This window comes from Acanthochromis polyacanthus, chromosome 1 (assembly GCF_021347895.1).
Source record: "Acanthochromis polyacanthus isolate Apoly-LR-REF ecotype Palm Island chromosome 1, KAUST_Apoly_ChrSc, whole genome shotgun sequence".
Classification (NCBI taxonomy): domain Eukaryota; kingdom Metazoa; phylum Chordata; class Actinopteri; family Pomacentridae; genus Acanthochromis; species Acanthochromis polyacanthus.
This window is the reverse complement of record NC_067113.1, coordinates 68,785,010-68,904,180: the sequence shown is the minus strand read 5'-3', so window position 1 is coordinate 68,904,180 and position 119,171 is coordinate 68,785,010. Positions and strand designations below refer to the sequence as shown.

General features: G+C 40.3%; 6 protein-coding genes across 11 annotated transcripts; 3 read left to right on the top strand and 3 right to left on the bottom strand.

Moving 5' to 3' along the window:
- Positions 1-10,588: 10,588 nt before the first annotated feature.
- recql (RecQ helicase-like) lies at positions 10,589-29,806 on the bottom strand. Of its 4 annotated transcripts, none has more exons than XM_051953923.1 (15): positions 29,637-29,801; positions 28,991-29,069; positions 24,763-24,999; positions 24,415-24,594; positions 24,162-24,268; positions 23,062-23,260; positions 19,339-19,505; positions 18,308-18,389; positions 17,985-18,133; positions 17,258-17,375; positions 17,030-17,168; positions 16,860-16,951; positions 16,542-16,758; positions 14,767-14,896; positions 10,589-11,626 (listed from the first exon to the last, which is right to left on the bottom strand). In XM_051953923.1, the coding sequence occupies exons 2-15, from the start codon at positions 29,007-29,009 to the stop codon at positions 10,922-10,924; spliced, it is 2,541 nt and encodes an 846-aa protein (XP_051809883.1). In that variant the 5' UTR covers positions 29,010-29,069; positions 29,637-29,801; the 3' UTR covers positions 10,589-10,921. The 4 variants fall into 4 exon arrangements, with proteins under 4 accessions (XP_051809883.1, XP_051809902.1, XP_051809895.1 ...); XM_051953935.1 differs by lacking the exon at positions 10,589-11,626 and adding an exon at positions 12,956-13,890 and having other exon boundaries at positions 29,637-29,806; XM_051953925.1 differs by lacking the exon at positions 10,589-11,626 and adding an exon at positions 12,956-13,097 and having other exon boundaries at positions 29,637-29,805.
- A 348-nt stretch (positions 29,807-30,154) lies between these two features.
- Positions 30,155-38,575, top strand: golt1ba (golgi transport 1Ba). 2 transcript variants are annotated; one of them, XM_022217456.2, is made up of 6 exons: positions 30,155-30,316; positions 30,977-31,068; positions 32,000-32,178; positions 34,117-34,198; positions 34,612-34,646; positions 36,344-38,575. In XM_022217456.2, exons 1-5 carry the CDS (start codon positions 30,292-30,294, stop codon positions 34,618-34,620), a joined length of 387 nt encoding a protein of 128 aa, XP_022073148.1. In that variant the 5' UTR covers positions 30,155-30,291; the 3' UTR covers positions 34,621-34,646; positions 36,344-38,575. The 2 variants fall into 2 exon arrangements, with proteins under 2 accessions (XP_022073148.1, XP_022073147.1); XM_022217455.2 differs by lacking the exon at positions 34,612-34,646 and having other exon boundaries at positions 30,156-30,316.
- Positions 38,576-45,132: 6,557 nt separating this feature from the next.
- Positions 45,133-51,114, top strand: spx (spexin hormone). The gene is made up of 6 exons (XM_022217460.2): positions 45,133-45,310; positions 45,728-45,811; positions 47,455-47,512; positions 48,455-48,517; positions 48,657-48,743; positions 50,902-51,114. Exons 1-6 carry the CDS (start codon positions 45,305-45,307, stop codon positions 50,964-50,966), a joined length of 363 nt encoding a protein of 120 aa, XP_022073152.1. The 5' UTR covers positions 45,133-45,304; the 3' UTR covers positions 50,967-51,114.
- A 1,705-nt stretch (positions 51,115-52,819) lies between these two features.
- Positions 52,820-86,629, bottom strand: gys2 (glycogen synthase 2). Of its 2 annotated transcripts, XM_022217459.2 has the most exons (16): positions 86,361-86,625; positions 80,532-80,713; positions 77,593-77,784; positions 77,252-77,437; positions 71,418-71,562; positions 69,777-69,894; positions 69,481-69,601; positions 69,269-69,375; positions 68,528-68,587; positions 68,296-68,374; positions 62,787-62,900; positions 62,055-62,181; positions 61,040-61,135; positions 59,989-60,152; positions 56,086-56,166; positions 52,820-54,158 (listed from the first exon to the last, which is right to left on the bottom strand). In XM_022217459.2, the coding sequence occupies exons 1-16, from the start codon at positions 86,482-86,484 to the stop codon at positions 53,940-53,942; spliced, it is 2,115 nt and encodes a 704-aa protein (XP_022073151.1). In that variant the 5' UTR covers positions 86,485-86,625; the 3' UTR covers positions 52,820-53,939. The 2 variants fall into 2 exon arrangements, with proteins under 2 accessions (XP_022073151.1, XP_051809995.1); XM_051954035.1 differs by lacking the exon at positions 56,086-56,166 and having other exon boundaries at positions 86,361-86,629.
- A 2,544-nt stretch (positions 86,630-89,173) lies between these two features.
- kiss2 (kisspeptin 2) lies at positions 89,174-90,761 on the top strand. The gene is made up of 2 exons (XM_051954713.1): positions 89,174-89,419; positions 90,375-90,761. The coding sequence occupies exons 1-2, from the start codon at positions 89,296-89,298 to the stop codon at positions 90,629-90,631; spliced, it is 381 nt and encodes a 126-aa protein (XP_051810673.1). The 5' UTR covers positions 89,174-89,295; the 3' UTR covers positions 90,632-90,761.
- A 998-nt stretch (positions 90,762-91,759) lies between these two features.
- ldhba (lactate dehydrogenase Ba) lies at positions 91,760-107,962 on the bottom strand. The gene is made up of 8 exons (XM_022217454.2): positions 107,808-107,962; positions 99,401-99,537; positions 98,540-98,657; positions 98,276-98,449; positions 97,977-98,150; positions 97,691-97,808; positions 93,690-93,813; positions 91,760-92,654 (listed from the first exon to the last, which is right to left on the bottom strand). Exons 2-8 carry the CDS (start codon positions 99,527-99,529, stop codon positions 92,487-92,489), a joined length of 1,005 nt encoding a protein of 334 aa, XP_022073146.1. The 5' UTR covers positions 99,530-99,537; positions 107,808-107,962; the 3' UTR covers positions 91,760-92,486.
- Positions 107,963-119,171: the final 11,209 nt, after the last annotated feature.

Genomic DNA, 119,171 nt, shown 5'->3' with positions numbered 1-119,171 from the left:
ATGGGGGTAGGGTTAGTAAAAGTTATGATTTTACTTAACTAATGTTAGAATACACTTATGTGTTGGGTACTGCTTTATTCCCAACTAAATTACAAAGAGACTGATGTGTAGTACATGCAGATTTACAATTAAATCAACTCTATAGGGTTGAAGGCCGGAGTCCGGTCTTCTCGGAGTCGGGTTGTTTGGGAACAAACAACTATCAATATCTAACTAACTATCTATGGTTCGTGTTTTTTGACCCTGGAAGACATGGGTTTGTACATAATGTTTGGAGGCTGAGGCTGGAGGCAGAGTAACAAAAAACGTTACTCTGAACCGTAAATCCTGCAGTTACTAACAGCCGTAACAGTGGCGCGTGTGCATGTGAAAATCCTGCAGCTTTTCTGCAGAGTTGACTGTCAACTCTGCATTGCCTTCATTATACTTGTGATGCTAACTTACATACTGTTTGAATTTTACTGCTAGTTATATATGGAGTATGTTTAATGTCAGAGCCGTACATCATGAGTAAACTATGAGTCAGTTTTCAATGTTAGCTTATACTTTGTGTCACATATCCTGTCATACATGTATCCAAATGTGTGTTGTGTTTTCCTTGCTTTCCCACCCCTCCCTCTTCTCCCATCCCTCCCCCTTGCCCTCCTCTGTCCTTCTCAACCCGCCCGGCCAGCAGGCAGATGGGTCCCCCCTATATAGAGCCGGGTTCTGCTCGAGGTTTCTTCCCTGTTAAAAGGGTGTTTTTCCTTGCCACTGTCGCCTTTGGGCTTGCTCTGGGGGTCAGGCATATGGGTTCTGTAAAGCGTCTTGAGACGATTTGACTGTAATTTACGCTATATAAATACAATTGAATTGAATCAAAAGTCAAATTCTTACCTAGAGTCTCAAAATTTCCAACAAAATTGTCACCGGAAATCTTCGGAAGAACTCGCTGGTATGACATCTTTTCTAATTGCAACCACTGAAACTGATACTCATTCAAAAGAACACAACATTGAGCTCTTATTCTAAGGTTAATAGTAAGCAAGTAACCAATAATTTGCAAGCAGCAACAGGATTCATGTGTGTATTCAAATTATTTTGTCACCAAAATATGGTCATTTTCACCTACTTTTCAGCAAACAAAGCAAAAGGTCACTAAAGGGCTAGTGATACACAATTTTCAGTGCTACAGGGAATATCATAACGTCAGAGCAGATTCTTTGTTACTGTTAATGAGGAAAAAACACAGATGCAAGGAAGACTCAGAGTCAAAATATTCAACTAAGAATATTTAGTAAAAGACACATTTGGATAGTACAGAATGGATGCATGCAGATCCTATCTTGCTCAACGCTGACAGCAGATTTGCTAAGGCTAAGACAATGGTTCTTCTGCATGCAGCTGTTGTCACAAGAAAGAATGAATTCTAAAGCGAATACATGAGTTTTTAACTGAGCATATGTCACGGCCGAGTGGGGTATGTGCCTCAGATTAAAGCCTTTAAAATAGAATTAAATTGGGAAGTTTGAATTACAAACAATTAAAACTGACAATGCCACCTAGTAAGGGACTAGGACCCGTTTTAAAGAGGTTCTTAACCCAGAGGTGAGCAGTGCATAACAGAGGATAAAAACTTTTTTTTTTCCCCATTCCAATAAATTTATTCAACTAAAAAAAAAAAAAAAAAAAAACATTTAAGAATAAACGATAAAAATTTAACAGACTAAAAGTTCTTAAAATAAAGTCACTAATAGATGGGTGACCACTGGACTCGTCATGCGGGGCCTCTTCTTTGACGGGGGTTGAGGGGAGCTTCTCCAGTCCTCAGGGGCCACGGCGCTACGCCTCGCGATCACTCAGGCTCTGGAGCCGGGTCGCCGCCCAGTATGCCGCAAACACGCGTTGAGCACCGCCGTGCGTTCCAGACCTGGCCCCACTTCACGGCTCCCGTGCGTCTCTCTCTCGCTCTTCGGTCGTCCTGCTTCTGTGCCGGTGCTGTGCGCCCTTGTTTCAGCCTAATGGTCTTTCATGGTGCTCGTTACAGACCGCCATTCACCGTCGTTTCTGCCCGGTTATCTATCGTGCTGCCCATTGCACGCTGACGTACACCGCTGCTTCTGCCGCCGCTGCACTGCCTGTCTATCTGCGGCTCGCCATTGCGGCTCACCTCCGCCGCCGCGCTGCCCGTTCCTCCTCTCTCTCTCCTTCCTTCCGGTTCTGCTCGGTCTTCGTCTGATTGCGTCTTTTGTTTGCTGTCATTGCCCCCGGTTCAGCCCTGTTAATCAAGCTGATTGGCACCAGGTGCGCTCAACCAATGTCCACAGCCTGTTCTGATACACACCAGCAGGTAGTGGGTGTGGCCTAAACTCATTAAAAACACGGGGAAAGCCTGGAGTCACGTGGGTGCCGCGAACAAGATGGCAGCTGGTTAGATCCTCTCCGACAACCGACTTTATAATTTTAATTACTAAAATTGTGAGTGGCTCCAATTTGAAATCTTTATCTCCAATTTCTACTGATGAAGAGATTACGGTAGTGCTGGTAGAAAAACTGCGTACGGAGTTCAAAATGCCTCTTAAACAACCTGGAAAGATGTCCACACGCAACAGTCCGACGTATGGTGACGAACAAGGCCAAGGCCAGGCTTCTGCAAACGATGCTAATTTGATGACTGAGGTCCTTAAAATGAGTGGTACTTTACAGACGGTCGCTGTTGACGTTACTACAATCAAACAGACGACATCTGAATTGAAAACAACTGTGGCGGATTTGCAAGTGTGGGTGAAGGAGGCTGAGACGCGTATCGCCAACATGGAGGATACAACTGAGAAGCTGCAGACGGATGCTAGCAAGAGAGACGAGCTGGTAGAAGCCATGTGGGAGCGCATTCAGGTCCTCGAAAACCATAGCAAACGTAATAATGTGCGAATCATTGGATTAAAAGAGACTTTTGGAGTTGACGGGACACTCGTGCATTGTGTCAAAAGCATGCTAACGGAAGGGCTCGGCATTGATGCCGCTAATGCAGAGTTTGAGATGGAGCGGGTTCATCGGCTGCTGGCCCCGCTGCCTGACCCGGACAGGCCGCCGAGACCAGTGCTTGTTCGTTTTTTGCGACAGTCAGCGAGGGAGAAGGTCATTAATGCAGCGAAAGGGAAGCGTGGCTTTGACTGGGGTGGATGTCGGCTGTCCGTATTCCCGGACATGACCAGAGAGCTTGCTGAGAAAAGAAAGGCTTTCACTGTGGTGAAGCGAAAGCTGCAGCAGCGTAATGTGAAATACACCCTGGCGTACCCAGCGACGCTAAGGGTGAATTGGAAGGGCAAAAATATGACTTTCAAGTCAGCAGCAGCAGCTGAGAAGTTTTTCAACTTTCACAATGAAGAAGGGAATGAGGAGGAATCTGTCGCAACCGAGTGAGAATTACGTAGGAGCCACACACATGAAGATGCCGTGCGTTTCTGTCGGGGAGAGATGACCCACCTGCCATCCAGGACAGAGAGAGACAGAGGAGAGCGGCTTTACACGGACCCGATAAGGTTTTTGTTCTGTTTTACTTTTTAAGCTGTGAGACAGCTATGACTATTATGGTTTCAGCGTTATACAGGCTGGAAATGTTCTTTTTCCACGCCAAATGTTTTTTGGGTTGGCAGCACATATTCTGGGGGTTTACTGGGGGAATGGTATGTGAATATATATGTTTGAAATGCAAGGTTACAGTTTCTAAACTTGAATTTTTTTCCTGCAATGACTGGGAAACATGTTAAGTTATTTTCCTGGAATATAAATGGAAGTGGAAATCCAGCTAAAAGGCGAAAAATTTGGTCATATTTAAAAACAAACCAAGCAGATATAGTATTTCTCCAAGAGACCCACCTGAATCAGGGGGAGGAGTCAAGATTTAGAACAGGATGGGCAGGTCATATGTTTTATAGTTCTTTTTCAAGTGCCCGCAATGGTGTAATGATTCTTGTTAGGAGAAATGTCCATTTTGTAATGCAAAAAGAATTTAAAGACACAGAAGGGAGAATAATATGCATTCAGGCTATGATTGAAGGTATAACGATGATCCTTTGCAACATTTATGCACCAAACAGGGAAGATCCCCAATTTTTTCATCAGGTAAATAAAATTCTGGGAGAGATGGAAGGGCAAATTGTGTTAGCAGGGGATTTTAATGAGGTTATGGATCCGTGTCTTGACAGAAGTGTTTATAAAGGGCCACTTTCCACTAAGAGCAGATCAGCGGTTCACATGCTAAAAGATGATGCGGGTCTGATTGATGCATGGAGGTTAATAAATCCGTCCAAGAGAGAATATACATTTTTCTCTCACTGTCACAAGTCCTATTCCAGAATTGACCTCTTTTTGGTGTCAAACTCTTTGATCAACTGTGTCATGAGCTGTTCCATAAAATCTATTGCATTAACTGATCATGCAGCCATAGAACTCTGCGTCAGACTAGGTGTGGAGCAAAGACAAGGCTCCAGGTGGAGAATGAATGTCTCACTATTACAGGACAAATCCTTTAAGAAATCGCTTGGGGAAGACCTTAAAAACTTTTTTGATCTGAATATAGGTAGCACAAAGTGCATTGAAAGTGTCTGGGAAGCCTCTAAAGCTTACATAAGGGGAAAAATTATTGCATATGGTGCAAAAAAGAAAAAAGAGGGCTTACAAAAAATAAAAGAACTGGAGACAGAAATTAAACATAAAGAAAAAAAACTATCAGAAAAATATGATGAGTCATTATATCGAGACACCTGTGGGTTAAAATTTCAACTGAATGAAATCTACAATAGAAAAGTGTCCTATTCTCTGTTTCGCCTAAAAACAACTTTTTACGAGGGAGGTGAAAAGACTGGAAAAGTGTTAGCCAGACAAGTTAAAAAACAGGATTTTCTAAATTCTATCCCTGCTATTAAACAGGGAAGTAAACTGGTTACATCTGTTACGGACATAAATAAAGTATTTAAACAGTATTATGAGACTTTATATACCTCTAAAGTGTCTAAAAGTAATTTTGAAAATAACAGTGAAACTTTCTTTTCTAAATTTAACTTGCCAAAAGTGTCTCAGGAACATGTTGAAATGCTCGATTCTCCGATAACCGAAGTGGAAATCAGAAAGGCAATCTCACTGATGAAAGCTGGAAAATCTCCAGGTAATGACGGATTCCCTGCAGAGTATTATAAAATCTATATAGATGTCCTCGCTCCTGTCTTACAAAAAGTATATGAGGAAGCTTTTCAAAGAGAACACATTCCCCCAACTTTTAATGAAGCACTAATATCTCTGATACCAAAAAAGGACAAAGATAATACAGACCCATCAAATTTCAGGCCAATTAGCCTGCTGAACTTGGACTGTAAAATACTCACTAAAGTGCTGGCCCTGCGATTACAAAAAATTTTAAGTACTATTATACATCCTAACCAGACGGGCTTTATGAAAACTCGGTCTTCCTCTGACCATATTCGAATATTATTGCATTTAATGTGGTCGAGTCAATCTAGTGATGCACCAGTAGCAGCCTTCTCCTTAGATGCGGAGAAGGCGTTTGATAAAGTTGAATGGAGTTTCCTTTTCCTGGCTTTATCTCGATTTGGCTTTGGATCGCACTTTATTAAATGGGTCAAAATACTATATAAGGAACCAAAGGCGGCAGTTATTTCCAATGGGATAATTTCACAATTTTTTGGTATATCACGTGGGGCCCGACAAGGGTGCTCACTGAGCCCCCTGTTATTTCTCATTTTTATTGAAACATTAGCAGCGAGTATCCGATCAAATGAAGGAATTAAAGGAGTGTCAATTGGCCAGCATGAAAACAAATTACTTCTATATGCTGATGACATTTTAGCTATTATTACTGATCCACAATCTTCTTTACCACATCTTTTGGGTACTATAGACTTATTTTCAAAAATGTCGGGGTATACTGTAAATTGGGGAAAATCTGAAGCTATGCCTTTATCATTTCATTGTTCTTCCAACATGGTAGAGAAATTTAAATTTAAATGGGTGCCCAAGGGGATGAAATATTTGGGGATCAAACTTAGTCAAGATTTGGAGGAGATACCTCAGCTAAATTTTACTCCAGTTCTGTTAAAAATTAAAACAAATTTGGAGAAATGGGAAAAGCTAAAATTGTCACTGTGGGGTAAGATCAATGTTATAAAAATGGTTATAGCTCCACAATTTCAGTATTTATTAATGATGATACCAATGGAAATTCCGCCTATCTTCTTTAAACAGTATGAAAGTCTGATCAAACAGTTTCTATGGGAAGGAAAAAGAGCAAGAATAAAACTGAGTAAATTGTATGCACCTAGGGAAAAAGGTGGTTTAGGATTGCCTGATGCAAATTTGTATTGTCTGTCTTTTGAAATGGTCAAATTGGTTAAATACTGGGAGAAATCAAAGCAGGGACAAGAATGGATAAATATAGAAACAGAAATCTGTTCACCATTTGATCCCAAAAATATACTGTCTCAGAAATTTGATAATACTAACCCAGTGCTGACTCATTCTTGCCAAGTATGGCTGAAGACACATAAAATGATTAAGATATCACATCAAGTACAAAAGTATTCATCTCTTTGGAATAACACAGCAATATGCATTGGTAAAACACCAGTATTCTGGAGGCAGTGGCATTCCTGTGGCATATATACTATTGAAAATTTATATAATGATGGGCAATTTGTGTCTTACACAGATCTCATTGAAAGATTTAAATTAGAAAGGAAAGACAATTTTTGGAAATATTTGCAAATGAGACATTGCGTGTCTACAAAATTCAAAGAGGGTGGTGATAATGTAATTTCTGAGTATATCCAGATGCCACGGGAACGTCATACAGCTTCACAGTTTTACAGGCTCTTGAATAACACCCGCAATAGTGAATCTGTTAATATCAAACTTTTATGGCAGAGAGATCTAAAGGTAGATTTTTCAAATGAGAGGTGGTCAGATATTTTATCAGATAATGGGAAATACGTGAAGGAAGCAAGAAGTAAATGTATACAGTATAAACTATTGCACAGATATTATCATACCCCGGTCAGACTACACGGTATGAAACTTGCATCAGACAACCTGTGTTGGAAATGTAAAGTTGAGGTGGGAACATTCTTACATTGTATGTGGGAATGCGCTCTAATATCACCTTTTTGGACAAAGGTCATTGAAGTTTTAAGTCACTGGGCTGGTTCACAGATGCCCTTGATCCCAGAGCTGTGCTTACTTGGTGAAAGATGTCAAATGCCTAATGTTTCAAAGAATGTTTTCAGTATTGTTATGACTGGACTGGTGACAGCATCCAGAATAATTCTGAGACATTGGAAAACCACTGTGCGTCCGGAAGTGAAAGACTGGATTAAAACCATGGCAGAGACAGCCTCTTATGAATCTATGCTTTACAAATTAAAAGCCACCATGGAGGACGAAGACACTAAATGGGACTCATTCTGGAGTTTTCTCAAACAAAATCTGATTTATACTGATGTATAAAATAATACTTTTTTGGTTTGTTTGTTTTTGTTTTTAAATAATAGCTGTCTGGATTTGCTTCTGTTTTGGTTGCAGGAAACAATGTAACTTCTTTGTACTTGCATTTGCAATATGTGTGACTCTAAAGGGAAAGGGGTGGGGGTGCGCCAACCAAATTTTGTGTTTTTTTTTTTTTTTGTTTGTTCTGTTTTGTTTTGTTTTGTGTTTTTCCCTGTTTTGTAAATTTTAGAAAAAGTTTTTTGAAAATCAATAAAAACTTAAATCACAAAAAAAAAAACACGGGGAAAAATGGAATATGCAAAGAAAAACAGCACAACAAAACATGCAATTTAAGAAACCAACACAAGAATCAAGCAAATAATTTCACAACAAAATATAAGAAAACCACACACCAAATAATCATGCAAATAAAGATAATCACAATAAATAAAAGGCCATATTCCCACACATATCTTGTCTTCTGATTGGTTCACACTGACTGTCTTCAGTCTTCGTCCAGTCACAGCCGTCTTCCCCCTGCAGAAAGTGCCTCTGAATATGTGAGTATGTGGCAGCTCCCTGTGACCTTTGCACAGATTTTTAAGAGCCCAGCTCTCAGCAGATTCTGTTCCATTTTGTGCTGAATGAAACATTTTACTGATTCAGTTTTATTCAATTTAACTTTGAATAACAATTTAGTAATTTAATCACACCGATATGGCAGATTAGGAAGATTCCATCCCTTTTGTTGATTTACTTTAATCCTTATCAATTAACATAAGATTTTTATGTTTTTTCCCCATTTTATTGTTAATTTAAGTCATTGCTAATCTAGATTCCTCTTAAGTATTTTTCTCACGAACTTAATATTTTAATCTTAATTCTCAATATTGTTTTATGGTTTAATACTTTAACTTTTATTCTTGTTTAAGCATCTAGCTTTTGTTTGAACCTTTCTGCCCTGTCTTTGTCCTCTGTGAGTACGTGACAACTTGCACATCTCTGTAACCGCAAACCCCCCTTTCTTCCAGGTATAGCATTCAGTTTAACGGATGTTCTTCATTTTTCTTTTAAAACTGTCACCTGTCCTCATCAGACTGTCATCCTAGATGTTATTTTTATCTCAGCTTGTCAGTTTGAGGCAAGGGGGAGAATTTTCCCCTCAGCCTTTTCAAAGGTCAGTTGCAACCGCAGGCTTTTAGCTAAATAGAGCATGAAGTATTTACCTTACGCAACATTTTCCTTTAGGTTAGACGTTAAAACTTGCACAACCTGCTTAGATCAGCACTTCTCCTCTCAAGATTCAAGCAAAGCTCAAACATGCATTCATAAGCACTTTAATATATTTGATTGTAGGGTTAATACAAGTTGCAAGCACACTGATATATGATTGATAACATATGATGAAATGATATGATTAAATGAAGATTAATAATGATTATATAAGTAATAACTAAAAGAGTAATTAAAGCACGATAGTTTAATAGATAGGTAGAAATGAATATTCCCCACAATAAGTATTCACCCCCTTTGATGGTTTACCCTTTTATTGCTTTCATAAATCAATCATGGTCAATAAAATTTAGCTTTTTTACCAAAAAAAAATTATTGGAAAAAACTCTTTAATGTCAAAGTGAAAACAGATTTCTATAAAGTAATGTCAATGAAAGAAAATTATATAAATAAAAATAATTGTTTGCATAATTATTCACCCCCTTCAAGTCAGTATTAGTAGATGCACCTTTGGCTGCAATCACAGCAGTGAGTCTGTGTGGATAGGTCTCTATCAGTCTTGCACATCTGCCCACTGCAATTTTGCACCATTCTTCTTTGCAAAACTGCTCAAGCTCTGTCAGGTTGCGCGGGTATGAACAGCCCTTTTCAAGTCCAGCCACAAATTCTCTATAGGATTGAGGTCTGGGCTTTGACTCGGCCACTCCACAACATTTACCTGGTTCTTTTTTAACCATTCCTGTGTAGCTTTTGCAGTATGCTTTGGATCATTGTCTTGCTGGAAAATAAATCTTCTCCCAAGACTTAGTTCTCTTGCAGACTGAAAAAGATTGCCCCCCAGGATTTCAGTGTATTTTGCAGCATTCATTCTGCCCTCTATCTTTACAAGCCTTCCAGGTCCAGTTGCTGAGAAACATCCCCACAGCATGATGCTGCCACCACCATGCTTCACAGTGGGGATGTTGTGTTTTTGGTGATGTGCAGTGTTTGGTTTCTGCCAAACATGACGTCTTGTCTGATAGCCAAAAAGCTCAATTTTGGTCTCATCAGACCAAAGAATATGACTTTTCTTCAACAGTGGCTTTCTCATTGCCACTCTCCCATAAAGCTCTGACCGGTGAAGAACCCGGGCAGCAGTTGCTACTTGCACAGTCTCTCCCATCTCAGCAGCTGAAGCTTGTAACTCCTTCAGAGTAGTTGTAGGGGTCTTGGTGGCTTCTCTCACTAGTCTCCTACTTGCACGGTCACTCAGTTTACGAGGGCGGCCTGATCTAGGCAGATTCACACAAGTGCCATATTCCTTCCATTTCTTGATAATTGATTTCACTGAACTCCGGGGGATGTTCAGTGCCTTGGAATTTTTTTTTGTAACCATCCCCTGAATTGTACTTCTCAATAACCCTTTCCCTGAGTTGCTTAGAGTATTCTTCTGTCTTCATGGTGTAATGGTAGCCAGTAATACCGATCAACCACTCTCTGGACCCTTCAGACACAGGTGTTTTACAACTCAATCACTTGAAACACACCCACACCACTCAGGTGATCTTCATTTCACTAATTGTGAGACTATTGGCAACAATTTGATGGACCTCTATTGAATTAGACCATTAAATTAAAAAGGGGGTGAATAATTAAGCAAACAATTATTTTCATTTATATAATTTTCTTTCATTAACATTACTTTATAGAAATCTGTTTTCACTTTGACATTAAAGAGTTTTTTCCAATAATTTGTTGTTAAAGCTAAATTTTATTGACCATGATTGATTTATGAAAGCAATAAAAGGGTAAAACATCAAAGGGGGTGAATACTTATGATAGGCACTGTATATTCTAAAACTACACTATTTTTTTTCTATAAAAAACACAAGACATTGCATGTAAGGTACCCATTTATTCCACAGTATTTTTTTTCACACTGATGTCACAAAAACAAAACTCAAACTTTCAACCTAAAAAATATAATAGCTGTGGATTTTTTTTTTTTTTTGCTGTAACAGCATCCATCACAACGTCATGTAACACTGTGCCTTCACAGCTTATCGTCACATCTGTATAGAGTGGATTATGTGGTGCAGTATACATTTCCCTTTGCTAAAGTATCTTTTCCACAGAAGGAGCAGGTGGCCCCAATCAGGGATTTTTAAATTCTACATCCAGTGGCTTCTTCCACTATCACAACAGACAGAACATGAAACAGCAACAGGAAGCATCAGCGGTGAAGCTGCTTCCTCCTGCCACTGACGAGTGTCCACAAGCTGCGGGCTGTCTGAGTGACGGTCACCCTGCGAGGCAGGCGGAGGCTCCTCAGAGGCTCCCTGATGCAAGCCAGGACTCCTGTCTCGTCCGGCTGTCCCAGGTACTCATGGGAAATGTAGTTTATTCTCTTCAGCTGCTTGCTGTAGTAGTTTCTGAGGTCACAGAGCTCTTCAGCTGCTGTGTCAGAGATGATGGAGGCCTGGGATGGAGAGCTGGGCACGGTGCTGGTGAGAGTGGAACTGCCTGGGTTTGGAGAGGGATCTCCTGCTGCTACATTAGCATGGAGTTTCCTCCTTCCTTTCTGAGGGGTGTTGGATTTATGTTTAGAAAAAGGTTTAACTGGATGTGATGGTGTTTTCTGAACGTCACTTAGTCCTATGTTACGCACTCTGTTAATTTCAATATCCACCTCAACTACATGTTGGGAAATGATGGGTCTCTTCTTGTCTTCTTCTTTTTGTCCGTCGGCCAGCTGGCTTTTTCCTGTCTCTATCTGTCTGTCTGTCTGGTTGACTGGCTTCAGGTCTTGTTTCCTGGACTGGTTCCTCTGTTCCTTAAATAGTTTCTGTTTGGGCTGTAAAGGACAGCTGTTCTCCATGACAAAGGGGTCAGAGGTCATATGAACCTCTTCTTCATTGGCTTTAACAGCTGATGTGTTCTGTAACCATGAAATCCAAAGTTAGTGAACAGCAGCAGAAAAGTGAAAAAAAAACACAACATCCTGGACAACCCAGAGAATGTGCGCATAATGAGTCCAGTCAGAAAATACAGCAAACCATAATGCTGAATTACCTTTTGGGCTTCTGAAGCAACATGTAGCTAAAGTAGATATAACAGCAGAGTTTGACCACCTTCTCCATTAGTAAGTGAGAATAAACCCACCAGATTGCAATGAAATGTTTATGTTAGTTGAAGCATGCTCCCGAGTGTGGACACTGCCACCACATAGGCTTGGGCGATATTTAAATGTTTCAACTGTCAGAATCAGAAAGAATTCTTTAAGGTAAAATGTTTGCCAAGACACAAAATGCACAGTGTCCTACAAAGTTGACACTTTATATTTGAAACAGCAACTATTGTTTTCAAATATAGCTGTGTGTCTGCATCCAAAGCTCCCTGTAGTTGGAACACTAGTGAACCTAAACAGATAATTCTGAATACAATACTATCTACACAACCTAGTGTCTCAACTTCAAGCGAGTGTTTTTAGCTCCTCACTGTGGGATTATTTTCCACAACATTCTGCCTCTGTGGAAACATAACTGTGCTCAGTAGTAGGGAGGAGTCAGAAATGTTTTCTGTGAGATGTGCGACAGTTAAAATAGCATAAATCATAAAAAAGAAATTGGATTATTTGTTTAACAAAGCTGAAAAAATTCATCACTGATAGTTTCTCAGCTGTGCTGAGGAATGCAGTATTTTGTTTTTGATAGAATCTGGTACAAACAGTATATTCTGTCCATGTAGAATGAGGTGATTTTGATGAAATATCACAATTTTAAGCTTGGATTTGGTCAATTTTCCCAGCTGAGCCACATCATGGTGTCATGGTTCCACAGTAATTTGAATTATGGCAAAATGGGGTATTTCTAAAAGTTAAAGCTGTTCATAAGTCATTTTTACATCTTCACAGAATAATTTAAGAACAGCTTTGCACCCATTAGCAGAGGTGTATGAGAAGCAGTTTAGCTCTTTTTTGTTGAAATACTGTCACCAGAAAGATTTCAGCGATGCAAATCAAGTCTTTCAGTACAACAAGAAGGGATTGTGGTGCCAATAGTGTCTGTTTATCACCCAAGCCTACGGATTAGAATGATCAGACAATAGCATGCTTATTATTTTAAAACTTACAAAGTTTTTTAAATGAACTGAAAATCAGATTTAATCATCCTTATTCTCAGCCAAATGTGAAGCATGAAGTAGAAGTCTGGACAGTGGCATGCTAACAGATGCAGAAGTGAACAGAGGAAAGAATGATGAACTGTACTTTTTCAACTTGTCTTCTGGGTGGGGTGACAGGGGGGCTAGGGGAGGTATGTCTTGACTTTCTTGGACACAGGGGCATCTCCAGCGCTTTCAACTGATCTTTTTCCCTCTTTGGATTTGCCCTGGCCACTCGCAGCTTTTACCTGCAGGTCATTAACAACAGTCTTTACCTGACAGGGTTGACATCTACATGGAGTGGAGGAGGGAACACTTGAGAGGAGGACATAAGACACGCATGTCTGGGACTGGACTGCAAACGAGCATCTGTTTTGTCACCATAACAGCCTATAATTGAGATTCCAGGACACACTCTGTGATTAGATCTCTGCTGTCCTTTTGAGTATTTGATGAAGGGAATGCTGAGCTGGGGCTAAAACTACTAATTGTTTAGATACTGTTTAATTTGCTCTCCTTCACAGACTAGTAAGTACTCCTTTCATTTAGAATGTAAAAGCAGCGAATCATTTCATCTAACTTGCTGGAACTATCTAATCTACAGGTATCTAAACAGCTTCAGTCATTTATCAAGTATGTTCAAAGCTTTCAACCACAATGATTTGGTAGAACTTCTATTCTTAAAAATCAACTCTCACCCTCATAACAAATTAAAATTCAAAATGATCGTTTTTGGATTCCTTTTTGATTAAATACATTAACTGATGAGTTATTTCAGTGCTTGAGCCCATGAAGCATCCGAAGCCAAAAATCGAAGAGTGTTAATAATATATAGTCCTCTACACCGGTCATACAATTGAATCACATGTAGAGGAACTGCACAGATCTATTCATCTACAGTTAATGAAGTTAATGAAGTTAGCAACTGTGTGGCAGTGAAGTGTTGATTATTGTTCTTTTACAGACCGTTAAAAAGGAAGACAGAAAAACGCAGTCATCACTATGTGGACAAATAAGCTTCACTTTTATATTCACTTACCTCTATGGATAGTTTGATAAACATAGAAAACATTTTGAAGTGACATGGAGGAAAGAAACATCAGCCATACATCGGAAGAAGAACTGGTTAGAGAGACTTTAAAAAGAGAGGAGACAGGATTGGAAGAAACAGAAACTTTATACACAAACACAGGAAATACAGAAAAAAAAAAACTTAGTGGAGCTCTAAAGAGAAGAGTCTGACATCTACTGGACTTTAGGTTTGGCCGGACAGACGGACAACCCAGAGAATGTGCGGATAATGAGTCCAGCAGATAAATACAGCAATCCATAATGCTGAGTTACCTTTTGGGCTTCTGAAGTAATATGTAGCTAAAGTAGATACAAATATCTCTCTCTCTATCTCTATATTTCTCTGAAAACTAACTGAACAGAAGTCTCATATTAGGCCAAGTTTCCTGCTTATAGAAATACTTAGCCACTGAATAACTAATGTTTGATTGTCACCTTTGTCTTAAGATATTCGCAACAAAGATTATCTACAGCGGGTATAACATGATGCTGGTTGTTTTGACAGTCTGCTAAGGTTTCCTGAATGTTTCCTAATTAAATGCTCAACGAGTATTTAGCAGAAACACAAAGTGCAACAGGTTATCACACACTAAAGCTAAATAATAAAAGAAGGTCTAAAGCTTATGGAGGCTTTTCTAAAACTTATAATACACCAAATCTCATGCTATTTTTACTGCTGAAAAATATCAGGGCATAATAGGGAATAGCTTAAATGGCCAGAATTATTTTAACAGAGTTTGATTTTGAGTGAGGTTTGAAAAAGAAACTCAATAATAACAGCAGAATGTAATGGGCACAGGCAAATGGCTGTTTTGTGACGTGTCACTGCAGCCAGCATATACTCACCACAGCAGCTCCTGCCCCTCTTGTCCTCATCTTCATGTTAAGTGTGTGAGTCTGGCTCTTCAGTAGAGGCACTTTGCGGCCCAGCTTCATGTAGAAGTAGGTAGTGTATGGAGTGAAGCTGAAATCCTCTCTGGCCGCAACACACAAATGAGCAGACATGGAAGAATTATGTACTTTTGTCAGAAAGATTAAACTGTCCATAAACTGTATACAAGTAGCTAAAAAAATCTTTGCAGAAAGGGCACAGGGAAGTCCTGGAGAAAAGTGCATTGAGTCCTACACGTTTGGAGTCCAACTTCTCATGTTTGGCAGACTAACGCTTTGTTAGAAACTAAACACAATAAGCCCAAACCACCAGCATCCACAGGCTGTGTAATGTGACTGTTGATCAGAAAGACAAACTAAGAGCAATGTGGAAGGAAACCCAAAGAATTTTCTATTTAGTTACTTGGTGACTCTGAAAGTCAACGTTATTGGACTATGGATATGTTTTCAACTCAATATATTCCACATGATCTCTTTCCTAGAGAAAACAATGCATTTCCTTGCAGTTGAGGACATCTAAAAACTCAAACTAGCCAGTCAGAGAAAACTCAAATTCTATATCTTTAGATAATACAAAAATGACCAACAAAAAAAATCACAGTTCAGCTCACATGCATTAAGATATTGCATTTGGTTTACAATTCAATTTTATTTATATAGCGCCAAATTGTGTCAAAACGCTTTACAGAACCCAGGCATATGTCCTAAGTACTTGACTGTACTTAATGTCGAAATATAATAACTTATTTTTTAGTAATTGCATAGTAATGACAAATTAATGACTTTGGAGTTTCATTTGTACATTCTTTTAAGATGACTCAGCTGACAGCTCTCCAACTGAACCTAATGTTCACTGATGACACAGACTGCTTTCCACCTCTGAATCTTAAAGTTACAGATCTGAAATTGCCTGTAAGCTGTCTAGCATTTAAACTGGACACATCAACAGCCTGGTGAAGAAAGCTCGACAGCGTCTCTACCACCTCAGACGCCTGAGGGACTTTAAGCTCCCTCTCAAGGTGCTCAGGAACTTCTACAGAGCATTTTGGCTGGGAGTATCACCACCTGGATGGGCAGCAGCCCCCAGCAGGACTTCTTGGCCCTGATGAGGGGTGCCCCTCGGCTGAGAACCATCAGAATCACCCTCCCCAATCTGCAGAACATTTACAACAAAAGCTGCAGGTTAAAGACCAGGAAGTGAGCCCACCCACCCCTGCCAGAGACTGTTCTCTCTGCTGTCATCAGAGCGGTGTTACCGCTGCCTGAAGGCAAACACAAAAAGGATGTCCACCTGCTGAACCTGAAACAATACACTCCATATCAACCTGCAAATCCTATCTACCGTTTTACACTTCACTTTGTATACATATGTTATTTGCACTAGTTGAGACTTTATATATATATATATATATATATATATATATATATATATAAATTGTGTTCATGACAAATGAAGGTCTTGAATCTTGAACTGCTTAGCTATTTGCTGCTACTAGGCAAGGTCAATGTATTGAACTATTTGATTAATTAGAATTTCTGTTTTACATGTGCTTCAACTGCTTCCGCTCAAGCAACACTATTGCTTTTTGCGAGAACTAAAAATGTTTAGTGAGCCAAAACATTATGATCACTGCTGTGGCTGATATATCCTCTGACTGGCATGTCTTATTGGAAAAAAGAAACTCAACATCAAAAAAGAAGACTAATAGAGACTAAGAACATAAGGTCACCTGAGGTATCCCTGCAGTAGCAGGCGGACAACCACGGCTTCAGCCTGGCGCCGAGGAAGTGTAGTGGTTTGGATCATCTTCCTGCGCTTGGCAGGGCCTTTCCCCATCCATGCGTCCACCAGCTTCAGTGGGGTCAGCTTCTCATCCATGGATGTTGCCAGCTCCACAATTTGCACCACTTCCCTGGCATGCTGTGTAATGTCCATGGTGGTGTAATCTAGAAGGGTCAAATGATCACAAATTTGAATTTACGGAATGTGACCTTCATGGTTTACACGTGCACAAGGATTTTTGTTAAAATCACATACACATCCACACCTTTTGAATGGCGGCAGGTATCACACATCTGGCGGCATCCTTCATCATCCCACACCTCATCAAAGTGAACCGCCATGAGGGAGCGCCGACACCTTCACACAGCAAACATGACAGTCTAGACACATTGGCATTGTGCTGTGTAAGCCATAGTCTTTGTCACTGTGCTTTACCTGTCAACATTCTGGCAGTAGTCAACCATCTGCAGCAGCTTCTGTTGACCAACATTTTCCATTACCACCATGGTGCTGATCCTGAAGATATCAGCAAAGCCAAAGTAGACAATGCAGTCTGCTGGATGGTCGTCTCTACCTGGAGACACAATACAACAAAGGAATATTTCTTTTTGCAATAAATACTAGAGCAAACTCATGACCTGACAGAAAAGTGAATGTGTCTACCTGCACGTCCACTCTCTTGGTAGTAGTTCTCAATGGACTTGCTCATGGTGTGATGGATAACAAATCTGACATTAGGCTTGTCGATGCCCATGCCAAATGCCACTGTGGCTACCACCACCTAAACGACAACAATTACATACTGTAAAATATTCAAATATTACATCGAATGAGCCATCCGTCTATCTCTGTTATCTTCTATCATGGGCTAACTTCACTGTCATCACACCAAAAACTCACATGCACCTGCCAGTAGTTCCTCATCGGGCTGCACTTTAGCCTGTGTGTTTGAGTATTGTGCAATCTTGCAAATCTTATGCCAGTCCAGCTGCCTTGGAAGATAAATCACATGTGCAGCCCATCTTTATTTTAAACTGGGCTTCTAGCTTCATTTTGCAGCTACTTCACACCATCGACAGGGAAATTACTGATTTGTTAAACTGAAAAAAAAAACAACTCACCTGGTTGATTGACAGAAATAAATGTGCTCTTTCAATTAGTCAAAGATAAATGCTAAATATTTAGTTATTCTGGATTTTTGTGTTTTCCTCTTTTTATATTGTTGTAATATAAATATTTTCAAGTTTTGGTTTGCTAGTCAGAGAAAACAAGGCTTTTGTAGATGTCACCTCAGTCACCCTAGTAATTAGCAGTAATGTTTATTTTTAATTTTTATAGTTAATCAAATCTCCATTCCATAAGTACCAGTGTTTACTGTTCAAATCAGTACCTGGATTTTGTTGGAGGTCCATCTGCAGTGAACCTGAGACTTGTCATCAGGGTCCATGTTAGCATGGTAGGGATACGCCAGGATATCTCTCTTCTGGAGTTCAGCTGCCACTGATTCTGCATCCTTCTGAGAGAACACGTATACGATCCCTGTGGCATACACACATCAGAACATATGACTGCTTTGTGTAAATATGTACATGGAAATGATTTATTCAGGCAGTTCTCAAAAAACACTTTCAAGATTTGAGCCTTAATGTGATGCATTGGGTTGCAATACGTGTATTTTATTCTGTGATACAGCAGTTTCTTATGTCAAAGTACCTGACTGGTCCTTGTACCTGCTCTTGATCAGAGAGGCAATGTCACTTATTGATGCATCATTGTCAGAATCTTTAATACGAACCTGAGGAAATAAATGTTACAGGTATGAGTGACAGAGAGCAGTGATTGATTGTTTTACTTGTCAAGTAATTTGCAACATTATCTTTACTACTGTTCTTCAAAAGAAACCTTTGGTTTGTAGGGATGTTGTAGTTTGAATCATAAGATCGGAGAGCAGGTAGTGTTTTTTTCCAGTTTGACCTCATAATGTATGCTTGCTATGAATAAAGACAGATCCAGTGAAGAATAACCCTGTTTCTACAAACACTAAGCAGTTGGAGCAGTGCAGTGTTGCACAATATCCACATTACAATAACCTCAAGCACATGACTGTGATTAGTGATTACTATGTTGACTTGAGTGAGTTTGGTCAGTGTTGGCCTCTAAGTTGCAGTAGCAGCAGACAATGTGCAAATTAAGACAATACAAACAGAAAAAGCACTCAGAGAGCACACTACTCTGCCAAGGCTGCTCAGTCATTGTATGATTTCAGGCGGATGAAATCTTTAAAAAAATTGTAGTTCTCAGCGGTGGATTTGCAGTAGGATCACAATCATGTGATCATCAGCAGGCAGCTGATGTAGTGTTCACTTGTTGTCATAGTTACAGTGACACCGTGCTGCTATCTCACAATGATACAGAAATCTTTAACAAATCCATGGATCCAGACTATAAGCTGCATCACTGCCAAAATCTAATCACTTGGTTCTTGTGTCATTTCTGACCTTCCCTGAACATGTCATTCAAATCCATTAGTCCATTTTTTTGAGCAACACAACCGACCGACCGACCGACCCTTGGCAGAGTAATAAATATCAATATGGTCCTTGGTCACACAAGCTGACACAGAGCAGTGCAGGGGATTTAGATGCTCCAGCAGGTGTGTGCTAAGCATGTGTTTGACAGAGACATTTGATGTGCAGTGAAGGAGGTGGCTAAAAGGTGTGTGTGACTGTAGTAGTCATGGTTACCTCATAGTACAGATTAGTTCGATTAAAGGAGGCAGTTACAGTGATTGGCTTTGGCACACACAGGATCTTCTCACAGTCCTTGAGGACACTGCTGGTTGCCGTGGCTGTGAGGCCGAGCAGAGGGACTTTAGGGAATTGCCTCTTCAGGATGCCCAGCAGCTTATAATCTACACCAGATACACATACACTCAGTACATTGGTCTGACAGTTTGTTTTTAATCTGAAAGAATGTGATTGAAGGTCAGGTTATGAAGCCACACTTGATAGTGTGGCTTCATAAAAAAGAAAATTTTATCTCAGAGAGGACCTGCTCCTTGGTATAATTCCCAGCTGTGGACTTTAAAGCAGGCATCCCGAAAGCTGGAAAGGAGGCATGTGGTATTCCACTCGTTTAGAGAAAGTTTATGTAGCTTGGAAAAATAGTCTAGTAATTTATAAAATACCTCTTGGTCATGCCAGGACAACACATCTTAAATAGAGGAGAACAAGAACAACCCCAGGTTTCTCTTTAGCACTGTAGCCAGGCTGACAAAGACTCAGAGCTCGGCTGAACCTTGTATTCCTTTAGCGCTGAGCAGTAATGACTTCATGAGCTTCTTTACAGTTAAAATTGTTATGATTAGAGAAAAAATTAATCTGGCACTTCCTACAAATGTCACAGATGCTTTAGAATTGGCTGTACGACCTGATGAATATTTAGAATCTTTCACATCTCTCTGAACTAAATTCAACAGTTTCTACATCAAAACCATCAACATGTCTTTTAGATCCTATCCCAACTAGACTGTTCAAGGAGGCTTTACCGTTAATTAATTCTTCAATGTTAGATCTGATTAATCTGTCACTAGTAACAGGCTATGTACCACAGGCTTTTAAGGTTGCTGTAATCAAACCTTTACTTAAAAAGCCCACTCTAGATCCAAATGTTTTAGCTAATTATAGACCAATATCCAACCTACCATTTCTCTCTAAAATTCTGGAAAGAACAGTTGCAAATCAATTACATGAACATTTACAAAGGAATAGCTTGTTTGAAGAGTTTCAGTCAGGCTTCAGGATGCATCATAGCACAAAAACAGCTCCGGTAATAGTTGCTAATGACCTTTTCATAGCATCAGATAATGGCCTGGGGCCTCATTTATAAAGCTTGCGTACGCACAAAACAGGGCTAGAAAGTGGCGTAAATCACAACCTTTGCGTAGAAAGTGGCGTACGCTGTGTACGTTGTGATTTCTAAAAACAAACTTGGCGTGAGAATGTGCGTACCGGTGCGCCAACTTTGATGCTTGCTTACGCACATTTTGGAGACAGAGGGAACGGCAGTGCCGGAGGGTGAAGTGGCGAATTGAAGCCGGATTGATCTCAAACCTTTATTGTCATCACATATTAGACTTGTAGAGCCGGATAATCATAAACCCTCATTGCTGTAGATGTTCATACAGTGCGCCATTCGGCCTACGACTGTATTTGCAGAACTATGTTCATATATCAAACTTCCATCTTCAAATGATATAATAGAGCGGTGAGTGGCACTGATTGATTACTAATTTGGAAAAGGCATGTGACAATCAGTCCAATCGCTGATCAAGTGGATAAATAGCGGGTGACAGCCGTGTGTAATGTGGCACAATGGATGCGCTGGCATTGCTGGAAGATCACGTTAAGAGTGGAGAGGGATTTTAGGGATAACGGGGATTTCCTGGACGATGACTAGTGATGGCTTATCGAGGCTTTGTTGAAGCTTCAACACTTTATCCAATACATGCTTCATTACTCGAGGCTTCACTGACACTCAGTGCTCGAGTAGGACATCTAGTGGTCAATAAAATGAAGTGCAATTGATTCGTGTTTCTGATTGGTTCATGGATTGTTTTGGATTTGATTCGTCATGCACGTTCCTGTTTCACTACATTAGATGATTGTATCTGTTCTAGTGGCTATAATAATAATAATAATAATAATATTACCAGAAACAATAATGACAGTAACTACTGAAGAGCCTGTTTCTTATTTGCCATGTCTGTCTGTAACCCTATATACTCTTCACTGATATTCTGTGTTATGAAACATTTAAACGGTGCTGCTACATTCATGAGATGTGCTCTATAAGTACAGACTGATGCAATTTTCACATGAGGCTGGTGCAAATACAGATTATATTATGGATTTTGGCAAAGTATGTCTTGGGTTAATTGGTAAAGAGGGTGTGCTTGTGTAACTGGATATGATTTTTTTAACAATGTATTAACAGTTTTTGTATGCAAGTACATATATGCATTGCAGTATACCTTACAAGACTTACTCAGTTATGCAAATATTTTTAACCATAATGTGGTACTTGCATATTAGACAGATCCTCATAAAATAAGGAAATGAAGAGAAAACGATGGGAAAAAAAGAAAAAATGAAATAAACATGTTCTCATACATGCAAATGCATAAATACAGAACTTTATACAGAACAGCAGGTAATCCTGTCATTCCTCTCATTCTGGCACTTCCACGAGGTTTACATCACAACTGTTCATTCCACCTCATCACTTTCATCTGTTAAATTCATGGATTTCACAAAAGCAATAAAGGGTCCCTATGCTTTCTCAAACAAATCCTGTCTCCCTTTTCGTACGTGTCACTCTTTCCAGAGGAAAGGTTATTAACATCTGCCTCACCCAGTCTACTCATCTTGGTATGCAAGTTTTTTCCAAAAAAATGCAAGTAATTTTTTAGAATGCAGGAGGCTTGAATCTATTATTATACGCTCACTGTTGGTGTACTTATGTCACCTTGGATAAAGTCCCAAAATAAAGTGAGCAGGATTCATTGTAATATTTTTAGAAATAATATTTTCTATTGTTTGTTAAATCTTCCCCCAGAATTTTTTTTAACCTTTGGGCAATCCCACATACAATGGTATAAAGTTCCATTTGCCTCATTACATTTAACACATAAATCTGGGATGTTGCTGTTAAATTTATTTAATTTAAATGGTGTAATATATGTTCTCAACAACCATTTGTATTATAGCAATTTAAATAAGGTATTGATTGATTGAGTGTGGGCTTTGGTGCAAATCAGTTCCCAGTCCTCTGATGTTATGTCCATCTTTAGATCTTCTTTCCACTCTTTTCGTTTTTTTAACAGTCGTAGTTACCTTGATATCAGGCAGCAAATGGAAATTATGCCATAAACAGGACATTTTCCTGATTGTCTCCTGCTACAGATCTATCTATCTATCTATCTATCTATCTATCTATCTATCTAACTAGCTAGCTAGCTAGATATATAGAATATATCATTTTTGTTTGGAAAATGCTGATTTCACATCATTAAAAGATATTTAAACAACAACCATCTTGTGTGACTTGTAGCCTAAAAAAGATATATAAAAACACATTTTTTTTTAAAAAACATTGAAAAATTTTCGGCGCGCGCTTTTCGCGCGTATCATGGACCTCACCTATTCCAAAATCCTGGCTACGGCCCTGCTCCCACCCCTCTACCCCTCTACCTTTTCTGTCCCTCTCAATCCGCCTGGCCAGCAGGCAGCTGGGTCCCCCCCACACATAGAGCCCGGTTCTATTCTAGGTTTTATTCCCGGTTTAAAGAGCGTTTTCCTTGCCACTGTCACCTTCGGGCTTGCTCTGAGGCATATGGGTTCTGTAAAGCGTCTTGAGACAATCTGACTGTTATTGGCGCTATATAAATACAATTGAATTGAACTCACCTGACCGGAAGTCATGACCCCACTGGCTGCAGCAGTGCACCTCATCCACAGCGATACGACTGAGCAGGTTTGCATTGTAGGCCTTCTCCAGACGAGACATCAACAGCTTGCTCTTGGCAATCTTCTCTGGGGTTACGTACAGCAGCTTGAAAGGGCCCTTTGGATCAGTCATTCCAGCCATGACTGTCTTAGCATGATTCTATATCCACATGAACAAATAAAAATTATTAAAAGAATCAGTTAAAAGCTTTTTTTGCCCCACACAATATAAAATCTTTTCCTAAAATACTCTGACAAAAAACAATCAACATTAAGTTTAGGGATTTTTTTTTGGCCTTTGAATTGTACTTGTGCTTCGTTTGAGATTTTACAACACTCTTGTTCAGATGACTATATAACAGTGGTGGACTAAAAAATGCAAGGGCAACTCAACTACAGATTTTGGCTCACTACTGTCTATTATTACCAATAAGAGAAAGAATCAGTACATAACTCTGGTGTGCACAATAGTCTGTATTGAACAGTGAAAATGACAATCCCTTATAATAGAAGCTCAGATCATAAGACGTAATTAGACAGTCCGAAAGAGTATGTCCTTATGTAAAAACGGTTTAAATCATAATTCAAAGCCATTCTACCTCTGATACAACACATACACTATGTATAGTTCAAGAGTCCATTTGACCAAAGTAAAATAAGCCATGGTTGGTGCTGGATGTAAAGCCTAATATCAGCACAGTGCTGACCAAGTTGAAGTTACCTGTACTGTGCAATCAGCAACAATCAGAAACAAAATGTAAACACTGAAAAGAAATGAATGATGGTGGGTTCACACAGTCTACACTTTAGTATAACTTTGTTTTGAAGAAAATGAAATACTGCTGACATGTTCTCTGCTATGTGAAATGACCTCAACAGATTCTCAACCTCTCGTTTAAGTTCTTAGAACAGTTATTTCAGAAGAAGCCTCTTGGATGAGAGGTAAAATGTCTTTAAAAACCTTAAAGTGATGTTTAGTTTATTTTTACCGAAGCTCTTAGGAACAGATTAAAAGGTAACCCTAAGTGAAATAAGAAGCAGAATGTGGCTATCACATTTACCTTGCTACTGGATGCGTTCAGCATGACTGCTGACACTTCAATAGATTTCAGATACATGATCTGATCCTCCATCAGGGACACCAGGGGAGTGACAACCAGTGTAAACCCTGAGAGATTGTGATTACAGTAGAACAGATGAGTCAAATGTGCATGTGCCCAAAAAAATAAGCAGATTTAATGCAAACTGTGAAAGTAGTCTGGAAGCATTAGACAGGGGTTTGTTCCACCAGGATGCATTTTTGTCTAATTGTACCCTTGGAGCAGACTGCAGGCAGCTGGTAGCAGAGACTTTTTCCTCTTCCAGTAGGCATCACAAGGAACAGATCCTTGCCTTTCAGAGTCAGGTTGATAGATCTCAGCTGCAACGGTCTGAACTCGGAGAGATGGAACGAGTTCTTTAGGTGCTGCTCAACTTCTCTGGACCATGGAAAATCTAACAAATATAAAGTAACACAGGTCAACATTACTCAAATTACATTATAAGGCTATTTTTTGTAAATATTGCCTTGCAGCAAACATGAAAACTACCATTTTTTCAGATGGTAATACCGTGCTACTCTTTATTTCAAGAACAAGTTATTTAGCGAAGTCTGTCCAGTACCTGTACCATCATAGCGCTGCATCTCTTGCTTGCTCATTACTAGATCAGCTCCAGGCAACTTTGAGGAAGGCACAGATGAAGAGGATGATGGCTTTGCAGCATTGCAGGCCTCCTCCACCTGCTGCAGCAGTGCATTTTTCCGAGAGGTTAGCTCAGTCTGCTTCTGCAAGAGCTCTGCAATCTGCAGCTCCACCAACTCCAGTTCAGCCTCAACAGAGTCCAGCTCTGCCTGGACATCTGACCAAGAACACCAGGAATATTGTCAGCAGCTTAAAATTAGTTATCTGCTGTGTCATAGGGAGTAAGAAGCAACACAGACACCCTCTAGTAATTACTGTACTAACAAATCAAACTTCTTGAAACCTTATTACAGGCCTCCAGACTAACCTTTCTACTGGCAGAGCTGGTGATAGCAACGTTTTTGGTTGGTTGCACCAGCAAATAATTTGGTCGCCCCAGCCCCAGCCACCTATTCTGGTTCAGATATTAATCCACCATGCATGATGATAAACAGCTGTTGTTGCATAATCTTGTTATGTTGAATTGACTTTCGCTGATATAAGAGTTCATATTTGTAAAAGGTTTTAATGTGAAAATGTATACATTCTGTCACCTGTCCTCTTATGATGTCAGTCATAAACTGGGCGCAGGCTAAATACTGAACATCTGCTTATCAGTAAATACAACATTTTAACAATGTTCTCTAAAAGCCTCACATGGTGGCTAAAGTTGATGTTGCAGCTGGCTGTAGCATATTAGCTCTGACTGTTAACTATTTAAAACAGTGAAATGAGCATTCTACATAGATTTACCCAAGTTGAAACCAAGTGATTTTTATCGACTGTGTTGTTTTCTATGAGCAAATTGCATTTTAAATGTCAATACCACAGTCGATCATGTCTATGTAGTCAAAACTGTAAACACTGTTAAAATCTGAACCATTATGACTAGATGTGGAGGCTACTTTTTCCTTCTTAACAGACTGATTAAAGATCTCCCATTCTGTACCTAAACACTAACCTTGCCAGCAAGTTGATTTCTCGCGATATTTGTGAGTTCACAAATCTCTCAAGAAACCATCTTGCTCCGCTCCCGCATTCACTGTTCGTACAGAGCCAAGTTGGCACGGGCCAATCACGCAGCAGTATTCGTGTTTGGGGCGGGATATCCGGGTGTGAAGACGACACCAAGCGCCAGTAGATCAAAACAAACATGGCAACGGAGGACAACGATCGTGTAGATGCTGCTATTAAGTCAGTTTTAGCCGAATCTCGTATCGCTTCTTTGAAGGAAGAACAACGAGAGGTGCTTTGCGCATTTCTGGATGGTAAAGATGTTTGTGCTTTTTTACCTACGGGTTTTGGTAAGAGTTTAATCTACCAATTGACTCCGCTCGTTGTGAAGATCCCGCGATTGGCTAAAAACAAACCTGTCAGAGGCGGGACATACTGTTGCATTGTCCAATCCATGCCTCTTTCCTCCGAACGGATTTACATGGAGCGGTCCCAGATTGATATTGTGGAGTACTATCAAGTACTCCACAATTATTAATCTGGCTATTGCCAGGTTACCTAAACACTTCAATCAGCAGGAAATTCACACAAAATTCACAGAAATTTCCCTTTCAATTCCAGGAAAAATGCCATTAAATCACTCCAAAATTACCACAAAATTGGAAAATTCCCTTAGAATTCCTGGAAACTTTCCACAAAATTCCAGGAAAATTCCAAGAAAATTGTCATACATATTACAATGAAATTCACATGTAAAAAAAAAAAATCGAGAAAATTTCCAGAAAATTGCAGGGAAAATTTTCACAGAAATCCTAGAAAACTTCATGAAAATTTTGAGAGTTTTCCACAAAATCCCAGGAAAATGTCTATAAAATTGTAAGAATTTTTCAGGGAAATAACCATAAAATTCCCAGAACCTTCACATAAAATTTCATGAAAAGTCCAAGAATATTCTGGGAAAATCCTCTGGAATTTCTTTTATTATTTACTATACAAAATTGGAAAAACTGTGCTGTGTAGTCTGCCTCCTCTTTCCTCAGTTTTGGCTGAGAAATGCACAACAGTGAAATAGCTTGTTTTACATGAAAAGACAGGCCGAGCCATGTCTACCACCAAGACATTAGTGTTATACTTTCTACCACTATTGCTAACGCAGCAACTGCCTGTGTTGGTTAAAGCAACAACAAAACAGCTTAATGATCGTCATTCACTCACTCGAATGCAACTACTTCAAATTTTAACTCGCACACATTCAAAATGGTTGCACATGCGCATAACCCAAATCCAGTCGTGGTCCTGAAAGCATACTGCCTACATAATTGGGACCCCGCAGTGTTTGTAGAGTTTATGGAACAGGCACTATCAATTTATTTACTTATGTAAGAGCGTTTGTATGTACAGTTGTGAAAATAGCTTATACACACTACCGGTCAACAGTTTGGGGTCACCCAGAAAATTCCATGTTTTCAATGAAAACCCACACTTTTATTCATGTGCTAACATAGCTGCACAAGGGTTTTCTAATCATCAATGAGCCTTTCAACATCATTAGCTAACACAATGTAGCATTAGAACACAGGAGTGATGGTTGCTGGAAATGTACCCCTATGGAGATATTCCATTAGAAATCAGCGGTTTCCAGCTACAATAGTCATTTACCACATTAACTATGTCTACACTGGATTTATCATTCATTTAATGCTACCTTCATAGAAAAAAAATGATTTCCTTTCAAAAATAAGAACATTTCTAAGTGACCCCAAACTTTTAAACAGCAGAGTATATTTGTAAAGACCACGTATATTACAGCAGCCTTGAGTTTCCAGTAACTACAGTGGAAAAATGGGAGGACCTGAGCACAGACCTAAGGAAGCAAATCATTGACAAAAACTCAGAAAAGTCACTTTCAAAGCAGCTTTCCCTTAATCAACTGCATAAACAATAATTTCTCAGTATAAAGCACATGGCTCAGTTGTGTTTATGTACAAGGGTACTTCAAGATCTCAACTTCACCTGGAAACAAGTATCATAATTCCCATTTTTGGCCATACCTGTATTCAATAAAATCTTATATCACTGTTCACAAAACTAAAATGTTCAAAGCAGTCAAAGAAAAAAGGAGAGGAAAGCTTGGAGCTGACTGCTGTTGTTCCAGGACAATGCATCCATCCACACAACACAGGTGGCATAAACAGGCAAACGTGATTTTAAACCGTTGCCCCATGAACCTTACCCACCTGACCTGGCACCGTCCACCTTCTGTGTACCAAACTGAAATCTAACTTGTGTGATCGGCATTTTTTAGAATGATGATGAAGTGGAGGAGTTGAGGAGAGTCTGGACTCTCAAAATGAAGCTTTCTTCCATGAAGGGATAGCAAAGCTTGAACATGGGCGGATCCAGTGCATCGAAGCTAAAAGAGACTACGTTGAAAAATAAAGCAAAAACAATGATTCTCCTGCAATGCTTTCTGGTGTGGCTTGGCTGAGAACTTTTTGAAATATCTTCGGTCCCTCATACATATGTATGCACATATTTATTTATATTTCAGCATGGACACTGATGTGCACCACTCAAATTCAGATTTCATGCAGTAGTGAACATGAACTCTTTTTCCAAGCTGCTGTTTACACACATTTAAATGCAGAATAATTTATATCAATATTGTGCTCCGTCATAGAATAAGCTACTCTAATCCAATTCACCTTCCATTCACTTCTCATTAAGTGAGTCTGACCAAATTTACTTTGAGTGATGAGACGATGTTATATTAAATTATCTCAGCAGTCATTATGTATTCAACAAGAGCTTATCAGAAATTATGAGGTCAACTCCCGGACTAAATTGTAATATCATGTATTGTAAGCAAAACAGACATTATTTCAGTGAGTTCTCTCAGTGGACTTGTGTTGTCAGTGTGAACAGAGAAGACTGTCAGATCTCACACCTGCACAGGTACTAGTCATCTGAGTATCACACTCCCACATCTTATGATCTCAGTATTTATCTTTGCACCTGACATCCCTCTGGAGCTGTGGCTGTGACATCTGCCATCAGTCACAATGATGTCAACATCCTCTCAAATACAAAACAACTGCAGGCTTAGCAGTCTGTCACTATGGCACATTTAGTCTGTAATGAGGTTTAGTGCATTTCTTGTGCAAACAGAACTGAGTTCAGTGACTTCTCTGCCTCATGGCTGGAGAAACACTCACCTGTAGATCCACCATCCATATCCTCAGACTGGTTCGATCAGAATAAACTTCAAACTGGCACAGCTGTTCACAGCACTTCCTATATGACAGACAGACAGTTTGGAAGTGTTTTTAATTATATAAAACAAAGAAACAATTATTTTGGCAGCTACCATATTTTTTGAACAATATCGCCAAGACAAGTAGCTGGTTCCACTGTATATCCCCAACCTTAGCTAACTAACCAGACTGTTGAGTGTCGCAGCTGTCCATCACAGTGGCAGTTACTCACAGATCCTTGTACGCACTGACAAGCCTTATCACGTGTATACATATTAATACAGATTAGTAGAGTGTTCACACATTTGAAATTGCAACTGAAGATATTTGCACACTCCGGTTTGCATTGGCAAATCTTAGTACGGACACAGAGGTTGTGAGACGAACACGCAGCTCTCCATACACATTTACAAATGTTTGCTTCAATGACACCATTAAAAGTTACTAGCTAGCTTTTAGCTTTTTAATGGTTATTCATACCAAACCGGGAAACTGAAACGTGACGATTAAGAAGTCTAACTGTCATGTCCCTCCATGCTTTCCTCTCCAGCGAATATAGCTAATATATATGGGTCAAAACTTTGAAAAAGCACAGAATATAACAAACCATTCAACAGCTCCGTCCTTTTCCCTTCCTTGTTGCTAAACCTTCTTCTCTGTTGCTATTGAACACACCGCGACGGGAAAACACGCAGAGCTAAGGAAGATGATATTTTATCCCTGGGTTTAGTCTGGCAGGCTGTCATTCCTCTTCATTCTGGAGTATTTGCATATCAGCCATGGATCATTTTAATGTAACTATGAAGTCGGTGTTAAACAGATACCACTGAAAGCGCGGTTTAAAGCAGCAATATGTCATTGATGTCTACATCAGAGTTGCCTGATAGATTAAATCCAGGATAAAGAAACACTACAAGCGATGCATTCAAGAAGCCGCCCTCAGACTTGAAATATTTCTCTTTTGCACAAAATTTGTGAGCCACATTTCCTCCAATAAATATGTAACAAACTAATAGAGTAAATATGTGTAAAATGTGCTCTGTTGTAGATGGTAAGATTATTAATTATATCAGTAAAGAAGGAACGTTGCAGCTTTGAATGCAACACAGCAGTGTTCCGGAAGACGACATTATGAGAAGGTGTGTTTCCGGAAGACGTGGCTGTTGCTGCAGTGGCAGCTGTCATCCAAATTATTTAAAATACCACTTTTAGAATTCCTCCTCTGCTTTTCTTGTATCGCCACACATTTATCTGGCGCCAGGATGATTTCGTTAACGGACTCCCAAAGTAAGACCTCTGTCATTTATGTGTTTGTGTAGTTTGCTGCTGTTTCTGCTCAACCGGCTTCATCTGCTGCAGCTGGCTAACTAGCAGTTAGCATTCAGTGCTAATAGAAGTAGCTTTCTTTTTAATGGGCTTTTCCTACAGTGGCCCAAATATCTAAATCTTACTACTAACTCACTCCCAGCCATACCATGACTTCAAGCAACTTAGGCTTCTGATTCAGAGTAAACATCGGAAGTCCCAACATCTTTCTTTTACACACATTTACGTTTGTTGTCTTCATTGTTCTGATATGTATCATAGAGGTAGTGTAAATTGAAAATCCTGAATTCATTCAGTCCTAAGTTTGAGTATGTGGACAACTGCAATATGATAAGCAGAACAAACTCGCCATTAACGTTTTACTAGTGGTCTGGACCTGAACCACCTAAAAATGTAAACATTCTAGTAGGACAGTCTCCCTCCACTGCACCTTTCTCTGTCAAGAACTTCGGTTTAACTTGACCACACATAACAAGCACTTTAGGTCCCTACAGTATGAGTGTTTGAGAACTAAACATGAAAGGCAATGGAGGCTGGCACGAAGGAGTGGCTAATCACTTTTATTTTATCATGTAAGTTAAGATCTGTTAATCATGTAAACTGTCTGTGTGTGTCCTGCAGAGATCGGAATGGGATTAACAGGCTTTGGTGTGTTTTTCCTCTTCTTTGGAATGATTCTGTTCTTTGACAAAGCACTTCTGGCTATTGGAAATGTGAGTATTACTGCTTGAACTAATGCTATCTATAATGTTGGTAAATCCACAAATCATGTAATATATCAATATCATATCCAGCTTTGTGGTATCATAAATGCGTGGGTTAAGGTCACCATCCTAAGCCCAGCCATAACAGAATTGTCTAACTTGTTGGTAATGTCCTCACATTTCACTCAAGTATGAAAGAGTTAGACTTTCTTCCTCAGCAGCTCATTTTCTGTACTGCAAACACTGTGTCATTCCCAGAGGTAAACAGTGAGAGCACTGTTAGAAAAGGTCAAGCTAAAAACTGGACCCACCTCTCTTCATGCTGTTCCAGATCACTTAGAAACACCTCATTCCATGGAAACATGGAACCTCTTCCAACTCCACGCCCCTCCTAAGTCTCAAAGGCTAAAGTATGTCTTCACCATGATGCCATCTGGGTTTTCCTTCTGAGATGTGAAAAGGCTTCTTTATTTAAAAATAGATTGGAGCAGTATATTTAGAAATAAAATGGAATGTCACTACTGACTTTTGTTGCATCAGTGCTAGTTTTGTAGGCCTGTTTTAGTACTGTAATCTGTGTAACTTGTTTGTATTTAATTATAAAATCAAGTACCCTACTTTTTAATTATGTGTGGGTTCATGAGTTTAGGTAATTTGCTGACTGTCTGTGGACAGTTTTAAATTTGTAAAACTGTCTGATTACACCATTGTTTTCAGATTGTTCTGATTGGTGACATATCTATTATTTCTTTATCTCTATCATTTTATTTATCAATAATATTAGGTTAAATTTCTGTCCCTTTCCCCATCATTGATACCAGCATAAGTTAGTGCTTTCCTGCAGTGGAGTCTGTTCACATGATACTGTAAAAGATTTCTTTTCCTTCATCCTCTTGCAGTATTGAGCCCCTCTCTGATATTGAACTCTTTTCCACTGTAGATCCTGTTTGTTGCTGGACTCGCCTTTGTCATTGGGCTGGAAAGGACATTCCGCTTCTTTTTCCAGAAACACAAGATGAAGGCCACCAGTTTCTTCCTGGGAGGAGTGTTTGTGGTGCTGATTGGCTGGCCCATCATTGGAGTTGTGCTGGAGATCTATGGTTTTTTCCTCTTGTTCAGGTAAGAGGAAAAGTTATTTCACCTGTTAGATCGGAAGTGGCAAATATTATCTGTGTTTTTGTTTCATGATGAGATAAAGAAAGTTGCAAGATGTTCAGCTCTTAATATCAAAAAAGCATGTTTTAAGTTATCCATCAATCAACAGGTTGATGGAGAGATATAATTGTGAGTTATCTGCCCTGAAATGAACTTGTATATCACTGTTACTGAGTGTGTGTTTAAGAGAAGTTATATACAGGAGAAAAGAATAGGATGAAAATGAGGAGAGATAGAATCTGAGCCAGAGACAAGGCTTCTCAAAGGTTGCAGTCATGACCAGGGCAGCATGACTCCTCCCAAGCTCTCCCAAATGCAGTTCAGGTGTTTAGTCCCAGACATCTGTTGTCAGTTATTTAATAACGCCGTGAGATCTTCATTATCAACTTGTAAATATAGTGTGAACTTTTGTCTTGTGTGTATTCAGGTGGTCCTCTATCTAATTATGTGATTTGATCTAGACAATTTCATGATTTTCTTTCTCTCTGTCCAGGTGAGCTTGTGGAGTGGTTGTTTAGCCTCCCCTTTAGGGTCTGTGCCCTGCTTGGGCTGCACATACAACATTGCTTGGCTTGTGTCTTGGTGTTCAAGCTTCAGGGTGACCCAGTTTTTGGTCTCCTCCAGACAAAAACTGGGCCTAAAGTAGCCTAGCCGTGCTAGACACATGTTCTGAAGGCACAAGGGTCTAGGACCGCTTGACAGGGAGGGAGGCGGGCTAAAAGGTTGTCTTTCAAATCACTCTGCAGCAATTGGGTAGGTATACAACCAATCAGTGCAACGAATAGGCTGACGTAGTTCCTAGAGCGCCGGCGGATTGTGGCTAAGTCCCATTAGCTTCCCAACCAGCGGAGCCAACTGGTATATTAAGGATTTGCCATATCCCGTCGGCATAAGTCCAAATACGTCTTTCTTCTCAATGAAATACTTCAGTGCCGTCCTTTGTTTATCTTTCAAATTGAATTTTAGCTTCAAATCTTTAAGGGCTGTGGCCAAAGCCGAGTCGAAAGATAACTGTTTATTGTGCGCCGGTTGTTTCTGTCAGAATCATCGCGCCTCTGTCGTCACTTCGTTACGCCCGCCTTCTGACTCTACACTTCATGGTGATTGGTCCGGCCAGTTTTAGGAGAATCCAGCCTCGAGCCTTATGGAGGGTAACTAGACCCTCCCTGGCAGAGAATTAAATTCGTTGCCGTGGGTTGTCTAGCGCGGCTAGGCTAGACCTAAAGGCCATTCAGGGTAAACCTTTGTGATTCTAGTGAGGTTTCTCCATCTTATCGCTGCATTAGTGACTTCTGCTGGTTGCTCAGTGCACCTGCGCTGTGCAAAGTAAAACTAGGAGTAAAGTGGGAACCTCCTCCATATTATATCCACCCTACTGAAGTTCATTGTTTTCTACATCAAAGATGCATGGCATAGAGAGCCACTTCTGTCGACATCACGTGTCATGAACATAGCCCCCAGTTGTGTTTAGTGTCCACAGGTCTATGGTACAGTTATAATCTGTACTGTACTTTGAAGGCATCTTCATTATTTGTCATTTAAAGATTCAATGGAATATCTGAGGGGTTATTTGGATCTTCAGGCACTCCAAAAGACCCTGCATGCCAACCACAGACAGCTGTCCAGCCATTGTCTTTCACTGTTTGGCTTTTCTAAACACACATCATAGTTGTTTACGTTCTAATTTTCAATTAGAGGTCCCTGGCTCTTCCCTCTTTCTGATTTCACACAAGTCATGAAAGACGACAAAGAAACTGTGATGACATGAGTCAGGAATTTCTGACTCTAAAATCCCTGATCTGTCACAGTGACCATTTTATCAGACAGTTATGTCTTGTAGTCTGAATCCTTGCCTTTTTCTCTTCTCCTCTTTCTGATTCTCTTCACTGTCATCATATACAGAGGTTTCTTCCCAGTGGTTGTAGGCTTTATCAGAAGAATACCAGTCCTTGGCTCTATTCTAAACCTGCCCTTGATCAGCGCAGTGAGTATTACCCAGCGCTGCAGCAGCCCTGAAGCTCTTCTATGCTTATATGCAGCATGGCTCTTATTCTTGTTCATTAATCACCCTGTTCAAACTCCTCAACCACAACAGATTAACCAAACTGCCACAATCAAATGACAACTTACTCCTTGCACTTCACAGCTGGATTAATAAAATACACTTTCAGTTTGTCTGGAGTGGCAGTCCACTTGCTGCTCATGTTATTCAGCTACATACATAAAATCTCAGAACACATGGTAAGAATGTTTCCAACACAAAAATAAAGTTAAATAGGGACTATCGCTGTTAAATACACATATTTAGTTTGCGGCTAATAAACATGCTTCTACCATGCTGTTGTGCGGGAAGCTTTGTTTTGAGGTGAATGTCTCTCTGTTTATTTTTTATTAAAGCCTTCGTAAGGCTCTGAGGACAATCAGCAGTCGTGGTCAGTCACTGCCGATTTTCCCTTGCATGCTATCATATCTAACATGCCTCATCATAGAATGGAAGCATATTAGTTTTGAGAACTTGTAATCCCTTTTTTTAAATCTTAATTTACTTTTCTGACCTTAAAGGCACACACCACTAGGAATTTTGGTAAGTTGTAAAATTGATCATTCTTGAGACTTAACAGACTTAACAAAATACTCAATTTGCTAAATTGTGCAAAATGAATTGAAGTATGAAGTCCAAGTTACTGCCTCCGTAAAATCTCACTTTCAACACCTTGACAAGCTAACTAGTGCTGTGCTAGTTTACTCATAAGATATTTGTGATCACCTGTCACCGTCAATGAGACAAACCTTTTGGATAGCTTGTTAAAGACTTATTAGGACCAGTAATGCTTTTTTTCACAATTGATGGCAAATGATGGCTCTTTTACGAAGCTGTTCATACTCCAACAGAACTTCTCTGAATTACAGGACATGATGTGACATGACTCTGTCACGTCTCCTCACAAAATGGATTCTGACTTCAGTTTGACCAAATATAAATAAATAAATATAGTAATATGACACCTCTTCTATTGGAATGAACATTATCTGAACCTGACTGTGCTTCACACTCCAGCAGAGGATATTTTCATAAAGTTGACCCTTTCTAATGACATCACCCCCTTGTTCACTACTTCCTATGTAACACAAACTCAGTAGTGAGCATTATATTGTAATTTGAGCCACTTAATAATCCACTCTTTGCGTCGTCACCACACAAGCTGTTAAGCCATGCAAGGGAGCCATATAGTGATTAATTTTCCACACCCAGAATTGTAACATTACAATAAATGGCTAACCAGACAGGAAGTATGGTGCACTTTTGATTTTGAACACAGGAGAGAATAACTGAACTGAACTCACTACCTTCTTAACTGACTCAGAAGAACTATAATTAAATCAAAACAAAAATCTGTAGAAAAACACCAATACAGCCACAGCCAGTGTTGAGATGATATGGTAAGGTGCTTGTGATTTTAGTGATTTAGTGTCGGTAATGTGAAATCACACACACAGTTCAACTCACTAAGAAAACTGATATTTACTTTGTCAGTGCATTGAAATTTAAGCAGTGCCACTTCAAAATTGTGTCTGGGGAAATGTTTTTATGTATCATTTGCAGCTAGACAAGCAATCTGATTAAAATAGCTCATTTTTGTGAAAGAACTAGAGTCCTGCCTTATTGCAAATCTTTGTTAAATGGTAGGTCACTACTTTGAGGTTGTTGTTTTCTAAAGTAGAAGTGATTTGGAAAACAGTAGCATACAGATAATTGAATTAGAGGAGAATATGGCGGGAATTGTGCAACTGAAATAACAGGCTTATACCTGTAGTCTGAATCTGGTGAGTTAGTCCAGCTACAGATTTAGTATTATTGAATGAAGCACCATGTAAAAATGACCAGAAATGTCACAAAGTAATCCTGTCTGTCCTGTTCACCTGTGGTGTGTCCCTTCAAGTCATGCATGCTGTCCTTTAGAAATGATGCAGGATAATGGCCAAACAGTGCAGTCTAGCCATCGATTTAATCACACTAACACTTTGCATCTCACTGAAAGCTCCTAAGTCTGTGTCAAATTATGCTTTACACATGAGAGCTGAAAAACAGCCAGATGGTTCTTAACATGATTTCTGTCTTTTCTTTCAGTATGTGGACAAAGTGGGCGAGAGCAACACCATGGTATAACAGTGACTTTTTATACCCAAAGAAGGCTGTAGGAGTACAGCAGGTTTTATAAAACAACGCAATCTCCCTGGGCGCTGATTTAAAGCCACGAAACATTCAGATTTCCCCCTCCAGCAGGCAAAGACTGTTTTCTGTCTGTCTGTATTTTCACTGGTCAGTGCTACCACTCAGAGGTTCACAAGAGTGTCACAGCACCTGTCTGTTATTAAAGGATGGAGTTACTAAAAATATTTCAAATGCTATTGATCCCTTCACTGTTGAGAGCATCTTGCATGAAAATGGAGGTCGGAAGACTCCTTTGAGGCCTCATTGACTCTCTACATGACTGTCACATCCTCTAGAACTCGTATACAAAACTGCCCACCCTCCACATGGATGAGACGTGGGCCAACAGCTTGTCATGTCACGTTTCTGTGCCTGTGCTTTAACTTTATTTAGACAAAAGCTTTAAAGTCCAGCATTTTGTCTCTTTGCCATTGTTCTGTGACTTTTGTTTTTCCGTATTGCAGCTTTTTGAATACCAAGTACGAAATTGTAATAATTCTTTTGTCACATGTAATTTCTTTTTACGGTCGGCTGGGAGTTCAATGTACTTTAGTATAAATTATTTTTTTCAACGACCACTGCTTGACTTCATGTATGGTGAAGTGCTGTAGGATCATGCTAGTGTTTGTTGTGTTTTCCCCCTAAGCTACTAAATGTGGATATTATAAGTAGTATAATCAGTCTGGTCACACTAGAATGTGGTAGCACCTAATATGGTTAAATGCTAGACATTTGGTAAGGCTAACTAGCAGACTGTGCTAGCTGTAAGTTAACTGCTGGCCAGCTGGGGGCATGCTTTCCAGGTCAGCTGACTTTCTAATGGTCAGTAGCAAGCTAAGCAGCTCAGTCATTAACTTGAAAACAGTGTAAGAATGTGCACTGTCTGATTTCATATCCGTCTACACTGTTGCTTTTTTAAAGCAGTGCTATTCTAGCAGAACACTTACATAAAAGTCATGGGTGCAATTCCAGAAGTTCTGCTACTAATTACTATATTATATAAATATGTTGCTGATTGATGGTTTAGTTGCATAGTCCACAGAGTATGCAAACCTGGGCTCCACCGCCATCCACCCCAACCATTTCCCATCGACTCCAGTGGAGTTCATAAATGTGGAGCTTAATTCATAAAGAAGAACTATAATACAAAAATATTGGGAAAACATGATTTGACGATGCAACACATAAAAGACTACAACAACCTGAAGAGCATGAATATGCTTGCAAATGTTCACTGAAGTTGTATTCTATATGTAAGACTGAGACAGATAGCTTGGCTAAGTTTTACCCTGTGAGCAGAGCCACTCAGGAGTTCAGTTGCAGATATTTGTTTTCTTTCAGACTCCAGCTGTTTTAAAGCTTGTGAGAGCAGAGAATTTAAAAGTGCTACATGTAGCTACTATGTTGCAAGAATGTTTTTTTTGACTTTTTTTTCCAAGTTACCTTATTAGCCTCTGATAAATTGAAGTCTTTAGGGGGCAGTGATCCTAATCTGTTTTCTAAATTTGTATTTCTCTAAAAATACCCTTTAAGAAAACAAAATGTTTACTGAAATGGATTATGTGATATGAACAGCTTAGTTTTCTGCAGTCTGCAAGTGAAATGTGATGTCTTTCTGGAAATGGGTGGTAATAAAGCCAAAGTTCTAAGGCCCAACATTGTTATGAACTAATCCTACTATGGGCCAAAACATGAAAAACACTGGTATGTTCATTTGCAGCAGAAACATCTCAATTGAAGAAATCAAATAAATTTTTGCAGTGGTCAAACCTACAACTTCATCTCTACCCTGTAAACACTATCAAGCTGACAAAGTGAAACAGCTGCAGCTTCACATGTCTCTGGACCTACAGATCTCTATATTTAGGTGAGCATTAGTTTCATCAACTGTACCACTGGGAGATATGTTCTCCTGACATCCTTTTTTCATTTCTTCATTTGTCCAGAGTCTTCTAACTCTACACAGGTTTTAAATGTACAAATTCTCCTGTTTGTTAATGGTGAAACTACCTGCCACCACCCAAGAGCTGAATAAATAGGTTTTTCTGCTGTGGGTCTTTTTGCTGAAAGCATCCAGAAAACTGAAATTACTTGTGAAACGACAATGTTTTGCTGTATGGCACTTTTGTAAATATACTATAGAAGTTAGTTTTGCATTGGCCATTCATGTTTCTTGTGGTCTGTCATTTATGTCTTTATTGCTCTTTACTTAGTAAACTAGAAAAGCACTCAGAGAGTGCAGACCTCCGCCAAGGATAGAGAGGAAAACAGGAAACCCATGCAGTAAAGGATCATGAGCTGGAATCAAACCCGCATCTGTGAAACAGTTCTGTTTATGAATCACCTTCTTAACCAGTTGAGCTATCTGAACACCTTGTTCCAATTTGTTGGACGACATACTAATCTATGATGTTTTTGTCATATTTTGGACCACATACTAAAAATTCAAAGTGATCCAGAATCCAGGATCCTTTCCGGATTGCCACCAAAATAAAATCAGCTCTTCCTCTTACCATAGTCTACATCCCCTGAAAATTTCATCTGAATCTGCCCAGGCATTTTTGAGTTATCTTGCTGACAGACAGACAGACAGACGTCACATAACCTCCTTGGCGGAGGTAATAAAGTGTAGCATCCACATACCTGTACCCAGCAAACACACCTTGGTCCAGGCCCACTTTTGGACATTATATGTATGCCAGCGATAGGGTTAGTCTTTTCAAGGTTTTTCTGTTGTCAGAGACATGATCCTGAGTCTATCTACTCTTGAATGAGCTGTCTACACATCAGCTATAAGTCTGTAGTCTTGCTTATATCACCTAATAATAGACAAAGCACCGTTTCAGTGAATGTGGTCCAGCTACAAGTGGTGTTGCTGTGTGACAGGTGAGTCATAATGTGCAACATTTTAAATAATGTTTTAAAAGTAGGTTTAAATGCATAAACATATTTTCGAAAAGTGAGTTCTGCAACCTGCATTCAACTGTTGCACAGGAAGTGCATCTCTTTCTTCAAATTCAGTTCACTTCAACTTCTCGGGGCTTGGTATCACCTCTGGACTTTCAGGGGTTCAGTTTTCTAATAAATGTGTCCATAGTTTTAGATAAGAGAGCTGCACCTTTCAAAGTGGGATGTATACCGTCTCTCCTAATCAGACCTTCTCCATACCAGCAGCATCAGCAGAAGAATGAATATACAAGAGAGCTATGTGCATTTCCACCCAACATAACACAACATTAATATCACTTCTTCCTTATAATTATGCATTAGCCTCGATGTGGAGACAGAATTTACTTTTCTACAATTCAGACAGGCGAGCTGTCGTACAGTCACAGCCACAGTTTCAACTCAGTCTCATCGATATAATGCCAGTTCCATTCACAACATCTTCTTTTTGTAACCCATGATATAGTAATATAGTATAGACATAGTAAGCTGAAGGGCTGCACAGTGACGTAGTGGTTAGTTTTGCCTTGCAGCAAGAAGATCTCTGGTTCAAATCCCGGCCTGGGCCTGGGATCTTTCTGCATGAAGTTTGCATGTTCTCCCTGTACATGTGTGGGTTTTCTCCGGGTACTCCGGCTTCCTCCCACAGTCCAAAAATATGCTGAGGTTAATTGGTTACTCTAAATTGCCCGTAGGTGTGAATGTGAGTGTGATTGTTTGTCTGTATATGTAGCCCTGTGACAGACTGGCAACCTGTTCAGGGTGTCCCCTGGCTTCGCCCGAGTCAGCTGGGATAGACTCCAGCACCCCCTGCGACCCTAATGAGGATAAAGCGGTGTATAGAGAATGGATGGATGGATAGTAAGCTGAAGATCTTACGACTTCTGAACAGAGAACACAACAATCCAAAGCTCCCTTTGGATTCCCTATGAGCAAGCAGTGGGTGGGGAGGAACCAAAAAGCCCCTTTTATTGGGAAGGAAAAAATACCTCAGACAGAAGCAGGCCCAGTAAAGGCGGACATCTGCCTCGACTGCTTCATCAGCTTCAGTTGATACACTGGTTACACAGCTGAATATTGATTGAATGTAAAAGTCAGATATATTCACTAATGTCAAAATATTTTTTCTGTCATATCAATGATTTGTTAGTTTCACACTGGGATATCTGCAGCAGTAGAATTCTGTGTATTGATGCTTTAAAAAATATGATTGTACCTTACTGATCATTTAAGTGGCAACCAAAACATGGTAACAGGTAGCTTAGTATTAATGAAGCAACATTTATTCTCTGCTGTAACTGGCTGTTCTCAGATGAACATGACTGACAGAATTCTGAATAAATCATAAATACACTGGTGTTTTCCTATTTAGAACTTTTCCCTCATATATTCTGCAGCACCATTTATCCTGGGCTGTTGTAAACTGTGGACACCCAAAATAACCAAAATCTGAACTGTGCTTGTATATGTCTGTGCACATCAGATAATTAGTAACCTTCACTATGAAATCAGAACCCAAAGTATGTCAGAATGCAATTTCATAAACGTCACAATGATTTTGTTTTCAACTAGTCTACATATTAGAACAGCAAAACAGAATTTCTAGGGCTTTTGGTTTTAGTCTCCCATACCCAGGGCAGCTTTGGCTGGTGTGGCGTAATAATTTTGGGTACAATGTGCTAAGAGTAAAAGATGATATAATTAAGGCAAATGCTATTAAACTGAAGAATAGAGTCAAGACGTCTATGAAATACACAAAAAAGAAGGTTCTAGTAATCACTGATGTTTTGATGGCATGGTGTGTGTCTGAGGAGGACACACACACACTCATGGCTGGAAGATCATTAAGTAAAACATGCATTTTTGTTGTAAAGACAGATCGCATGCTTTGTAGAAAAATTAAACGTGAAACATAACAAAACATAATGATGTGTTCTTCCTCTTTTCCTTTCAGCTTTTCCCTTCAGGGTTCACCACAGTGAATTAATTGCCTCCATCTAACTAACCCTGTCTTCTGCAAATGATATGATGTGTACTTAAGATCTCTAAATAAAAGGGGTAAAATGTGCAGTGGGGCTAAGGCAGAGTCTGAACATGTCTGGGCATGTTCTCTGTGAAACATGACCTATAAGCGGAATCAGCATTATAAGTACCCATGCGCGGTGCTGGGTCAATAAGTTCCGGGTCAGAGTTCAAAGCTACCCACCGTGTCAACAAAGCCCTATAAAGCATTGCTGTCAGCCCTATTCGCACGGGATTAGTATTACCTGGAGACCTCTGGTGATTTGTAATAATTGCCGAGGACGTCGGTGATCTTAATCCCATGCGAATGCGCCATATCGGTAATTATTAAAGTAATAATTCCCCCGGAAATTACCTAATATATTTCGCCGAACACCGACGTCCTGGGATAATACTAGTCCTGTGCGAATCTGCATCTCAGTGATTGGGGGGTGTTTTTGTTGTTGTTGGTTTTAATTGTTTTAATTGGGTTTAATTTTTCTACATCTTTTTCAGTTGAAGTATGGAGGCTGCGGTGGAAATTACTGACAGCATTTTAGGAGCAAATGCAGGAGTAGGCCGATAGATAACAGGCCTATGGAGCATACACTTAAACGACGAAATTAAATCAACAAGAAGAGGGAAATTTGGAAGGATATTGAGATAGATGACATGCGTAGCAGCATGCGTTAAGCATATCTTTCAACAGGTTGAATCCAAACACCCTGACAGCCCGTTATCCCGACAGCGCTGCCCGCTGTTCTCAAGACACGTTGCTGCTTTGACATGTTTACTGTTGCCATGACGACTACATACTATGTTAAAAGTGATCATTTTAACCCGAACCACAAGCTTTCCATGAACCTAACCTAGTGGTTTTTGTGCCTAAACCTAACGAACCAATAATAATAGTGCTGGTACAACATAGGTTTTAATGTATTTAAAGCTTAGTCACGCGACCGGTGTAGCGGAGTAGCGGCCGACCATTTTGCACCATAGACTGTGTAATTGAAATTAGCAGCAGCCAGATACTGGCTTAACATGACATGGTTGGTAGATTTGCTGTGATAATTTACTATGGAATGAATCACATTTGGACATATCTGTCAGTGGCTCCAAAAGTTAATTTCACTTCCTGGTACACACGTGTTCACACAAACACGCTCAGTGAGCGAGTGCAGTCCTCCATCAAGACTGTTCATTACCTGACCTTGCGCTGAACAGGTGTGTGTTCTGCATGTGTACATACTGAATTGCGTGACCTAAATATGTAGCTGGCAACTGGAATTGATGGGACTCAGAAACGCCCCCACAATTGAATCAGTTGTTCCTTGTATCATTTCTGATACGTCCACAGTGGTAGATTTGTTGTAGGATCACAATCATGGGATAGTCAGCGGGCCGCTGAGGTAGCGTTCACTTGTTGCCATGGTTACTGTGCTGCTGTCAGACGCCGTGCCGCTACCTCAATGGGAAATCCTAAACAAATCCATGGATTCAAACTTTAAGCCGTATCACTGCCGAAGTCTAATCACTTGGTCCTTGTGTCATTTCTGACCGACCCTGAAAATTTCATCCAAATCCCTGAGTCTTTTTTTGAGTGATGTTGGTAACAGAGGAAGGATTCACACACGCTGATCGTCACATAACTCCGCCGTGTTCTTTGGTGGAATAATTAATCTAATTCACCTCATTCTTTCAGTGCTCTAACGGATCTGGATGCAACAGTTTCCTAGCCTAGCCGCGCTAGACCCAGGTCTGAAGACACAAGGGTCTAGGAACTCTCGATAGGGAGGGAGGCGGGCTAAAAGGTTGTCTTTCGAATCTCTCTGCAGCAATTGGGTAGGTATACAACCAATCAGTGCAACGAATAGGCTGACGTAGTTCCTAGAGCGCTGGAAATCAGAGGATGCAGGAGTTTGGTGAAGCCTTATTTATACAGTCAATGGGTGAAGCTCAAGTATATTACAGACATGTTAACAGAAAGATTATTCAAATCTTTAAGGGATGTGGCCAAAGCCGAGTCGAAAGATAACTGTTTGTTGTGCGCAGCCATCTTCTTGTCTATCCTTGTTTCTATGGTTGTTTCTGGTTGTTTCTGTCAGAATCGTCGCGCCTCTGTCGTCACTTAGTTACGCCCGCCTTCTGACTCTACACTTCATCCAACCTCGAGGCTTACCGAGGGTAACTAGACCCACCCTGGCAGAGAATTAAATTCGTTGCCGTGGGTTGTCTAGTGCAGCTAGGCTAACAGTTTCCATCATGGTGATTTGTCTGGTCTGTTGTCCACTCATTTCAGCCGTTCTAATACGTTTTGTGTTTAAAAACAAATGAGTGTATCAATCGATGATTTTTTTTCTTTTTTTTGTATTCCACCACAATATTGCACGGTTGTAAAACGGTTTAGCTCCGCTTTGGTGAAGAACATCAGTGAATTAATTGTTTATCACGGTCTTCAGCAGTAATTGTTGTTGGTAAATGAGAGACATTAGTATTGCACATGTCTGCATCTTCAAACCATAAACAAGGAAGTGAAGTCGGTGATGTACGTGCATTAGGTTTGCGCTGGGAGCTGCTATGATTGGCGGAACTCACGGGAGGCGGGCTAAAATAGAATAGAATCACTTTATTCATCCTCGAAGGGAAATTCAGTTGTCAGGGTTCTTATCTGTTTAATTTTGAATTGAATAGCCTGACTGCTGATGGCAAGAAAGATTTCCTAAATCTTTCGGTCCCTGGAGCGCAGTGATAGGAGCCGTCCATTGATGTTTTGTTGTTCATTGAGGCAGATGTGAAGTGGATGATCCATGTCTGAAAGAATGGCTTCCATCTTGCTCAGTGTCCGTCTCCCCACCTCATCCTCCAATGTGTTCAATGTGATTCCAACCACAGAGCCAGCTTTTTTAATCAGTTTGTTCAGACGCCTTGCATCCTTGTTTTTTATACTGTCTCCCCAGCAGACTGCAGCATAAAACAGGACACTTGCTACCACAGACTGATAAAACATCTGCAGCATCTTACTGCAGATGTCTAAAGATTGAAGTCTTCTGAGGCAATAAAATCACAATTTCATTGTATATGAAAGTGTGCATTGACAATAAAGGTTTAATTGATTGATTGATTGATTGATTGATTGATTGATTGATTGATTGATTGATTAAAATCAGCCATTTCCAGCTAGAATAGTCATGTACCACATTAACAATGTCTAGATTGAATTTCTGATTCATTTAATGTGATCTTCATAGAAAAAAATGCTTTTCTTTCAAAAATAAGGATATTTCTAAGTGGCCCCAAATTTTTGATCGGTAGTGTATGTGTACTTCATAGCCAGCTGTAACACTGTTCCAAACAGCTTGTACAGCTGGACATGCAGAGAGACAGGGGTCAGGTAAAGTCCTCACACTTGGTTCCCAATGACAGAAATGCAGTGCTACCACTCTGATTCACTGCTGCAGCCTCTGGATCGCTTCTTCCATTGCAGACTGTGTTGCCTTGATTCATAAAATCCAGCTCTCATTCCTCCATATCCTGCTCCAGTGAGCAAGGTGCAAACATATCAATATTCCCACAGAGGGAAATATTGGGCTCTTATCCACGGTGGCACCAGCCAGCACCAGCTCACATTTTATATTAACGGACTGCAGCTCCAACTTTACTAATGCTGAAAAACTATGGGCTGGATGTGAAAGTGCTGATGGCAGCTGTTTTAATTCAGAAATATTTACAGTATAGTACAGCTCTCAATGCAAGCAGCAGGATTGATCGGTGCCTCCGTTCATTCACTCACTAACCACCCCCTTTCATCAGACTGGCGTGACCTATTGGAGCACACAGAAGGATATAAATACAGGAGAGAACCATCCCCAGACATCACCCTGAACCTGGAGCAGTCTCTGCAGGACACCAGGCTCTCAGCACTCTGACACCATGAAGGTAAGAACAGTGCAGCTAAACTTACTCAACTAGGTGGGGAAATGTATGGAGGGAGCTGGTTCCTCTTTTAAAAGTCTTATTTTTCCCACCTGGTCTAGAAGCACTATTTTGTTCAAGACTACTTTGAAACCTAAGAAGATGATATACAGTTTTACTGAGGACATGCATTTACAAAGAAGGACTGCATTTTTTAAAGAGAGAAAATATCAGAACAACAAGAATTAACTTTAGAGAAGTCAGGGAAACGTTTGAGGGCTGCTTTAAAACATGTCAATTTTAAGGCATTCCATGCATCACTTGACAGTGGATGAAAAGCAGTTTTGTCTAAATGTGTTTTGGATTCACATATGTGCTCTTTGTGAGATTATATTGCAGTTATTTTCAAAGTTATTGAATGAATGTGTCTGTCTCCTGCAGGCTCTGAGGACCATCACACTAACTTATGTTCTCACTCTGCTACTGTTGGCAACGTTCATCTCACAGTCATGGAGCGCACCAAAGGTATCGGAAAAACAAAATTTTATATATGTATATATGTGTGTGTGTGTGTGTGTGTGTGTGCGTATATATATATATATATATATATATATATATATATATATATATATATATATATATATATATATATGTACATACATATGTGAGAGTGTGTGTGTGTATATATATATGTGTATATATAGCACCCTCCATAATTATTGGAACCCCTGCTTAAGATGTGTTCTTTAGCTTCTAATAAATTAATTTTTTTTTCTAAATAATATAGGACCACAGTGAAAAAAGAGGAAAATCCAACCTTTAATTCAAGTGCATTTATTCAGTGTAAAAAAAATCACACATTAAGAAATAATTCTTTTACATCAAATCATGTGTGCCACAATTATTTGCACCACTGATTTTAATACTTTGTACAACCCCCTTTTGCCAACAAAACAACACCTATTTTCACAATTTTCACTGTGAGAGTATGCTTCTGAAATAAAAATTTAATTTATTAAGGTTTTCAACACATCTTAACCAGGGATGTCAATAATTATGGAGGGTGCTATATATATATATATATATATATATATATATATATGAAGAGTTCGTTTGCAAAACTAGATAACTCAGTTTTGATAAATTTTCAGAAAACTTTTTTTTATTGTTTACTCTAGATAATATCAATCAAACTGAAGTTGAGTGGATTTGACTCACTCAAAAATACATGGCAAAATAGAGAAAAAATTAATTATTTTTATTATTATTATTATTATTATTATTATCTGAAGTAACAATAAAAAAGAGTTTTCTGAAAACGGAGTGACCTGTTTTTGCAAATGAAGTCTTCATATGTATATATATATATATATATATATATATATACATATATATATATATATATATATATATACATATATATATATATATATACACACACACACACACACACACACACACACACACACACACACACACACACACACACACACACACACACACACACACACATAAGCTTGGTCTCCTCTATGCTGCTAAAACTCCTCTGACCCAGTGGGGCATGAATGAACTCAGGACCTCTGGAGATGTCCTGAGGCACCGGAATGATGGCAGTGAATTCTGTGGGTCCTGTAGGTTGCAGCTTCCTACATCAGTCTTATCCTGGTACATCCCACAGATGTGCAATAAGATTTGGATCTGGGAAATGTGGAACCCAGGTGAACATCTTAGTTCTGTCGTGTTTCCCGGGTCACTCCACTCTGCTGAGAGTGGCAACTGGAAATGGTATGAAGGACTGCTGTTGCCATGGAGGGGTGGAGGGGTTGTTGGGTTGCTTGACCTGCAACCCCCCAGGTGGGTGAGACATGCCAAACATCCACCAGATGTCAGGACTCAAGGTTTCCCAGCAGAACTTTACATTTTAACAAGATGACGGATGCTATTCACTTGTCACCTGTCAGTGATCAGAATGTTGTGATCAGTTATATCTGATCAGTTATATCTGATCCACCCCATTGCTAGTGGGTGGATCACACACACAATGTGTGTGTGGTGTTTATTGCCATTTTTAAAAGGTACTTTGTTTTACCTTTTAAAAATGGCCGAGTTACCAGACAAATAATGTGCACAGGTTTAAGTTCAACGACATCCTTTTTTTCTCACTAAAGGGCTCCTATCAGCGGAGAAACTGGACCCCGCAGGCCATGCTGTACTTGAAGGGCACACGTATGTATCTGTGTTGGCCTACTACCATCACATGTCTGGATGGAAACGCAAGGTTCAAAATGAAATGAGTAGATAGACAGTGGTCTGTTTTTCAAAGTTATCTGTCAGCATGCCAGCATGGCTCTTTACAGACAGGAAACACATAACATGATCACCCTGTGTTCAGGTGAGAACCATTTATTATTGTTATTTTTTAATTTGATTATTATTCTGATTTAATTAACTGCTGTGGTTCCATTGGCATAGATGCACACACCTCACTCTCTTTAGAGATACTTCTTTGTCTCCTGCTGCTGTCTGATGCTGCAGGTATTTAACAAACTCAGAGGAAAGACTCTTACAGACAACAAACTCAAGTTCAAGTCCTGCTTACATTTTGTAAAACCTCGTTTATATTATTACTGATCCTAATAATCTGACCTGTTCTGTCTTGATCATAGTAAAGCTTTATTTTATATGGACATTTCAGTTTGGAACAGTTGTAGAACTGTAAATCAAAGTGTATGAGAAAGGCATGCAAGTTGTTTTGTTTGTTCTCTATGATTTTTTCAGACCAGTGTAAGTGTTGAAATATAGAAATACAGAAATATAGAATGCATCATACAAAAAAAGTACAATGTGTACATCTGGTAAAATGGTGGAAAATGATTCAGAAATGTTGCCAAGTCCGACCTACTAAGATTGTTGTTGTGACATTTACAGAAAATTAGTAGGATGTTCTTTTAGACATGAAGCTGATACGTTCAGCTGCCGTCAGATGAGCAGAATGTGCAGAGAAAGCCTTTTGTGATGTAATCAGAAAATCATTATTGTTCCTTCAAGCAGTATCACAATAAATCAGTCATAGCCACTGTGAAATACAAATTACCGGGACTAAATAACAACACCTTTTGGATATGTAAAATATAATTCCCTCCCGTTTTTTTGTTGTTTTTTTTAAAGAGGGACGCAGGTTCATCTCAGAGGACCGAAAGGAGGGAGATGTCTATGACACACTGCATTTAGGTACAGTAAAGCTTACTATTCAAAAAATGCTTCTGGAGTTAACAGACATTAATTATGAAGAACGAGACAGTTTTCCATTGTTAGTGGGTGGATCACACAGTAGACTGATAATATGTGTGTGGTGTTTGTTGCCGATCAGAGACCCGCAGTCAGAACACAGAAAAGCTGAGTGTGGATCAGGCTGCCACTGTCCTGCTGAACTTCCTGCAGCAGGCCAGAGAGGGAGGTGAGAGCAGGACCCACACACACACACACACACACACACACATATAATTTTTAATTGCGTCCCACCATATATATATATATATATATATATATATATATATATATATGGTTAGTGGTGGGACGCAATTAAAAAAATCCAATTACAGACTTTGTAATTAATTAATCACAATTAATTGCATTTTTGTCAAACAGCAATATTTGGTTGACAGTTGAATCAATGAATGGACATATACGTGTGTACAATTTAAAGTTTAAAAATTAAAACAATTTTAAAATGGGACATACAGAGAAAAAGTGAATTGTCTGATTTAAAGCCTGGATTTAGTTTGTTTTTTTCTATTGTATGGCACATTAACAAAAGTCATTCAAGGACCTTGAGAAAGTTGAAAATCCACAGATTCATTCTTGTTTTCATAGTTTCTGGATAAATGGTGTCATTTTGATGGCTCTTATTTTTAGGAATATAAATTTCTATTCATAAACAAAAATACGTTTTCATAAACTAAAAGTCAACTTTTAGTTTATGAAATTACATTATTATAATAATTATATATATATAGTTATGTATATTATATATTATAATTATATATATATGTTATTATATAATAACATGTATATATGTATATATATATGTATATATATATATATATATATATATATATATATATATATATATATATATATAATTATATATTATTGATTATATACGTTATTAAAAGACAGACATTTTTGTGGTTTAAGTTATTACTCTGCCGAGACTCCGCCTCTTTGGTAGTGTAATAACTTAAATTACATAAACATTAGTTTCATTTCTATTTATCCGCACTTTTCATCTGTCTGCAGATTACTGCAAAGGCAAAATGCAATTATAGCGATTGTATTCAACATTTTATGACTTTTTGTAAACTAAAGCACTTTCAGTGTCGTCTAAAGTGGTCTATTATGGGATGGCTACACCGTTAGCCGTTAGCAGGACTGGTCTGAAAGGCAGACTAGCTGCTAAGAAAGCAGAACATAAAGAAGAGACTTCAGTGAACTAAAGAACATAGAAACTGGACTGTAGAAGAATGGAAAACAGTTCTGTTTACAGATTAATCAAAGTTTGAAATGTTTGGATCAAAACGACGACGTTCGACGTAGGGTTGGAGAACACTTGACTCCTGCGTGTGTTGTTCCCACAGTAAAGCATGGTGGAGGTAGCGTGATGGTCTGGGGCTGGTTTGCAGGGGGACAAACTGGTGATCTGCACAAAGTCTCAGGAATTCTAAATCAGCATGGATACCACAGTATCTCACAGAGGCATGCCATTCCCTCTGGGCTGCGTTTGGTGGGACAGCCGTTCACACTACAACAAGACAACGATCCAAAGCACACCTCCAAACTGTGTCAGAGGTATTTGGCCAAGAAAGAAGAGGAGGGGAAGCTAAGGATCATGACTTGGCCAGCTCAATGCCCTGACTTTAACCCCATCGAACTTGCATGGGATGAACTGGACAGAAACGTCAAGAACAAGGAACCCACAAGTGCTAAAAACCTTTATGAGATGTTGGCAGAAGGATGGGAGGAAATGGAAGTGATTATCTCATGTCACTGATTGCAAGAATGCCTCGAATTTGTCAAGCAGTTATCAAAGCTAAAGGAGGCTATTTTGATGAGTCACAGATTTAGACAGTTTATTAACAGTATTATATGCTAGATGCTTCAGTTTTGTTTTCAGTGTTCTTATCTGTAGTTCTGTGATTAGAAATGAAACATGGCTAAATTGCGCTCATAATTTAGGTAATATGAACCAATCACAGAAAAATTAAGGGCGAGTCCAAACTTTTGCCTGGCAGTGTATATACTCAGCATGAAACAAACAAATTATTTCCACTTTTCAACTTTTACTTCTGGATGTGAAAGCTGGATAGACAGATATATAGACAGAGGACAGTGTTTACAGGAACATTAGTAAGTATCTGGATTCCAAACAATAGGAAGTCTTGCAAGTCTTGAAAATAAAAATGCCAGGAGAAAAACCATGAAATCTTTCATCAGGAGTTCATTCTCCTTAACATTTTGTAGTTTTAAGACTTGTCCTGAAGCTCTTTGCAGGTCTTTATGTTTTTTACATGTATGCTATTTTTAACCCACACCATGTCACTCTCTCTGTCCTCTAGCCGATGAAAATCCAGACGAGGTGTATTTCCAGGAGCTGCCAGTGTGGAAGAGAGAATACTTCTGATAGTGTTTGTAAAGCTGTCACGCAGCATCGTCTTTGATTTAAAGTTTTCTGTTCTGAGCGAAGGAAGGGAACAGCTGTTTTATAAATATCACTTCTCTGACAAAGTTTGAAATGTGCCGTTTTAATAAAAAGATTTGAATTCATAGCACTACTGGTCTGAGGTTGTCTGAAGATTTGAATTTTTTTGTTTAATTGTGTAATAATCAATCAAGATTTAGTAATGTACATAAAGGACATTACTAACAGAGCTGTAGAATTTTAGTCTTTTGAAAACAATTATCATTTTTTAATGTCACACAATATTTGTTCTTATTTCCTGTAAGTTCTTTGGTTTGAGGAGTAAGACAGAATATACCTTTACTTATACAGTACCATTCAAACGTTTGGACACGGAGCTTTGCATGCTCTTCAGTGCCATCCAGTTTCATAATGTCTTCAATTACAATTTTGAAGACTTCATTTCCAACACTCTAGTTCATTTTTGTGCACCAATTATTCACCTTTCACTACAGCAACGTATTTATCCATCCATCCATTATCTGCACAATGCTTATTCCGTTGTCGACTCACATTCAGGCTGCAGTTTATCACAGCTGTAGGGGTGAAGGCAGAACCCACCCTGACAGTTTCAATGTTTTTATGTAAAGGAAATGCAAAATTCAGGCCCCAGATGAAAAATCCAAATATATAGGGATATATTGACTTTCAGGCATTTGCTGTTCTTTTAAATGTTTATCCTCATTTAGATGAGCTCTTCTCATTTGATATTATTTCTGCTGTGTCAACACAATGTCCTGAGAACTGGCACTTTATTTTTCATCTTTGTGCAAGACAGAAGTCTGAGACCTCTAAAAGCACCATTTATACAATGCATTTAGGTCCTGCTAGAGCTTTCTAGGGATGCTAAAGAACATAGGGAAAATCCATAAACTGCCATTAGAAAATGGTGGGCATTGAAGCCTCTACATTTTATGACAACAGAGGAGGCCATTGACCAAATATTAGAGTATTACTTCAGTGTAGTCAGATTTTGAAATGTCCTGTAATTTTAACCTCTTCAGAACACACAACACACTTATTTCAGTGTCCTTTTTAATAGATACCAGGTCTTTCCAGCTCTCAAAAGCAGAGGGCTGTATGAAGCACTAAAGATTATACTCATAAACGTGGAAGGAGAGTCAGACTTAAAGGCATTATGGAGGATGTTTTTTTTGTTTAATTTGTCTGATTCACATAAAATGAATATACTGACCTTTAGTGGACTTGTATGTATGATCTCTAAAAGAATTTTAAAAAAATAAATAAAAATAACTGTGGAATGGCAGGACCTGAAAAACATCAGCCAATCAATGCGCTCGGACCGAGGCGTTTGGTTTGCTCCCTTTCCTGTCAATCAAAAATCTTCCGGCTCAGGCCTAGTTACGTAGATTACGTACGCCTTGGACTTACGTGTTTTCTGTATGTGTTGCTTTGGTATAGCTTCGTAGTTAGCTGGCGACTTGTTTTGCTCATCTTTATTTACATAATGGCAGATAAAGATCCAGGGGGACCCAGCCGTAAAAGACAATTTCACGAGTGCTACGCAAGTTTCTGGAGGGGGGCGTTTCTTCGTAAATGTTAAGAGTGGGGAGGTTAGAGGGGGGTGAGGGAGAGGTTGTATGTGCGCATGCGCATGCTACGTTCAAAGTCGTAGGAAATTAAATCTCCTCTAATGCCTTTAAGCTTTGAATGTACTTCCTGGTGGACGTGCACACAGACAGCTGTAGACACCACAGACGAAGTCTGAACATTTTGAAAGCATTCGGCATAATGATGAATGCTTTCAAAATAAATAAATAAAGCAGACTTTAAAGTAGCATTACCTATTTTATTTCAGATTGAATGCACTAAAACACAAAACCTGAAGAACATAAAATATGTAATTGTCCAAATAATATTTTCAGTCTGGCTTAGGGATGAAAACAGATACTCATGTGGAGAACATGTCAAACTGAGCCACAGAGGAACAGATGTCTGTCTATTAAATAAGGACAGTGGTTTGTAGTAGGGCTGTCCTAGTTAATGTGATTATATTCCAACCAAGTATTATATACATCATAATCCAGGAATTTGTTGAAATTGGCTGATCTTTTCTCATAAACCTAACAGACATTGACCTTCTATCAATCATTAAGTCAACTAAAAAGAAATCTTTGGTCATTTGTAGCAGCGTTGAATGAGTGCACTACTGAGAGTTTACTGAAGTCATTGAAATAATCAGAACATAAGGAAATTCCAGAATGCATATTTTTAAGGGTGAAACCCTTTCAGAAACACCTGTTTTGTAGTTTGAAATAGATCTTGCTATATATGTTGGACCCTTGCTGTGTGTATTTAACACATGTTGAATTATTATACTCACAACAAAAACTGTGGACCACAATGAAAGCCATTGTGAACAAACATGTGTGCTGTCAGTGGTTCATCTCTCTTTAAGTTCATCATGTCAAATGCACAACCTAAAGAGTGACTCAAAATGAGAATATTGAAAAACAAAGCAGATCTGTCTGTAATAGATAGCATTCTACTTGATATCTTACATTTAGTCAACTCATGAAATGAAAAATCATGTTCAGTTAACATTTTTAAAGGCTGTGAAATGGCTTCAAGCTAATTATCCAACCTCAGTTCAATGAATTCATCTGTCTAAGGCAGCAGAGGAGCATGTTGAAAAAGTTTGAAGGGATTTACAATGTACTAGTATTGCTATGCATCTTTTCAAAAATGTTTTAAATCTAAACTTCCATAAAAAAACCTTGTTTTCAGGTGATTAGGCTGAAAACAAGGTGGAAGTGTAGTAGGTGATGGCATGGGCAGGAGGAGATGTGATCTCTGTCACTAGTGTAGACTGCATCTGCTAATCAGACGCTGATTTTTATGTCCAGCAGAAGCACAGGCTGATTGTCTAAACCTGTGTATAAACAGCAGTAAATTTCAGTTTCCAGACTCTCCCGGTTGCTTCTTCTTACCCTCCGGTACGGTGCCCAGCACAAAAGGTGCCTTGATGTTCAGGCGGTCCCTCTCAGCCTCCTCGTCTTCATCATAGGGCTCATCGTCATCCTCCTCCACATCGCTGTGGTGGGGGGTGGAGTGGATAGAGGCAGAAGGGGAGGGGGGCACTGAGTAGGGCCGGGGGTACCGGAAACCCTCCGTCTGTGGAGACCAGAGAGTCAGTGCTTGCTAGTTAGGGTAATGTTAAACATGAGCTCAGGTAATCTAAAAAAAGAAATTAAAAATTGAAATGACATAGATGTAAATCTATATTGTTGATTCCTCTGAAATATGAAGATCTATGAAGTTGGCTGGGTGAAGTTCTCCACCCACCCCTCCTCACTCACTGCAGCTTGAGCTCACCTGTGTCTGATTAAACACAGTCTCTATACAACATACGACTCTATACAACACGTGATAATATTGGAGTAACTGACACAAGCATGTCTGAAAAGGAATCCAATTTAGAAGAAGAACAATAATACAGAATGTTTCATCCTGCAAGTTGACAGGATTAGTTTTTAGGTTTGTTCCATATGAAACCCCAAAATTGTCATTGGTACACTGCAGTTTAAAGATCAAAGTGCTCAGTGGACTGCCATTCCCTTATGCTGTTTTTGAGCATGTAAACCTTGTCACATATCCATCCATCCATCCTCTACACACCGTTTTATCCTCACTAGGGTCATGGGGGGTGCTGGAGCCTATCCCAGCTGACTCAGCTCAGGTGAAGGCAGGGGACACCCTGGACAGGTCGCCAGTCTGTCACAGGGCTACATATACAGACAAACAATCCCACTCACGGGCAATTTAGAATAATCAATTAACCTCAGCATATTTTTGGACTGTGAGAGGAAGCCGGAGTACCCGGAGAAAACCCACGCATGCACAGGGAGAACATGCAAACTCCATGCAGAAAGATCCCAGGCCCAGGCTGGGATTTGAACCGGGGATCTTCTTGCTGCAAGGCGAAAGTGCTAACCAGTACACCACTGTGCATCCCTCACATAGACATGCTAAATCAAAAACTAGATTTGTCATAAGACTTTCTATCTACGGCCTCATTCATGTTGCAGTCTTCCATTCTACCACATCCAAAAGGGCCACTGAAGTTCACTTCTTCATGCTCATGAAACCACTTTGAGACAAGTTTTGCTTTGTGCCGTGGAGCATTATTGTGTTGGAAGCAGCCATTAGAAGAACTGTAGCTAGAAAGATATGCACATTATCATCAACAGTAACTGCACATTCTATGGCATTCAGACCAGGTTTTTGCCTTAAGGCGCTCAAAATGTGCCAGAAATATGTCCCACAGCACTCCATGAGCAGCAGCGGCAGCGTAGACTTGTCTTTTCTACCCTCATAGCTAGTTTATTTGGTTTTTCCCTCCCCCTGTTCTTTCCTGTATTGTTTCTTTTACTTCTCAGTCTTTTCCCTTATCGTATTCCCTTGTCACTCTCTATTTCCTTTTTCCTTGTATTTACTCACTCTCTTTCACTTTTTCCTTTCTTTCCCTCCCTCTCTGCTCCCTTTTTAAACAGTCATGGTAATGAACTAAGTGAAGCTTCATCACATTGCAGCTGTGAAGTATTTAAGTATAATGTTTGTATTAGTGTGCGCATCCATCAAAACTACAAACAACAGAGGAAGAGCAAAAGGAGGATTGGCACCTGCACATTCCCTGATGATGTCTTGTCCTTCGGCCAAATGTTAGACTGTCAATTAAAGCCAAATGTGTGTAAACAGTAAGAACCGTGTGTTTCATGGGAGGCATTTTCATGTACATGGATGTGTGGTTAGAGTAGGCTGGGCAACAGACGGTGTTTAACTGCGAGCAATTCAAAGCTAATTGACTGCTTGTGATGCCACTGTATTGTATTCAACCAGGTTAAAATCTCAGCACTCTAGAGCGGAGACCAAGACTGTGGTGAAGGGGAGCTGAGAGGGAATAGCATACAACCCTAACATTCAGAAATTCCTTACCTCATAGATATCCTTTTGCACTCATCTTTTGGATTAGCTTCTGTACTTACAGTAATACCAGCAATTAGTAATAATGACTACAGTCCCCCCCTACAGCATTTCTCACCTTCAGAGGGGCCATGGGGTCGGTCTTGAACTTATCAGGGAAAGCTCTGCTGAGTGCCAGATGGCGGGCGTGTATGTAGAACTGTTGATCACAAGTCAGCAGCAAGTCCGTGAACAATATTTAACCAATATATTTCAAGTAAATTTTTAATTTTGAAATCTATTTCAAAGGCAGTGCAGCATGAATCTATGCTGTATGACAGAAAGATTAGCAACATTGTCTACCACAGCACTGAATACTTCCTGTTTCTATCCCTAAAAATGATATAAAATGAATTCTGAATATGTTAGAAAGCAGATGCTTCCAACATATATCTATCCAGTAGCTGTACCTGCTTCATCCTGTTGTGGTTTGGGTTAAAAATTACCCTTTCACTGAAACCTTCTCCTCTATTTTCTGGGTTACCAGTGTGATGAGTCCCACCCGATGTAATATATGACTGGTTTGCTGATAAGGAGTGACAATAAACTAATCAAAAATTGGCAAAGAATGCTGTATCTTTGTGATACACCACAAATGAACATAATTGAAGCATGAGAAATTGATGTTGTTGCTCTTGATTCAAAACATAAAACGTGAAGCAAACTACTGAGTAAAGAATGAGAAAAATGAGGAAAAACTTTCTGACCAGTCAATGAAGGAGGAAGTTTCTAAGTCTGTGCTGCCAGTTACACATTTGCCAGGAAAACAAGTGGTGCTGATATGAGGAGGCAATGGGACCATCAGTATGGAAGACAGATGTGTACCTATTGTACAGGGTGACACAAAAAACGGGAACTTTTTAACAATCCAATAAAGCCAAGAGTGATGGAAGAAAAATATTTCATTCATAGTAATTGAAACCTTAAAACATGCCATTTAAGAAACAATGATGGAATTTTCATTTTTTAAAAATGACTTCCTGTAGATGGTGTCCTCCTGTATGAATGCATTCTTGAAATCTGCTATTGAGATTCCTTATTGACCACTGCAACATCTCAGCTGGGATACTGTGAATTTCATCCTGAATTCTCTGTTTTAACTCATCCAGAGTTCTTGGTCGAGTCGTGTACACTTTTCTCTTGAGATAGCCCCAGGTAGATTTCAAGAATGCATTCGTACAGGAGGACGCCATCTACAGGAAGTCATTTTTAAAAAATGAAAATTCCATCATTGTTTCTTAAATGGCATGTTTTAAGGTTTCAATTACTATGAATAAAATATTTTCTTCCACCACTCTTGGTTTTATTGGATTGCTAAAAAGTTCCCGTTTTTTGTGTCATCCTGTACCTCTGTATTCCGCTCTGTGCCCTGGGATGCAGAAACCACAAATTGGTCCTTTCAGTCAGCGCAGAACAGTTGTGTTTCATATACCGTATTTTCTGGACTATAAGCCGCACCTGTATATAAGCCGCATCCGCTCTATTTTTAAAAAAATAATAAAAAGAATATATACAAGCCGCACCTTTGTATAAGCCGCAGATATCTATGTTGAAAAATTCGATATTTACTACATGTACAGAACGATTTTGAACTGTAAATGTACATGTATGTACCTGAAGAGATTCTTTCCTAACAGTGTCTTTTAACACGGCAGCAACTTTGCTGATTAAAACGGAACAGAACCAAGAGAAAATAACCAGTATATGTTTATTTCATTTCTCCTGTTTGAAATCACTTTACTCATCTTCGCTGAAAAAAATGGATATTTACTGCATGTACGGAATGATTTTGAACTGTAAATGTACATGTATGTACCTTAACAGATTCTTTCCTAACAGTGTCTTTTAACACGGCAGCAACTTTGCTGATTAAAACGGAACAGAACCAAGAGAAAATAACCAGTATTTATTTATCTTCATTTCTCCTGTGTTTGAAGTCACTTTACTCATCTTCGCTGAAATCCATGAAGTCGTCTTCTTCAGTGTCGGAGTTGAATAACCTCAGAAGGGCTTCGTCACATCCATCTCCATCTCTCTCGCTCTCCGCGTCACTATCATCCTCCGGTGAAGTTGGCTCTGAAGGTGCGCCGCTCTCTTCGCGTAGCAGTCCAGCCTTTCAGAACCCGTTGGTAATGGTGGATTCTTTCACAGCACTCCACGCTGTTAGGATCCACTGACAGACATCAGAAAAGGATGCTTTTCGCATGCGGCCGGTTTTTGTGAATGACCACTTGTCATCCAAGTCTCCCACTCGACCCGGAGTGCAGCTTTAAATGCCCGATTCACACAGATGTCAAGTGGCTGCAAATACTTTGTTGTACCTCCAGGAATCACAGCTGGAATAGAGTTTGTTTTCTTGATCGCTGCTTTCACAGAATCTGTGATGTGGGCCCTCATGCTATCCAGAACAAGCAGTGCTTTTTTCTGGTGAAAAAATCCTCCCGGGCGCTTGCTGTAGCACTCCGTTAACCATTCCTTCATTAGGCCTTCCATCATCCACCCTTTGGTGTTAACTTTGACCACTACGCCTTTCGGGAGTTGTTCTTTGGGCATAGTTATGCGCTTAAAAATCACCAGTGGTGGAAGTTTTTGTCCGGATGCTGTGCATGCCAGAACGCAGGTGAAATGCGTCCTCTTGTGGCCTGTTGTTTTCAACAACACGGATGATGCGCCTTTCTTGTTAACAGTCCTGGTCAGAGGGAGATCAAACGTCAAAGGTACTTCGTCCATATTTATGATGTCCTCTGGTCCGATGGAGTGTTCTTGTATCTTTGTTTCAACGAATTTGTGGAAGTTTTTAATTTTTTCCTGATAGTCAGGGGGGAGTTGCTGACAGAGAGTGGTCCGTGTCCTGATGGACAGGTTTTTACATTTCATAAATCTGAAACACCATGACGGCCCCGCTTTGAAATCTTCAATATTCATTTCGCAGGCGATTGTTTTGGCTTTAAGTTGGATCTGTACAGTGGATACACCTCAGCCACCTGCTCTCTGTGTGTTCACCTAGTCCTCCAGGACATTTTCAAGTTCAGGCCACCTGCTTTTATGTCCTCTGAAAGCTTTTTTTGACTTTTGGCATTGCATGAGCTCTTCCCGCTGCCACCTCCAACGTCTCACCATAGATTCATTGACGCTAAGCTTGCGTGCAGCAGCGCGGTTTCCTTCCTGGATAGCAAGATCGATGGTCTTCAACTTAAAACTTGCATCATATGAACTTCTTCGTGTGGTTTCCATGATGAAGGGGCGAGGATTTGAAAATAATTAACAGTTGGTAATTTGTCGTCCGTTTTCTATCTGAAGAAAAAGTAGCATATTCTTCTTTGCATTGATTTTTGTTTTGATTCTAATTCCGGTTAGAGCGCCCCTAGCAGTGGAAGAAAAATCCACAGAACAGCCGCACCTTTCAATAAGCCTCATGGTTCAAAATCTATGAAAAAGTAGCGGCTTATAGTCCAGAAAATACGGTATGTCCACTGTATCTTGCACACCTGGCAGTTGTGCATGTGTGGCATATGCATTCCACACATACCAGATGTGCACACGACAACCCTTGTAGAGTAATCGCTGTACAGATGTAAATTTTGGTCTGCATGCACAGGGGTGTACACAGAGTCTCAAGGTCTTTGGGTACACCCCATGGGTACTGACAGACATGGAAATTAAGTAATATGTTATACAGCACGTATGAACTGTATAGCAAAATTACAGACCATAATCCAAAATTACAGACCATAATCCAAAATTACAGACCATAATCCAGCTTCAGGTATTACAGTTCATTTTCAAACCTGATATCTATCATGGCTGGTCATGGCTTTAAACAATCATTTGCTTCTAATGCTTTGTTGACCATTATTATTTTGAACTTCTATCTTTAACTCATTTGTGGGGGAGTGAACCAGGATGTAGTACAGCAGTATACAGAACATGTCCTGTTATCCTTATCAAAGAGCCACTCAGTGTTACAGCAACAGAAACACACCCGTCCCAGGTATTTCCAGTCCAGCAGGTCCGACAACCTCTCAGTTCGATTCCGTTGGATGATACGCTGACGCCGAGATTGCTGGCAGAAAGTAAACATGAACTGGGTCAGCTGGTTACAAGATTCCTCAGGTGAACGGAACCGCCGGTCCACAATGTAGATACCTGATGGAGAGGAGTAGAAGGACAGGTTTCAGTTACTGAAACCTCAGTGTGCATGTGCGTGTGTGCCTGTCTGTGCCTGTCTGTGTGTGTGTGTGTGTGTGTGTGTGTGTGTGTGTGTGTGTGTGTGTGTGTGTGTGTGTGTGTGTGTGTGTGTGTGTGTGTGTGTGTGTGTGTGTGTGTGTGTGCGCGAGCGTGTGTCCTCCCAAGCCGTGATTTGTGGGGACCAAATGTCCCCACAACTGTAGGAAAACCGAAAACTATGTCACTTGTGGGGCTGCTCAGTGGAATAGCGGTTAGCACTTTTGCCTTGCAGCAAGAAGATCCTCGGTTCAAATCCCGGGGTGGGCCTGGGATCTTTCTGCATGGAGTTTGCATGTTCTCCCTAAGCATGTGTGGGTTTTCTCCGGGCACTCCGGCTTCCTCCTACAGTCCAAAAATATGCTGAGGTTAATTGAGTACTCTAAATTTCCCGTAGGTGTGAATGCGAGTGTGATTGTTCGTTTGTGTATGTGGCCCTGCGACAGACTGGCGACCTGTCCAGGGTGTCCCCTGCCTTCGCCCGAGTCAGCTGAGATAGGCTCCAGCATCCCCTGCGACCCTAGTGAGGATAAAGCGGTGTATAGAGGATGGATGGATGTCACTTGTGGAGACCTCATTTCGGTCCCCACAACTTTAAACAGTGTTTTCTTGGCCATGTTGTTGTTACTGAAAAAAGTAAAAGTGCAAAAACGTTTCTTTAGGGTTAGCCATTGTTTTGGTTAGGGTTAGGGTTTGGTTAAGGTTAGGGTTAGGGGTTAGATATGAATGGGAGTCAATGGTATGTCCCCACAAGTTATGGCGTGGGAGAGTGTGTGTGCCTGTCTGTGTGTGTGTGTGTGTGTGTGTACCATAGGCAGCAGGGTCTGAGACGTGCTCCTCCATGAAGCAGCCAAAACCTGACAGGTTGGTGGTCACACTGGGAATACCCATGACACTACACTCACCTGGAGAACACAGGGACATAGAACGCATCAGACAAAAACAACACTGTGTGGTATGTAGGATGTGGATGAAACGGACACGTGTAAAAGCCTGAACCCTTTTTAGAAAGGCCAAATCATTCCGACTTAATGACTGTGAGAGCTTGTCTGACAGGGTAAGCTTTGTGAGGTGCAGCAGATCAGCAATAGTGAGTGCCAATAATGGAAGAAAACAGGCAACTTCTAGAATTCAAATGATCTGCTGTGAACATCAGCAGATCCTTTGTGCATTATACCACAGAACACCTTCAGAAGACTTTTAGAGTCTATGGTCTTGAGAATAAACAATATAGTTTTGGGAGTATATGAAGCACCAGTAGATGATCGTCATATGATCTTTTTAAATCACCTTTCAAATGTCTTACATTTGCTGCCAGTAATTTTGAATATCCTAAGGTTTTGGGGCAAATAATCAAGACTCCTACTCTTTCAAGGAATAACTTTTCAGAATGATTTGAGTAGATTGATGTTATGTCAGATGGGAATCATAAATTGAATCACGAAGTTCCATTTAGTGGTGGTCCTGTCGAACAAAAGTATCGTTATCTACTGTATCACTTTATAATTAGAGATCAGCAGTCATTATTGACTGTAGGATTAACCTCAATCCTGTTTCTTTTTAGGCACATAGGCCATTCTTACTACAGTAGTCCAATGCATAAAATGCATGTAGTGTAGACTAAAATAATATTTGATTGACAGCTTCAAATTCTGCACGTGATTTTGCAATTTACACAACTCCATTATTGCAAAAAGTTGCACGCAATAAACAGATTCTCGCAGTTTCTGCAATTACTGCAGCATCTCTGGATAGCAGGAACATGAAACACTTGTGTAGAGGCATGCATGCTTTCACATTACAGGCTACAGTGAGATGACTTACCAGGTGTGTATCCCCATGGTTCATAGTAGGAAGGGAACACTCCAAGGTTACAGCCACGGACAAAGTCTTCATAGTCCATGGGCAGCAGAGGACTGGTGGAGGACAGGAATTCAGGGTGGAAGATGATCTTAGAGGACACACACACAAGGAGACACAGATGTTGTATGTATTTACTCTGCAGGGTAAATAAATGACATTTGCTATGGATAATGATTGTTTTTCGAGCATGAATCCTTGGCTGTCATCTGACTGACGCCATAATATTCAACTCCATATGCAATGTACATTTTATTGCTGCTGGCTTCTGTAAAGATTTTAATATTCATGGTCATCAGCTCATGAACCCTATACACTGTGACGACCTCCTGACCTTTTTTACTGCAATCATCAGTGCAAAAAAAAAAAATGCACTCATGTTTATATTGTTATGGAGTTGACTGAGTACATTTATGCTAGCCAGAAGCAGATATGCTTACAATAATTTTATAGATTTTGTATATTTGAAATAGAGTCACAACAAATGTAATAGTCATAAGAAGTAGCTGTCATAATGAAATAGTTGGATGCTGAAGTAAAATTGCTGATATATATTTCTTTGAAAAGAGACTGAGGGGCCAGAGGAAGGACCGCAGCACTCGGTTGTACGTCGACCAAATCAATGTCAATATGTAAATGAGAATCGCTCCCCTAAACTCCCTCAACTCTGGTGCAGATTCTTTTTTCTCATATTACCTTGACACGGTCATTCCTGGAGTTGAAGAGACCAATGCGTCTGACGTTGGACAGGATGGGATCTGTGGAGTCATCCAGCACGTTGTGAGTGGTCACTGGAGGAAGGCTGTGTCTCTGCAGCCAGGAGAGGAAATGATGTCATTAAGATAGTAAAACAAACTGTAAAAGTGAGGAGCCAGAAGGTGGGACAGGTTGACTTGATCTCTATTTTCTGAAACATCAAGTTTATATCTATGTTTGTAAAACATCTTTCTATGTTTTACAAACCTGCTTTTGTGATTAATGTTTTGGACAAAGTGAACCAATCACATCCTTCAATTCATGCATGTCACAAGAGCATTTCTGAATTGATCTTTCCTTTGTAGATTGTGCTAATCATGTTAGTCTGCTATTCAGTCTGTACATCTTGCTAGTGGAAACAGCACTGGACAGAGAATTCATGCATCTTCAGGACAGGTCGACAAAATGCAAAAGGTCCTTTATAGTATATATGCACACTCTGAGGACAGAGTGTCAACTGAATTGCTATAAATGTGAATGGTGGGCGTTTGACGCAGTGGTCCATGACTGGTAACCTTTCAGAGTGTGATTCTGAAAAGTATTGATCTGGATTTAAAGCTTGGTCTAATGATATCTGATTACTGTCTCACCCCACTACACAGCACAGAACACAACCAGAAAAAGAATTAGAGTGAGGATTCATAGAAAGTACCTGAGAAACTTAGACTCACGAAGTATGGACAACAGTGACAGTGTTAAACTGTTCAACCTTCAATTAATCTATGCTAAGATTCACTCTTTGTTGTATTTTCAGGATGCTAAGGTTCTTATCCATTCATTTGTGTTTTCAAGATTGGATTATTGTAACGCTCTCCTGTCTGGCTTGCCTAAGAGGAGCTTTCAAAGCCTTCAGATGGTGCAGAATGCAGCAGCCTGCATTGTGACGGGAACAAAAAAATATGATCACATTTCACCAGAGTTAGTCTCACTCCATTGGCTCCCAGTTCATGTTAGAGCTGATTTTAAGATACTTCTTTTAACTTCTAAAGTTGTAAATGGCGTTGGACCATCATATTTAAAGGAGCTGGTTGTTCCATATGAACCAGCAAGGTCCTCGCGCTCCCAGAGGACAGGTCTGCTGACTGTCCCAAGGGTTAAAAAGAAGACAGTCAGTGTGCTGCCTTTTTATTTCTGCGCACCGTCTTTAAGGAATGCTATTCCCTCTGACATTCGGCAAGCTTGCTCAGTAGAGGCGTTCAAAGCAAAGCTAAAGACCCACTTGTTCTCTGCTGTATATGGATCCTAACTGTGGGGTTCTTAGATATTGTTTTTATTTTCTTATCCGTTAAAATGATAATGGACAATAAAATGTTATCGTATTTGTGAAGCACTTTGATTTGAAAGTGCTATGTAAATAAAGTTATTATTATTAATCTGTCTAGATGAATTGCTGTTGTTACACAGAGCTGTCTTTAATTGTTAGTGCACATCAGGTCAGCTGAACTTACAGAAATGTGAAAGGCAGCATTGATTTTAATATATATGGAGAATAGAATAGAATTTTTTTGTCATTATACAATATAACGTATAACGAGATTGCAGAGCTTATCTTTTTCAGTGCCAGGAATTCTTAGAGATAGTGCATATTTACATATACACAGTATAAATAAGGAGTGAATGAGGTAGTGGTGTATATTGCACAACTATACACTATAATGTTGGCTGGGTGCGAGACATGTGAGAGTTCAGGGTGGTGATGGCTCTCGGAAAGAAGCTGTTTTTAAGTCTGTTTGTTCTCGCTTTAATGCATCTGTGGCGCCTTCAGATCAATAAGCTGAGAACCGGGATGTGAACTGTCCTTGATAATGTTCTGAGCTCTGCTGAGGCACCGGGAGGAGTAGACATCCATAAGGGAGGGGAGAGGACAGCCAACAATCCTCTGTCCCGCTTTGATTGTCCTCTGCAGCCTCACTCTGTCTGCATCGATGCAGCTCCCATACCAGGTGGAAACACTACTGTTTCAGCAGGCTCACTATGGATGAGTGGTAGAAGGCCAGCAGCAGCTTCCTGTCCAGGTTGTTCTTTCTGAGGACTCTCAGGAAGTGTAGACAGTGCTGAGCCTTCTTTATGACAGCTGTGATGTTTTCTGTCTAGGAGAGGTCATCAGAGATCTGGACTCCCAGGAACCTGAATGTGTAGACTCTCTCCACATGCTTGCTGTTGATGTAGAGGTGGGGCAGGTCGGTTCTGTTCCTCCTGAAGTCCAGGATGATCTCCTTTGTTTTTGCTCCTTTGTTTATGCTGGTGTTCAGCAACCTGGTGTTTGCTGAACACCAGGTTGCAAGTTTCTGGACCTCCTCTCTGTAGGGTGTTTCGTCTCCCTCTCAGATCAGACTGACCACTGTTGTGTCATCAGTGAATCTGACGATGATGTTTTTTCTGTGGGTCGGTCTGCAGTCGTAGTCATGGCCTCCCACCATGCACCTGTACAGGTGGGGGCTCAGCACACAGCCCTGTGGTGTACCGGTGCTCTTAATGATGTGAGAGGGTCCCTCCTTGTGGAAGGAGTCTAGAAAGCCTTGCTGGATCAAATCACCATAGACACGGTCCTCTTGGATGTCCCAGGGTGTCCAGTTTGTTGATCAGGATGTCCGGAATGATTGTGTTAAAAGCTGAGCTGTAATCCACAAAGCGCATCCTGGCATAACTCTGCGGTTGTTCCAGGTGGGTCAGCACAGTGTGCAGCGCTATGGCAATGGTGTCCTCTGTGGATCTGTTTGCTTGGTATGCCAACTGGTGGGAGTTGAGTGTGGGTGGGAGACAGTCTTTGATGTGCCTGAGAACCAGTCTCTCAAAGCACTTCATTATAACAGGTGTGAGGGCAACAGGGCGGTTGTTACTGAGGCTGGTTGTGGATGACTTTTTTGGTACGGGGATGATTGTAGCAGACTTTAGGCAGGTGGAGATGACTGCTTGGGCCAGGGAGAGGTTGAAAATCCAGCAGAAGATGCGAGACAGCTGGTGTGCACCTGCTCTGAGCACCTTTCCAGAACTCCATCTGGACCAGCAGCCATCCTTGGGTTCACTGTCAGGAGCACACGCCTCACATTGTGCTCCTCCACAGTGAGGTAGGGGGTACTTGAGTCTGGTGGGGATGGGGACAGGGCTGGGACAGATGAGTGTCGCTGTGATGAGTCAAACTGAGCAAAGAAGCAGTTGAGCGCCTCTGACTCAGGTCTCCTGGTGTTGCATCACAGCCTCTGAAGTTTGTGATGCTCTGCAGACCCTGCCACACCTCCTGTGGTCTGTTGCCAGTGAAGTGGGACTCTATCCTTCTCTTATAGTCTGCTTTGGCTTCCTTTATTCCTTTTTTCAGGTCAGCTCAAGCCGCACTGTAGAGAGCTCTGTCACCTGACCTGAAAGCAGCATCGCGGGCCTTGAGGAGTGAGCGGACCCGGCTGGTCATCCACGGTTTCTGGTTTGGAAAAATCCAGATGACTTTGTCCACAGACACAGTTCCCAGTACTGTCCCTGTGAATGTGTCCAGGTCCTGGTGTTCAAAGAGGTCCCAGTTTGTGTACTGGAGGCAGTCCTGTAGATGAGAGAGTGCATTCTCAGGCCAAGTTGTTACAGTCTTTATGGTCGGCCTGGATCTGCGTCTCCATGGGGTGAATGCAGGGATGAGCAGCAGGGAGAGATGGTCTGACTGGCTGAGGTGGGGGAGGGGTGTCGTTCTGTAGGCGTGCTTGATGTTAGAGTGTTTTCCCCTTTGGTAGGACATTTAACATGCTGGTGGAATTTCGGGAGCACAGACGAAAGGGGGAGCTGTGAGCCACTGCGTCCGAACACGCCGCCATCTTGGACTTATGTAGAGCAGGTATCTAACTCTGGATGGCATTGCCTTGGCTTCCAGCACTACTTTGAGGGACTTTGGCAGTCATTTTTGATAGGATATGTCCTTTAACTCACACATAAACAGGCCAAACTTTATGATGGCCTCTCACCATGCACCTGCACAGGATTGTCAAAATCCTGTCATAGAGTGATGTGTCAGTGTACGTTTTTGTTTTTTGTTTTAACTCTTTATTATCAGAGTGTCTGGATAATTCTCTTAAAATCCTCCAGCTGATACAAAATGCTGCAATTCCAGATCTGCACAGCTCTGACAGGAGCCAGTAACAGAGATCTTATTTCTTCCATATTACCCAATCTCTTGGGTTGGACTGATCCAGCTAAGGGCAATGCAGTCACAAAGGTCATGAAACACTGCCTAATCTATGCAAACAAATGACAGTAATAAAACTGACATCAATATCTATTTGACCTGCCGTCAACAGTCGGTCACCAACAGCTAGTCTATCCATGGCTTTCATCTACTATGCATTGTGCATAGCTTTGTGATTTTCACCGCAAATGTTAAAAAAAAAAAACTGAGACTAGATTGCACTAAAGATTTTTTTTAAGTATTTTTTCTTTGTGTTTCTTGTGAACTGCCCCTTCATAACAAAAATAAACAAAACTGTGAGGGTGGAAGGGCAATAGCTCCCTGGACATGAAAAATGGCACAGACAGCATAATCCCAGCAGCACTTCTTCCAGTCACTAATCAAGAGTCTCTATTCTATCACTCCCCACACACTTGTAGTCAATATAGTGTGCACTCCATTTCCAGCTACTGAAATATTGACAGTGGCATACATTAATTCAATTGTGAAAGACCTTTTTATAGGTACTTTGCTTGTAACAGTGAGCTATACCATACATCACCCTGACACAGCTGATCTATTGACCTGCCGTCTGGAATGGAGGAAGGTAATAAACCCACACTTGGCTTGGGTGCGACTCTGACGTTAATTCACGTTTTTTGCTCACGGGAATCCCCTTCATGTCTTTTTGTAATTCATCTCCAGCAAGACGATTGCTCACATTGATCACTACTGGGAAATGCCACATCCATTCACAAAAACAAAGCTGAGGATGTGTACTCGCAACAGTGTTGTTATTTTATTTACAAATGTACATATGCCAGTTTGGCATCAGATACAGATAATATCAAAAAATAAGATCATAGTGAGTTTTTCTTCAGAATTGTATGGACAGTACCACATGTGGTCCAAAATCTATTACAGATCAAATTTCTTATGATGTGACTTCAATCTGAGCAGTTATAATTCATGTGACTTTTATGCCACTATAGATGTCACAATATTGTCACTCAAGGATTATATTGTAAATGCAGAAACTACACTGTCACTCAGTGAATCCAAACATGGAAAACATCTGCAGTGAAGGTAGTTTGAGTAGGCTTGGGGATGTCCATTGGCACATTGTTGTGCATTATCATTATCATTAATAATGATAATGATAATGCATTATCATTATTAATGATAATGATAATGAATTATCATTATTAATAATAATGATAATGCATAATTATCATCATAAATGTTAGTATTTGTTGACTGTAGCGAGAAAAAATAGAAGATGGATGAGAAAAAAAGCCACAGTACCTGAGTGGCATAAATGGCTCTCTTCATAATAGTAAAGTCATCTCTGTCCAGAATGGTGTTCATATCAGGGATCTGTCCTCTGAGGAAAGACAACAGCAAACATTCAACAGACATAACAGGGTCTCTACTGGTCACAGAAGACCAGTGCTCATTAAACAGCAATTATATAATGATGTTTTCTCCTACAATATCAAAAACACAATGAACTGATTTACAGTTTCCACATACTTACTTTAGCAGAGCATCATACAGCTTTTTGCCAAACTTCTCCTTCACAGTGTGAGCTGTATCCCTGTGAGCAACAAACCTTTAGAAAGTTACCCTTGACACAAACTAATGTACTTCTAACTGCAAGACTTTTCAACATCAGAACAATGGTGATAAAACAGGAAGAATCCACCAAAAAATATAGGGAGTTACTGCATTCCAAAATCACTCATCTGAACAAATATCATTCACAAGAATTTCTTGTGTGCCACTGTTCTAGTTGACAACACTTGATCAGAATTAAAGTTAAATTAATGTTAGTATGAAGAGGAAATAAATGTGGAAGTCACATGGTTTCCTGAACCACAATCCAACTCCACCTCCCCTCTGAAAGGTTTTGTGGCTCTATTATACCACTGATCACTTCTATCACTGCTTCTGATGGATGACAGTTATTAGTCACATGACCACTTGAGGGTGGCTGAGGCTGTTTTGAGTATTTGATAATGGGGACACCCTGGACATTTTGCCATCAGTAAGAACAGCTGCTCACTGGTAAATTGGAGCTGTTTTGGTCATGATGTTTTGGCTCAGTAGTTTATATGTGAGTCCAGAGGATGTCTGCTCCCTCTGCTTTATCACTTTAATGAATCTGGGTAACAGAGAATGCCAAACAAATGTATATGATGAAAAATGTGCACAAAGTGCATGTACAATATAGTCTGATTATTCAAAGGAATTATTAATGAAGAGAAACCGAGCATACCAGAGCTGTTTCCGTACTGCCTGTCCCTTCAGCGACTCCACATTGAAGTTGTTGGTTTTAGCCGGCATGATTAAGAAAACTACCACTGTCATATCATTTCTGTGGACCTGTGGTGAGATTGAGGAATTATTGTAGTTTTTGTAACTTTGGCTTAGCACAATTTAATGCATACAGCAAAAGACTACTAAACGCATAGAATCTGAGCTCCTCACCCGCAGCAGGTAATTGAGTCTGGACAGTGACTCAAGGAAAATATCAGCTCCCTTGTTGGAGAACTCATACCGTCCAGCAATGAAGAAGAAGAGGGTTTTGTCCAGGCTGAAGTCCAGATGACTGCCAAAAAGACAAATTTAGATACAATTATACAAATCCAGTCTCTCCATTCATCAATGGAACCACCAAAATAAAATTTTATGGCCTACAAATAAAAATGCAGGGTTAAATAAAAACACAGGGTTAACTTTGCATGAAATGGATCAGAACTAAATTAGTTATCAAGCCCACCTACCCGTAGAAGTGTCCTCTGACGAACTCCTGAATGCGGGCCTTGCTGGTGGAGTGCAAGTTCTGAAATTCATGCATAGCTGAGAACTTCTTCACATTTAGCCCATTTGGGGTCACAACATCTAAACCAACACACCAAAAGGAGAGGTTTAATGGCTGGACAATCAGAGACTTACAAAGTTTGCCATGATAGAGAAGTGAACTTTGGCTCCATCCTCTTGGGACCAGGAGTGGTCATCTAATTTTTCATATAAATCTTGCCAGCAATTTTACTGATATTCATCTCTGGCCCATGTGCTGGATGGAAAGTCAGATCAACCAACAAACAATCATCACATGTTTAAACTACAAAAGCACTCAGCATGCAGTACGCCACCAAGGATGCTTTCTTTAGGGTAGTTTAAGTGATTTCATTTGGTAGTTTTTTCTAATTCATTTTGACCCAGGTCATGTCTATTGCAGATTTGTTTTATCAGACCATTTATTTTCTGTTATGCAAGGCTTTTAAATGTGAAGAATAGCTATAGATGTTGCAGATTCATGATCGAGTTTTACCAGCAACCTTTTGTTTTTAACTTTAGTTGACTGTCGGCTTTAGTTGGGCACATTTTGAAAGTATAGTAATATTTCTCATATGGATCTGGGACGACGCTTCTGCCATCAGGGTTGATATGGTGGACTTATAGTAAAAGCAATAACAGAGTTGAACAGGTCAAAGATAAGCACAGTTCATAGTATATTTGTGTAGGTAGACAGAACCTATTATTGAATACCCTCTTAGTTGAGAAAATGTGTTGAAATGGGAAATTGAGCAAAGAACAGTTCTAATATGATATCTATGTTCTTCTCCTTTAAAAAAAATCATATTAAAACTTTTCTTCACTCAGTTTCCCATTTCAACGCATTTTCTCACTGGGAGGCACTTAAAGGGTATTCATTATAGGCTCTATCTACCTACACAAATATACCATGAACTGTGTTTATCTTTGACCTGTTATGGCATTGTCAGAAATGCAGCCTCTTTTTATCTTTCTTTTCTTTTTTTAAAAAAATGCAGGCATTTGTTTATTAATTACTGATGATCAGAAATCCTGGCAAGATAAAATGCTTCCATTCAATATATCTATATGTATCCACAAACAAAATGACCTTGCACTGAGCACAGGCGTGTGTTATGCACACGTGATGCACGGATACCGAATCACATGACCTAAATATGTAGTGGGTGGCGGGAATTGATGGGACTCAGAAACACCCTCATAATTTATTATGAGGGTGTTTCAATTTTATCAATTGTTCCTTGAATTATTTTCAGATGGATGAGTCCTGATAAGTCCTCAGTGGTGGATTTGTAGTAGGATCACAATCATGTGATTGTCAGCAGGCAGCTGATGTAGTGTTCACTTGTTGTCATCTTTGTCATTTTCTGACCTTCTCTGAAAATTTCATCCAAATCTGTTAGTTTTTGAGTAATGTTGCTAACAGACAGACAGACAGACAGACACAGACAGCCAGCCAGCCAGCATTGGTTTGTCTCCGAACCAATGCCGATCGTCACATAACTCCACTGTGTTCCTTGGCGGAGTAGTAAAAATATATTTCTGTTGTGACAATCCACTATCAAAGTTGAACAGTGAATTTGCACCTGGTTTTCTGTGCAGCATGTGTTTGGCCTCCACAGCAGTGATCTGAGAGACTGTGGTGAAGACGTGAGCACAGTGGACTGCTGCTCTCTCCAGACAGTATCGATGGTAGATCTGCCTGTCACCTGCCTCCTTGTCAATGTCGAACTATAACACACACAGAAACACAGATACAAAGAGCCAATCATTACATGGATGTTCATTTTTTTTTAAATTTAAATGTAGAAATTGTCCACGAAAGCATTTTATAGCTGTTACAACTACAGTTTTATTTTGTTGCAGATGTGTATGTCTTTTGTCTCTCAGTGTTGAACTGTTGTGTATCTATGGAAAACAAGAGCGTGTCAGGACAGTGGGGTTGATTTATCAACCAGCTACCAGATCCATCAGGCTTGAACAGGATAACAGCTCACTATATGAAGAGCTCTCAACTGACCACATCTGTGTCCTTTGTGTACAGCATTTGATAGAAACAATAATAACCATTCCTCTATTAATGCTGATGGTTTAAGTGTCATGAAATATCAGGTTTGTCTCATTACTGTGATATATTACAACATTAGTGATAATAGAGGAGAAGTTGATTAATGCAATACTGTTGTATGTGAATACAGGCACCTGCCTTTAAGTGGTGTAAAGTTGTGAATAAACTAAATCACATGCACTTGTAAAGACCCTATACATATACTATACCATATACATGTATAGTATACATCCATCCATCCATCCTCTATACTGTGGGAGGAAGCCGGAGTACCCGGAGAAAACCCACACATGCACAGGGAGAACATGCAAACTCCATGCACAAAGAAGGAAAGCCGTGACGTGAACCAGAGATCTTCTAGCTGCAAGGCGACAGTGCTAACCACTACTTCACTGTGCAGCCCTCTGGTATATATACTATACATGTATAGTATACCAGAGTTTCCAGTGACTCCTTTAACTCTGAATTTTCTGTGATGGAATTATTGAAAGATATTCGTCTTTGTCACAAAAACAATCATGCATTTTGGTCCTTTTATAGCTTTATTACAGATTTTTTGGAAATGCTGGGTCTACCATACAGCAGTGATAATAATAAATGTCCCTTGGCCATTTTTACCTTAACTAGGTTCTTTCCATGGCCATCCAAAAAGCTTCTGGCAAGTTTCGAGCTGTATATCTACAGCTACTACAGGTGAGAGGAAAGCCAGGGAGATTCCTGATGCTGATGCCCAAGATAAATTAAAGGACAATGTGAACAAAAAGCCCAGTGACATCTTGAAGGAATTGGTGCAGTTCAACTAAGAGTGTTGGCTTTCTGTCACAGACTTGTGTCTTCAGCACAATCCACAGGTTCTTGATGGGGTGAAAGTTGTGACTTTTACCCCATCAACCGATTTGTGAAGGTCAGTCTAAAACCTGAATTGTCGCCTGATTTAACAATTGCTTTATCAGTTCTGATGTATGTTTGCAGTCACTGCCTTTTTGCAACACCCTAATACAGCCAGATCCAACCTTCTGGCTCATGATTTTAGGTTTTCCTGAAGAATGTCGAGGTAATCGTCCTTCTAAATTATTCCATTTACTTTGTATAAAGCACCAGTTCCACTGGCAGCAAAACAACACTAGAGTATAATACTGCCACTACCATGTACCAACACCACCACCACAGATGACATGGTGTTCTTGGGTATAAAGGCCTTACCTCCTCACCTTTCTCGTTTGCACAGTTTTGGCAATCTGTAACTACTTAAAAATGGCTCCAAGTTACTTTCCAAATGTCCATCCATCCATCCATTCTCTACACACCGCTTTATCCTCACTAGGGTCATGGGGGGTGCTGGAGCCTCTCATCCCAGCTGACTTGGGGGAAGGCAGGGGACACCCTGGACAGGTCGCCAGTCTGTCACAGGGCTACATATACAGACAAACAATCACACTCACATTCACACCTACGGACAATTTAGAGTAACCAATTAACCTCAGCATGTTTTTGGACTGTGGGAGGAAGCCGGAGTACCCGGAGAAAACCCACACATGCAAACTCCATGCAGAAAGATCTGGAACCGGGATGTTCTTGCTGCAAGGCGGAAGTGCTAACCACGACACCACTGTGCAGCCCACTTTTCAAATGTGTTAAACTTTTTCAGATTTGTGCTGAGCTCCTTAGACATTCTCACTGTAGCGCTAGTAGCTAAGTCCATTTCCATTGGCTCAGCAGAGTCAGCATCTGTAGTCAATGGGAATAATTCCCAAGAATTTAAGAGACCAAGCCATAGAGAAAATCTGAGCAACAAAACTGTCCACGCCATTAAAACTGATCATTCAAGTTGCTCTATGTATATTTTTGAGACAAGCCGATTTTGTCATATTTCCAAAAGAACCAAAATGCATGACTGTCTTTCAGACAAAACATGCATTTCGATCATTCCATCATAGAAAAAGAGTCATTGGTGATTCAAGACTTTACAATAACAGCACATTCAAAAACTATGCAGATTAGTACCAGCTAACAATTGTAACAAGTATTTTTTTGTCACATGTGTACTCATTACATATTCAGAACCTGCTTTTATTAGTATATAATTATGGATATAAGACACAGGTAAGTCTATGGAAAAGAAGCATAATAGGGGATGCAAGTACATGTCACATGGAACACAAAAAATTAAGATTAGTAGATTTTTTTTCAGTTGAATGTTCACTTCTGGGACTGAACAGAACTCACTGACTTGATGTTCATGCTTTGTTTATCCATGCTAATTGCATCTTGTCTCACTTTTGACAAATATGAATATGCATATTGATATGAATCCACAAATAGAATAGGTGAAGTTCCTCTAGACTTTGTTTTGAGGCTGAGGATCACCTGTCAATTATCCATTCAGCCAGTAAGCGACCTTTAGCGCTACGCTGACATTTAGGAGGTGAGCAGAGCAAGGCCAATTACAAGCATCCCACTGACCCCTCCACACACAACTCAACATTACTAATGATGCTCTAAGTGGCTGTAAAAGGCTACGATTTTTGGACTGAACTTTTGAATGCGAAAATAAATCTGACAGCCGCTGATTGTGTGAATGTGTGAATTTTCAGGATTTTTACTAATATAACAAATATTGCTGGACTGATGTACAGTGGGTTAGCTTTAGAAATATTATGAGACAATGAGCCCTTCTGCACAAATTAAAAATATAAATGTGTATATAATGTATACAATATCAGTCAAAAGTTTTACAACAACCCAATTTTTCCATTATTTTATCAGAAATTATACATGTTAATATCTCATTGTACTCGCAAATAAAAGCATAGAACAAATAAAAAAATTAAGTAAAAAAAAACAATTTAGAAACCAAGCACTACAAAATAGCTCGCGCGATTTTGGAACGAGATTTGCTTTCTAGCGTCCTGAGATTTGGATACAGACCACAACAAAGAGCGATCGCCAGGTAATGTGGAAGTTTTCGTTCCCTTCTCATCTCTAGTATGTTGTGGGACACTCATTGAGACTATCCGAGTCGGTCAGTTTGGGGAAAAAAAGCACGTTAGGGCGGACTTTGACGCGGGGGGCAAGTTGCCCCATACTTTTCACTAGCTGAGCTGCTAAGCTGCCTGCCTGGTTAAATACTGGAGCTATGTCGAAAATGAATTTCTCCATCACTCACATGTATGAAATGACAAATGAAAACAGACCCCAGGTTGAAAAAAAAAACGAAGTTCCCTTTTAAAGTAGCTCTGGCATAGCTTGGACTGATGTTTTGGGTCATTATCTTGCTGTAAGATGAACCTCTGGCCAACTAGGAACATACCAGAGGGTACTGCATGGTGCTGCAGAATGCTGTGGTAGATGTTTAGGTTCAGGCTTCCTCTCACTCTGTACAAGAACTGACCCTATCCAATCCAATCCAACTTTATTTATATAGCACTTTAAACAACCACTGATTGAACCAAAGTGCTGTACATCCAGAACAAAGCAAATAAAATCAGGAATACACAATAGAAGCACGAAAAACAAATAAAATACAAAAATACACAATAAAAGCACCAAAAACAAATAAAATCAGAGATACACAATAAAGCATTAAAAAACAAATAAAATCACAAAATAAAAGGCACTAAAAACAAATAAAATCAGAAATACAGAACAAATGGCACTAAAACAAATAAAAACAGTGTCTCATTCTGGATGGAAAGCCAGGGAGTAAAAGTGTGTTTTAAGATGGGTCTTAAAAATGGACAGGGAAGGGGCCTGTCTAAGGTGCAAAGGTAGTTTGTTCAACAACATGGGGACAACCACAGAGAAGGGTCTGTCTCCTCTGAGCTTCTGGTTGGATTTGGGTACACCCAAATCAAGGAGCAGCTGATCAGCTGACCTAAGAGACTGGGCAGAAGTATAAGAGAAAAGCAGCTCTAAGAGGCACGGTGGGGCAAGACCATTTAAAGATTTAAAAACAAATAAACACATTTTAAAATGGACTCTAAAATGCACAGGCAGCCAGTGGGAGAAAGGCCAGAGGAGGTGTGAGGAGGTGTCTTCTTCGTTCTCCAGTTAAAAGGCGTGCAGCAGCATTTTTTTCTAATTCAACTAATTCAAACACCATCACTTCCATTTTCTTTTCATTAAAATGTAAGAAATTCAAAGCCATCCAAGCTTTGATGTCATCAAGACACGCCAGGAGTGATTTAATAGAGAAGGCATCCCTCTGCTTTAAAGGAATCAGACTGCCATCAGCATTACAATGGAAGGAGATACCATACTTTCTAAGAATGGATCCCAGAGGAAGACCCTGGATCCAGAAAAACAGCCCCAGACCATCACACTTTCTCCTCCATGTTTGACAGTTGATGTTCCACACTGAGGAACCATCCTTTCTCCTACTCGACAGCATACAAAAATCCTCCATGATGAACCAAAGATTTCAAATTTTGATATATCAGTCCATAATATTTTCTTCCAGTCTTCAGAAGTTGAAGATGGTGTTCAATAGCCCAGCCAAGCCTCCTTTTCCTTTTCTGACATCTTAGCAATGGCTATCTTGCTGCAGCTCGACCTGTCAAACCTGCAACTCCAAGTCTTCTTTTCACAGTTGAAACTGAGACCACTATTAAGCTGTGCTTGAAACTGTTGTCCTGTGAGCAACAGTTGTTGTGCTGTGATCTCCAAGCTGTTAACTCTCACAAACTTGTCTTCTGGTTCTGTTGTGTCTTTGTGTCTTAAAGACCTCTGCCTGTCAGAGTTTCCTTCAAATTCTGAGCCTTTTGATGGTTAAGAAAACTGGACTCACTGACACCTTGACTTTCTTCACAAGTTCTGTGTAGGAAAGACCTGCATTTTTAAGTGTTACGATGGTCTGACTCTCTTCTATTGTTAATTGCCTTTTCTTCACCATTTTTATAGCATTTTCTACAGTATAGTACTCTTTAAATAATGCTCTGGAGGGTATGGTGCCACAGTGTGTTCAAATACTACTTTTATGCAGACAGAGGGGGTTGTAAGTAATCAAGAAAAGTTGGGACATCTGTAGGATTTGGTCGCACCAACTTTCAAGGTTTGATCAACCTCCATTGTTGCAGAACAGCTTTAAGTTGTTAACTCATTTCTTGTTCCATGAAAGAGGCCTTTTTGTATAAATCTGAAATGTACTTTATTGTTCAGTTTTGGGTAATGCTACCTTTTTTAACTTCTGACAGTTCACCACTTACCTTTGGACCATTTCAAGCTATTCATTGAACTTTAACTACTTGAATTTCAATTAAAAAACTGGAAAAATTGTGACATTCTAAAATTTTTGACCAATAGTGTATGTGCATGTGTCTGTCTATAACAGGACCAGCCCTACTGATCCCTTACCTTGTCTAAGTTGTTGTAAAAGTCAACATTTCCAGCACAGAGGTATCTTCCCAACAGGGTGGCATGTGTTGTAAATACTGTTGCCATAGGAATCTTGCGGGAGCGAGAGAGAATAAGCCCAGGACCTGCTTGCCACTCATGGAAATGACCAATGACATTGGGCTTGTCTCCAAGGTTGTCTGTTAACTGAAAAGCAAAACATTAGTCTGGAGTTGGAAAGAAGCTGTGTTTAAATACACTTCTGTCTAACTGCAACTCGCTTAAAGCTGCACTTTCAGACAATGATTTCAACAGGAGGGAAAAGGTTTACATTCAGGGACTTTGATGAGCGATATACTGACCTCTTTGAAGAACCAGGCAATCAAGGAGCCCAGGATGAGTGAATCATTGGCCTCTCGGTCATGGTACGGGAGGCCAATGTTGCAGGTCTGCCACAGTTCTCCTTTCCAGCGGTCCAGGTTCCAGGCTGCTGAGCCAATATCGAACAGGATCACATAGGGGCTGCCCTCAATTAGCCAACGGCCAAAATGAACCTGCAGCATGAACATCAGCCAAGCACATGTACAGTACAGTGTTTTTTGTTAAATATCCAGCATTTGTACAAACCTGCACCTGCAAACACAATGCACTGCTTGCAGCTTGTGGCTGATAATAATTAGGAGCAGCTAAGCCACTTTACTATGCAGTTCTGAAGAAATTTAAAGTTAGTGGAAAAACACCTTCTGGTAATCATGCCCACTGTTCTTTAAGAGAGATGCGTTGATGCATGTTGGTGTTTGGTTGCTGGCTCTTTTGCAGAAACGCAGCCAAAGTTTTGTTCTTCAATTAGCAGAAACACAAACACACACATAGAACAGTAGCACACTAAAGGTCAAACATCTGCAGTTGTGTTATCAAGCATTTAAGGATTCAATTTAAATACACTTTTCAATTTACTGAAGTATTTTAAAAACTAGTGAGACAGACAAACAGACAGACAGACAGACAAACAACTTGACTGTACAGTGCACTAAGCATTGTCTGCACATTTACCAGCAACAACGCTACAGCTTCAGGATACGTTTGAATCATGTAGCTATTTAAACTGATGCTGGCTGTTTCTATTCTCTGAAAGTTGGTAGGCTTCAAAACACCAAATTACACTGTTTGTATTTGAACTAAACTATCAATGAGCAATAATGCATTTATATGACAAATGCATTCAAACATCTTTAAAGATGTTGTACAGTACTCTAACGCTGTATTTAAGTGTAGCACTTGAATAAATATCTTTACTTCAGTATGATGAATTACTTCCCAGAGACTGCAGGAGTTTATTCTAGCAGACCAGTCAGCTGCCCATTGTATGTACTCTTAGTTTATCATTCAGGATAAGCTGTTCAATATAGACTGTTCAAGGACATTTTACATTCAATTAATTAATCGATGTTAGATCTGATTCATCTCTCTAGTAACAGGCTATGTACCACAGGCTTTTAAGGTTACTGTCATCAAACCTTTACTTAAAAAGCCCATTCTAGATCCAAATGTTTTAGCTAATTATAGACCAATATCCAACCTACCATTTCTCTCTAAAATTCTGGAGAGAACAGTTGCAAATCATTTTGTGAACATTTACAAAGGAATAGCTTGTTTGAAGAGTTTCAGTCAGGCTTCAGGATGCATCATAGCACAAAAACAGCTCTGGTGAAAGTTACTAATGACCTTTTCATAGCGTCAGATAATGGACTGGCCTCTATACTTGTTTTGTTGGACCTTAGTGCAGCATTTGACACCATCAACCACAAACTTTCATTACAGAGATTAGAACATTCTATTGGCACCACTGGACTGGTTTAAGTCCTACTTATCAGACAGGTACCAGTTTGCTCATGTCAATCAATATTACTCATGGGGACCTCTCTGGATGCACTGAGCTCTTCTCTCATTGTCTATGTATTTACTATGTTATTGCATTGTACTAACTCTGTTTCTCCCTGTGTTCTTTCTCCGAGTGTCCCTGGTCCCAGAGCTGGATGCTTCAGATCTGTGGTTGCTGTCCCACCAACTGGTCTAGTCTCCATCATGTCCACTGTGGGATGCTGCTGCTGACCTTCCTCCAGCCCACTGCTTCCAGCTGTCCAATTCTACTGATCTACTCTGCATCACCCTCACTAAACACAATATGCTAATCTACACACTGTTTGCATCTTATTACCAGCTATACATGTGATATTTTTAATGCCAGAGCTGTACACCATAACATTAAATTTTTGAATCAGTTTCAATGTTAGCTTGTGATTGTATGTATCATTTATGTTACTCTGATCATGCATGTATCCAATTGTGTGTTATATATTCCTTGTCCCCCACCCTTTCTCCCTCTTCTGTCTCTGTGGGTCCTCCCCTATATGAACTGGGTTCTGCTCAAGGTTTCTTCCTGTTTCAACAGTGTTTTTTTTGCCACTGGCCCCTTAGGGCTGCTCTAGGGGTTCAGCCATATGTGTTCTGCAAAGCATCTTGAGACAATTTGAATTGTAATTGGTGCTATATAAATAAAACTGAATTAAGCTGAAGCAAACTAGATTGGACAACATGACATGCTCCTCAGCCTGGATCATCAGTGTATGTACACCATCTAGTGGCCACAAGGGCTATATTAGGACTTTCATCCTCCCCTGTAAACATCATACAAAATCCTAAATAAACATCCTAATCCATCAATCCATTTTATAAACCTATCAGTAATCCTGTCTCAGCATGGATTTTGCAGGGTACAGCCCGCAAAACCCTGTCCATCTCTTTAAAAAAAAAAACAAAACCAAGAGTACCCCAGTGGTAGAAGAAGTATTCTATTCCTCTATTTAAAACTCAATGTGGCTTTAGATTTTTTGTGTTTTGTAAAGTGTCATTTCTCAAGACAGCTGAAGAAATCATAGTGACTAAGGAAATCAAAAACGGGAATCAGAAAGCAATTTTTAAAAAACATCTATCCATTAATTCTGCCCTAAACTTGACTTCTGCCTACTTTACTCAAAATACAACCACAGGAGCACATTGTTGGCTTGTTGGCCTAGTAAGCCAACGATGTGCAGAGTTTTACTTTGCGTAAAACTCTGCATGGAGAATCTCCTAACTACGGTGTGCAAACTATGGGAAGCCCTGAATATAATGTAATGTTTGCAGATAAAGGGGGATCCTATGCATCTGGAAAAAGTTTCTTTCCTAATCTTATTTATGGTTGTATTCTGGTGCATTCACTGCTTCCACTACCATGAATGTCACTGACACACTGACCCACCTGACAGCCGTTGTGAATGAGAGCATCCATGGCCTTTCTGATGGCAGGATTGGGAGGATCACAGCCCTCCACCTGAGTCTTGAAGTTGTGTTCAAAGTAGGGCCCCATCATGTAGAAGTTCTCACCCCATTCATCCACTGTGATCTTCGCTTTGGACTGGATCACCGTGTAGATTCCTCCAACTGCAAGCACACACAGACTGCACAGTGAATAGAGCGTCATACTGAAATGTGCATTTTTGTTAGGCAGTCTCATTATGTGTGTTAAAAAGGCCAGAAAAGGGATTTAACTGATACTGAAAAGTCAAAAATCAAACTGTCTTTCAGACGATCTAACTCCATGACAGATCACTGTATAAAAAGTCAGAAAAATACAAATCAAACTGAGATCAAGCTAAAATGAACTCAAAGGCAAGCCAATATATTGTTAAATATCATCCTCTGATTAACTGTTCGGGTTAGGGTAAATGCTAGTCTACATTGTGTCAGCTGTTTTAGAACAATTTTGGATAAACTCAGTGTTAAAATACTCATAAGTTCAATTATTGCCAGTATTTTGTGTTATTTGTAACATAGACATCGTTTTGTAAGAGCAGAGAACATGTGGAAATGTTTTTTATAGTCTTTCATTTGGCAACAAGAAAACAAATACTGATATGAAAGGACGTCAGCTCTCAGGGTGCTTATAATGACGTCCAAACTGCATCAGAGAACAGCAGTTATACAAGAGGTGAAAGCAGAGACAACAGTGGAGTGGCCGATAACCTCTGAACTGTTCCACAGCATCGTAGAGCATTAGAGGTATAGAAAACCTCAAACTCACTAAAGAGTCTGGATTTTCTGATTGGAAAGTGATGAACCTGCAACACATCATGCTGCAGGAGCTACCAAGTCAAAATCAGAGTTTGCAGAAGAGAAGGAGTTTTTATAAGCCACTGCTTTCTCACAGCAATGTGCTACTACAACTATATATTATTTCTGTAATGTATTATAAATGCGATTAAGTACAATAAATAAATATAAGTATTTTTTTTCTTTTGGACAATATGTCCGTTTGATTTCATTCCTTCCACTTCTTTCTCACTGATCAGACTTTTGCCCTCACTGTCAGCTCTGGGGTTAGATTGGCTGCCTTATTGTTTGCAGTTCTAACACAAACATCTGGTGTGAGTGGGGTTTTGTTCCCAGTGTGTCCCCACAGGGGACAGCTCAGTATTTGCATTTAAAGCCCTAACATCTGTTTGTCCTACTCTCTGTGCCTACATATAATGTCCACCGCAAGAGAGAAGTGAGCTGCTAACACATTGGCCTTGCATCTCCACTGTGACTCTGCAGTGTCAAAGATGAGGTTTTAGTGGTTAAATCAATGAGCAGATATAGACTTTGATACAGCCTATTTCTCAAAAAAAGCAGTTCTCATTCATATATTTTTCTGTTTCTGCTGTCAGATGAAATGAGTGTGAAACGTTGACTGAAACACAGTCCATAAAAGACTACATATTACCAGCAGTTACTTCAGAGCTATTCCCAAGCTGCTGCTCTGCACAACTAAACAACTGATTTCAGTAAAAAAAAAAAACAACAACAACTCGGAGACAATCACTAAACACAAGTTTAAAGCAACCGCTGTGCTTTGAATTCAGTGCTATTTCCTGTAAAATCTTCAGTCAGACAGTGACAGGATGTCTACATTATACTACAATACTTTAGTTACAAGAAAATGATTCAGTGTCCCAATACTGAATGTCCCAATATGTTAAATGTAATATTCCAAAAGTGTGAGTGTAATGTGGCACTACATCTGGTCCTATTTGCCAACATGATTTCCTGGTCATTCTGATTTACAGCAGAGGATACATCACATACATCCCTGTTTCTGGCTAAAGTAACCAGCTTGAGCTACCAAGAGTGAACAGCAAGCTGGTGTCACACCGCAGACTGCTATGGATGTAAGGGCAAGAAGGTAGCAGCATTAGGATATTTTGTTTTCCTTTATATGGTGTCCTTTGGTGTTTTGAGAGGCACCTATAAATAAAATGTATTATTATTATTATTATTATTATTATTATTATTAATAGCAGTAGTAGGAGTAGTAGTAGTAGTGGTATTTTTATTAGGACAAACGAGTATAACAATCCCAGCTGTATGAGTCTACATGCAGCATTTTGGGTAACTGCAGTACTTAGTTAAAGAAAACAGAATGTATGTGATTTGGAACACAGGGATGTTTATCTTTTCACACAGAACCGGTGTAACAGACCAGATTAACCTGGATGTACACTGGCCGAGGCCAATCAAAGTACAATCGAAGTTTAACATGCTTAACCTTTACGTGTCAACAGGTATAAACTGGCCTAAAAACTCTTAACTGTCAAGTTATTTAGTTATGTTTGTTTGTTTTTTCTTTACAGGGACCAGCCAGCAAATCATTATGAAAGAACATAACCAGAATGGTGCTAAGCTAATTGAAAATGAAACTGAAAAAAAGTTCAAATCAAAGGAGAAACTGAACTGCATGCTAACATAAAATTATGCGGCTATCAACATTGGCTGTTAATTTCAATTGTTACTGTATAGCTGATAAAATCTATTTATATTGCCTTTGTATTGTGCTTAAATAAGTCTGGCTTGATTTGTGCTCCATAAATACACCATTACATCAGCACAATATCTCATAGTATTTTTGCCTAAAATTTTTACGTAATTTCATTGATTTGTGCTTAAATTAAGATAAAATTCATTTGATTGATGTAATCTGATATTACATGGGATGTATTTTAGCTTGTAAAGGTATATTCTGGGCTAAGCTATTTTAGCCCAGGAATAAACCGGCTGGAGGTTTAATCTGTCCTGTTACACTGGAATCCAGCCCTGTTAATAAATCTACCCACATAAGACGATCGTGTCAGTTAGGATATGATTGCAGTTCAATCCAGTTCAGTTCCACTGCAAGCTTTAATCACAAGACGAATACAGGGATGTCTGCCTCTGTGCTTACAAACACAAGTTCCACTGCTGCCAGCAAACTGAGATTTGACTGTTGAATTATTAGTTTTTCATATTATTGTTCTAAAATGTAAAACCAGCTGATGTCAAAGATAATTCTGGTTTATTAAAAAGCTTACATGTTGTCGGTGGATAGCTGATTTCTGTGTTTACTTCAGGTCAGAATTCAAAGCAAGTGTTTAAAATGATTGGTAACCATTAATTGAGTCAATCTAAAAAAGAAATTATAATGTTTCATTGACTTGCAGAGCAGTTTACAATTATTCCGATTAAAGAAACTGTTTAGCCTTACGTAACATTACATTAAGTTAACCTGTCATATGTGGTTGGTACTGACAGTGACTGTCATGAGACCATTATAATTTTATTATAAATGTTCTTCTAAAACTCAGCCTCAGTGGAATGCTTTGGACTAGGTTATATGATGAATTCTAACCACCAACCAACCATCTCATTACAATGACACAATCTATCCATCCATCCATCCATCCATTCTCTATACACCGCTTTATCCTCACTAGGGTCATGGGGGGTGCTGGAGTCTATCCCAGCTGACTTGAGCGAAGGCAGGGGACACCCTGGACAGGTGACCAGTCTGTCACAGGGCTACATATACAGACAAACCATCACACTCACATTCACACCTACGGACAATTTAGAGTAACCAATTAAACTCAGCATATTTTTGGACTGTGGGAGGAAGCCGGAGTACCCGGAGAAAACCCACACATGCACAGGGAGAACATGCAAACTCCATGCAGAAAGATCCCAGGCCCACCCCAGGATTTGAACAGGGGATCTTCTTGCTGCAAGGCGAAAGTGCTAACCACTACTCAATTGTGCAGCCCTCCAATGACACAATGACAACAATCAAAAAAAACTTATAAAGATGACTTCATCTACATGGCAGGTATCATGTCAGTCTTACCAGCACACCTTCACAAGTGGCACTAAATTATTCATATAAAGTTTTTTGGAAATCTGCAGGACGCTCCCACAACTCACCACACTACATTGTTCACAGTGTGTTGTGGTCGTCCTCGTTCAGGCCGAAGAACGCTACATTAGTGCACCAACCACTGTGTGCAGACAAACGCACGTTACTCAAAATGATCCTTCACATTTACTGAACTTGAAAGATCAAGATGAATTAAAGTGGGATATTTATTCTTCCATTGAAACACAGAGTAACGTCTTCATTTGACCTCCAGCTGCACTACTTTGTTAGCCTAGCCGCGCTAGACCCAGGTCTGAAGACACAAGAGTCTAGAAACTCTCGACAGGGAGGGAGGCGGGCTAAAAGGTTGTCTTTCAAATCACTTTGTCGCAATTGGGTAGGTATACAACCAATCAGCGCAACGAATAGGCTGATGTAGTTCCGAGAGCGCCGGAAATCAGAGGATGCGGGAGTTCGGTGAAGCCTTATTTATACAGTCAATGGGTGAAGCTCAAGTATATTACAGACATGTTAACAGAAAGATTATTCAGAGTCGGTGCTAATGGAGCTCAACGACTGTTGTTCGTTGCCGTGGGTTGTCTAGTGCGGCTAGGCTACTACTTTGTGCCAGACTCTGTACAAACACAAGATGTGTTCAATAAAGCTGCAGACATACAGCCTGAACTCTGCACCAACTCTCATCATGGTCCTTTGTGTTTTAAGGAAACAATCAGCACTTCATCAAACATGTATCAGAACCAGCAGCAAGTTTACTTCATATGTATTTCTATAAACCATAAAAAGAAGAATCAAATAACAAGACATGCATGTAACTCTGTTAGTAAACTGGTCCGTTTCATGTTCAGTAGTCCGAAAGTGGCCCGAAAATAAAGTCTGAAAATCTGAACTTCATTTAACTTGAAATCATGAAGCTAAGTCCACTAAAACCCCTGTGTGGTGCTTTACAGTGGTGCTTTTGTTCTGTAGCACCTCATATTGAAACATGTGTCTGATATTCTTCAACCTTGTGCTTGTAAATGTAACCAGCAAAACATCAGTAAATCTGTCCCCTTTCATTTCACTAGTTACCTCTGGTATCTGTGACCTTTGTCTTTCAGTCAGGTCCCATCACAGGATATGACATACAAGTGCTAAAGCAAAATATAAAAACAAAATAACATCTGCCGTAATAGCTGGAAATTTCCACACCACCAAATGGTTGTTACTCGTGGTAGCAGGTTGCAAAAATCACCTCATCCCCAATATGCACAGCTCATGATGTCAGTGTCCTCAGGAGTCAAGGCTGCAGCCAGAACCCATGTTTATATAATTCTATCTGTATACCATCACCAGAAAGGATGACGCAGGCAGACACACTGTCATTTACAGATTATCCTCACACCTTTAGTGTGTCTGATGGACAATGAGGAATTCATTCATCCAGGCTGTTCATATTGTTTTCAGGTTTCTCCCACTATTGGAGCATATGAACATCAGGACATTGTAGCAATGACTGCTCAACCTTCCACTTATCTGCAGTTTAATATTTAACTCTTCAGAGGGAGCAGACTACCGCCACACTCACTGGATTTCAGTATTTACTCTGTAAGGGGCAATCAGGTTCTCAAAAATGTTACTAATACTTTTTCAGGTTGTTTTTTCTTTAAATGTTTTCAAAGGAGGTTTTTTGGCCAAACTGGGTAAACTTTTTGTTTCATATGGATACAGATGGAGCGATATTTAACCATCACAATGAAATGTTGGGCTTTCTTCACTTGAAAAGTTCTGACTGGATGGAGCCATCAATTGAAAAGAACAGATTTTGGGAATAAAACAATTAGCACACTAGTGATAAATTTGAAGCCACAGATTTGTGGTTGGACTGACCTTTGTTGGTGACCTCCCAGGCCACCTCAAAGAGCAGCAGGTCTTCCACTGGGAGCTCATCCTCGTCCCAGACCGGCAGCACTCCGCTCAGTGATGTCAGGGACAGTGAACGTGAAAGCGGCATCTTACAGATTCTAGAGATCCAACACTGACCACAATGAAGAAGCAGATCTGTTGCGTCTGAAGAGAAGTCTGTCAGACAGACAGGGCTGGAGGTGGAGGTCCTGAGCTCAGAGGGGACAGGACAAGATAAAAAGGCCTCATGAGGCCAAAGAGCTTCCACCCCGCCTACTGAGACTGACCTCCAGCCAGCAGGAGGGGCCGTTTACCTTCTGCACACACACACACACACACACACACACACACACACACACACACACACACACACACACACACACACACACACACACACAGATGTGAGGGTGAAAGGTTTAGCGTTGTGTGTAATCATCTGAATGGTTGTGAAATGAATGAGCAGCTCTTCCTACAGAGCCTCCCTGCTGTCACACAGGGCTGTCAGGATGTGATCACGGAGCCGTGTCCACTCTGTAGTGTCTGCTGCTTTCCTTCGAAACACATCTTTTTGAAGACTATCACATATCACATAGTCACAAAGTCTGCTCAGTTTGTTTGACCAGTACACCACTTACTGAGCAACAGTTGTCGCTAACTGCAAGCTTGCCTGAAAGACTTGATTTCAGATATTTACAAAGTACACAGAAACAAAATAAAATTACATTTATTTCCTTTATGCAACCTAATGCATAGCAATCAATACCAAGCAGAGATCAACACATGGGGAGAGAGCAAGAAGGGATGTTGAGGATGATTTATTTTTGTGCCTCTGTGCCTTGTGTTCTAAATCCTGCGGGGGATGTCAAAACCATCCACTCTGACAGTCTAATGTACAATTAACATGCATTAAACTCTTGTCCAGAACAATAAATTAATTAGGTTAATGTGTAATGAAAAATACCGTAGGGTTAAAATTTTAAAACTTGTTGAGGTAATCTCTATACCTGATAATACTTTGCTATGTATTATACTCAGGTAAAGTAATGTGTTCTATATTTTTTGCAGGGCTTCAATAATTCCTGTGTAAATTCGCATCATAAAAACTCTTTGGGGTCCTAATCCCAACACTTACACTTGGTGGTTCATTCGTTCAGATTTTTCTTATTTGTTGGAAAGCACTTTGACAGCTGTTGTTTTTCATCAGTTCTAACAATAAGAGTGACTTGACATGAAGTTAATAGTTTCTTTATGTTTGATAATCAGGCTTGCTGTGTCATGGTGGTCACAGGTTATGTCCTCTTAGTCATGAAAAGTTGCATGAAAAAGGAAACAACTGACCACATTCCAGTTAATGACAGCAGTCAGAAAAATTACAGAGGTGAAAATGAATCCTTAGTGTGAAAATATGTAAAAACATTGAACATTGTGCAACATAGGCAGTTTCAGTACGACAGAGTTTGGTTTGGTGGAGCCTGATTGTTGATGCACTGACACAACTTTTATGTTTTTTTTATATATATAAATTCTATCCATTTACAATGCAGGCAAACAAACTAAACTTTTCCTGAATAGTTCCATTTGTGTGGTGTGTCAGTTCAGGTGGTCAGGATTACTGCACAGATGTGGAAATGAATGTAATCTTAAAATCTGGTTGAGAAATTGTAAAATGTTATCCTGTTCTGTTCCAGATATCTGCAACTAAAGGTTTAGTGCCTTTGTAGACACTCTGTGATCCGTAAGTTGTAATGTATAAATGATAAACTGAGGCATAATATTGTTGAAATTGCATTTATTTTTCTTCAGAATGTTCAGGTTGTTCTTAATGTTTATAAAAAGACTGTTACCTCCGCCAGGAGGTTATGTAATCATCGGAGTTTGTTTGTCTGTTTGTCTGTTAACAGCATAACTCAAAAAGTCATGGACGGATTTTCACCAAATTTTTACAGAATATCTGGAAGAGCAAAAGTAACAATCGATTAGATTTTTGGAGGTGATCCGGATCATCGTCTGGATCCAGGATTTTTTTTGAAGGACTCTGTACAATTGAGAGATGGCCGCCAGTTACTTTTGCTCTTCCTGACATTCTGTAGAAATTTGGTGAAAATCCGTCCATGACTTTTTGAGTTATGCTGTTAACAGACAAACAGACAGACAGACAGACAGACAGACAGACAGACAGATGGCCTGGTGGGGGTCTGCGCTCTCTGAGTGCTTTTCTAGTTCATTAACTGTGAACATTTCCATAATGTACTTTTTTGCACTAAAACAAGGAAAAAAGGAGTTGTGGTTCTTTATAAGTTGTTATGTTAAGCTTTTACTGGTGCGGCCCACTAAAGATCAATCTGGGCTGAACTGCTCTGAACTAGAAGGAGTTTGACAGCCCTTATGTAAACCCTTCATATTCATCACAGGGCCAGGTCAGTCTGATGAGCCCTTCTCTAAACAAAGTGAATACCCTTAAAGCTTTATACTTCCTCGTGACACATGCAGATCTGAGCTGCACAAAACAGAAAAACAGAACATGTTCGTAGAGCCACCTGGCCCTTTGCTGCTCTCTGTTACTGTAGTCAACTGGACTGCACAATTACTAGTGCCTGGTTCCATTACTTATTTCATTTTAAAAATATTCAGGATTTCACCATCTTTGCAGGCTGTGCCATATTATTATGTACTGATGGATGATGCAGGCAACATTTCCCAGAAAATCTGATGAATAATGTATTTCAGCACCAGCAGTAGCAGACTGCTACAATTTCCTGCACAGAGGCAGGCAGCTGTGATTGGCTGAGAGCCACAGGAGCACAAGGTCACCTGGTGGAGACATAAAACAGGTTTGAATGGAGGAAGGGAGTTAGTACCAGTGAGCAGGTGAACATTAACAGTTTAGTCTGCACTGGTTAGAGCCATACAGAGAGGTTGGATGTGGTGCTGGAAGATGAGGCTGGTGGCTCTGGTTGTGTGTATGCTGATGGTTGGGCAGGATGGAGGGAGTGTGGCAGCAGATCTACCCAGGTTCGATTCTGCACAGAGAGGACATCCAACAGGTAAGCTACCTGAAGAGATCAACTTAATGTAAAGTACCATCTGAGAGAAAGACTCACTGACTACATTTACTTAGCATTTCTGTGGTACTTTCCACTGTTGGAATATTTGTACTACAGGCTTAGATGCAAATACTCTACTTTTTTACCTCTCACCACACTTATTTCATGACTAATAACTTTGCTGAGTACAATTTCAAATAAATATGAGGATATCCGTTGCTTAATTTATTATTATCGCTTGTTCATTTTGGTATTTGTTCCTTTTTTGATCGTGAAGTGTAGACACTGACAGGACAGCAGGGGACAGACATTTCTGGAATTAAATTCAGCTCTAAATTAGGAAAAACAAATTCTTTATTTAAAAGTTCATGCAAAATCAAAGGTTAAATAAAGTGTATTCTACCATTTGTCAAAATGACTGTGTTTCATTGTTTCATGGTATTTTTAGGTCCCTAAAAGATGATAGAGGACAGGTCTGTAGAATCAGCTCCAGCTGTATCACTAACCACTCAGTAATATTGCCATAAAATGATACAGTAATGATAATAGGACAGTTACTAACATTTGATCATTTTCACAGACTTTTCATTTAGTGAATACAGAACTCTGTAATTGGTATGGTACAGGTTTTTAACTAACCCTGAGGAAAATTTAAAGAACCAATAAATTATTATTCTTGTAAAGCCCCTTGTGATTTTATATCTGTGTGATTTTATATCTGTGAAAGGTGCTATATAAATATAAATAAATTTTACTTACTTACCCAAGTTGTTATCCCTGGAGAAACACAATAGACAATAAATACATAATAAATACTAACTAGTTGTACTACTAATAAACACTTAAGTGAATTGTTCAAACCCATTCAATTCCTGGGTGGTGATGAATCATTTCTCCTGACAGCAGCAGGAGGCTGCAGGTTCAGCTGTTCATGTTCTGATGTTGTTCTGCTCAGGAGCAGTTCTCCCTGCGCTCAGGAGGAGAACCACAGGAGACCTGCTGGAAGACGATCCCAACCTGTGCTTCTCTCTGAGGGAGAACGAGGAGCAGCGGCAGCTTCTGTGCAACGACCGCAGGAGCAAATTCAACTTTAACCCATTTGGCCTCCGCTTCGGCAAACGCTACATTTACAGAAGAGCCGTTAAAAGAGCTAGGACCAAAAAGTTTTCCCCATTTTTTCTGTTCTCGCGAGAATTGGAGGTGCCCACCTGAAAGATTTTTCTTTTAAGGAACTGTGTGATTTGTGGTGAAAAGTGAACCTTTGACAAAAACCTTTTCATGTGTTCAAACCTGCCTCAACTTCCGATAAAAGTGTTTCCCTGAATAAAACTTTTGTACCTATCTTTATTGTGAAGTTATTTTCAGGTCTACAGCGGAGTTATGAGTAGCTAAACTATAAAATGAATACAGCTAGGAGACATGAAGCCTGAGACATCAGTTTCTGTAGTGTTTACTCCAAATCATCACAGTAATTACACCGAAAATGCTAATTGAACTGGTTTCTAGGCTTTTGGAAAGACATTCCTATGAAGGTTTAGTGAAATCCAATAAAAGCCAAACTGTAATATTCAGCAGTGACTGAATGCAGCCACAAGATGCCGCTGCAGTGCCTTTTAAATGACGCTAGGAACAGCAGCTGATACAGGTGCATTGCTGTGCTCAGTAACGGTTATCTGACCATTACTCCTGATTACATAATGCAACAGATACATAAAATACATTCATCAAATAACATTATTCACAAATATTATTAAAATGTGATGTGTGGGGCTAACCAAAAAAAAAAAAAAAAAAAAACTCCTGAACTTCACAAAGCAGGTACCAAACAGCCTGTTTATTATTTAGAATTTAGGCTCTACAGTCACTGATTAATCACAATTAAAAAAAAAAAAGTTTTCATATTAGTTTATACTGACTTCATTTGGATCAGTTTTATAGTCTATTTTTCAAATTGCTCTGATTCAGCACGTTTACACAAGTAGATGAGGTTCAGGACTTTTCTAACCTTTGTTCTTCTCTGTTAGTTTGTTTTCTGACAGACTATTTCTTTTCACTAAATGTTGGTCCCCAGTTTAAAGAATTGTGTCCTTTCAAGATCATCTATTAGGAACTACTTTTTAAGCCAGTAAAGTCTCCTAACAAAACATTTGGAGCGGTTTACATTTTAAAAACACAGTATTTGCATCAGATAAGTAACTCCAAACTTCAGTTTCTTAGATGGTGCTTTCTATTTCATCACCAAAAACTCACGAACAAACCGTACAACTTGTGACAGGTTGTAACCTGAACAAAAAGGGATGTCATTCGCCATTTATACAAAAATTAAACACTCACAAACAGTGACCTTCATGGGGTTACATTTTATTAAGTTGCACATTGCTGTGTCCAACATAATTTACAACACAAGCTCAGACAATCTGTTGTGATGTTTGAAAATCAACCCCAGCTGGACGTTCCCACTGAGCTCCACTCCACCTCTCATTCCTCACAGGTCACAATTCTCTCTGTCAGCCTACATGTGCAGTCATGTGTCTGCTAAGGACAAAGGCTGGAGGAAAACACGTCTGTTTAGACTTTTAGGGTCTTTCTGGGATTCCCTGCAGGGAACTCAATGACTGTCACACTACAGAAGGCAGTGAAGGAGGACAGTGACACTTGTTTGAGGGGTTGTGTTTGATCCTGGGCCAAACAGCTACAACATAATAATCCATACAGAGTACAGAAACACAGGTCAGCTTATATCTTCCAACACAAACACAGTGATACAGAAACTGCTGGGTAACAGATATGCCTTTTAAAAGAGTATAGCAGTGTTCTTAGATGCGGAGGTATCAGGAGATAGAAAGGAAGTACCCAGTCACATAATGTGCACTGATAGAAAATCAAAGTGAAATCAGGCCTGATGACACGTATGTAACTGAAATCCTCACTGGTACCATTTATAAAAACACTGGTATTGTCCTTTAAAATAGGAGCAATAAGGTCAAAGAGGGAAGGACGTTATGAAAGGAGTGTTTGTTTGGACAGGCCTGTTTGCATGGTGGGTGTGTTTAGTTTGTGTGTGTGTTCAGATGTCCTTCAGGTCCTTCTGGATGCCCCACAGAGTGTCGGCACTCTTCTTCAGCTGGGCCACTTCAGCATCAGTCAGGGTCATGTTGACCACGCTGCTTACACCGCTGTTGTTCAGAATGCATGGCAGAGACAGGAAGACCTCCTCGCCAATGCCGTACATGTCCTGGAAAATACACACACACACACACACTCAGGCTCAGACACACATGGTGAGATAACACAATCTCATACCAGGGAGTGAAGTGGAGAGCCGGAGTCTAGGGCAGGCTGCTGTCACATCTCAGATGAATGCTGAATAAATATTACACTAAATCATTTCTTCCAACAACATAGATTTCCATATTATCGTTTTTCCAGGACAAGTAATATCTAGTAATTATACTTGAAGTTAGTAGTAGAAGTAGTTGTAATTCCAGTTTCAAAAGCTAAAGTTTCATTCCAACTAATTCAACTTTGAGATATCTTTATTCAACACATCTACATGGTCTCTTACAGATAGTGCACACTGACTTTAAACTCGCTCTTGAATGAAGCGTTCGGACTAGGTGACGGTGTTGCAGATATGTGTATTTACATCACAAGCTAGTAAGTGGGAGACAGATGTGTGTGGCATACTCTATACAACAATCTGCTTTACCACCAAGTCAGAGCAAAGTTTTGGTGAATTTCAAAATCAAATTCCCACTTAAAAAAAAAGCTCTTGTTCTTCACCACTCCTCACTCATGACTTTTGTCTATTCACATCATATCCACCACAGCATCTAACACTGTTCAAATGCTTTGGTGTACCAAAGGCATGAGCAGCATCATATGATGAATTAGATCATCAATTAAACATATATTGCATTACAGTTGGCTGGGGAGATGTGGATTAATCCAGGCTGAGAAATCAGAAACCAGAACAATGAATTTACCACTCATCTAATTAATGACCGGTAATAATATGTTAATCATTTATTAAATTGCTGTCACTACAACACTTAGAAAAGTACTTGAGGTTGCTCATTTATACTGAACATAGCTGTAGATCAAACATCTGTGGTGCTTTCAGCTCACATGTATAGCGGGCCTGCTATATGAACAGAGCAGAAGAGACAAAATGGAACAAAAATGAAGTGGATGGGGTCAGGATGACGGCGAGTGGTTTGAAGAAATGAAAACAGTCTTTCAGTGCGTGTGTTTGCTGTGTGTGTCTGACCTTGACCATGGTGGAGACGGGGTGGACACGGCTCAAATTCTTGATGATGCTCTCAGTCAGATCGGCCACGCTCAGACCAATGGCCCAGTTGGTGTAACCCTTCAGCTTGATCACCTCGTAGGCACTGAGACAGAAAGTGGTGTTCTGTTAACACCTGTGCAGTGTGTGCAAAATGTTCTTTTAGGAACATTACATGTATAAATGCACATTTTGCACGATATATCATTTCAGCTTCATCAGTACAAAGCCACAACTGAATGCTATCCAAAGCAAAAAGCTGCTACACAAAAAAAAAAAACTAAATATCAAAATGTCCTAATTTTGCAACCATCATGTAGCTGTAATAGAAGTCTACAGTGTCAGTCAAAATGTCTTATACAAAAGGTTTGATGGAAAGCTTTAGTTCTGGTTGCATAAAAGAGAACCATTTTTTGCATAATACAGTACCAATTGTGTTTCAATACAATTAAAATGTGTTCATTACAAACATGGAACAACAATTCTAAATTATGCCTATCAAACAAATAAGTAACACTTTTATGACTGGATCAGAAGTGCTAATAAGACTTTCTAAGTGATACTAAATTACAATAATTTCAGAATAAATGTACAATTAAAACATTAAGAACATGTACGGACGACATCTTGCTGGCAAGATGGCTGCACTGGGGAGACTGGCCCATTCATCCTCTAAAAACTGCCCAAGTTCATGAAGATGAGCTAGCTGCGAGTTTCTGGTCGGAACTGCACACCTAAGAGTATCCTGAACATGCTCGACTGGATTGGTGTGAGGCGAGCATGCCGGTCAAACACCACCTCCCTCCTGGTCAGGAGAATCCAGCACAGTGCTCTGTGTGATAGAGCTGACTCACATAGATGGAAAGGCAGTCTCAGCACATACATACAGTAGTTATGATGCTGCATATAGAGTTATATTGTTATGTGTAACGCAGTACGTCCTTTCTATATTGCAATAAATTACTTGCAGTAACTACTTCACATGTACTTTCAAGTAATTATATCATGATATCAATAAATATGTAGAGCCAAACTGGAAGCACAAAAGTTGAAATTGATACAAAATTACATGTATAATAGACACTACAGAATGATGACAAAGCCATTTAAGTGTACACATGATGCTGACTGGTCCTTATTTTACAATGGATGACATAATACTGCACAGGCCTTACAGAGCATTAGCCTGAGCTCTGAGAGGGAGCTAGCTGGAAACCTTGCACGTGTTAAATTCCCACTAGGGCCACTAGCACTGTTGATCACTGTATTCACTCATGACCTCAGATAACTGCATCACTGACAGACAGCTGCATACTGAGACTGACAATCAGTGCTCATGTACTTCATTATTTTAGGCCCATTAATGGCAAGGATCTGAGCGAGCAGAAATCCCAACTATCAATCTAGTTTTCAGTTCTCTCCAGTTAGTTTATATTTTCTGACCACTTGTAGTTGTCACAAGGTCACGTGGCAATCATTTTTAACAGATAGTTCTGTGTGCTGAGGAGGAGGTGGAAGAAGACATGGTAAGGCAGGTTGCTCAGTGACATCCATAGACCAAAGAGACATTATTTTGATAAGATTATGACCCAAGCCATAATAATTGGAGGCACTGGCTACAGCAACCCTGACACTGGAGCTCTGCTTAAAACTAGTGCCACATTATCTGATTGGTAGTGTCTACAGATACGGACCCGTACCCGTAGCCTGTGGGCTACGGATACGGCACTTTCCATTTGCCAGACAGATACGGACCCGTACGCGAGTCTCACGAGCCAAGAAGCTGCTAACCACTGCAAACTGTTGAAAGGTAAGCAAAGGTTAAGGTTAGGGTTAGTGTTAGGGTCAGGTTTAGGGTCCGTACCTGTAGTACCGATGCTACGGATCCGTACCGCTAGCGTCTACCGGGAGTCACGTGACCAGATCTCGCGTATCTGATTGGCAAATGGCAAGTGCCGTATCCGTAGGCCACAGGCTACGGGTCTGTACCTCTAGCAACAACCTATCTGATTACTTCTCCCCTCCACTCTGTGTTCACATATAGCAGGGCTCCAGACTGCGACTAAATGGTCCCACTTTGCAACCAAATTTGAGCGAGCGTGAGTAAATTTTTCATCTACTCGCGCATGTATGACCAGTAAATTTGCTGATTTTGTTTAATTACTGTTGAATATTTTTTGTTACTGACAAACTTCTGCTCCACACTTCAGCCCAGTAGACAGTCATGTACAAATGAGCTGGTTTAACCGACATTAACTCCAAAAGAAGAAGACAGAGAATGAACACCAAAGAAGAAGAAGGTGGGCCAATATGTGTGAGAGCGGGGGGCGAATGATGGTGAAGCTCCTGATGTTTCACAAAGCCTTTATTTATGTTCAGCCTTATTTTGAACACAAATTCACCTTTCTGTTCACTCCATAAGAGTTTGTCCTCAGTGCAGCTAGCTGCTTCTAGGTTTAGACACATCCTTTGCTAGACAACAGCAGCCTGGAACCGTTTCCTTTCATCTTTACGTGAATTTTCGGACTTGTCATGTCAAGAAATCGCTTCTTAGAGAAACACTTCCTGTGCTGCTGGAATGGCTACAAAATAAAAGCCCATAGCATTAAAAATAAAAGCCTGGAGGGAACGGTTATTTTAACACTAGCAAAACAAAGGTTTGCCAGAATTGATGAACTGATCAACAGACCTTTATAAGAGTAATTTACACGTGATTTGGTATAAATACATAACGTACCCATGCATAACACATGCCTGTGCTCAGCACAAGGTCTTTTTTATTAAAGTTTTCATCTGTCGGAAATTATACATCAACTGAGCAGCCTTGGAGGAGTACTGCGCTCTGAGTGCTTTTCTTATGTTGTGTCAACTGCTGCACAGTGAAATGTGAATTTAAAACATAGTTTCTGCATTTAATCAAGTATTTATCAGTAATACAGTGAAAATGAGAGGGAATGTGAATATTTACTTTGCAAGTCGATTTTGGTGTGTGCCCCTAAAATTTCTGCTTGCGCTCCTAAAATTTGAAGTTAGAGGCCACTGTGCTCCTAGAAAGAAAAACACAGTCTGGAGCCTTGAATAGCATATTTAAATATAGTCCAGTTCCTAATAAAGTTGTCAAATGCACATAGCCTGAATGCTGAATGGGATCTGTTCCTTTATTTTACACAGTGAAGAAGCCGTTGAGACACGATTTATAACTACATTTGCTTACAGGACAGAAATGTCAAAACCATATTAAAAAAAAGCTTCTAACATAGAAACTGACTGTCTTTATGTCTGATCTCTGTCTCCATCTTGAGGTTAAAGAATGCCAAATCTTTACTTGGGAAAAACAAAGACGGAAGATTGTGCCCTCCCTCATGCTCAAATCTGGTTCTGCTATTACAAATGTGTGCCAGTAGACTCTCAGATGTGGCACACATTTGTAATAGCAAAATCAGAGTACTTTCTACTTTCTCACGTTTAGTTGCCAAACAGGAGGTAACATTACACTGTCCTTTTTCTGAAAATGGATTTCCTGTTCCAGTCTTAGCCCCAAATGACTGACTGCATGTGCAGCAAATGAAATGCTGCGTCTCTTCCTTTACGTCTCTTCTTTCCTCTTATTGGTGTGAGTGGACAAGGTCAAATGAAGGACAGTTTTTCATGTAAATAGAGTGTTGGCTAATGCTACTTGGCAGCAGAGTTGAGCTGCAAAAGAGAGGAATTCAGTTGCTGCACCACGGGCCTGTTCTCCTTCGATGAGCCCACTCTGTTCTGACCAGACAGTTTACAGAAGCTTTGGTTAGAAAACACAGCAATCGTCAGAATTCTCTTCCTTTTCTGTTCTTTACTCAAAGGGTCATCTTCTCAAATACATTCATTTCTGCCTGAGCCCAAAACTGATCTGGAAGACCACCAACATCCCACTAAAGACCCTTAATAACATTAGTACCAAAGGTAGACAGCTGCTTGTGAACATTCTCTCCCACACAGCGTACCTGTCCACCACAGCCTTGTGTGTGGCCTTCCACTGCTCCTTATCAGCATCAGTGCCAATCTCAGGATTAAGCTTCTGCAGGTTGACTCCTGCAACATTTGCTCCACTCCACACAGGCACTATGATAAGAACACACACAGGAAGTTCTGCACTCTTATTTTCATGGAAAATTAGATCGGTCTTTGTGTACTGTTACAACAGAAAAATGCAAAGCCGATTCCCTGCAGACTACCTATCTGAGAAAGACTGCTGTGTTTGTGAAGAGCCTGTTCGCTGTGTGTACCCACCGCTGGTGTCTCCATGCTCGCCCAGCACCCAGCCACTGAAGGAGCTGGCGTGAATACCGAGGCGTTCGGCCATCAGGTAACGGAAGCGGGCTGAATCCAGGTTGGTGCCACTGCCAATGACACGGTGCTTTGGCAGACCACTCAGTTTCCACGTGACGTAGGTCAGCACATCAACTGTGTAAAAATATTCATTCACAAAACACTCATGCAGTTATTGTTAAAACTACTTCTCTTCACAGTGTTCCTCAAACAAAGGATCATTTCTGTGTCATGCTCTTGATGTAAATGCATGTATTCACCAGGGTTGGAGACCACGATGAGCGTGCAGTTGGGACTGTACTTGATGATCTGAGGGATGATGGACTTGAAGACATTAACGTTCCTCTGCACCAGGTTGAGACGGCTCTCTCCTTCCTGCTGGCGAACACCAGCTGTCACCACAACCAGGCGAGAGTTGGCTGTTACTGCGTAGTCTGAAGAAAAAGAGAAAGGAGCAGGAGCTGATTAGCAAAATCTGGAGATGTCTGGAGGGGTAGAGGTACTGCACAGTTATAGGTGAGGACCTTTATCAGCAACTATCTTGGAGGTCTTGAGAAAGAGGCTGCCGTGCTGCAGATCCATCATCTCTCCTTTGAGACGATCCTCCATCACATCCACCAAAGCCAGCTCATCACACAGGTCCTGACCAGCAGAGGAGGAAGAGAGTGAGTGCAAAAGAAGTGGCAAGAGGATGTCCACTAATATTCACTTGAATTCAGTTTGAAAAAACCTGTATTTGTCCCTTGGGAGCATTTTAAGGCGTGTTGGAGACAGAACGATAGCAACAACTGTTCAAGACTGTAGTAGCCATGTGGCAGTTAAAACAGACATAAAATGACACATGCAAATTAAAAATGGAATATGCTGAGATAAGAATACAGTAGAATATAGTGCTGACAACATATAATGTATATAAGATGCTAAAATGCTTCAGAGTATCATACCATCAGTGGGGTCAAAACATTTAGAGCTAAGATGACTTTGATGATTGGGACAACAGGTTTACAATCAGAGTGATAGTATTTGGAATTCTCAAACATCAGAGGTCATGTTATGGTCACACTGATGTGTAGATGTTATTTTTGAACCAAACTCTACTCAATGGGAAAAGGTGGAAAGCAGTATGCTATGGACTTAAATAAAAGTTTACATACACTTAAAGACCATGCACATCATGGCAGTCTTGTGTTTCCAGCGACTCCTATATGACAATTTTCTATGTTGGAGTCTTTAAAGCCCATGCACCTTTGTCCAAAACCCCCCAATATGAACAATTAATACAGATTGTCTTTACAAGTGGATGTAAAGTTGTTGTACATGACAAGTGAGAATTTTCTTTCACACTGAATAAATCCTGCACATGCTGAAGGAGGAGTATGTCTTACCCGCAGCAGAATGCTGACGGCACAGGCCATGCCCACCTGGCCCACCCCAACCACAGTCACCTTGTTCCTGGGAGGCTCTGCGGCACCGCCTGCCAGAGGGCTGATCAACTTCTGTAGCACTGAAGACATGATCACAGCTGCAGCGGCACAGAGAGGGATGGACACAAGATAAGTCAGCTTGTAGAAGGAAGATTATCTTTCTCAAATCAACAAAAGTGCATGATAACTTCATGTAAAAATATTTATTATGTGCAGTTGAAGTTGCCTGGGATCCTCCACAGCTGGGTTTACTGAAGGTCTGAACAGTTGAAATCACATCTCAGAAACATATGATTGAATAATTATGTGAAACAGGTTGAAGGGCATTCTGTAATACTCAAGTTACAATAGCTCCCTGTACAGCAACAGTGGATCTAAGTGATAGCTTAGAGGTCAGACACACGACTGCTCCTCAAGGGGACCTGGCTTTAATAAGGAAGAAATAAGTTGCTCAAACCACTGTCCTGATCAAGGCAAACGTCTTGTTCATTTTATAGTTGGCTAGAATAATGGTCTGCAGGTATCACCATTGTTTTTATGTGTGATTTTATGCACCAGACCTTTCAGTGATTCAAATTCTGAATATAATATATTGGAACCAGATAACATTTGCTTTGCTTTAGGACTGAGCCACAAATCAAATGACTGTATTTGATCAGAAATATTGTTTCCACATGGTGTTAAAAAAAAAACAAAACTAAATCCTGACAGTTCCCTGTTCTTTCTTAAACAATAGATGCTTTAGCATGGAGAAACACAATCACAGTAAAATAAGACTGAAGAAAGATAGTTTAGACATACTGAAAATGAGTCCAACTTGGAATGGGCCACCAAGTTGGACTCAAGTGCTGTAAAAAGTGACAACATGACAAAGCAGTGGAATGGCAGCAATGTGTGTGTCCTCAGATTTAGATGTGAGCTCCACTCCCAGCTTCAACATCCCGGCTAAACCTAGCTGACGTTGGATGCCACGTCTGCAGACACTTACAGGGAGGGAATGGGTGTCAACAACAGACATCATGACGCCGTCAGTGCAGGAATCAAATCCAGAAAATCACAACTGAAGCCAATGTACAGCACACACAATGTGAATGAAACATAATGCTAATGTGTACACATACAGTGTGTTTGTGTCGACTGCTGTGGTTGCTGCCATGTCAAACCCTGCAGCAGTATTTGTATTAAATGTATGACACTGACATCAATTTACATAATATTTCATGCTGCCATTCTCTGACACAACTTCACTGATTCGGACTTTTAGCACAGGAGTATGGAGTGGCTGACAGACACCAGATATAGTTCAGTCTTAAACTCCAATTAGGACCTGTAGGAACTGAAAAAGATAATGATACCACAAAACTAAAGTAGTCGTCTTGTACACAGACACCAACAACCTATTTATGAGATAAAGGTACAACATGGAGTACTCAAACAAATCAAACTTTCATGCCCAAAGTTAATTTCATGGATCTCTTTTAAATTCAGTGACCTGTCCTGACTCAGACCAGGTCTAAATAACAGTCTGTGTCTGGTCAGACTTCCACATCTCTCTGGTCTGTCAGGCACCATCTTTTTTCAAAAGGCTTTCTCAGTTCTAACTGGTGGAGAGTCATAGGTATTTATTCTCACCCCCAAATCACATGGCCTGTGGGTCGTTAACAGTCCAAGCCTCTCATGCCTCGAGGTGTGATGGTGGTGATACTGCCTGATGAGAGTTGTCTAAGTGTGTTTATAGTAGTAAGACATTGCTACATTTCAGGGCTGTGGTATAAGTGTTGTCACAGATCCCTCCTCATTAAGAGGTGGCTGTTCCAGCTCATGGATATCTTCCCTCACTGCTCTCCCACATCACCTACGTTATCTGTCCAGATACCAGAGTAAACTGTTGTTCTCAAAGGAATGTTCCTTATTCCTTAGATACAGATGGGCTGCTGAGTCTTGTTCCTGTAAACCAGAAATGAGCCGTACGACTTGGGGGTGACAATAAATACCTAGGATTTTCTTACCAGCTCGTCTCTTAGAAACGAGGAGCATTCTTGGATGACGGGAAAGATCTTGAAAGACCAAAAGGAGAAGTCTGCCTGCCTTCTGCTGCAGCACTTAGGATTACTACAACCTGGATGACTGAAAAACTGCACAGACATGTCTCAGTTCTGTGTGTCAATACGAGCATCCTGAAATGCAGTGGGGGTGAAAGATAAAATAATGTTGTCATATGCATCTTTCTGTACTGTACACTTCACATGAAGACACCTGGCTTTTCAAAGTTGGGCCAAACACACAATGCCAGCAAGAAAAGTGAAGTCCTGCTATTGTTGTGTGAGGATTGGTAGCATGGGACTGGAATAAGAGCACCAGGAGTTACACCGAGATGAACAGCAACTATGGTGTTATGGTAACAGTCAAACTGTGGATGTGTGACACCCTGTGATCTAAAAGAAATGGACATGGAACCAAGAGGAACATTCTAAAGCCAACTCCTCAAAAAGACCAGCAATGTGAAAGGTGTCATTTTGTGTGTGACAGTACGCTCACTGAAGCCAGGAGTGTCTGCAGATGTGGACAGAGTCACAGTGTCATGGTTAGGTGCTGCAGGTTTAGGACGTTAACACCGAGGGCTCACTGAAAATCTGTCACACACTGTTTACACAAAGGTCAAAGGTTTGTCCAAATACTGATAATTGATTGACCTGTCATTCCTGTTGTCTGCTTTTCTGTTTGTCAGTACATAGAAATATATGTGTTTTTGCATAAATGCCCTCTTATGTTCATTTGGCTTAAGAGGCTCTGAAAGAACATTTGTTCCCTGCACCTAAGCATTTTAAGGGGTTCTATTAAAATCTAAACTAAAATCAGTTGTCAAGAATGTGACTTGTGTAATTATTGCAAAAGCAATTGTAATTGTGTGTTCTTTATTTAACTAGCTGTCTCAGAGAGAATCATGCAGGGCTGTACACATGACCAACTCAGATTTTTTTATAATTTGGCACATGCAGAGGTCCAACCCCTAAACCATCATAGCTGCAATCAGAAATGTCATATCTCTTTCATATTTTCTTTTACAGACTTTAGAAGATAGGGTGATTTTGAGCTGAGATCAGCAAAAAAAAAAAAAAAAAACATGCTTTCTGGGGCAAAAATTGTACTTTTTCCAACTCCTAGAAAAGCTGTATGTTGTATTTGCAAGCATGATATCTGGCAATATTGTGGAAATTTAGTCCCTTCCCGACTGAACAAAGGTAAAGTTTGCTTGGATATACTACTTCATGGAATATTTGGCACCATGCCAAAAATATGATATCTCCCAATATTGCAAATCATGGAAAATAGCAACAAATATGAGACAATATATTTCCGATGCGGTCACCTTTATTTCAAATATCTCAGTTCAAACCACTAACAGTACTGATATTGTTCACAGAAAAAGGGTATTTACAGGTATTTTTTTGATTTTCTAAATTTAATATTTTCATGGCACATACATTTGAAAACTTGAGCTTTGAAGTCAATGATATTCCAATGAAACAGCCTAGTTTGAATAAATTCCAATGAAAATCTTATATTTATCAAATTTTGTCAATATCTATATATTTATGTAGAAGTTATTATATATATTATATATCATTATATATCCACATGTATACATCCTGTACTATAGCAGCATGAACAAAGAAATTGAGAAGAAAGATACTGCGTGTTCTGTAATCACTCAGTGTACATGACAACATGGTTATGTTTCCCATATCCAAGGAAGATGAATTCAGTGCAAAACATATATATGTATATATCAAGTAGTGAGAGTTAGACATCCACTAACAAACAGATCTTCAAAGTGAACAGGTGTCCGGAGGTGTCAGCATCACATGAAGAAAGTGAAACTGTATGCCCACCACAGTCTTTCCCATAAACCCCTTCAAAAATACAGGCCATCTTCTGATCTTCACCAAAAAAAAAAAAAAACGATTAGGAGTTGTCTGCAAATTCGTTGACAGTTGACAGCTTATCTTGAGGTCTGTCTGCAGCTGAAGGAACAGGGCTGCACCAAAATAGCAAACAAGAATTTTTTTCCCCCATGCTTATTTACTGCTATCAAGGTAGTATATATTTTTATGATTAAAGAGTTTATCACAATTTTCTGCCCAAGCATAGCAGATATTTCGCACCATATGTTATGAATTATGACTTGCAGCCAAGAGTACCTGGCTGCAGACCTCCAACCTCCACGGGTGACAGGAAACACGTGACCTCCATGGGAGACAGGAAGTTGTTCGTATTTTATGTTTGGTTCTAAAAACGTGCAATTTTAGAAATAAATAAATGTATTTATATAGCATTCAGTTTTCTGTCTTGTGCTTGTTCTCTCCTTGCAGCTGTCACCCTCTGGTGAGAAATGGCGACGCTACGCGCATCCAAATCTGTATGAAAAAAATATCAATTTTTGGTATATTTTACGCCATATCCTTGGGTAAAATTAGCAGAAGGCAACTTCAAACCATCTTAGCGGTAAGTTCAGCTTAGTTTTACGAAATAGGAAGCGTCCCCATGAGAGATTTTGATTGTCAAAGTGAAAGGATTTTCCCTATTATTTCAATGTTGAACAGCCTGAACTGACTTCAGAAAGCTCAATTTTCAAAGTGACAAAAGTCAAAGAATAACTAAAACACAACACTCTTTTTTTGCATAGAATCTATTTTTTTGGTCAACTGAACATTTGGGGAAGTTTAGAACAAAATCGATGATGGTCATGTGAACAATTTTCTGGATTCTGCATGATTCTCTCTGAGACAGCTAGTTAATACTACCAGTTGCATGCCAAAGTAATATTTCATCATTATTTGCGTTAACTTTGTAGATTAGAATTAACAGTTAAGTGTTTGGTGCAGTTCCTTGTGAGCTTTATGTTCCTGCACAAACACTTCAAACATGACCATTCTCAAAAACTACAAGAAGACAAAGCTGAAACCACATTCACTGTGGAGCTGTTTGAGGAGGCCGACAGCTTATCTGTAACGGGCCAATAAAACACGTTCAACAGTCACAGAGGTCTGAATTCCACACTTCTACGTCCTATCACTCAATGATCATTCTGTCATTCCTGCATTTTCTCCTTATTCATCCTTCTTTAATGCTTTCCTGCTGAGAGGGCAGAGTTCATGTTCTGCAACAGCCCATGCAACTATGCTAGACAATGAAGACATTAAGTGATATCTGGGTGGCAGCATATAAAAGATATTGTTACATCAGTCGATCAGTAAATGCACCGCTACATTTTTCAGACAAACTAATTTCAATGAGTGTAAAAAGTTGATTTGTTTGTTGTAGAGACCACTGCTCCTGTGCTTTTGTCAAGTTTCAATATCAACAGAACAGGCTTTCATAAGTAAGGTCAAATGGACCTTCAACTGCAGACCAGGTCCAGAGATTTAAATGACTGAAGCAAAGTGAATTAGAAACACAGAACACTTTTCTCAGACAACACCGTGCAGACTGACAAGGTCAAATGAACACTGAAAAAAGCAGAAGACAGAAGCAAAAGAAGTGCGTTCCAAACTCTTATATGTAACTAGTCCTCAGAGACAGTGAAGTCCTATTTATTAAAAATGTTCTGAAAGAAACATCATACAGTTTGATAGACATGATTAGCGGTTGACTGCTATCTGTCTTTATGGTGACACTGATAGGGATCATTAGTAAACAAGGATATCATTTCATTACCGATATTTGGAACACACACACGCACGCACACACGTCAGGGGAGAGACTGCGATTTGGTAGAATTGGAGTCTCTACCGGTAGAGACTGCGATCAAAATCTCTACCAGTAGAAACTCCAATTCTACCAAATCGCAGTCTCTACCATGATATAGATATGTCACAGTAGAGATGGCAATTCAGTAGAATTGGCAATTCTCCTAGTAGAGATGCCAATCGCAGTCTCCCCTAGGAGAGATGCCAATCGCAATCTCTACTAGGACAATTGGCAATTCTCCTCATACACATTGCGATTGCTAACCCTAACCTTAACCAATTCAGAAGAATTGGCAATTCTACTGGTAGAGACTCCAATTGCAATCTCTACTGGTAGAAACTCCAATTCTACCAAATCGCAGTCTCTATCCTGACATATATATCAATGAGTCTTTCAACACCATTAGCTAACACAATGTAGCATTAGAACACAGGAGTGACAGTTGCTGGAAATGTTCCTCTGTACCCCTATGGAGATATTCCATTAAACATCAGCCGTTTCCAGTTAGAATATTCATTTAGCATATTAATAGTGTCTAGACAGGGGTGTTTGTCAATGAAGATAACATTAAATGAATCACTTAATGTTATCTTCATTGAATAGCACTGTGTTTCTTTCCAAAATACAGACATTTCTAAGTAACTCTAAACTTTTAAACAATAGCGTATATGTGCTGCAAAAACAAAATTTTGGTGACAAAATTTAGAATAACGCACACTCCATAAAAACAATTTAGTTCATGTATAGTTTTCATGTTAAATTAAAAGAGAACTTCAATGAATTCAGACAGCACTATGGGGAAGACATTGTTGGACATCACAGGGTGACTAAAGGTAAGAGGGGCTGCATCAGAACAAAGGAATGCATTTTAAATGAATAGATTTTATTGGGAATCTCTATTGATGAGGACAGGGATAGACACAGACACTACCAGCAAAAATCCACACTGATAACTGAAAGAATGCGAACAGTCTGATGTGATTATCAGTCAAAATGATAGTTTGTCAATCCCTGCACTTAAAGGGGAACTTCGGTTTTTTTTCAACCTGGGGTCTGTTTTCAAATGTCTTTTCATACATGTGAGTGATGGAGAAATGAGCTTTCGACATAGCTCCAGTTTTTAGCCAGGCAGGCAGCTTAGCAGCTCAGCTAGCAGCTCAACTAGCGAATAGTATGGGGCAACTTGCCCCCCCCCCCGTCAAAGTCCGCCCTAACGTGCTTTTTTTCCCCCACACTGACCGGCTCGGATAGTCTCAACCAGTGTCCCACAACATACTAGAAATGAGAAGTGAACGAAAACCTCCACATTACTTGGCGATCGCTATTTGTTGTGGTCTGTATCCAAATCTCATCTTATTCCGAAATCGCGCGATAGCTCGCGCCAAAACGGGCGGACTTTGATGCGCGCACGCGGGGGGAGTTGCCCCATACTTTTCGCTAGTTGAGCTGCTAGCTGAGCTGCGAAGCTGCCTGCCTGGCTAAATACTGGAGCTATGTCGAAAGCTCATTTCTCCATCACTCACATGTATGAAAAGACATATAAAAACAGACCCCAGGTTGGAAAAAAAACCGAAGTTCCCCTTTAATACGTAACTATACCACTGACTGGATGCCAAATATATGTGAAAGAAATCAGTAGACGAGAGATTCCCAAACTAACAGTTCCCTGCAGGTCCCAGAGCCTCCGTTTGGAAGTACTGACCTAATGTGTCAGCATGCATGAACAACAAAGCTCTAGAATATTTCGTGTGCTGACAGCAAGTCAACACAGCAGTCACACCAAGGTCAGACGGACAGTGGCAGCAGGCAGTGTCCCTACATGGACACAAACGTGTCCATGTAGGGACACCTGCTCCAAACTGCTACACAACCAGGAGACAACAGGCTGCTCAACAACACAATACCCAGTTTCACCCCCTCATACTAAACAGTACAGCCAGCAGCGGTGTCCTATAGCTTCGTGTCTGTATGGACACAGCTTGTGGAGTTGTTCCAATCATGTGCTCATTGTTATGTAACAGGCCTCAGCCCTGCCGTCGTCCTTCATTTTGGTGATGCTCAGAGTCACAGAGGAGACTCTGTTCTCGCATAATAGCAATAAAACAAACAGAAAAAACAAAAAAATACCAACACAGAGCTGCTAACCACTGTATGAACTCCAGAAGAGTTCACAGTAAGTTCATTATTATCCGACAGTACGCTACACAATTTGGCTACGAATAGTACAGACCTTCCAAAAAAAGCGAAGCGTAACCCAGTAAAAAGACTCGTCAATAAAGAACCAGTGACGTTAATGAGGTGCAGGATTGTAAAAGGCGGTTGTGTTGAATGCATGCTTTACGAGCCACACGCACTCTGACTGCTATTACCGGACGAGCTTAAAACGAGCTTTACAAGTGATTTAAACTTAATTATTAATGATACCCGCGAGCATTGGAAGTGCCTCGACTGATAGAAAACACTCGTAAAATCTCTCATTATTTACCCTACTGTGGTTTTCTAACATTAACTTGGCACAGTCCACATTAAAATGGTTTCCACTCGGGCTCGGAGCATCCATTGCTACCGAGGCGCTCAGCACGCACCGCTCCCACACACACACACAACGAGCACTCACCGGTGGTTAGCGAGAAGAGGGCTGTCCGTTATCCGGTCCCGGTGAAACACGGTGCTGCGTACGGCTGGCTGCGAGATGGAGATGAAGAGAAGAGAGAAAGCTGCTGTTAAGCGGAACGGAGGAAGAGGAGGAGGAAGGGGGAGGGGTGAGGAAGAGGAGGGGGAGGAGGAAGGGGAGGGGGGGCTGGGGGGCTTTACACCTGCACCCACACAGTCACCACACATTTACACAGTACAGTTTGGAGGCACCTACTGAGGTATTTACATTGAGTTAGAAACCTGAAAATGTTGCACCTCTCACTCCAAAACATTCGTTTATGTTGCAGCTTTATTTCCTGCTTCATTCACTGATTCTAATTATTGACACAAAATGTAGTCAATTAATGTAGGATCTTATTGTACAGTGTACACTTCAAACATTATCTGATTCAAGATTGCAGCACCTCTTAATAATGACATTGTTTCTAAGTGCAACAGTCACATGTCCTTATGAACAGTCAGATCTTAATACTTGAGAAAAAATATTATTAAAATACAGGAGCCAAAGCAGAACGTCAATGAATACAGCTGATATCAGTGACACACAATTTAGAAAAACTGTGATCCTTTAAACAAAAGCTCGGACAGTGAGAATATTGCATAACATGAGCCTCTGTGAGTTCAAATGAGTGTTTATTTTGCATGAACAGCAGGGTTGAGAAGTTACCCAGCAGCATGTTGTAGGAGACTCCAACCTAGCTCCACCTCTGACAGATTCACAGATGTACACTTTGATGAATCAATAATAATATGCCTATATGTGATTCTAAAATGGGCCATTCTTCACAGATAGATAGATAGATAGATAGATAGATAGATAGATAGATAGATAGATAGATAGATAGATAGATAGATAGATAGATACTTTATTAATCCTTAGGGTAGCTGTTGGTACTTCAAGCATAATTTGAGGTACACTGCACAAGTGTTTTACTTTTACACATCTGTGGTATTGCTACTCTCATGTGTGACCTTCTTCCTACCCTGCATCCATCGTCTGCGTGTCATGGAAAATGAGGAAGCATGACTGTTTGCTGGAGATCACATGAAAAACCAGTTACACTTCTCAAGCATGAGCAGCCAGTGAAGCATAGACTGTTCTAGATGGACTGTTTCTTCAGATAAGGTTTCCTATTGTGATGGAAGTCAAGGGGTTTCTACTTATTTTCTCTTACTATTTTCTTTTTTCTTTTACTTATTTTCTCTTTCTGAAGTTGGTGGCAAATTTCCTGAAGGAATTTCTGAAGGAATGTCCTACATCTTTATACACAAAACAGAAAAAAGCACTACCATCATCTCTCCGTAAATCAGGTAGAAGGTGATGCTAAAGTAATTAAATGTGTTCCACAGTAAGTTAATCCAGTATTGAGCTCTCCTAGGAGTTTCTATTTTGACCCACACAGCTTCTGTTCCTTCTTTCCCAGCAGTGAAGTTTTAAAACAGAATTTCCAAATATATAAAAATTAGTTTCTACATTAGTTTTAATGTCATTAAGTTCAGTTATATAAAAATAGTTATTCCAAATGGATTTCATTAATCCAGAATGTTAATATGTAATCTTACATGTATGAGACATATTTTACCTTCATTGTGAGTACTTTTACTTTTAATGTACATTTTATTAATGTTATCTCTGTAGTTTTACTTAATTACCCATTTGAATGCAGACCATTTTCTTGTATTTTGTCTTCTTCTGGTATGTTTGAATTCATCTATGTGAATGTGACCTACAATAGCAGTCTCCTTCACAAGTGCTCCACAGGTCTGTTCACACCTTATCTGGGCGGACCAGGACATACATGGACTTTCACCTGCAAATGAAACGTTATGCTTCAGGAAGAATGTCATGACAGTGGCTAAGATACTGATCTTAACTGAGGTGTCCTAGTCTGCAGAAACATGTGGTTTTGTGTGCTTATAAACAGTGACCTACATTAAATATAACACTGAATGCTACTGCATACATTTTCAGTTTTGCATTTTTCAAAACTTTGCAAGGTTGCAAAATTTGAAAGGGGTTTCCTTTACTGAGCTATTGCATAACAGAACATCTATCAGTTGCCTCTGTGCTTTGTGCATATCAAAGGTTTGGAGGTCATAGGCTCAACAGTCACTGGGTCACAGAGAAACAGTAGAGACAGAACACTTGTCTCTGCTGAACCATTCCTCCCATTCCTTCCTCCCTCAGAGCAACTCTGCTTGATGAAGTCTTTAATTAATTTGCTGTACTAACTTTGATCAATTTACAAATGACCCCTGGCAGAAGACATACTGTGATTTTATATCTCCTGGCACCAAATGCTAAATGCACACATTAGAAGTAAACTATTGAACATTTATTCTATTTTTTCACTGTAGTCCAGCCATAGAAAGGATAGCCAATGGTGGCTTATGCATCCATGTGAACTTGTTCACCCCGCTGATGCTACACACACATCACACAAGATGATGATGATGCTGGTGGTGATGCAGACTGGTAGCCAATAGGATTTTGCAATCCTGCCTCTCTTTTCCTCCAGTGGGATGAGAGGATGCTGATCCCACTCTGCTGCATTGAGGAGAACTGTGTGTGAACAATGGGGGAATGATGGAGGGATTAGATTGGCCAGAGAAAGAAGGCGGGGTTAACAGGCTGTTACACAGCACATCACCCCAACCCCCCAAAGCAGCTACTCTCCCTTTCTTTATCAGCCTGCCTCACTTTGTCTCTTTATCTCTGACATCCTCAACAGTTTGACATATTTCTCAGTCTTCTTTAGAAGCAGCAACATGTGTGTGTCAGTGTGGAGCTCTGTCTTTGTGGTTTCTGGCTGAAACAAAGTAAACATGTAAAGAAACAAAGCTTCCTTGGGAACAATGATAGTAGGTTGAGGATGTGATAGGGATGTTGACATTTGACAGTTCTAGTTCTCTCTATTCAGCCCCAAGTTACTATCAGGTGATTTTATTTACCATTTGAATGGAGAAACAGCAGCGGTGACCTAAAAGAGTGGTGAGGGCTCAGTATACCACATGGGTACATATTCCCTGAGCAGCAGATCCCTGCTGTCAATCCCTGCTAGGGAGCACGTGTGTTCCTCATGCTTGCTCTCTCTCTTTCTATTTCTGTCCTTCCATCTGGGTCACCGTTCCATAAATAGGTAAATAGATAACAGGAAATTTCACACAGATACCTTTTACACAATTAAGTTTACATGGACCTTGGTCCAGCTGAAAGTTTCCTGCTCTGTAGTGCCACATGTTGCAGTAATAGATGTTTGGTGCTGCAGGTGAACTCAAATGATATATTTAAAGCATGTTTTTCAAGGCAGGTAGGTTGTAATACTGTTATCATTTGTCTATCACTTAGAATGGAAGGAGTGTGGCTATGTCTGCTGCTGCAGGCACCACTCAGGATCTTTTCTGTTTTCTGAGATCATGTTGATATACTGTGCATACATACAATATACAAAGAAGAGAGTTCAGGCTAAACAGAGGGATTATCAAAATCACTGTCAAACTAGCCAGGAGACACATTTTAAAAATACTGCATACTGTATTTTTTATTGATCTTTCAAAAGCATTTGATACAACTGAACATCTTGATTTTAAAATTGTAATATTAGTATAGAAGAAATTGCTTTTAAATGATTTCACAGCACAGCCACACATTGACAGACAGCGATGTGTGGCTATTGGAAATGTTGTGTTATTTGCAATGGGTGTTCCTCAAGGCTCAGTCCTGGAGCCTGTGCTGTCACACTTTGCATCAAAGATATTGTCTCTTCTTTATCTGGATGTAAAGTCCAGTCATCAACAAACATTAAACATTTTCCCACAGCACTGAAGAAGAAGAAAAAAACTTAAGGCAACTTTCCTATCAGTGTTAGATTATGGTGACATTTTGTACACACATACCTCGGTTCTATCTCCTAAGCCCCTTGGACACTGTTCAACACTCAGCATTAAGATTTATTACTATTGATAAGTGTAATTCTCATCATCAGCTGAGGTAGGGTGGCCCTCATGCTCTGTAAGGTGTAACAGACAATGGGAATTAGTCAAAAAGGCTCTTAGATACAGTTAAACACAGAACAAACCATAGTACCGTGGTCGGCAACTGGCGGCCCGTGGGCCAAAACTGACCCGTCAGGAATAATATCTGGCCCGCCAGATGATTTAGAAAATTTGATTTGGCACGGAGCCAAGCCAGTCCGTCACCACAACACGAAACTCACGTGGTCGGCTGCTGCCAGGCATTTCCGCGTTTGCGCTACTGGTCGGACACGGTTGTACCAGCCAGATTTCACTGAGCAACAGTGTGTGCAAAACGTGTGTGTGACTCGGGAGTCATTTTTAATACATCTGTGATCAGAATTGAGACGTGTGTCCCAAGCAGCAGCGATCAGCTGGTATCGCTCCCCCGCTCGCGGAATCGGAGAGCGGTGGCGATGCGGCGACGTAGGCGGCTCGGTCTCTCGCCTCTCTTCTTATCCGGGCTAGCACTCAGCCATCCTGACGTGCGACTTGAACGCGGAAGTCGTGGGGGGCCGGGACGTGAGTGTGTGTTCCGCTCTCTCGGCTTCTCGTAGTGCCTCGGCGGCCGGTTGCCGGCGGCCGGAGCATCTCCCCAGCTGCCAGAGCATCTCCCCCACCGCCAGCAGCCAGCCGCCGGCCACCGGCCACCGGCCGCCGGCCACCACCAGCCGAGAATGGGGAGCCGCCCGGCGCTACTGCCGCCGCTGCTGCCGCCGCTGCTGCCGCCGCTGCCGCCGCCGCCGCCGCCGCCGCCGCCGCTGCTGCCGCTGCTGCTGTGCAAAAAGCAAACACTCAGCGAGGCACTACGAGAGGCCGAGAGAGCGGAACGCGCGCTCACGTCCTGGCCCCCCTTCCGCGTTCAAGCCACACGTCAGGATAGTTGAGTGTGGGCCCAGGTAAGAAGAGAGGCAAGAGACCGAGCCGCCTACGTCGCCGCCACTCTCCAGACGGCTGCTACCGGTGCCATGAGCCTGGTCACTTCGCATGAGACTGCCCAGCGCCCGCACTGAGAAGCTGAGCTCCGGGAAACGAGAGAAGAGTGGCGCTGTGAGGGAACCGCCACTCCAGAACCCCCTGGCTGGCTGCTGGCGGCCGGAGCATCTCTCCTGCTAGCAACTGCTGCCTGTGGCAGCCCACCGTTTCGTCAAGGGGCGGCGGGTTCTTGGTGTGGTGGAGCTGTCGGGGATTACGGGAGCGAACTCTCCACTGACCGGCTCTTTTCCTCTTGGGTTTGCTCCCAAAAGGCGGCTCAGTCCCTCGGTGACAGCTTGTTGGAGCTCCCTCAGTTCTTCCTCCATCTGCAGTCGGGCGAGTATGGAGTTAGAACAGTCTCATAATCCACAAATGCACACAGAAGAATTCACACATGTGAACTGGGATTCACAAATGTAAACTGCAATCCACAAATAAATTAAGAAAGTTCACAAATGTATTTCTGCATTCACAAACTGCTTTTGTGTGTGAATCTTTTTTGAGACTGCTCTGCCGTCAGCTCGATCCACAAATGCATTTTTTTCAACACGGAAGTTTCTGTAGCCAATCAGATGTCTCCCTCCTTTCAGCCAATCACAAAAACTCACCCCACGTGGGGGTGGGTGGACTGTTCAGCCAATCATATGAACGCGTCCGCACAGCGTTATACTTGACCGTGTCATTGGGCTGAAGAGTGAAGCTGCCCGTCGGAGAGACCATGGCGTCTGATGGGGACAATAGACCCTTTATTTGTTTACAAACATTGTGACGTTTTTTGTGGCCGGGGCTTATGCTGGAGGCAAAAGCTGAGCGAGAAGTCAAGCGGGACTGGGAGTATATAGTTTGCGCTGGGAGTTTGCAGCGCAAACTCGAGCATTTTTAACCCGTTAAACTTCAGTGTACCGCCGGCGGTACACTTACTAATTTGCATAGGAATTTAAAGAATGTCCGAAGACTGCAAACGCGAACATATAAACATTATACGCCGATGGAAAGCTTAGATTCTCATGAATCCGCCGGTATAAACCACTTTCAGATGTGATTACCACAGCGGGTAATATAAACACACTTGTCCGACAAACAATGAATATCCATCCATCCTTTCTCTGTACAAATAAAAAAATATGACGAGAAATACAGGGAATATTGGACGCGCATCGCGAGGTGCATTTCCTTTAAAACGACCGATTCGTGGATTTTATACCGACTTCAAGACATGTTTTGGACAAAATAGTTTACTGGCTTGTGTCATCTGGATGTCCAAGGTTGGATTATGGCCGTTTTTTGTGGAATCTTTTTTTGTGTGTGTAATAATGAACCCGGAAATGTGAGTCGCGCTGTGTACGTTGAAGCCGTGTATAGAGAACGGATGGATGAATATTTGTTGTTTGTCGGACAAATGTGTTTATATTATCCACTGTGGTAATCACATCTGAAACTTCACTCTTCAGCCCAATGACACGGTCAAGTATAACGCTATGCGGACGCGTTCATATGATTGGCTGAACAGTACACCCACCCCCACGTGGGGTGAGTTTTTGTGATTGGCTGAAAGGAAGGAGACATCTGATTGGTTACAGAAACTTCCGTGTTGAAAAAAATGCATTTGTGGATCGAGCTGACGGCAGAGCAGTCTCAAAAAAGATTCACACACAAAAGCAGTTTGTGAATGCAGAAATACATTTGTGAACTTTCTTAATTTATTTGTGGATTGCAGTTTACATTTGTGAACCCCAGTTCATATGTGTGAATTCTTCTGTGTGCATTTGTGGATTGCAGTTTACATTTGTGAATTCTTCTGTGTGCATTTGTGAATTATGAGACTGTTCTAACTCCATAGGCGAGCGCCATCCCACTTCTGACACCAATGTAGCACTGAGCGCGTCCTCTCCCAGAGAGGGGAGGGGGAGTGGGCGCGGACAGATGCGTTCATTTGCATACCTGGAAGCAGGCCCAGAAACAACTTGTTCTGAGGAGGGCTGGTGAAAGTGAATTTTTCGACCGCTGAAACTCCGAACAAAGGATGATTTTGGGGTGAACAAACTTAAATACTATGTTTTGGGGCTTCTGAGACCTGTATGACGTGACTGAAAAATAGCATAATATGGGACCTTTAATACAAAAGGTGTTGAGGAAATGACAATAATAGATAGCATCATGAATGTCTGTGGATATACTAAAATACCAACTGACAAGATGACTCCCAGTCTAGAGGAAGATTTGAACATGACGAGGACAGACAGTACACTGCTAAAATCACACAAGAGTTTCTTTTAAAACAGGACAAACTGAAAACTATTACCTGGCCAAGTATGTCACCTGAGTTGAATCAAATAGAATAGAAAGAATAGAAGTTCTTTGTTCTACTTAAAAATATCCAGCCGTTCAACTTAAAAGTAAAGCAATTACTGAGATATGATACAATTTAGAATCATTTTACATTTATGTGATATTGAATAGGGGTGTACTCATATTGTTGTATACTGTATCTGGTTTGTTTGTGGTTTTAGAGGAGTTTTATGCAGGTGCTTTTTCTAGAAGAACAGTTTATCCATCCACTTAGCAGTGTTTTTATAGGAAAGGTTGCCAAAGGTCATAAGGACTTTGGTCTTCATGCAGGCATGATGGCACTGAACCAGCCAAAGCTCACCGTGTTGACAAGGCTCCTGGAGGCTGCACTTATTCACTGCACTATGGAATTTATGATAGAACTGGATAAGGTGCTTTTTAGCATTTTATGATTAGCTTGTCAAATGCTATTTCCTACTGCACACCAACAGTATAGCATGGAACAAAAGAAACCCTGCAAACTGAAAAATCCTTTTTCTCATACACCAGCATCATAGAAGAGATATCTGTAGGACTGTAGACAAAAGGTTTCCATACTTTAATTCAGCTGGGTTTTATTTATGTAGGGCCACTTCACAACACAAGTCATCTCAGGTCATTCCACGGTGTAAGTTTAAGATCTTAATAGAGAGAAGAACCCAGCAAATCCAAACAGGTCCCTTTGAGTAAGCTCTTTCCTCACAGGAGGAAGAAAAAGAAACCCTGTTAACAACAAGGAAGCTCCAGCAGAACTAGGCTCTGGGAGGACAACAATCCACCTTGAATGGTTGGAAGAAAGTTCCATCCATCCATCCGTCCATCCATCCGTCCATCCATCCGTTCATATTCTTCCACTTACACACGTGGACAAAATTGTTGGTACCCCTCAGTTAAAGAAGGAAAAACCCACAATTCTCACTGAAATCACTTGAAACTCACAAAAGTAACAATAAATAAAAATTTATTGAAAATTAAATAATCAAAAACAGCCATTACTTTTGAATTGTTGATTAACATAATTATTTAAAAAAACAAACTCATGAAACAGGCCTGGACAAAAATGATGGTACCTCTATAAAAGATTGAAAACTATTTGACCAGAGTGACATGATTAACTCAGGTGTGTCATTTCATTGACATCATAGGTGTTTCCAAACTCATAATCAGTCAGTCTGCCTATTTAAAGGGAGACAAGTAGTCACCCTGCTGTTTGGTGAAAAGGTGTGTACCACACTGAACATGGACAACAGAAAGCGAAGGAGAGAATTGTCCCAGGACATCCGAAAAAAAATGATAGACAAACATCTTAAAGGTAAAGGCTATAAGACCATCTCTAAACAGCTTGAAGTTCCTGTGACAACAGTGGCTCATATTATTCAGAAGTTCAAGACCCACGGGACAGTAGCCAACCTCCCTGGACGTGGCCGCAAGAGGAAAATTGATGACAAATTGAAGAGACGGATCGTTGGAATTGTATCCAAAGAGCCCAGAGCAACCTCCAAAGAAATTAAAGGTGAACTCCAAGGCCAAGGTACATCAGTGTCAGATCGCACCATTCGTCGTTGTTTGAGCCAAAGTGGACTTCATGGGAGACGACCAAGGAGGACACCACTGCTGAAAAAAACTCATAAAAAAGCCAGACTGGAATTTGCAAAAATGCATGTTGACAAGCCACAAAGCTTCTGGGAGAATGTCCTTTGGACAGATGAGACCAAACTGGAGCTTTTTGGTAAGGCACATCAACTCTATGTTCATAGACTCAAAAACCAAGCATACGAAGAAAAGAACACTGTCCCTACGGTGAAACATGGAGGAGGCTCAGTAATGTTTTGGGGCTGCTTTGCTGCATCTGGCACAGGGTGTCTTGAAAGTGTGCAAGGTACGATGAAATCTGAAGACTATCAAGGCATTCTGGAGAGAAATGTGCTGCCTAGTGTCAGAAAGCTTGGTCTCAGTCGCAGGTCATGGGTCTTCCAACAGGACAACGATCCAAAACACACAGCCAAAAACACCCAAGAATGGCTGAGAGAAAAGCGTTGGACTATTCTAAAGTGGCCTTCTATGAGCCCAGATCTGAATCCCATTGAACATATGTGGAAGGAGCTGAAACATGCCATTTGGAGAAGACACCCATCAAACCTGAGACAACTGGAGCTGTTTGCTCATGAGGAGAGGGCCAAAATACCTGTTGACAGCTGCAGAACGCTCATTGACAAATACAGAAATCGTTTAATTGCAGTGATTGCCTCAAAAGGTTGTGCAACAAAATATTAAGTTATGGGTACCATCATTTTTGTCCAGCCCTATTTCATTAGTTTGTTTTTTAAATAATTATGTTAATCAACAATTCAAAAGTGATGGCTGATTTTGATTATTTATTTTTCAATAAATTTTTATTTATTGTTACTTTTGTGAGTTTCAAGTGATTTCAGTGAGAATTGTGGGTTTTTCCTTCTTTAACTGAGGGGTACCAACAATTTTGTCCACGTGTGTATCCGATGAAGCAGGTCATTCCAGACATCTCTCCCCCCAACCAGAAATCTCCCCGTACTTTTTGAGGTTTCATATGAAACAAACCAAAGCAATCAGTTCAGTCAATTTGGAGATTGAGACTTTTTCTATCATAATTCCTCTTCTGCAGTTTCCAGTTCATACATGTATGGCTGTAAATAGTATCTTTACAATGTTTGACCGGAGTTACAGGTGAGAAGCTATGTTCAAGCTTTTAAATGGTAAATCAATTACTAGAGAGGGACTTAAGAAATAGGAACCCATTAAAAGAAAATGTTTTTCTTTGCTGATGCTGAGTCATCTTTCTATAGTTTTTTAAAATTTGTTTTTCCCTACCCAAACAGTAAGTAAGCACATTCCAACCACTTGTGATCTTCTCTGTGCATTTACCAGCATGCTGACCTGTAGTATGACTGTACACAGTGTGACTGCAGCGTGTCCAGCACAGTGAGGGGAGCCGCTGCGTGTCTGTTATTCAGTGCAACAAGCTGCAGTCAGTGCAGTTATTACTGTAAATATAGAAGTGAAATGGACTGTGACTGCCAGCACTTCAACTTTATGGACACTACAGGGTTAGCCGGCTGACCTTGAGGGGGGTAGTGTCTAAGCCTTGGACCAATCAGGATGCAGGCAGCTATCTCCAGTTATAAAGCACCAATTGTGTTTTTGTAAGCCAGAAAAATCTTGGCAGGCTGAGGGGCAACTGGGTCAGGTGGAACAATTCCTTTGTTAGATAACCAAAGGGATCATTGTGTAACAGCAGGTTAGGGCGCTCACATACCAAATGGAGCACCAAATGTCATTCCAAGTTTATCAGGAGTCAGATGTGTCACCTCTTACTTTCTTTCTGTTGGTTTCTAATACGGTGACTAAAGAAATTGAATACAGCTTATGTCACATTTACTGAGTGCCTCTGTGACAGTCACTGCAATCTGACTTCTTATTTGGAACAAAACTGCAGAGACAGATGTGCATGGCTGAATTAATCTGCTGTGGGCCTTTTTGCACTGTCACCTGGATACAGATTTGTTCTGTGGTAACTTAATTAAATATGATAGTTTTTCATATGTGCACCAACAGCACCATGATGACACAGTGAATGTCTTCAGATTAGCTGTAGATACAGAAATGTGTTTCAAGAGACAGCCCAGGATTAAGAGACAACACTCCTCTGCTAGTTGGTAAGTCCTCTTGTTTAGCATTTAGAAGTGACTTACACACATTACAATGTAGCCATACTCCAGAGTAAGGGCATTTTAAGTGTTCATTACTGTACAGTATTTATACACAGACTGGATTCTGGTGTTAAAAGTCATGCATGTGCTGCGCTTGCATTCCTGCCACTGGAGGTCCTGGCTGGCTCCTCAGTACATGACTCTCAGTACTGTTTCTTTTTTCATATACTGCACCCTCCATAATTATTGGCACCCCTGGTTAAGGTGTGTTCTTTAGCTTGTAATAAATTCAGATTTTTTTTCTAAATAATATGTGGCCACAA

Bases quoted from the DNA above. Each gene is read 5' to 3' on its own strand.
- kiss2 (XM_051954713.1), top strand. From the start codon at position 89,296: ATGTGGTGCTGGAAGATGAGGCTGGTGGCTCTGGTTGTGTGTATGCTG. The intron at 89,420-90,374 runs GTAAGCTACCTG...TGTTCTGCTCAG, and splicing joins ACAGAGAGGACATCCAACAG to GAGCAGTTCTCCCTGCGCTC.
- recql (XM_051953923.1), bottom strand. The intron at 17,169-17,257 runs GTAGACACATTC...TTGTGTCTCCAG, and splicing joins CCAAGAGAGTGGACGTGCAG to GTAGAGACGACCATCCAGCA. The intron at 11,627-14,766 runs GTGAGTATATGC...TCATGGTTACAG, and splicing joins GAGGGGCAGGAGCTGCTGTG to AACACATCAGCTGTTAAAGC.
- gys2 (XM_022217459.2), bottom strand. From the start codon at position 86,484: ATGCCGCTTTCACGTTCACTGTCCCTGACATCACTGAGCGGAGTGCTG. The intron at 71,563-77,251 runs GTAAGGGATCAG...TGTGTGTTATAG, and splicing joins TTTACAACAACTTAGACAAG to TTCGACATTGACAAGGAGGC. The intron at 56,167-59,988 runs GTGTGTTTCTGT...TGTGATCAACAG, and splicing joins ACTGGAAATACCTGGGACGG to TTCTACATACACGCCCGCCA.
- ldhba (XM_022217454.2), bottom strand. From the start codon at position 99,529: ATGTCTTCAGTGCTACAGAAGTTGATCAGCCCTCTGGCAGGCGGTGCC. The intron at 98,658-99,400 runs GTAAGACATACT...TCTGCTGGTCAG, and splicing joins CCGTCAGCATTCTGCTGCGG to GACCTGTGTGATGAGCTGGC. The intron at 97,809-97,976 runs GTGGGTACACAC...TTCTTATCATAG, and splicing joins CGAGCATGGAGACACCAGCG to TGCCTGTGTGGAGTGGAGCA.
- golt1ba (XM_022217455.2), top strand. From the start codon at position 30,292: ATGATTTCGTTAACGGACTCCCAAA. The intron at 31,069-31,999 runs GTGAGTATTACT...TTTCCACTGTAG, and splicing joins CACTTCTGGCTATTGGAAAT to ATCCTGTTTGTTGCTGGACT. The intron at 32,179-34,116 runs GTAAGAGGAAAA...CATCATATACAG, and splicing joins GGTTTTTTCCTCTTGTTCAG to AGGTTTCTTCCCAGTGGTTG.
- spx (XM_022217460.2), top strand. The intron at 45,812-47,454 runs GTATCGGAAAAA...TTCTCACTAAAG, and splicing joins AGTCATGGAGCGCACCAAAG to GGCTCCTATCAGCGGAGAAA. The intron at 47,513-48,454 runs GTATGTATCTGT...TTTTTTTTAAAG, and splicing joins GCTGTACTTGAAGGGCACAC to AGGGACGCAGGTTCATCTCA.